Here is a 142316-nt window from a genome sequence, read left to right as displayed (position 1 = left end):
GTCAAAGGTGTAGACCTGGTTTGTAGAAGTACTGGAGCTGAGTTGCAGGGGTAGACCTGGTTTGCAGTTTATGAGTATTCAGGCTTCGGCACATTTAGACCTGTCTTAGTTTATTATTTGGGTTCAAGCAGAGTGCAGACTTTGTAGGTCTGTAAATTGGAGTTGAAGTACAGGTGTATACCTGGTTTGTTTGAATATTGGGTTTGAAATGCAGAGGTGCACCTATTTCTATGACAATTGGGGTTGACTAGTTTATTTGAATTTTTTATCAATATCGGGTTAGACGTGCAGGTGTACATCTGGTCTGTAAGAATATTGTGGCTGAAGTATTCGTGTAGACCTGGTTTGTATGAATGTTGAGACTTGGGCACTGGGGTAGACCTATTTTATATGAGTATGCCCATGGATTTACCTGGTTAATATGAGTAATGGGGTGTAGGGATAGTATTTGTATTTGTATTTATTATGGATCCCCATTAGCTGCTGCCAAGGCAGCAGCTACTCTTCCTGGGGTCCAGCAACATAAGACAGTTACATACAGTTTAAAATTAAACATTACATTTGTTAACATATTCAGTGTGCTCGCTCAGGCCACCACTCCACCACCACATATTTACAATACAACATCCATGTGCACGTGTGTGTAGAGTGAGTGTCTTATCATGTGTATATGTATCTGTGCCTGACTGTGTCTCTTCACAGTCCCCGCTGTTCCATAAGGTGTATTGTTATCTGTTTTTAAATCCGATTCTACTGCTTGCATCAGTTACCTGATGTCGAATAGAGTTCCATGTAGCCATGGCTCTATGTAGTACTGTGCGCCTCCCATAGTCTGTTCTTGACTTGGGGATTGTGAAGAGACCTTTGGTGGCATGTCTTGTGGGGTATGCATGGGTGTCGAGTTGTGTGCTAGTAGTTTAAACAGCCACTCCGAGGGCATTCAGCATGTCAACACTTCTTACAAAAACAAGTAATGATGGAGTCAATCTCTCCTCTACCCATTCTGAAACTACCTGCAGCTCTTTGTTAAGTGTTGCAGTGATTTCACTCACTGTAGTAGCTGACGTGTATAGTGTTGAGTCATCCGCATACATAGTCACACTGGCTTTACTCAAGGCCAGTGGCATGTCATTAGTAAAGATTGAAAAAAGTAAGGGGCCTAGACAGCTGCCCTGGAGAATCCCTGATTCTACCTGGAATATGTTGGAGAGGCTTCCATTAAAGAACACCCTCTGTGTTCTACAATTCACAATATAGCAGGGGGTGTAAAGCCATAACACATACATTTTTCCATCAGCAGATTATGATCGATAATGTCAAAAGCCACACTGAAGTCTAACAAAACAGCTCACACACTCTTTTTATCATCAATTTCTCTCAGCCAATCATCAGTCATTTGTGTAAGTGCTGTGCTTGTTGAATGTCCTTCCCTATAAGTGTGCTGAAAGTCTGTTGTCAATTTGTTTACAGTAATATAGCATTATATCTGCTCAAACACAATTATTCTCTGTAGATCCTCTCAAGCTCTGTCAGGTTGGATGGGGAGCGTTGCTGCACAGCTATTTTCAGTTCTCTCCAGAGATGTTTGATCGGGTTCAAGTCCGGGCTCTGGCTGGGCCACTCAAGGACATTCAGAGACTTGTCCCAAAGCCACTCCTGCATTGTCTTGGCTGTGTGCTTAGGGTCGTTGTCCTGTTGGAAGGTGAACTGTCTACCCAGTCTTAGGTCCTGAGAGCTCTGGAGCAGGTTTTCATCAAGGATCTCTCTGTACTTTGCTCCGTTCATCTTTGCCTCGATCCTGACCAGTCTCCCAGTCCCTGCCACTAAAAAACATCCCTACAGCATAATGCTGCCACCACTATGCTTCACCGTACGGATGGTGCCAGGTTTCTTCCAGACGAGATCCTTGGCATTCAGGCCAAAGAGTTCAATCTTGGTTTCATCAGACCAGAGAATCTTGTTTCTCATGGTATGAGAGTCTTTAGGTGCCTTTTGGAAAACTCCAAGCGGGCTGTCATGTCCCTTTTACTGAGGAGTGGCTTCCGTCTGGCCACTCTACCATGAAGGCCTGATTGATGGAGTGCTGCCGAAATGGTTGTCCTTCTGGAAGGTTCTCCCATCTCCACAGAGGAACTCTAGAGCTCTGTCAGAGTGACCATCGGGTTCTTGGTCACCTCCCTGACCAAGACCCTTCTCCCCCAAGTTGTAGAAACATCTCAAGGATGATCAATGGAAGCATGATGCACCTGAGCTCAATTTCGAGTCTCATAGTAAAGGGTCTGAATACTTATGTAAATAAGGTATTTCAGTTTTTTATTTTTAATAAATTAGCGAACATTTCTAAAAACCTGTTTTCGCTTGTCATTATGGGGTATTGTGTGTAGATTGCTGAGGATTTATATATTTTTTAATCCATTTTAGAATAAGGCTGTATCGTAACAAAATGTGGAAAAGGTCAAGGGATCTGAATACTTTCCGAAGGCAATGTAGGTTACTGTTGGCAACTTGGGGAATACAGGCCTAAGGAAAGTGGAAAACAGGGCCGAGATAGGCAAGTAATATGGATGAGGTGTATTGGCAAAGGAACTGGGGTCTGTGAGTAACAAATAGGGCATTTAAGAGTAGGATATGGGTGTTAGGGTTAGGGCATGGGGTAACAGGTGTCAAGGTTGAGGTAAGGAGTAGACCAAGGCGCAGCGTGATGAACAAACATACTTTAATTAGTTAAAGCATCAAAATACAAAACACGACTCGTGACGTCCACGGTATCAATGACCGAACACGGAACAAAAACCCACAACCACAAAGGGAAAACATACAGTTTAAATATGGCTCCCAATCAGAGACAACCAGCCAACAGCTGACACTCGTTGCCTCTGATTGGGAGTCACTCAGGCAAACATAGAAATACAACAAACTAGAATGAACACCAACATAGAAATACACACATAGAAATGAACACACCCTGGCTCAACATAATGAGTCCCAGAGCCAGGGTGTGACAGTACCCCCCCCTAAAGGCACGGACTGCGACCGCGCCTCAACTAAACAAACCAGGGGAGGGCTGGGCGGGCATACCTCCTCGGCGGCGGTTCTGGCTCCGGCCTTGACCACCACCCTCCAATACACCCCCCATAGTGCCCCTGGTCCAGTCTGGCCCCGCCGGCTGGAGCAGGACTGGACTTAACAGGAGCGATCCTTACCAGGCTGTCGACTCGCACCCCTGGCTTGGTGCGTGGAGGAGGAACGGGCCTTACCAGGCTGACGACTCGCACCCCTGGCATTGTGCGTGGAGGAGGAACGGGCCTTACCAGGCTGACGACTCGCACCCTGGCTTGGTAAGAGGGACGGCCTTACAGGCGTGCTGGCTTGGTGCGTGGAAGAGGGACGGGCCTTACCAGGCTGACTTCTCGCACCCCTGGCTTAGTGCGAGTGGCAGGAACAGGCCGGACCGGGCTGGCGACGCGCACCGTAGGTTTGGTGCGAGTGGCAGGAACAGGCCGGGTCGGGCTGGCGACGCGCACCGTAGACTTGGTGCGGGTGGCAGGAACAGGCCGGACCGGGCTGGCGACGCGCACCGTAGGTTTGGTGCGAGTGGCAGGAACAGGCCGGGTCGGGCTGGCGACGCGCACCGTAGACTTGGTGCGGGTGGCAGGAACAGGCCGGACCGGGCTGGCGACGCACACCGTAGGTTTAGTGCGTGGAGCAGGGACAGGCCGGGCTGGGCTGGCGACGCACACCGTAGGCTTGGTGCGTGGAGCAGGGACAGGCCGGGCTGGGCTGTCGACGCACACCGTAGGCTTGGTGCGTGGAGCAGGGACAGGCCGGGCTGGGCTGTCGACGCACACCGTAGGCTTGGTGCGTGGAGCAGGGACAGGCCGGGCTGGGCTGTCGACGCACACCGTAGGCTTCGTGCGTGGAGCAGGGACAGGCCGGGCTGGGCTGTCGACGCACACCGTAGGCGTGGTGCGTGGAGCAGGGACAGGCCGGGCTGGGCTGTCGACGCACACCGTAGGCTTGGTGCGTGGAGCAGGGACAGGCCGGACTGGGCTGGCGACGCACACCGTAGGCTTGGTGCGTGGAGCAGGGACAGGCCGAACCGGGCTGTGGAGACGGATAGGAGGCCTGGAGTGAAGAGCGGCCACCACCCGTCCTGGCTGAATGCCTACCCTCACACACTCTGTGTGAGGCATCCGCACAGGACGTACAGGGCGGTGTACCCCTGGCCTGGTGGCCTTCTGGATCCGCCCCCTTTTCTCCACCGTCAGCCCCGTCGTCCATGCCGTGTGCCCCCCCCCTAAAAAATTTCTGGGGTTGCCTCACGACCGTCCGACGACGACCCTGATCACGCCGTAGCTCCTCTCTACGGCGCGCCTCCACCGTCTCTTCTCCCGGCGCTTCCTCCCATGTCCAGCCCAAGAGCTGCCCCTGGACACGCTGCTTGGTCGTTGCATGGTGGGTTTTTCTGTCAAGGTAAGGAGTAGACCAAGGCGCAGCGTGATGAACAAACATACTTTAATTAGTTAAAGCATCAAAATACAAACCAAAACACGACTCGTGACGTCCACGGTATCAATGACCGAACACGGAACAAAAACCCACAACCACAAAGGGAAAACATACAGTTTAAATATGGGTCCCAATCAGAGACAACCAGCCAACAGCTGACACTCGTTGCCTCTGATTGGGAGTCACTCAGGCAAACATAGAAATACAACAAACTAGAATGAACACCAACATAGAAATACACACATAGAAATGAACACACCCTGGCTCAACATAATGAGTCCCAGAGCCAGGGTGTGACAACAGGGCTTGGGTGTATGGGTAATTGGGCTTGGGTGTGTGGGTATGTGGGCTGAGGTATATAGATATTGGGGCTGAGGAATAGGGGTAAATTGTATTATAGGCGGAGCACTGTATGTCCCCATTGGTCACAATTGTGACCAAGAATAAAACATACCTTTTTACATCGTTTTCAATATGTAAAAAAATATATATACAAAATATGGATTACATTTTAGGGTCACTAATGGCATGCAAATTTGGGAACAAATGGGTTAATGTGGATGCTACCATGATAACGGATAATCATATGTGGATCAGTGAATAATGATAAGTGAGAAAGTTACAGAGGCACAAAGATCATACCCCCAAGACATGCTAACCTCTCATCATGACCAATAACAGGGAGGATAACCATTTTTTGGGGTATGATCTTTGTGAATTTGTTCAAATACTTATGGGGGAAAAAATATTTTAAAAAATGGGTGGACTAGATACATAAAGTGCTTTCATTTCTAAACAGTAAAACAGATACTGTATGTATGAATATACAGTGGGGAGAACAAGTATTTGACACACTGCCGATTTTGCAGGTTTTCCTACTTACAAAGCATGTAGAGGTCTGTAATTTTTATCATAGGTACACTTCAACTGTGAGAGACGGAATCTAAAACAAAATTCCAGAAAATCACATTGTATGATTTTTAAGTAATTCATTTGGTACATAAACCTTTGTTTGCAATTACAGAGATCAAACGTTTCCTGTAGGTCTTGACCAGGTTTGCACACACTGCAGCAGGGATTTTGGCCCACTCCTCCATACAGACCTTTTCCAGATCCTTCAGGTTTCGGGGCTGTCGCTGGGCAATACGGACTTTCAGCTCCCTCCCAAAGATTTTCTATTGGGTTCAGGTCTGGAGACTGGCTAGGCCACTCCAGGACCTTGAGATGCCTCTTACGGAGCCACTCCTTAGTTGCCCTGGCTGTGTGTTTCGGGTCGTTGTCATGCTGGAAGACCCAGCCACGACCCATCTTCAATGCTCTTACTGAGGGAAGGAGGTTGTTGGCCAAGATCTCGCGATACATGGCCCCATACATCCTCCCCTCAATACGGTGCAGTCGTCCTGTCCCCTTTGCAGAAAAGCATCCCCAAAGAATGATGTTTCCACCTCCATGCTTCACGGTTGGGATGGTGTTCTTGGGGTTGTACTCATCTTTCTTCTTCCTCCAAACACGGCGAGTGGAGTTTAGACCAAAAAGCTCTATTTTTGTCTCATCAGACCACATGACCTTCTCCCATTCCTCCTCTGGATCATCCAGATGGTCATTGGCAAACTTAAGACGGGCCTGGACATGCGCTGGCTTGAGCCGGGGGACCTTGCGTGCGCTGCAGGATTTTAATCCATGACGGCGTAGTGTGTTACTAATGGTTTTCTTTGAGACTGTGGTCCCAGCTCTCTTCAGGTCATTGACCAGGTCCTGCCATGTAGTTCTGGGCTGATCCCTCACCTTCCTCATGATCATTGATGCCCCATGAGGTGAGATCTTGCATGGAGCCCCAGACCGAGGGTGATTGACTGTCATCTTGAACTTCTTCCATTTTCTAATAATTGCGCCAACAGTTGTTGCCTTCTCACCAAGCTGCTTGTCTATTGTCATGTAGCCCATCCCAGCCTTGTGCAGGTCTACAATTTTATCCCTGATGTCCTTACACAGCTCTCTGGTCTTGGCCATTGTGGAGAGGTTGGAGTCTGTTTGATTGAGTGTGTGGACAGGTGTCTTTTATACAGGTAAAGAGTTCAAACAGGTGCAGTTAATACAGGTAATGAGTGGAGAACAGGAGGGCTTCTTAAAGAAAAACTAACAGGTCTGTGAGAGCCGGAATTCTTACTGGTTGGTAGGTGATCAAATACTTATGTCATGCAATAAAATACAAATTAATGACTTAAAAATCATACAATGTGATTTTCTGGATTTTTGTTTTAGATTCTGTCTCTCACAGTTGAAGTGTACCTATGATAAAAATTACAGACCTCTACATACTTTGTAAGTAGGAAAACCTGCAAAATCGGCAGTGTATCAAATACTTGTTCTCCCCACTGTACCCTCAAATAAAAGGTGACATTCTGTGCTGTCGCCTCATATGAAATATTTTATCTCAAATCCAAAATGCTGGAGTATAGGGCGCAAAATCTTTTTTGCTTCACTGTTCAAATGAATACAGAGGGGAGTGTATATCCTCAACAATTCCTTTTTCGTTAGTGTTTTTAGATTTCATAAATTGTTATGCTTTATTTTGTTTATGAGTCATTTATCAGGTTGTATGACACACAACTAATCTTACCTCACATAAAACCACAAATAAGCAAAACAGAACCAGCCACTAATAACTAGTAACTAATATTAGAGAGGTCAAATGTTTTTCATAAGCTATTCAAACAATAAACTGTACAGTTAAATATTTTATTAGCTCTAATATTTAACTCTAGTCCATTGTATAATAGTAGACAAAGGCTTTGAGATCTTCCATTTGGTGTGACTGTGAGTTCATCTTTGGGCATGGGGTAATCATCAGAGAACACACGCACCTCAGCAACAAGGCTGTGCTCTGACTTGCACTCCCAGGTAATTGGGCCCAGCAGGATATTTGTGCACCAGGTGGGGCAGTGCAGGGGGTTCAAATGACTACCCCCAGAGCCCCATGGGACCAGGTGAATCTGGGAAGCAAAGCAGCAACCAAACAAGCCAATTAACTGGCTGATTCACCTTCCAACTCAGGACATCTGCCTTGCATTGATTATAGAGTGGTTAAACCACAAACTAATTGTCAAACATTGTCAATCCCATGACCTCACTCAGATACTCAGGTACCTCCCTGCCTTTATACATAATACATAAAGAAGATCACCCTGAGACAGATGTCATGTCCCAGCTACAGGTGGAATGGGGGTTCTGGGAATGATGCAGCTACTGGTACACAGACAGACAAAAAGACAGACAGAGATAGACCCTGTGGATGGTGAGTTCAGCTCAGGGAGTCATGTTACGACAGTGTAACCATGGTTACCAAGGCACACAAACACACTGCCCCTGAAGGTGCAATACTTTTATCCCTGATGTGGTTTCATCATTCTCATAAAGACAAAGAAAAAATGTGTCAGTGCATTTTACATTTGACCAACAACATATTTTGTCTTTGTTATCCGATATGATTTAAACAAATATTGTATTCAAGTGGAAGTAGTAGAACGCCATGTTGACTGCCAAAACCATATAAGACTTCCTGTGCTGTATAAAAGTCACAGATTACAGTATAGTGTACACAGTATGCTGTGCCTGCCAGCTGGGAGATATTGGGGCACAGCCAGGGAGACTGTGTGAAAAAGCTAAGATGTATTCCCACGTACAGTTCACTATACACTCAAACAGAAACCAGAGTTACCAATCTATTGAGCAAGTTACAGAAGGCCTACATATCACCAAGGGTTACACATAGAGATCCTAGTATTCTAATTCCTAATTCTATGGGGTTACATTGGGGGAGGAAAAACAAAATGATCTCATTAGGCTTCTGGAGTTGGGTGGGGAATAGCAGCTTTCTTTACTCCATTTTCATTCAACATTGTATCTATTTCTTTCAACATTGTTTGCCTATAATTGTCATATTACTGTATAGGATTGTCTTGAGAATGGAGAGAGGAAGATAGAGGGTATGTGAGTAAAAGCACAAAGTCTTACATATTGACAGAAATCAAATAAAAGGGGAGAGGTGGGTTTCAGGAAGATGGAGTGAGTAAGAGAGGCAGGAGTTGGGGGAAGAAAGAGATTAGCAGATGTAGCCCTAGTTGTCCTGTTGGAGAATTGGAATACTGGCAATCTTTGACTTTGTGCTCAACTTCATGTAGGCAAAAGCTCAAAGTAAACAATCTGTACTGAAGATGACCGTTATGTCAGTCCAGATACAGTATTTATTTACTAGTCTATGATTTATGATTTACTCTCAGTGCATCAAAGGCACACTCAAAGGCACACTCATCCATGACATGCTATTTCCATCGCTATTCACACAGCCATAACTCATCTGGACAAGAGGAACACCTATGTGAGAATGCTGTTCATTGACTAAAGTTCAGAATTTAACACTATTGTTCCCTCCAAGCTCGACACCAAGCTCAGAGCCCTGGGTCTGAAAACCACCCTCTGCAACTGGATCCTGGACTTTCTGATGGGCAGACCACAGGCTGTAAGGATTGGCAACAACACCTCCTCCACACTAACTCTTAAAAGGCTCTGCATGGTCAATCCGGCTTCTGAAATGGCCGTACAGCATTTACTGCGATGCAGCCTCCGCAGACGTCAGGGCTTTCATACTTCTTGCGCTTAGCGGAGCAGAACAGAGCTATTGTGAAGGAAGTTGTCAAGGAAATTAGTTTGTGTTAATACAGGACGTACCATCAACCAATCATGTCAATGCGGAGCTATACGGAGCCCTCGTGCACGGTGATGCGGTACGGTGCTTGATTTGGCCTCTGATGATCATGCCTCCGGAGGCTCAGCAATTGCGTCACACCCTCCATACCAAGCCTCTGACCACATTTTCGGATCAAGCATACATTGGCTTTAACACAGCGGCCACCCAGGGTTGTGTCCTCAGCCCTCAGCTGTACTTCCTGTTCACCCATGACTGTGTGGCTTTGCACGACACCAACTCCATCATCAAGTTTGCTGACGATGCCACTGTTGTAGGCCTAATAACCAACAATTACGAGTCAGCCTATAGGGAGGAGGTAAGTGAACTGGCATTGTGATGACAACAACCTCTCCCTCAACGTCAGCAAAACAAAGGAGTTAATTGTTGGTTTCAGGAAGCAGAGGATGGAACATGCCCTGATCCACATCAACAGGACTGCAGTAGAGAGAGTCACGAGTTTTAAGGTCCTCAGCGTCCACATCACTGAGGACTTTTCATGGACCCACAACACCACTACTCTTGTCAAGAGGGCGCAACAGCGTCTCTACTTCCTAAGGCTGCTGAAGAAATGTGGCATGCCGCCCCGGATCCTCTCCAAATACTATGGCTGCACCGAGAGCGTCCTGACCGGTTGCATCACGGCCTGGTATGGGAATTGCTCTGTCCATGACCGCAAGGCCCTCCAGCAGGTGGTGAAGACGGCCCACTACATCACTGGGACCAGGCTCCCACCCATCCAGGACATCTACTTGAAACATTGCCTGAGGAAGGCCTGCAGCATCATCAAGGACCCCACACACCCCAGCCACGAGCTGTTCACTCCCTTACAGTTGGGCAGATGGTATCGGAGCATAAGGTCTGATACCAACAGGCTCAGAGACAGTTTCTATCTACAAGCCATCAGACTGCTGAACACTTGAACTGGACTGACCGCCTACTCGGATTCTCCGCTCCATAGCACACATGCACACACCTACACAGACATACACACATATATACATTCATGCTACACACACATCACAACTGCTGCTACCAGACTCTTCTTATACTGCTCAATTTATACACTTGCCCGCATCCCCCCTTCACCAATTCACATGTAACACAGGAGGTTGGTGACACTTTAATTGGGGAGGACGGGCTCGTGATAATGGCTGGAGCGGAATTGGTGGAATGGTATCAAATACATCAAACACATGGTTTCCACATGTTTGATACCATTCCATTTGCGCCGTTCCAGACATTATTATGAGATGTCCTCCCCTCAGCAGCCGCCACTGACGTGTAAATATTGGACTATAAATTGTGCCTTCCTGTATTATACTTATACTAAAATGTTTATTCTATTCTAATGCCATTTACTTTATGTTCATATTCTTATATTTTCTTATTTCTTATTGTTGTTGCATTGTCCTAAACCATAGGGGCGGTGTAGAGCAAAACACGGAAAAGGGTTACAGCCACAAAGTGACTATATCACTAAATTGTGCTATTTGGTCTTAATTTAAGTTTAGGGTTAGTCATAAGGTTAGCAGTGTGGTTAAGGTTAGGGTTAAGGTTAGGTTTAAAATCACATTTTACGAAGCGAAATTGTATAAATGGGCGGGGTTTATGACTTTGTGGCTGTGGTAACTAGTGACGATCCCACGGAAAAGGAGCAAGCGGAAATCTCTTTGCCACGCCCCCCAGAACTCCGCTCAACTCGCCGGCGTCTCGAGAAAGACTGCCCTTCCTGTCACCTTGACTTCTATTTTAATTACAAAGGTAAGTGACTATCCACAATAATCTATTTTGTGAGAAAACTTAGTGTTATGACAATATTCAAACGGTTTTGAAGACCCAGCTTTGAGTTGTTCCCATTGAGGTATAAAATAAGGTTATTCGCATCGGTTTCCGCTAGCCAGCCCAGCCACTATCATGTTGATTAATCCTCGCAAAGTTTCAAACACATATGAAACAGTGCAATCAGTTCTTTCTCAAATTAACTTTTAACTTTAGCTAGATTCCTAGCTAATTTGTATATGCAACATTTAGTCCAGTGACCGTTAAAAATGATGTAGCCAACTGTGTAGTGCAATTTCCTGTAATATGATGATGATGAAAGAATTTATCCTCATCTCAGTGATGTTGCCAGGACTGTGTGAGTGCCCTTTTCATTCATAGCGTGCATTCTCAACCCACGTACGAGACCTTTTGCACGCTAACGCCGAAGTTCAAGGGACTTTCCATTGGAAGGATTTATAGGGGATCGGTACCAACGGTAGCATCCCCTTGTGTAAAGCTTATCTACTACAGTTATTCAGGAAATATTTATTTTTGATTATTAAATTGTTTGTCTTGCGTCAACCCAGTTTTGGGCTTCTCAATGTATAGATTGTCAATCGGATCATTTGAGATCCATGTAGGTATTATTCTAAGAAAAAACGTACCCAATGTCATCCACAACGGCAAGAATGGCTTTCAACGTTCAGAATGATAAATATTGGTTTGACTTTCAAGACGTCGTCTATTAACATTCAGTAGTCCTTCTAGCCTTGACCTAAAGATACCTTACCAATGCCGCAGTCCAGTGTCATGTGATTAATCAGATGGACAGTAGCTAATCGAATTAGGCAGCCAACCTGCTGCTCGCACGATTAAGCTTTACAACAACCAGGAAGGACACTTTTGGGAAAGAACTCTTAAGTGAAAGTTATTTTTAACCACCACTGACATAGCAGTCAAAAAAGGGCCTCTGATATGGAAAGGCCATTTGGGTCAGTGTTCATGAGTTCATTGCCTTGACCTAAGGTCAGATGGTATCTGAAAAACCTCACTACCTCAAATTACTGATAAACTGTGAAAGAAACATGCTGATTCACATTTTTAGGCTCAGAGAGTTTGCACAATGTACATTGAGGTATCATGTTTATAGGACTAAGAACTCGTATCATGGTGAGACTATCTGGTAGTCTTTAAAAAAAAAAAAATGTTTTATTACTTTTCTCCTCTGAAGGTCGAGCACCATGTCCATCCTGAAGATTCATGCCCGGGAGATCTTTGATTCCCGTGGCAACCCCACTGTGGAGGTGGACCTCTACACTGACAAAGGTAAATGTTGCTATTGGCCTAACATAATGTTAACAGTGGTCCTCTGTAGCTCAGTTTGTAGGGCATGGCTCTTGCAATGCCAGTATAGTGGGTTCGAGTCCCAGAACCACCTATAAGTAAAACATTCAATGCGTGCATACATTTTAAGTTGCTTTGGATAAAAGTGTCTGCTAAATGGCAAATAACATCTGAAAATAGTCTAAGCCTAGCTTACCCAGGTAACCACTAGCTTACAATGAACTCACAAGTAAAAGCATTTACCTTCTGATATTAAAAGCAGGTTAGGGCCTTCGTTATCTTTATTGGACAGGACAAACCTGTTTTCACGATTTCTGGTATATCATCAAAATAACTCAATCACAGCACGTTTTTGGACTCATTCAACAGTTTTCATCTGATTTAATTAGAATAATATTGAAAATTAATGTTGAAAGTTCAATTCTTATTCCTTAAACATAAGTTGAAAATGATTGTCGCTGTTTCCTATTGACAATAACTTTTAATAAATAGCTCGATGTCAAAATACCGTTTGAAGTGTCCAAATCAATATGCAGAAACAGTTTGATGCTTTTGTATATATAATGTCTGTGGACACCCCTTCAAATTAGTGGATTAGGCTATTTCAGCCACACCAGTTGCTGACAGGTGTATAGAATTGAGCACACAGCCATGCAATCTCCATAGACAAACATTGCCAGTAGAGTGGCATTACTGAAGAGCTCAGTGACTTTCAACGTGGCACCATCATAGGATGCCATCTTTCCAACAAGTCAGTTCGTCAAATTTCTGCCCTGCTAGAGCTGCCCCAGTCAACTGTAAGTGCTGTTATTGTGAAGTGGAAACGTCTAGGAGCAACAACGACTCAGCCGTGAAGTAGGCCACACAAGCTCACAGAACGGGACCACTGAGTTCTGTAGCGCGTAAAAATCGTCTGTCCTCGGTTGCAACACACACTACAGAGTTCCAAACTGCCTCTGGAAGCAACTTCAGCACAATAATTGTTTGTCGGGAGCTTCATGAAATGGGTTTCCGTGGCCGAGCAGCGCACAAAACCCTAAGATCACCATGTGCAATGCCAAGCGTCAGCTGGAGTGGTGTAAAGCTCACCGCCATTGGACTCTGGAGCAGTGGAAACGCGTTCTCTGGAGTGATGAATCACGCTTCACCATCTGGCAGTCCGACGGACTAATCTGGGTTTGGCGATGCCAGGAGAACGCTACCTGCCCGATTGCATAGTGCCAACTGTAAAGTTTGGTGGTGAAGGAATAATGGTCTGGGGCTGTTTTTCATGGTTCGGGCTAGGTCCCATAGTTCCAGTGAAGGGAAATCTTAACGCTACAGCATACAATGACATTCTAGATGATTCTGTGCTTTCAACTTTGTGACAACAGTTTGGGGAAGGCCCTTTCCTGTTTAACATGACAATGCCCCCGTGCACAAAGTGAGGTCCATACAGAAATGGTTTGTCGAGATCAGTGTGGAAGAACTTGACTGGCCTGCACAGAGCCCTGACCCCTCAACCCCATCGAACACCTTTTTAGGATGAATCAAAAAGATGATGATTTTTTTTTTTTTATCTGACGCGTTTCGGCTGCATGGCCTTCCTTCCCTGACGTTTAAAAAAAAATAACCTTGTTTCTATTGAACATGCCATACAAATAAAGGCATTTTAATTAATTATATGATGAGTGCCTTGGTCCTCCTTTCTTTTTGATGACCAATTCACCCCTTTGACCAAAGAGCACCTTCTGTCTACCAACATTTACTATTGTGTACCTTAGTAGCGCTTCCCTTCCTCCTCTTTCTTTTAGGATGAATTGGAACACCGACTGCGAGCCAGGCCTAATTGCCCAACATCAGTGCCGACCTCACTAATGCTCTTGTGGCTGAATGGCAGCAAGTCCCCGCAGCAATGTTCCAACATCTAGTGGAAAGCCTTCCCAAAAGAGTGGAGGCTGTTATAGCAGCAAAGAGGGGACCAACTCCATATTAATGCCCATGATTTTGGAATGAGATGTTCTACAAGCAGGTGTCCACATACTTTTGGTCATGTAGTGTATATTAAAAACGTAAACAAAATGTACTACCTACACATACAGTGAGGGGGGAAGTATTTGATCCCCTGCTGATTTTGTACGTTTGCCCACTGACAAAGAAATGATCAGTCTATAATTTTAAATCCAGAAATACGCATGTCAAAAATGTTATAAATTGATTTGCATTTTAATGAGGGAAAAAAGTATTTGACCCCCTCTCAATCAGAAAGATTTCTGTCTCCCAGGTGTCTTTTATACAGGTAACGAACTGAGATTAGAGCACACTCTTAAAGGGAGTGCTCCTAATCTCAGCTTGTTACCTGTATAAAAGACACCTGTCCACAGAAGCAATCAATCAATCAGATTCCAAACTCTCCACCATGGCCAAGACCAAAGAGCTCTCCAAGGATGTCAGGGACAAGATTGTAGACCTACACAAGGATGGAATGGGCTACAAGACCATCGCCAAGCAGCTTGGTGAGAAGGTGACAACAGTTGGTGTGATTATTCGCAAATGGAAGAAACACAAAAGCACTGTCAATCTCCCTCTGCCTGGGGCTCCATGCAAGATCTCACCTCGTGGAGTTGCAATGATCATGAGAACGGTGAGGAATCAGCCCAGAACTACACGGGAGGATCTTGTCAATGATCTCAAGGCAGCTGGGACCATAGTCACCAAGAAAACAATTGGTAACACACTACGCCGTGAAGGACTGAAATCCTGCAGCGCCTGCAAGGTCCCCCTGCTCAAGAAAGCACATATCCATGCCCGTCTGAAGTTTGCCAATGAACATCTGAATGATTCAGAGTCCAAAATCGAGCTCTTTGGCATCAACTCAACTCGCCGTGTTTGGAGGAGGAGGAATGCTGCCTATGACCCCAAGAACACCATCCCCACCGTCAAACATGGAGGTGGAAACATTATGCTTTGGGGGTGTTTTTCTGCTAAGGGGACACGACAACTTCACCGCATCAAAGGGACGATGGACGGGGCCATGTACCGTCAAATCTTGGGTGAGAACCTCCTTCCCTCAGCCAGGGCATTGAAAATGGGTCGTGAATGGGTATTTCAGCATGACAATGACCCAAAACACACGGCCAAGGCAACAAAGGAGTAGCACATTAAGGTCCTGGAGTGGCCTAGCCAGTCTCCAGACCTTAATCCCATAGAAAATCTGTGGAGGGAGCTGAAGTTTCGAGTTGCCAAACGTCAGCCTCAAAACGTTAATGACTTGGAGAAGATCTGCAAAGAGGAGTGGGACAAAATCCCTCCTGAGATGTGTGCAAACCTGGTGGCCAACTACAAGAAACGTCTGACCTCTGATTGCCAACAAGGGTTTTGCCACCAAGTACTAAGTCATGTTTTACAGAGGGGTCAAATACTTATTTCCCTCATTAAAATGCAAATCAATTCATAAAACTTTTGACATGCGTTTTTCTGGATTTTTTTGTTATTCTGTCTCTCACTGTTCAAATAAACCTACCATTAAAATTATAGACTGATCATTTCTTTGTCAGTGGGCAAGTGTACAAAATCAGCAGGGGATCAAATACTTTTTTCCCTCACTGTACATGTGCCACAATAGTAATCATATTACTTGTCTTTTTTTAAACGAGCACCTAAAACCCTTTTTTGACAAGTGGCAATAAATAACTCGTATCGATTAGGGGGGAAATCAGGTTGTATGCACTGGTGAAACTAACCCTACTGAAAAACAACAGGAATCTGGAAATAATAATATGTATATCACAAGGGTTGTTATTTAAGTGATCGTTTGACTCTCAAATATGTGGATTGGTGTGAGGCCAGTGACCTTTTTTTTGTATTTTTATAAAGAGACCGCCCAGACTTCTCTGTCCAATTTGAGTTTGGAAAATGACTGCAGAGTTCTAAGTCCTGCGACCAGTGCATATGACAAAATCAACTGTTTTAAGCATTTTGATTTTGTCATCGTACTGACTATAAACTGTTATACTAACATCACCAATCTGAGGTAAAAAGGATGTGTAATTCCCGCTCCAATTTGATGTGGTCAACGAGAGTTTGTGTAATTTATTAACACAATGTTCACATCAAGGAAAGTAGCATAATATTAATTAAATATTGCAAAATAATGTAATATTTTAATTTAGGATGATAGTAAATTAAGCAAACGCAAAACGTTGTAAAAAAAAACAAATCACATCAATAAGGGATCATAGACTGACCAGGTGAAAGCTATGTCATGGAAAGACCATGACACTCGCAATGTTTTGTACACAGTGTGCGTTTCTCACTAGATTAAATATTTAGAGTTTACAAAAATGCTCTATGCATAATTTAACCGGGCGCTCTAGAAAGTTCCCATAGTAGTGACTGTGCAGCAGCCCGTTCATTCACCCTTCCTACCTTTACACAAATTGACAGTGAGTTAATGAGTTCCTCCTATAGGTGATTGCCCTACTTTTCATGAGTCAGGATTTGATCTCTGTCACTGTTCTCCATCTCCCAGGTCTGTTCAGAGCAGCTGTACCCAGTGGCGCCTCCACTGGTATCTATGAAGCCCTGGAGCTCAGGGACAACGACAAGTCACGCTACCTTGGAAAAGGTGTGTATCTGGGCTTAATATAGTGTAACTTCATTATACTGTATGATTATGATGGCAATCAGAGAGGTCTCTATAAACTTGCCATCTGCAATCTTTACACGGTCTTCCTTCCTTTTTATACTCTTCCTCTGTCAGGTGTAAAAAGGTATGTTAAGTTGGTGAGTTTGCTCCAATTATGTGTGTAAACCCTGGATTGTTGATGCTATGTATTGGCCAATGAGTCTTTAAAGCCACTGGCCGCCATATTGGTTTTCCTCAGAAGGAGCAGTCCTCCATAGGAATGAGTGGAATTCTACAGTATTTCAATAAAATATTTCAAGGACAAAATTACAAGTATTTGTTGTAGTTGAGAGTGTAAGATTAGTACTCCAAAAAATATATATATATTTTGGTAAATATTTGTTATCAAATTCTTCATGTTTAGTTCACATAATATACTTTTTAAGTATACGTTAAGCCTGCAGTGGAATATTTCCCCATTTTCTTCCACCTACTCATTCAAGGGTTTCTTTGTTTTTACATTGTAGAATAATAGTGAAGACAACAAAACTATGAAATAACACATATGGAATCATGTAGTAACCAAAAAAAGTGTTAAACAAATCAAAATATATTTGAGATTCTTCAAATAGCCACCCTTTGCCTTGATGACAGCTTTGCACACTCTTAGCATTCTCTCAACCAGCTTCACCTGGAATGCTTTTCCAACAGTCTTGAAGGAGTTCCCACATATGCTTAGCACTTTTTGGCTGCTTTTCCTTCACCCTGCCGTCCGACTCATCCCAAACCATCTCAATTGGGTTGAGGTCAGGTGATTGTGGAGGCCAGGTCATCTGATGCAGCACCATCACTCTCATTCTTGGTCAAATAGCCCTTACACAGCCTGGAGGTGTGTTGGGTCATTGTCCTGTTGAAAAACAAATGATAGTCCCACTAAGCACAAACCAGATGGGATGGCGTATTGCTGCAGAATGCTGTGGTAGCCATGCTGGTTAAGTGTTTTTTGAATTCTAAATAAATCACAGACAGTGTCACCAGCAAAGCACCATAACACCACCTCCTCCATGCTTTACGGTGGGAACTACACATGTGGAGATTTTCCGTTCACCCACACCGCGTCTCACAAAGCTACGGCGGTTGGAACCAAAAATCTCCAATTTGGACTCCAGACCAAAGGACACATTTCCACCGGTCTAATGTCCATTGCTCGTGTTTCTTGGCCCAAGCAGGTCTCTTCTTCTTATTGGTGTCCTTTTAGTAGTGGTTTCTTTGCAGAAATTCGACCATGAAGGCCTGACTCACACAGTCCCCTCTGAACAGTTGATGTTGAGATGTGTCTGTGACTTGAACTCTGTGAAGCATTTATTTGGGCTGCAATTTCTGAGGCTGGTAACTCTAATGAACTTATCCTCTGCAGCAGAGGTAACTCTGGGTCTTCCATTCCTGTGGTGGTCCTCATGAGAGCCAGTTTCATCATAGCGCTTGATGGTTTTTGCGACTGCACTTGAAGAAGTTCTTAATTTTCTTTATTGACTGACCTTCATGTCTTAAAGTAATGATGGACTGTCGTTTCTCTTTGTTTATTTGAGCTGTTCTTGCCATAATATGGACTTGGTCTTTTACCAAATAGGGCTGTCTTCTGTATACCCCCCTACCTTGTCACAACTCCACTAGTTAACTTTTAACAAGGCACACCTGTTAATTGAAATGCATTCCAGGTAACTACCTCATGAAGCTGGTTGAGAGAATGCCAAGAGTGTGCAAAGTTGTCATCAAGGCAAAGGGTGGCTATTTGAAGAATCTCAAATATAAAATATATTTTGATTTGTTTAACACTTTTTTTTGGTTACTACATGATTCCATATGTGTTATTTCATAGTTTTGATGTCTTCACTATTATTCTACAATGTAAAAATAAAGAAACCCTTGAATGAGTAGGTGTGTCCAAACTTTTGACTGGTAGTGTGACTTTCGTCTTATGACTTTGGAAATGGAAAGCAGACAGATCTGTCTCAACTACTGTACTCATCCTTGTGCATGAAGTCAACACTTTGTCACAGTATTGGTTGCATGATTCGCCAAGCTTGATAGCAAGAAAGCTAAAAAACCTATTGGATTATTAGTGCTCTGACTGTTTTGAGGACCATTTGTTTTAGTTTTAAAATGCGTCTGAAAAAGCATACTGGGTTGTTGTTGCTTGAATTGTTTGTTTCCAAATCCCCCATCTCTCTGTGTTTCTTAGTCAGTAATGTTTCCTTGCCCTTTCAGGTGTTTCACAAGCAGTGGACCACATTAACTCTACACTTGCACCTGCACTCGTTGGGCAGGTAGGAGCATATAATACTTTTTAAAAAGTTGATGTTACTACTAGTACATGACATGGAATGTTGTCTTCGCTTGTCTTGAGGTTTCCCACCCTGGTAAAGATACAGGTCTAGTGTTCCGTCCACTTCCACATACTCCTAGTTAATGCAGCCCTAGTTCCTCAGTTTAAATGCAATGTGCTAAACCCTCATTTTCTTTCTTCATCTCAGGATGTATCTGTGGTTGAGCAGGAGAAAATCGATCAGATCATGCTTGACATGGATGGCACAGAGAACAAGTGTAAGTTGTTTCAGATTAGAATACATCAGAGGACCTGTTTCTTTCGTCTTATGTTTTACCTAGTTTAGTTGAATGCACTGACTGTAAGCCACTCTGAATGACAGCGTCTGCTAAATGACCGTAAATATTTGCCCCATATGGAAGTTAATCTTTTTGATCAATTTCACGTATTTATTTTTTACACATATCAGCCAAGTTTGGTGCCAATGCCATCCTGGGTATTTCCCTGGCGGTGTGTAAGGCTGGTGCAGCTGAGAAAGGCGTCCCCCTGTACCGTCACATCGCTGACCTCGCTGGGAACCCAGAGGTCATCCTGCCCGTACCGGTGAGCACAGGGCATATTTTACTCTTACTTAATATCAAAGTGCGCTCACACATGCCTTCTTGTCTTACAGCTTGTTGTGTAGTTACATTTCTCCACCTAGGTCTCTCGTCAAAAAAAAGAAGATCTTAAGGGATAAAAAAAAAAGTGACACTTTATTTAATGAAATGTAATTTTTTTAAATGATGGATTTCTGATTTCCTAGGCCTTCAACGTGATCAACGGTGGATCTCACGCAGGAAACAAGCTGGCCATGCAGGAATTCATGATCCTGCCGGTGGGTGCCAGCACCTTCAAGGAGGCCATGCGTATCGGGGCAGAGGTCTACCACAACCTGAAGAATGTCATTAAGAAGAAGTACGGCCAGGACGCCACCAATGTGGGAGACGAGGGGGGCTTCGCTCCTAACATCCTGGAGAACAAGGAAGGTACGAGAGCGAAGGGATCAGATGGTTTTATTTTCAGCACATAACAAACTATATTTTACTATATTGTGATACTTGATTGGATTCAGCTCTTTACATTGTAAGGGGAAAAACTCACCTCATCCACCACTGTGTAGTACCCAGATGATCACAAGGTGCTGCCAATATCTAATGAACCATATTCAAACAAATGTACACCTCTACTTAATTTTCCATAGCTCTGGAGCTGATCAAAGAGGCCATCAGCAAAGCAGGATACACAGAACAGGTGGTGATCGGCATGGATGTGGCAGCCTCTGAGTTCTACAGGGACGGGAAATACGACTTAGACTTCAAGTCTCCTGATGACCCAGAGCGTTACATCACTCCTGATGAGCTGGCTGACCTCTACAAGAGCTTCTGCAAGGATTACCCAGGTGTGTGTCCTGTCCTCTCTTGTTGACATATTAGTAATTCCTTGATAATTGTTTTAAATGTATGTAATGTTGTCTCTGGCTGGAGCTGCTTTATATGTATTTTAATTCTCATAATTCAATAATTGTACACTAATGGAGATGGGCACTGTGTTTAATATTATGGTTCAAATACCAATGGTAGGACTGCTCTGAGTTGGCAATTGAAATTAAATAAAGTTACGCACATAAAGTGATCAATTGTCTTTTATTCTATGGTTGTCTACTCTGTAAGGTACAGGACCATGACTTTACTCTCTGTATGTGATCACTGATGATCAATGTCCCCTCTTTGACAGTGGTGTCCATTGAGGACCCCTTTGACCAGGATGACTGGGAGGCGTGGTCCAACTTCACCGGCAGCACAGAGATCCAAGTGGTGGGTGATGACCTCACAGTGACCAACCCCAAACGCATCACCAAGGCCGTGGAGGACAAGGCCTGCAACTGCCTGCTGCTGAAGGTCAATCAGATCGGCTCTGTGACCGAGTCTCTGGCCGCGTAAGTTTCAACCTCCCTTTACTCCATAATGACTTCTACAAGAGGAACTCCAGCCTCTGTTATTTTCTGCCTTTTCTGAGATTTGAGTTGACGTAATTATACTATAAATATGCATTACATTCATGATCTATTCATGAAACTGTCAACAAACCGGGATGCGTCTCATATGTGAGTCAAGGCAAGTCAAACAGCCTGACAGTTGCAAGTCTAACGTAAGCCTCACATTATGTAATTTTCCAACTGTGTGAAAATGTCTAACTACCTAATGACTCCTCTCTTCCCACTGTCCAGGTGCAAGATGGCTCAGTCCAGTGGCTGGGGAGTGATGGTCAGCCATCGCTCTGGGGAGACGGAGGACACCTTCATTGCTGATCTGGTGGTGGGCCTATGCACTGGACAGGTAAGGGGCTTCCCAAAGGAAATACTGTTCGTATTCAACTGTATATGACAACTCCTGAATTTGTATGTAATATTTAAATGTTTTATTATATAGTCGTATTATTGTATTCTTATTGCTGTTGAAGTAATGTTGCCTCTGTCTGTTCATCTCCAGATTAAGACTGGGGCTCCTTGCCGCTCTGAGCGTCTGGCCAAGTACAACCAGATTCTCAGGTGTGGGTTCATGTCCTTTACAGCCTAATCAATGTCGTGATGCTTATAATTTTTGTTCTGCTACAAAGGCTTTCTTGTTGAGCATGGTTTTTAACTATGTAATCCTGCATGGCATCATAACAATTGTACGAAAGAAGTATGTTTTATTGAATATTGCTTTGTAGTGCTAACCCCCCCATGTATTTTCTGTTCACTCTCAGAATTGAAGAGGAATTAGGAGACAAGGCTGTCTTTGCTGGGAAGAACTTCAGGAACCCCCTGGCTTAACTGAGTGCAATGGGAACATACTCCTGGGCATATACACAGGCACACACAACGGTTTAGCAAGCATTCTAATGATTACTTACAAACCCTAAAGAAGCTTACTGAAAACAATCTAAAAGGGTTACATACACATAACGAGGTAGCTAGAAAGACTCATTCAAAATTCCAGTCCAATACTATAGGTTATTACATACATTCCCTAGTCTACCTACATTCCACTGCCCTAGATTAACAAATTGCCTGTGAGTTGCAATGAATGTCTTCCACTGAAAATCTATTCCAATATACAGCAAAATAATTATATTTATGAATAATCAATGCAATGGATTGTGAAATTACAAAAGCTGCAGCCTACCTGTGGCCGTAGATATAGTGAATAAACCTATTTTCTTGAAAGGGAGCCATTTGTCATTATTCTCAGCAGGATGTGTAAATGTTTGATTGTCAAGCATATTATAATAAAATGTATAGTGTGATGGGTGAATTATAATATTTAATTAGTTATATAGCTAATTGTTTTATGTATGGACAGTTCTTTCATTTAACCTATTCAGTATGATCGCTTTCTACAATCTTCCTGGAATTCTGAATTATATCTGATGCGTTTGATCTTCTGTATTTTTGCGTCGATGCTTAAAAGGGGCACGGCTCTGTGGACATCAAGTGGGTGATCCTATTAGCGACCGCGGCACATGCTCAGTTATGTCTACAGAGAAGGGAACTTTGAAGGCTGAGCGTGGGGGCTGAGGTCATTGCACAGCTTAGTGGTAGGAAAAAAAATCGACTCCTCGTATCCTCCATTTTGAGTAGTAGCTATGAAATAGAGGAATAGCATAGTTTGTATCGACCACTACGCTGGCAGTGTCAACATAAAAACGACACAAGCCTCCGACATGGACGACTTGTTCAGTCCGAGAAGGTATTCGAGTTGCCTCGTTAAATGTATATTGTTTTGGACGCGAACATCTTGAATTGTAGTGTTTACATTGCCATTTTTATGACATACTTGGAATGGCAATTGTCGCGATGGAGTTGTTAGCCTAATCCATGTAAAGCTAACAAGCTAGCTAGCTACCGTACGGATAAAATATTTAATTCCATTAGCTAACGTTAGTGCATTGTGGACTTTACTGTCATACCGGTATGTGTCAAATCAGCTGTTACAGATTTGCTGTGTGTGGTTTCTGTCGATTTTCGGCTCCTTGTAAAGATAGCTAGCTAGCTACACATCATTGGACAAGAGTATGTAGCTAGGTTATATCAATACTCCATTTTGCGAGACTTGTCGTGCCACGTAAATAGACGCGTTGACGACGTGAGGTTGCTTATTTCAAATCTAAAATATGCGTTATTATACGCTCAAAAGCAACATGCTTGTTGACATTTTGTAAAAAGAAGTCGATGTGTGATTGATATGCTTTGCAAGGGCCTCGAGACTAGTCTCGTTTATGTAATGTTTGGAGGCGGGAACGTAATAGCCGCACTCAGATTGGCTCTTACTGATGGATGGGCGGGATTAAAGGAAAGCACTGCCCAATTGAAATGCAATATTAACCCAGTAATATTCTGATGTTTAGATTAGGGATTAAAATATTGTCACTACTCATATAGCCTATTTGATTTGTGTTAAATATGCATAATCCCTGTTGCATATGCACAACAACACTGCATTAGCATTTTGCTAATTTGCACCCCAGTATCTCTATTTGCACATCATATTTTGCACATCTATCATTCCGGTGTTAATTACGAAATTGTAACTATTTTTGCACTATGGCCTATTTATTTATTGCCTTACCTCCATAACTTACTACATTCGCACACACTGTATATGTTTTGGTTACCCCATATGTAACTCTGTTGTTGTTTTTATCGCACTGCTTTGCTTTATCTTGGCCAGGTCGCAGTTGTAAATGAGAACTTGTCCTCAACTGGTTTACCTGGTTAAATAAAGGTAAAATAAAATTTTATGTCATAAAAAGGGATGTATCTAGCAGTAGACCTTGTTCTCGTTCTGTTTAAGAACAGAACATGCATTAACATTAATTATATAGTTATAAACATTAAAATCCAATACAACTTTATTATCCATATGTTACAGCAAACAGCAATTTGATGGCACACATCACACACAGTTGAGAGGAGCACCGGTTCAAGCTGCAGTGCAGCACCCCTGGATGAAGAGCATGTTGTGGGTTTAAGGGCCCTGTTTAAGGACCCAACCAAAGGGGATTGTTGTTAAACTGTGAACCCAGCTGCCCTCCGGTTGCCAGATCAAATCCGCCCTTTATTTCCAGTACCCTGCCCGGGATTCAAACCGGCAACCTTTCAGCTATTGCTCCAACTCCTTAGCCGCTGGGCTAACTACTGGCCTTACACTGTTTACTTGATTAATAATAAAATAAAATACAATTGTATTTATCACTTGCGCCGAATACAACAGGTGTAGACCTTACAGTGAAATGCTTACTTACAAGCCCTTAACCAAACATGCCGTTTTAAGAAAAATAAGTGTTAAGTAAAAAATGGATAAGTAAAATTTAAAAAAAGTAACAAATACTTAAAGAGCAGCAGTAAAATAACAGTAGCGAGGCTATATACAGGGGGTACCGGTACAGAGTCAATGTGCGGGGACACAGGTTAGTCGAGGTAATTGAGGTAATATGTAGTTAGAGTTAATAATACAATTGATAATGAAAGTTGACTTGATGCAAAGAAACATTTTTTTACTTGTGTTTCTTGCTTTGCATTGCATTGTCCAACATTTTTATTTATTTATCTTGGTTCCTTTCTGTTCATATTATCAGTTGCAAATATGATAAAATAGAGGCTAGTTAATGTAATTAAATGTACAAAAACATAATAATAATAATATAACAATGTAATGATATATGTAATTTATGTTATAACTGAATTATCCCTATTTCCAGGAGCCTGAACAGCACGCAGGGGGAGATCAGAGTGGGATCAAGTCATCAGGTAATAGTCCAACAACCCCCTTTAAGCAAGATGTCACTCTGTCTACTCTGTATTGCCCATATGAGACCTTACCAGATAGCAGTACCGGTTTGTCTTCGACAGTCTCTAGCAAAATCTCTGAGATACTTGATTCATACAGTGTGTCATCATAAACTATCTCACTGTCATAACCTGTCATAAATTTGCCTATATTTGTGAATTACATGGCGCAAAAGTCATATCATTGTAATAAACTGTCTGTGACAGTGAGACTAACATGTTACCTGTCTGTATTATTCGTGTGTATGCAGGCTAAGCTCCCTGAGCTGCAACCACGCCCTGTGTTTGGTGTGCAGACCCAGACAGAGAATGAAGAGTTGGTGTGGATGCCAGGGGTCAACGATTGTGACCTCCTCATGTACCTCAGAGCTGCTAGGTTAGTGTCAACTCAGCAGCACTCAAATTAGCCTGGTTCCAGATCTGTTTGTGCTGTATACCCAACTCCTGTGGTTGTTGTTGGCTATACAGCACAAACGGAACTGGGACCAGGCTACACTCATACTGTATCTCTTGTGTGATGAATGGTGCATACGATTCCTGCCAGATTTAAAGACGGATGGGATGCATTCAAAACCTTGGTGTCTGTCAGCGTTGCATAACACTGGTGGTGAGAGTGATGTGCATTATTATGGTCATTAAGTTGTGTCCGGAAAGAACATAATTGTTTCAGCTTGATGAGCATATCAAGAAAGTGTGACTGCTGCTGGTTTTTAGTTGTCATTTAGTCTAAAGACTTGTCCTATCAAAGTTCTTCTAGCTAGCCTGTCAGGTCATTATTGTTAAAGATAATGTCATTTAAAAACGCTTCTGTAGGAGTCTGTAGTGTACAATGTTTGTCATGCTTGTCATCCTGACTGACTGCACAGCCCTCCTAATGTATTTATCTTCCCTGCCTCTTCCTGATTGAAGGAGTATGGCAGCGTTTGCAGGGATGTGTGATGGAGGATCTACAGAGGACGGTTGTTTGGCGGCCTCTCGTGATGATACAACACTCAACGCTTTAAACATGGTCAGCAGGATACGTTTGCTGCATTTAAATGGGAATATATTCATTTTCACCTGTTTAATTACATTTTTCTCGTTTTTCTTTTTAAATGTATTTGTTGTTTTTAAGAAAAAAAATGGTAGAGAAAATTTGAACAATATATTGTTACGAATAAGATCTTGAACCCTTCTCAGTATCTCTGTGTTCCTCTGTCTCCCTCTACAGTTACACGCCAGCCGTTACGACGCAGCTAAAGCTCTCCAGCGCCTAGTGAAGAAACCTGTGCCCAAACTCATTGAGAAATGTTGGTCAGAAGATGATGTGGTAAGGCAGCTTGTACCATGCTTACTTCAGGTCCAAAGACAATGTTTAACTTTAGGCACTACGGCCCGATTTAGAGTTGAGATGAGCGTTGTAACTCTGACTTTTGCATAAATCATTCTTTGATGTCAACGGAAGACTTGCGCAGATAATTGAGTTAAGTGTTCAAATTTCAAGGCCGAATATAGCCCTATGTGCTATTAGGGCTGCTCGGTGGTTACTCCAAGCAACAAGGCTATGCATGTTCAATATGAATTATGGCCATTGTGTAACATAGACAACAGTGGAACAATTTGAAACACATTTACACTGCATGGTATATTGCACAAGTCATATGTTTGGGAACTATGTTGACTTTGTTTTGCTTCCCCGACAATCTTTTTAAAATCAACAGAAGCGGTTTATCAAAGGTTTGAGACAGTACGGCAAACATTTCTTCAGGATTCGCAAAGAGCTGCTGCCCAACAAGAAAACGGTAAATGAAAATACCTGGTGTTATATATTTTATTATCATACTGCCTCTCATGTCTGTCTAGACATAACGGACAGATATAAATGGACATAACTATACACACAATCAACAGACCTAACTGTTTGCAATGCAGTCAGTGGTTCCCTGTATCTTCATTGGATTCTGCATTCTGTGCCCCTCCTCAAAATCACACGTGTTGTGTTGTTGGCAGGGTGAGTTGATCACATTCTACTACCACTGGAAGAAGACGCCCGAGGCTGCAGGCACCCGGCCCTACCGTCAGCACCGTAGACAGCCATCCTCACGCAAGGCCAAGACTCGCGCCGCCCTTGCCACTGTGAATACCCCCTCCCGGTCCCAATCCAGTGAGTGCCGGGGATTTTCAATTCCCCTAAGATTGATCTGGCTTTCCCGGACACAGATTAAGACTAGTACTGGACTAATTGTGCATGCTTTTTAATCCAGAATGAGGCTTAATCTGTGTGTAGAAACAGGCCCTTAGTGTTCTATCTTCCAGTAACTGTAGATAACACAAAAATATCTGTATAGCACTTTGTGACATCTGCTGATGTAAAAAGGGCTTTATAAATACATTTGATTGATTGAACTACTGCTGCTCTTTAATTATTTTTATTTTTTACTTATCTATTTTTTACTTAACACTTATTTTTCTTAAAACTGCATTGTTGGTTAAGGGCTTATAAGTAAGCATTTCACTGTAAGGTCTACTCCTGTTGTATTCGGCGCATGTGGCAAAGAAAATGTAATTTAATTTGAATAGGAGTGGGTATAGTCTTTAATCTGATCGCTTCTCTCACCTGCAGTGGATGTGAGTTCGGCCAGTGACGACGATCTGGACAGTGAAGACAGCGAGCAGGGCACCTGTGGACACTGTGCCACTACCAGTGAGTACAGCTGAACTCTCTCCCATTTCTCTTCAGAGAATGCAACTATGTTATTCCCCCATTGATTCTATTGGCTTGCATTGATGTAATGTATCGTACTTGCTCCACCAGCCACCAGTGCTCGTCAATGGGTTCTGATGCACTGTATGTCTGTGTACTATGTAGCTGTCAAATCCAATTTCTCCTTTCAGGATCAATGCCGTTGATTAAATTAAATGTAATGCTTTAAAGGTCCAATGGAGCTGTTTTGATCTCAGTATCAAATCATTTCTGAAAAACAGTTAAGTACTTTACTGTGATTGTTTTCTATTAAAATGGTCAAAAAGAAACAAAAATAGCTTTTTAGCAGAGAGCAATTTCTCAAGCAAGAATCTTGCAAGGACTGTCTGGGAGTGGTCCGAGTGGGGAGGGGAAAACTAGCTGTTACTGGCAGAGAGGTTTGGAACTCTCTTTCTTATTGGTCTATTAACTAATTTACTGCCTGGTGATAACTCCATCCTACCAAAACAGGCTGAAATTTCAGGCGGTCTTTTCAAACAGCTCTTACACTAAAACGGCATTATCATCATTTCCATAATTTGACAGTATTATTCCAACCTCATAGTGTGGAAATATGTATAAAACACAGGAAAATGACTTAATTTCAGCCTCTAAGGACTGGCAGCACGGAGGCAGGGATAACATCCTCTTGTGTACCACTTGTCGGACCTTCTTCAACAAACATGGCCGCCTGCCGCCCGGCCCCAAGCCTGCTGACCCTCCCTTCATGTTCAAACCTGTCAAAGAGGAAGAGGAGGGCAACGGGAAGCACGGCATGAGGACGCGACGCAGCAGAGCACCGGTAAGGCTGAGAACCTCCCATCTTAGCCCCATATAGTGTATACCTCCCTGCCACCCTCACTCCTTTTTCTCAGTCAGTCAGAGAAAGATATTGATGGTACTATCTATTGTTGTTATAATCATTCTCTCTTTCAATACTTACTCCAAGTTGTATCTCTCTCCAGTTGTCTTCACTAAGAAGTGGCCACAAGAGGCGGACCGGCTCTCCTACCAGTGAAGACCAGCAGTCCAGTAGCCATCCCTCTCCCGCCCCCAGTGGAGCTAGCTCCACCTCCAACACATCCAGAAGCTCCTGCTCAGACAAGACAGACTCCTCAAAGAAGCCTGGCAAGGTACATATTATTTTAAGTCAGGGATATAGATTTGTATGCACTGTAATGGCGCATTTGTGAATTGGAAGTACGCTTCATATCATAACCAACATCTAGTTGTATATCTGCCATTCAGACCAGGGCTTCCTCTTCATCCAAATACTTTTGACTGTGTTGTACGTACATTGTAGAACTGAATTGAATAAGTGAATGATATTCCTTCCATCCAACAGAAGATCAAGGAAGAGGCGCCCCTACCAAAGAGTACTAAACGTTCCAGGGAGAGTGCAGCCCAAGACCCAGAGGAGCCTGAGAGAACTCCAACTAAAAGGACCAAGACACAGCAGGTGAGACGGAGACGAAGACAGTAGTGAGGCAATGACAGCTAAAAGGTTCAAGATCAGAGCGAAGCAAAATGTACAAAACCAGCTCTCAGAAACGCTTTTGTTGCCTCATTGTTCTTCATTTAATGTCTTATCTTCCTTCACTGAGCTACATTGTTGGGTGTGCCTAGATCTATCCAGTGCCTCTTTTCGTGTAACATTAACATGATGAGAACTCCCCTCACCGACAATTCTAATCGTGTGTCATTCCTCTCTGGGTGAACAGGTGGAGTGCCGGTCGGAGGGCGATGGAGAGGCTGAGGCAGAGGGGGGTGAGGTGGAGGAGGAGTGCTGCTCAGACAGCCGCAGTGCCCAGGACGACGGCAGCAGCGACACCAAAGACATCGACCAGGACAACCGCTCCTCCTCCCCCAGCATCCCCAGCCCTCGCCAGGGCAACGAGGGCAACGAGAGTGACTCCGACTCCTCTGCCCAGCAGCACCAGGTTGGCCACCAGGCGGCAGCAGAGACCGTCAGTGCCCCTGCTGCTGCTGCCCTGGCTGAAACACAGATCTCACAGACTGTTCCTCCACCACAGGCTGCAGTCTCGACCACATTCCTGCCCCCCCAGGGCACCTCTCCCTCTGCAGATCCTGGCCAGGTACAGGCCCAGGCACCCCCCTCCCCAGAGCCCCCCCAGCCTTCAGTAGCCTCTGCCCAGGCTGGTCAGTCAGCTGGCTATGAGTCAGGCCCACCACACAGCCAACCCCCACCCCCCTCCTCTCACCCTATCTCTGGCCCATCACCCCTACCTCCACCACTGGGACAGGTCTTTCATCCTCCATCTCCTGTGTTTCAGGGTCCTCTTCCTCCAACTGGCTCTCTTCCTCCCACCCAGCCCCTGCCCCTCCATGGTGCTCCCACCCAGGGTCCCCGCCCCCAGCGACCCCCTCCTCACATACCCAGGGAACCTCCCTTCTCCCAGGCCCTCCCGCTCACATCTGGGCCCCAAATCAAACCACCCCCAACCACCCCCATCCCACCATCGCACAAGCAGCAGCCACCGCACCTCTCCTCTGCTCCCCCTTTCCTCCAGATGCCGTCCAACCTGCCCCCACCGCCAGCACTGAAGCCCCTCAACTCCCTGCCCAACCAGCACCCTCCTGGTGCCCCTCCACCCCCCCCTCCAGCTCATGCCCCAGTCCCTGCCTGTGCAGCAGGGACTCCCACCCCAGCCTCCTGTGCTCACTCAACTGCAGAACCTCCCTGGCAGAGGCAGTCACTCCCACTCATCCCTGCCCTCCTCCTCTGGCCCCTTGGCCTTGCACCCTGTCCCCTCTGCCTCCTCTCCCTCTACCATGGGTCCAGTCCCTGGTCTCCAGTCCTCCTTCTCCTCCCTGCCCCTGCGCCCCTCGTCTGGAAACCCCATTGGCATGGGAGGGTCAAATGTCCAGATTAAAGAAGAGCCATTGGATGAGTGTGAGGAGCCTGAGAGCCCGCCCCCTCCACCCAGAAGTCCCTCACCAGAACCTTTGGTTGTCAACATCGCCAGCCATGCCAGCCAATCAGCACGGTACTTACTGCATGACATCACTCATGACGGTCCTATAGAATAGGTCTCCTTTACAGAGTTAATTGTGGCCATATTGTTGACCACCTTGTGGTGTTGTTTCTCGAAGGATAACAGATGTTGTTCTTCTGAGTTACCTACATTCTCAAACATATTGTTGTGTGATTGCTAAATATGCTGTTTTGATACATTGTTATTCATTTCAGGTTTATCAAATACCTGGACCGTGGCTACAACTCGTGCTCCAGAACAGACCTGTTCTTCACCCCTCTGTCCTCATCCAAGCTGGCCAAGAAGAGAGAGGAGGCTGTGGAGAGATCCAAGAGAGAGGCTGAGCACAACGCCCGAGAGAGAGAGAGGGAGAAGGACAGGGAGAGAGAGCGGGAGAGGGAACGAGAGAGGCAGGAAGACAAAAATGCTGTGAGTAATATGTTGTGCTATTCCTACTATTCCTTTTTTTCTTTGACATAAAGAAAGTGTTCAGAAGGGAAACCCGAGTGTGGTGCCATTAGCGGATATTGCACCAATTGGAATCACACTCTATTTACATGCAGTCTATTTAAGTCGACCGGTTTTACACATGCCAGATCGCTGGTGTCTCTTTCTGCTATTACTTGCTATGCTTGCTGTGTTCTGATTTCTGTGTTTCTTCTTCCAGGGGATTTGATAGAGCATATTGTGCTCACTGCTCTGGCACTGAGCTACCTGAAGGAGCAGAGCCTATCGTTTCCTTTCTGAACTGACATGTCTTACCATCTTGTATTTCAGCAATGTTATCAATTATATTATTATATAGTACAACAACGTTAACAGTTAATGATGCCTGAAGGGCTCTATACATTGTTTTCTCGCAAATTTGAACAACCTAAATGTCCCTCTTCCTCTTCCAGAGAGCGTCCTGCTCGTCCCATGACAGCCGTATGAGTGATGTCCAGATGACTGGCCAGGTCCACATGCGTTCCTCCTTCGAGCAGCCCCCCACCAGCGTGGCGGCTGTCCCCCCTTACATCGGACCCGACACCCCGGCCCTGCGCACCCTTAGTGAGTACGCCCGACCCCACGTCATGTCCCCCACCAACCGCAACCACCCCTTCTTCGTGTCCCTGTCCCCCGGGGACCCCCTGCTGGCCTACCACATGCCCGGCCTGTACGCCGCTGACCCCAGCATGCGAGAGAGGGAGCTCCGCAACCTCAGAGAGAGGGAGCTCCGTGAGAGGATGAAGCCCGGCTTCGAGGTCAAACCCCCGGAGATGGAGAACATGCATCCATCAGCCAACCCCATGGAGCACTTTGCCCGACATGGAGCCCTGGCCCTGCCCCACATCGCTGGGCCACCCCACCACCCCTTTGGCCACTTCCATCCGGCCATGCAGAACCACCTGGAGAGGGAGAGGCAGGCGCTGGCCCTGGCCGGGCCCCAGATGCGTCCGGAGCTGAGCTACGCTGAGCGGCTGACTGCTGAGAGGCTCCATGCAGAGAGGATGGCGTCTGTGGCTAACGACCCGGCCGCCAGGCTGCAGATGCTGAATGTGACGCCGCATCACCACCAGCACTCCCACATCCACTCACACCTACACCTGCACCAGCAGGATCCACTCAACCAAGGTGAGGGTAAGGACACTTCTATGTTTTTTTCTATCTTGCTTTTGTTTCATCTTCAGGATATGTGTGTACGTATGTGTACTGTGTATTCACAAATCGATTATTGATTTTGTTCTGTCATCTAAGACAACCATTTTTAAAAACTTTTTTTTAAAGCACAGAATGAAGTGGTAATAGTTTTTCAACATCTATGGTGAGGGCAGCTTAAGGACCAGGCACTGCTACTAGCTAGCTATCTTAATAAAATAATATATTCGTTCTTATTTCATGTTTGATATTCTTATGTATTGTTGAGAGAGGATGCCTCTCCTCACTGTTACTGTGTCTACCTACCAGTGTAGCTGTCAGTTGGGATGCGTGTATTGCTCATCCCCCTGCCCCATGTTAACTGATGTGTGTGATATGTGTTAATTTATATACTGTTTGTTCTCCTGCTTCATTAGATGATGTGTGTTACTGTCACCCAGGTAATGGCCCCCACCCTCTGGATCCCCTGGCTCCAGGGCCCCGGCTGGCCCGCTTCCCCTTCCCTGGAGGCCCCATCCCCAACCCTCTGCTCAACGACCTGCCCCACGACCATGACATGCTGCGACACCCACTGTTTGGTGAGGAACCTCAACCTAAACCTTGACTGTTTATATGGGAACACACACATTCAATTCAATTTAGACTATATTTCTGTGTGATTGTGTGTTGACTGATACTCACTCTGAGGTTTTGTGCCCCTTGATCAACATCCAAACAGCTTATGCTGCTGTTGCAGGAGCAGGGTACCCCCGTGAGCTCCAGGGCCCCATCCCCCAGATGTCTGCAGCCCACCAGCTCCAGGCCATGCACGCCCAGTCAGCAGAGCTGCAGAGGCTGGCCATGGAGCAGCAGTGGCTGCATGGACACCACCACTTACAACACGGGGGGCATCTGCCCGGGCAGGAGGATTACTACAGGTGAGGTGATTACCAACTCGAAAAACAACCAACAACAACAGTTTACCTTAATCACAGTGCTTTCATTTATGCATTTATTGAGAAATCCAATCACTAGACAAAGTTGGATCTTGATTATTGAGGAGTTAATATTTTATTTTGTTTACCTGAACACAGTGAATACTTTAAAGAGCCAATGCTTTTATTTATGTATCAGCATTTATTGAGAACTTAAATCACTAGACAAAAGTAGGATCTTGGTTTATTGATGAGCTATTGCACTGACATTAATATTTTATTATTGTTGTTTTCCACCACAGCCGTCTGAAGAAAGAAGGTGACAAGCCATCGTGAGACACCTGACGGTGTGAGTCACCATGAAAATACATAGATACATTATGCGACAACTAATCTTAGTGTATCCTTTTCTATAAGTCTAAATGTAATTGAGAATGAACAATCTTTGGATCTGTATGCTTGTTTCTTTCTCAGCACTTAAAAGGATAGTTTACCCCCAAATCATCAAAGTTTGTGAGACTTTTTCATATTTCAATAATGGTCTGTTATAAAATAGAAGATTAGCATAGTCTCTATTCCATGCCATTTGTTGTCTAGATGTTATACATTTTTCCACTTAATATGGATTTTGTAGTTTCTAGAGTTCTCCTAATGCAATATATAGCAGGTGCGGAATATGGCTCACCTTTGGAGTTATGAAAACATCTGACAAACTTTGATTTGGGGGGTGAACTATAATTTTAATTTCTAAACAATTTGAATGATCTCCTTGTACAGAATTACATTTAATATTAGATGTTTGGATGATTGACTGTAATAACCTTGCATGACTGTTTCCCTTCGATTTTCATCAGAACTTAGAGTAGCGTTGTTCATTTGTGTTTAGACAACTAAAAAGCATAGTAGATTAATTTTATTCTATATCTGCTAAATATTTGTCTAAACCCTAAAGTTTTATATATTTCAAGATAAGTTTTCACAATTTAACCTAAGCTCTGACACATACAGTACATTTTTGAGATTGTAAATAATATATGTTCAATATTCTATATTAATAACTATGATTATTATTAATATGAGGTGTGAATTCTTGACTTGCAAGCTGGCACAATAAAGTTAAATTATTTAGATATATATACACAGTATATATAGCGTTATAAAGTAAAGTGAGTTAACACAGAACATTATAAATTGGAGTATCACTATTGTCGCCCCTGACAGAAAACGGTGTTTAGAACAGTGGATCCGGATAGTAATATTGTGTTGGTTAGACGAAACAGAAAAAGCATTTAAACCTTGGCATCCCTACCATGGACAAATCCTGTTTTAATATTTATGTGAAATAATAATCATATGGAAAAACAAAATGTACGCATTGCATATTTATTTGAATAAATAATTCTGCAATAACATGATAACATTTGTTCAAAGTATATATTCTGTATGTATGGTTGCTTAGGATGGGAATTGTTTTTCTGGTAACAGCATTTGGCCAATAGGGGGCAATCCTCACCCTTCCTCATTGAAGCTGTGCTGTTTCAGTAAGATCACTGTACTCTCTGTGGCCATTTCAAATCCCAACACACTAACTGAGTGTATGGGAATGTAGACCCTACATCCAGACTTGTGCATTTATATATACAAATTGGAGACAGAGAGGAAGAGATGCATGGTGGTACATTTAATTGCTAAACAATGACAAATAGCTTCTTGAAGTTATTCCATCAACTTATACACATAGCACCATATATTATAGTGGTTCATTAAACTTTTCTAAGGTGGAAAGTGCTAGTGTTGCTTTTGATATTAATTTCACATTTCTCAAATATTGCAGATACCATTTGGCCTTTCTTTCCACTGCTGATAAAACTAATCGGAGCCTTGCATAGACCATGTTAATATTGCATTTTCTAATCATGCAGAATCATGCTGAAGTACATTCAGTTACTTGAATAGGTGCACAATATGAATATGTTGTGTACACGACAGAGCCCTTGGTGGAAATGTAATTGATATCTTAGATGGTAATTTGCAACAGCTGAATTATTTGTTTGGACTGACCATAATCTAGATAATTTATTACACAGCAACCAACCACATGTTATCAAATTGTATCAATTCTTTCATTTAGACATACTTAAAACTCTTCCTCCAATTCTTTCTCTTCACTCAACTTAACGCTTTGGAAGGACATTCTGTCATGTAGGTCATGACATGTACAATACACTATATGTATGTTGACCATGTACATTCACATGAAATGTTGCACGTTTCCCTTTTGCAAGCACAGAATATTTTGCAAATGTTTCCCATTTGGATGCATGACAAAGCGAAGACATACCGAAGGCTGTAGCTTCTCTCCAAGCATTAACATAAACCTACCAGGCTGACTGACATCTTTGAATTACACTTAACTCTGACAAATCAATTTTCTCCACATAGACTTTCTACATACAAATTGCATTAATTTTTCTTTGCAGCTGGTAGAGCACGGCGCTTGTAACGCCAAGGTAGTGGGTTCGATCCCCGGGACCACCCATACACAAAAATGGACGCACGCATGACTGTAAGTCGCTTTGGATAAAAGCGTCTGCTAAATGGCATATTATTATTATTATCAAAAATAGGCACTCTGGTTAGCTTTCAAATTCTCTTGATAAAATGTAAGAACTGACAATGCTGACTGACTTAATCACAACAAATGCTTTTTACAACACCCAAGTACTCTGTTTTATTACATGAAGGCACCACATAGTCATGCTTACCATGTTACTGTAAAGTTACATTGACATACTGTACAGTCTCTATTAGTCTCTATGGTCCACATCAACCTCCGTTCACCCAGATTTTTTTTATCCCTGCTATTTAGGGTTTTTTAATGCTATCTGAGAAATGTTTTCATATTGAACATACTAATTTAGAAAATGTCTCACTGTCAAAACCTAATTTAATTTACCAGCTCAAGCTTCCTGTTGAGTAAAACATTTGTGGCCGGTGTCCCAGACACAGATTAAGCCTAGTACCAGACTAAAAAGCACTTTTGATGGAGATTTAGTCCTGGACTAGACATAATCTATATCCGGAAAACTGCCCCATGTGGATTAGAATGCTTATTAACTTTACTACTACTGTACTGCCAGTAAACAGTATGTAATGCTATGGCAATTACTACTGTGATTGAGATATACATGGTTGTTAGTGTTTCTACATTGTATGAAACTCTGATGACACTCCTATGGCCCCAAGTGAAAATGTTTGGAAAGGGTTCTCTAGAAGCAATAGCTACATATCATGCCTCGTCTTCAGTTGAATCATTCAGGTCTTCAGCTTCCCTTCTCTTCACCACATAGCGCCGAAGGTACTGGATGGCAGATATGGCACTCACATTTGCCAGCAGAGCTGAACAATTGTTCAGAGAGAGTTATTTACATAATTTGAAATCTGTCTTGCAATTATACCAGTCCGGTCCCAGCTCTGTTTGTGCTATCTTGGTAACTCATTGTCACGCCAATGTTTGGTATGGCAATTCCACAAGGAGTTGGCAAGTGCAGAAACAGACTGGCATCCTGGCTACAATTAGACATGGGTCATTGACTTATTTATGTTCCGTTTTAATACGTAAGAAATGTATAGAATAAATACAATAAAACATTGATATAAAAACCAATGATAATTGATGACAGTGTTATTTTAGCAATAGTAAGCGGTTCTATGGAATTACCTGCTTTCCATGTGTCTGCAGCCATTGGATCAGCTGACCTCAGTACCCAGGAGGCAAAGGCAATACAGACCAGACACATGTCAGACTGCTTCAGTGAGAAGAGGATGCCATCTTTCTCTACAGGAGGGAAAACATATGTAACTGGGATGGGTCAATGAAAATACATTACCTTTATACATAAAATACATACCTTTATGTATAATGTACATGTAACTGCCAAAATAAAGGAAACACCAACATAAAGTGTCTTAATAGGACGTTGGGCCACCACGAACCAGAACAGCATAGATCCTACAAGTGTCTGGAACTCTATTGGAAGGATGTGACACAATTTCTCCACAAGAAATGTGTTGTTTTGTTGATGGTGGTAGAAAACGCGGTCTCGGGCACTGCTCCAGAATCTCCCATAAGTGTTCAATTTGGTTGAAATCTGGTGACTGAGACGGCCATGGCATATGGTTTACATCGTTTTCATGCTCATCAAACCATTCAGTGACCACTCGTGCCCTATAAATGGGGGCATTGTTGTCCTATGGGTGCATAGCCATGGTAGCCAAAATAATGGTCTGTCCAGGATATTTATACATGACCCTAAGCATGATGGGATTTTAATTGCTTAATTATCTCATAACCACACCTGTGTGGCAGCACCTGCTTTCAATATACTTTGTATCCCTCATTTACTCAAGTGTTTCCATTATTTTGGCAGTTACCTGTATGTGTTTAAGTATAAGAATGTGAATGTACACATTTGTGTGTGTACAGGTAAAGGATCAACCATCTCACATCACTGGATAATACTTACTTGATACTGAGACGGATGTCTGTAGGCTTTTGAATCGTCTCTGCTTCTCTGAAAGCTGTCTGAAGATCTGATGTCCGAGTTGGATGACCTCAGGAGGAGGAGGGGAGATCCTGGTTGCTTTGTTGACAATTGTATCAGCTTGGCTGCTCGGTGTAATGGGAGGGGGCAGAGCCCTCTGAGCCTGACTCACAGCTGGAGACATCCAGGCACCAGACCTCCAGCACCAGCTAGTGCTGCCTTTTCCTGGGAAGCGGATCCTCCTCAGGGAGAGCAGGCTCTTCCAGTTCCCTGTCCAGCCTCTCTGGCTGTAGAAGTGGGTGTTTGGTGGGTAACCATCTGGGGCTGCAGAAGAGGAGGAGGAGAGGGACACAGCCTCTTTGGCCTGGATGTCGGAGCGAGTCACCACTCGGATAGGGGAGCAGTCGTCCTCCTCCTCGGATTCGAGATATGTGTCTTGTTGTGGGAAGAGAAAATCTTCCAGTTCGGGGAACGTGAGGTCTCGTGCAGCCGAGCGGGAGCAGGAGAAGATTGGGACTGGTTCTCCTTCACCATGCAGGGACTGCTGGACCAGGGGAGGGAATAACACTCCAGCTCTGTACTTAGAGAGAGAGTAGTCATAACAGCTCTCAGGCACTGACATAGACATTAGGGACTTGTAGACAGAGAGGACATCCTCTGTGAACAGGTACTCATATAGTTCTGGAAAGGTGATTCTGTAGAGTTCGTCCAGTATGTCTGTGTTGGGTAGAATTGGGGAGGGCGTTCGGCTGATCCTATCAATCACAGCAAGAACAGGATTCTCTGCCAAGTCCAAGTCCTGACAGCTGTTGAGAAATAATCTATTTTCGGCTTCCTCGATCATGTCCTTTAGCTCCATCTCGACCTCCAGAGCTTGGACATTGTGCATGTCTTTTATTTCCAGAGCTTTTTTTACGACCATCTCCAGCTGCATTTCTACTTTTGCTACCTCCAGAGCTTGTACATTTTGCATGTGTTTTGGCCTCGTTTCTATATCCAGAGCTTGTACAATGGGCACGTCCTTTAGCTGTAACTCAACCTCAAGATCTTGTACATTGTGCATCTCCTGTAGTTGCATCTCTACCTCCGGTACCTCCAGAGCTTGTACAATGCACATGTCTTTTAGCTCCATCTCGACCTCCAGAGCTTGTACATTGTGCACATCTTTCAGCTGCATGTGGATCTCCAGAGCTGCTTGTACATTGCACATGTCTTTCAGTTGCTTCTCGACATCCAGAGCTTGGGCATTGTGCATGTCTTTCAGCTGCATCTCTACTTTAGCTACCTCCAGAGCTTGCACAATGTTGCACATGCTTCTGCTCTTCTTGATCCCTTTCAGGCATGTAGCTTCTGGGAGGAGGCTGGTGTTGGAGATGCTGTCTTCATTGGGGATGCTGTCTTCAGAGGAGGAGGATAGCGCTGCAAGCTCCTCACAGTCAACAGGAGTGGCCAGGCCAGTACTGGAGTCTGTTTCTTCCTCTTGTGAGATGGCTCCTGAGCAGGGAGACTCTGGTCTTCTTCGTTTGAAGTTCCCAGGCTCAGGGCTGGGGTTTGAGCTGGTTCCAAAAAATTGCATGTACTCTTCGTCAAAATCGGAGAAGGTAGAGAACTCGCAACTCGAGCGGTCTGGCTTGGGGGAGTCATCGTTGTGTGTGAAATAGTCAGAGTCTGCAGTATCTGAAGTGTCCACTAGAGAGCTGTCCTGTGAGTAGTCTTCTGCAATATCAGTCAGGTAACTGCTCTGCATGTCTGTGACTGTGACATCAACATGTGCACGGTCAGATTCCTGAGGATGGAGGCTATCCTTCAGGGGAGATGGGCTTCTAGATACCCTGAGGTGCAAGATGTCTTTAATTGTCCATTTTTCCATTTCATCCCAGAAAGCAGAGATGGCATACACTGGGCGAGTGGGGTCTGATGCATTATAAGATGTTTCAGGGGTTTCTGTTGGTGTCACTGTTACTTCGGGAAGAGGAAGAGGAGGTGTAGGTTGATCTTCTGAAGTGTTTGTCTGTGGTAAATGTTCCCAGTCTGTAAGTGGCTCACCAACTCTGTGTGCTGGTGCCTCATTAGTCATGTGGGAGTTAGGGCTGTTGTTTGAATCAGCTGGCACTGAGCTTTCGTCAGACATTATGGGGTTACTGTTACTGCGACCAGTGGACGGACATGTTCTGACAGAGTCGATGTAAGCCTGGTCAGCTGTGTTTTCATAACCTTCACGTTGTGGCAGCACGGGGCAATTTAGACAGTCTTCCTCAATTAGTGGCTGTGAATTAGCAGTGTCGATTTGTAGGGGCAGAGACGCAGAGAGAGTGGAATCTATCTTACTGGAAGGTGTGTTAGTATCCTCCATTTCTGTGGCTGAGACATACTCCTCTTCAGAATCATAGCTGGTGCTGGTGGTGTAAAAGAATTCCACTTCCTCATTCGAGTCCACAGACTCAGAGCGGTGAAGTTGTGGTGCATCTTCGTCTGTCTGCGCAAATAATAGGTCTTGTAGTTTGGATAATGGATGGTCTACTGACCTTTTTAAGCCAATGGCAGAGCTGTAATTTTCCTGTTTGTTTTCTTCAATAGATGACTCTGGGTTGAGCGTCTCAGTAGAGTCATCCCTCTGAAGGGGCAACTCTGTAGAAACATTCACTTCTTCACTGAATGATGATGAAGAGCTTAACTCTGAAAAGAGAGGGGGTAACTCTGAATAGCTTACGTTTATTTTGGGAAACTCTATATAGACTTCTCTATGATAATTATTTGGCAACGTGTGAGTGTTTGGCAGTGGTTTTGACTTATTGCATGACTGTGTAATAATCTCATTCATGGTCTCCTGTCCGTTAGATTCCTCCATTCCGTCTATATCTATCTCTGACTCACTCTCAGGGGGAGGGTTTGGCCCCTCTGAGGTGTGGTGGCCCCGGGGGACTGAATTCCTACAAGTTTTTTTTTTTTTTTTTTTATCGCAGTGGCAGCATGCACTCTGTGTGGCGCTGGACTTCCGTTCACGGTCACAAACCAGCGCTCTTTTTCTTCCCTTGGCGCCACTCTGGCGTCTCTCTCGCATAATATAGCTGTTTCTGTGTGGCACAACAGCTGCTCCTGGCTGATATTTTGTCCTAGGTACAGGTCTTGGGGTGGCAGTGGCACAGGCTGTGGGGGTTGGGGTGTTAAGATGTCATGTAATGTACCAGTGCCACCTTCGCTTGGCAGCTCTCCGTCGAATCCTTTGATATCTGAGACATCACAAGCTCCAGAGAGGTCACTGTTAGCTATGCATGTGTTGCTAGAAGATTCTGGAACTGAGCCCAGATCATTTGGTACGTCCTGGTTCCTCGAGGTCTCCTCTGTGATCTGCTCAGCAGTCTCTCCTGGGGTTTCTTCTACCAACTCTGTGGTGAGGCTGTTTTCTTCAAAGTAGCCAGATTCTCTGTTTTCTCCATAGTAGCCAGAATCTGATTCTTTCTGTGCATGGGGGGAGTTGTCAAAGACCCTGTCCAAGAGAGCACCACCCTCTTCCTCAGTTAATCTCAATGGATCATTTAGTTGTGTTTCTTCAGAGCCACTCTCACAAACCTTTACAGGCAGGTCTGTACAGATGAAATCCTCTCTGAGGGTAGCCTCTTCCTCAACACTGGGCTGAGATGGGATGGCAGTGTTTGGAGCTGCATTCTGCTGCCGGGGGTCATCTTGGACATTGTCTAGGGCCGGACACACTGGACATCCAGAATCCTCTGGTTCCTCATCACTGAGGCCCAAGTCGTCTGAACCTGCGAGCTCAGGCGGTGGTAGGGAGCATTCCTCACTCTCCTTATAGAAGCTGTCCCAGTCACGCTCCGCTATGTGCACACTATGGTCTATGTCATCCATGGCAACCTTCACAGGCTCCTGCATCTTTAAACATCACAACATTTAAGAACGTCAGTTAAAATGTCAACGTTAAAAGGTTATAGAATGCTTTACATACAGTGCATTCGGAAAGTATTCAGACCCCTTGACATTTTCCACATTTTGTTACATTACAGCCTTATTCTAAAATGGATAACAATAATAATAATCCTCATCAATCTACACACAATACCCCATAATTGCAAAGTGGAAACAGGTTTTTAGAAATGTAAAACAGAAATACCTTATTTACATAAGTATTCAGACCCTTTGCTATGAGACTTGAAATTGAGCTCACGTGCATCCTGAGATGTTTCTACAACTTCATTGGAGTCCAACTGTGGTAAATTCAATTGATTGGACATGATTTGGAAAGGCACACCTGTCTATATATGGTCCCACAGTTGACAGTGCATGTCAGAGCAAAAACCATGAGGTCGAAGGAATTGTCAGTAGAGCTCCAAGACAGGATTGTTTCGAGGCACAGATCTAGAGAAGGGTACCAAAACATTTCCGCAGCATTGAAGGTCCCCAAGAACACAGTGGCCTCCATCATTCTTAAGTAAAAGGCACATGACAGCCTGCTTGGAGTTTGCTAAAAGGCACCTAAAGACGCTCAGACCATGAGAAACAAGATTCTCTGGTCTGATGAAACCAAGATTGAACTCTTTGGCCTGAATGCCAAGTGTCACGTCTGGAGGAAACCTGGCACCATCCTTACGGTGAAGCATGGTGGTGGCAGCATCATGCTGTGGGGATGTTCTTCAGCGGCAGGGACTGGGAGACCAGTCAGGATTGAGGGAAAGATGTAAGGAGCAAAGTACAGAGATATTCTTGATGAAAACCTGCTCAGGACCTCAGATTGGGGCGAAGGTTCACCTTCCAACAGGACAACGACCCTAAGCACACAGCCAAGACAACGCAGGAGTGGCTTCGGGAAAAGTCTCTGAATGTCCTTGAGTGGCCCAGCCAGAGCCCGGACATGAACCCGATTGAACATCTCTGGAGAGATCTGAAAATATCTGTGCAGCGACGTTCCCCATCCAACCTGACAGAGCTTGAGAGGATCTGCAGAGAAGAATGGGAGAAACTCCCAAAATACAGGTGTGCTAAGCTTGTAGCGTCATACCCAAGAAGACTTGAGGCTGTAATTGCTGCCAAAGGTGCTTCAACAAAGTACTGAGTAAAGGGTCTATATACTTATGTAAATGTGATATTTCCGTTTTTTATTTGCAAAAATGTCTAAAAACCTGTTTTTGCTGTGTCATTATTGGGTATTTTGTGTAGATTGATGTGGGAGAAAAAACAACAATTTAATCAATTTTAGAATAAGGCTGTAACGTAACAAAATGTGGAAAAAGTCAAGGGGTCAGAATACTTTCTGAATGCACTGTATTCTTACTTGGGGGGAGAAGTGTGTAAAACTAATTTAAAGTAACCTAAGGCACATGTTGTTTATGCATCTTTTACTAATTATAATTACAGATATTCTATCTGAAGATATATCTGAATACTTTAAGGAAACGTTATATAAAATATTACTTTTGAAATAGTTTTTTTCTGCGGTGTCTGCAAAAAGTTGTATTTATTTTTGTTTGTTTTTTATGAAGTTGTTCCATACATCAAGCACAATGCCGTACAGAATATTTCGAAAATGATGTTTGTAAACGGTGTCTTCATGCCATTTCAGACTTAGAACTAGTGTTTGATTTGTCTTGGGGTGTTGTTGTGATGACCTCACTGCTCTCCTCTCGTTCAACATGAAAGCTGACTCTAGTTCAAGCAGTACGTTGTTGAAATCCACAAACGGTAGATCAGTTAATGTAAAAATGTTATGGGGTAATATGCGTCACAGGAACATGGCAGTTGCAGTTCCATAACAGACCCCCAAAATACTCCATGGCACTACTCCTGGAAAACTGGTCATGTGATCAGAGTTAGGCAACCACACTACTGTAACCTTCCACCTACAATATCACAACATACTATGCATACTATAAACATCTCAAGGTTAAAATTCTATTAGTATGTGCAATCTATGTTCGACATACTGTATCTCACCTCATCACTCTGCATAAGCTTTGACATACAGTCCATACCCATATAAATCCTAAAGTTGTCCAAAATAAATAAATAAATGTTAATGTATCTTTTGTTTTCACATACACAAATATCTAAGATTCATATGCATTAAAATCCACTTAACGTAAAGAGCTTTAACCTGTCCAACTCTTCAAAGTAAACAAGTTCAGATACCATTCATCTTATGCTGTGTTATGTTTTGAGAGACAGCTTTTTGCAATGAAACTAAGTCATAAATGTGCTAAAATGCACTGCAAAGTGCACTGTGAGGCCTTGTAGGCTAGTGTTAGCTTTTGTCATAAGCACAACACGGATCCATAAGTAGTCCCACACCTCTAGCATTCAGTAGAAGGATGGGAACAGTATTGTAGGCTACAGTATGTGTGGTGTAGGTGTTCCATGCTGATATGTTTAGTGTCTGTTCAGTAAGAACGGCCTCATACCTGTGGGATGAGTATAAAGTCTCCAGGTTCAGCTTTTCCTGCAGCAGTGACATGCTGTGTGTGTGTCCTCCTGCGTCCCCCTGTCCTTGCCTGTGGTGTGGTGTGGCAGAGTCAGAGTGGGGCCTAGCCATTCACCACATTATAAATAGACCTGTAACATTTCAGTGCCTTAAATAGAAGCCCTCTGAAGTGGAAGAGGTAGGATAGGCTCAATTGTATAATTACCTATTACCTTACACAACAACAATGGTGAGGATATTATATCTAAACAGAGGCAGTGATAAAGAGAGGATCAGTGAGTGTGTAGACAAGTTAATATGTTACATCTGTATTGAGAGTTAGTGTCTTCATGAACGAATTACATAGATATTTGGTAGCATGAGGTGATACACTGCACAAATAGACCAGTTGATAACATAGTGCTCTCAAGAAAGTTGCTTAAATTGATGAACATGTGTGCACAGACAGACACAACAAGTTTATGTATGTATGCACAGACAAGAGAGAATAAATAGAGGTGTACAGGTCTTTACATAAGGAGGTACAGTACAATAATAGAGCTGTAAGTCAGCTGATTGAAAGTAATAACATGTGTAAGTGTGACTGCGAGACAAGAGAAACACGTGCATGCGGATTAGGCGTGCTCGTAATGATGACCACTCAAGGACATGAAGATACCAAGATGCCATTGTCTTTTCCAAAGAACCCACAAACCAAACACTAGGGGCTCTATTCAAAATGCATCGCGGAAGTTCAGCTTTACAGCGTGATTTAAATTTAAAGGCAATGTTCCCGCTTTAGCGGAGACTGCATTCACGGTAAATACTGCATATGTCGGCTCAATTGGAAATGACCTTTACATTTCTATCTCGGAATAGAGACCTAGGTATCCTACAAAAAACTGTATGATTTGCTAAAAACTAAACTTTTATAATTTGGTACATGATTTAATCAAAAAATATCTCACATCATATAAAACAATCTATCATATAAAACAATGTATCCTCAAAGAACCTATTAATTTGAATTTGAAAAAATGTATGTTAGCTAGCTAGCCAGACAGTTTTAGAGGAATGATTTCATAAATGTTTTAAATTAACTGCCAATATGCCAACATTTATACAGAAAATATGTATAAAAACCGTATAAACTGTATTTATAATTATATGACAATATTTTAGGTTGACAAAAATTATATTACACAATTTCTGATATATCACATGCCTTACTTTTAATTTAAGTAAAATCAGGATTACTGGCATTCATTCCAATTAGACTTGTTTGGATTTCTCCCTGACCAATATGGCTGCCATTTACATCCCATTCTGGAACTTGAAGGTTTATGACATACATTGAGCTCCAAAAGTATTGGGACAGTGACAAATGTTTTGTTGTTTTGGCTCTGTACTCCAGCACTTTGGATTTGAAATGATACAATGACTATGAAGTGCAGACTGTCAGCTTTAATTTGAGGGTATTTTCTTCCATATCGGGTGAACCGTTTAGAAATTACAGCACTTTTTGTACATAGTCCCCCATCAAGTTTGTGACTCTACAAATTGGTTGGATGCATTTGCAGTTTGTTTTGGTTTTGTTTCAGATTATTTTGTGCCCCATAGAAATGAATGGTAAAAAGTTAATGTGGATGGGGTATGATATTTGTGCGTCTGTAACTTTCTCACTCATTATTATTCAGGATTAATTCAGGATTATCATTAATCATGGTAGCATCCACATTAATGTAGAAGTGTTTAGAAACATGATATTCTTATTTATAATAAAAGTGACTCCAAAATGACACAACGCATTATTTACCATTAAATTCTATTGGGCACAAAATAATCTGAAACAAAACCAAAACAAACTGCAAATGCATCCAACCAATTTGTAGAGTCACAAGCTTGATGTAGTCATTGCATGCTATGAATATGGGACCAAATACTTAACTTTTTACTACTTTAATACACATATAAGTGAATTTGTCCCAATACTTTTGGTCCCCTAAAATGGGGGGACTATGTACAAAAAGTGCTGTAATTTCAAAACTGTTTACCCGATATGGTTGAAAATACCCTCAAATTAAAGCTGACAGACTGCACTTTAACCTCAGTCATTGTGTAATTTCAAATCCAAAATGCTGGAGTACAGAACCAAAACAACAAAAAATTTGTCACTGTCCCAATACTTTTGGAGCTCACTGTAGCCCATTTAGTAACGTAATAGGATCTCTGGCCCATTTGAAGTCCTTTAGTAGCCAGGATAGCTAGCTTGTCTTTCAGTCTCATCCTTCACAGTCCTGCTGTGCCAGTCAGAGTCACCTGCGATAATAAGGTGCCCCAGGCCTTTGCTGCACATGAGGTCTCCCCTACTTCTCTCACTGTGGCAGCTGAGTGATGGTGGAAGATGTAGAGGGAGTGGAGGTCTGCCCCACAGTGGCTGGAGCCTTGCTTTTCAAACAGTGAACCGATCCCGTACTAAAGACACACTGCAGCGGCCACGTGATGACACACACCAGCATGACCAGCAGCACCACGAACAGCACCAGCCGCTTCCAGTCTGAGAATAAGCTACAGAGGCATTGTCTGCCCCAGACATATCTCCCTTGTTCAGCCTCAGTCTGTCTGGGCACAGCCTCCTCCTGGATTCTCCCAATGTCGATACAGATACAGGTGGAGGAGCCGTCGGGGTGGAGGGGGTCAAGGCTGCCAAGGCTGGAGTAACACAGCTTCTTCCCCTCCAGCCACACCCTCTCCTCCTGCTGCAGGTGGGTGGGGAGCCTGCCCAGAACCTCCAGGCTTGTGAGGAGGGCAGGGGGACCGCTGGCGGGGATGGAGGTGGGGTGCCTGCAGAGGGGGCAGGGGATCTGGCCCCCCTCCTGTTCCACAGACACAGCCATGACCCGGGTGACACACTCCAGGCAGAAGGTGTGGGTGCAGTCCAGCAGCTTGGGCGTCTTGAAGACATTGTCATAGGTGTTGAAACAGATGGAGCACTCTGGCTTGTCCCCGCCGGAGGAAGGGTCCGTCTCCTCCTCGTCCTCCTCGGGCACTGGGTCCGGGGCCTGTGTGTGCCAGACCTTGGTGGCCTCCATGGTTTACTCTCCCTCTGGTTTACTGTTATGCACCTACAGAAAAAGATGCCCAAGGTGACTGTTTGAAAACATTTAGGTTGGTGCTATGTTTTGTTTGCACAAAGGGATAGTCTTAGGTCTGATTAGCCTGTGTCAATTTGACAAACGGTTTTGGCACATTGATTCCTTGAGGCCAGTACAATACCAAAGAAAACATCTCTCGCTCTTCAAATATTATATAGTGCATAGAAATACACATTATAGATTAGACTGTTTGTTCACTTTCTTCATGTCTTGCTTCTCTTATATTTTACTGAACATGTTTTCAATGGATTCTTTTCATTGGTGCAACTATGCCAACCAACCCTTAAACATTACTGTCTGTTTGGTCGTATTTTAAACATTTACGTTATACTACATTACACATTTCCATTGTCTTGTGTATTCTGTCTGTCCTTGCTATAGTCTGTCTTAACCTGTTTGGATAGACATGATGTGTTATGTTGACAATGTAAAGGAGACATCAGGGGAAATGGAAACAAAGGAAAGTGTTACAGAAATCCAGAATCTCAATTTCCTTATTGATCTGGCTGGGTCCTTGAGTGTAACCAACAGGTGAGTGAGGTCTTTGTTAACAGCCCAGAGGGAAGGTGACAAGCGTCATTTCATGTCCAGCAGATTAATCATTAACTTTACATTCTACTTCCTGACTCTCCCTTCCTGTTATATATGGAGCTACATGGAAAGGCGAACACATCCTTATAAAATATTTACGATTATTGCCAACAGTTTTACCAGTGACAGTCAGGTATCAATTTACAGTATAGAGATGTTTTAACTTGGTAGCAGCTTTAGAATAATATGTTAACATGCATTACAATATTAGGAGAAAGCTTCCTTTATGACTTGTTGCCAATGACATCTCACAACAACAAACAAAGACATAAGCAGGATAGAAACAACGTGTTATCATTACCATTCATTTCAAAAGAGTAGTATAGTCCTTACCTGCGGGGAGTGGTATTAGTAGTAGTATTGATTCAATGTCTGTTGTATTTCCAGAGGAGCTGCTCTTTTGTCCATGGGGCAGTATTTGGCCAACTGATAGAGCATCAACAGCTATGACCTTTCTCTTGTCTTTGTGATCCTTCAGGTAATATCTCAGTCACTCCCTCTCTGCGTCCCTTGCTCTACCCTCTGTGAACTAACAGTCCAGTCTCACCTCCATCTGCAGTGCTCACAGGCTTGTCTGGAGAGCAGAAAGGAGGTGGAGGGAATGGAAAACAACGCACTTACTCACTCCTTCTCTCACACACACACAAACATCTTGCCATATAACAGTGCCAAAAGATTGGATAAAAGTTTGTTTGATAAACCTTTACCAGGGAGTGAGTCTTACTGTAAAAATAAAGACCTCTTCCTGGTATGACAAACTGTAGTATGGGTGTGAATGGAAACATAATGGATGTCATATAGGATTACTCATTCATGCAAACACATATATCGGCTTGTATTTGACCATTGGGCTGTATGTTTGAGAGCCATATTTGAATACATCAGTATACCCAGGGATGTGAACCATAACAGACCATTTCTTACTACTCCACCAGACATCAAAGTCAGAAAATCAAAACACTATTTAAACAACCATGTGTTTAAACACATTTTATTGCTCTTTATATCCAATGCCCATAAACATTTTGAGAAATAGGTCAAAATCTATATAAAAGTCACTACGTCATAAAAGGTGTTGTGACTTGGGTAGTGATACAGTTCAATGCAACCAAGGCAGAGCTACATCCAGTAAATAACTGACTTATTGCCACAATAAAGCTTATCTAAACTTCTATGGTGATTATTTTCCAAGCAGCTAGAGAACTATATTCAACTACAATTTCCTCATCATGCAAGTAGTACACTTTACACAGCTGTGTCTCATTATTCTGTCCCAAACGATAAGGATTAGTCTAACTTTACTCAGAATGAATTATTCAGGATTAACAGAATCTATTGTTGAGTTAATAATTTGAATTTATCCTCAGGGAAGGCGCTCCAATGATGGTATTAACATAGATTTTTTGTTGTTGTAGTTATACTGTAGTAATCCAGAGCTCATAAACTGGTCACTACCAATCAATGTGACAGTGGATTTGGAGAGGTCATGCAGCACCCCCTACTGCGGCTTGCATTTGGATACTACCAGCAGTTCTGCTTTTCTTATTAAAACACACTGCAGCTGCAAATATAATCCTCTTCTCTTTCCAGGTACTCAGCCTTCACAGAGGTTATAGGGAAAAGAGTATGCTATGGCAACCAGTTTATTCCAATTTTAAAACACATCCTATTGTAAAATCCTACTATTTACCAACAGTAATATAAAGTATATATACAATTATAAATTAGTTAATCATACAAAGGATTATGAGAAAGGTGCTTTATTTTTGTAAACCATACATACTCTTCAGAATCAGAAAATACTTCATAAAGTAAAACTAGAATCAATAAGTACAAAATACCACATTACAAAAAACAATACATAATTTGTATAAAAACTATGTACACGTGTACAATTTTACAAATGGCTGTACAACAGCTAATGTAAGAAGGATAAATACTCTATTTGGGATTAAAATAATTTTACAATCAGTTGTTCCTGTTTTGTTGGAAATACCATCGCTTCAGACTCATGCCTACTGAACACACAAACTGGAACGACCAGTCACACTAGTCCTCAAACGTCTTCATACCACAGTTCTTCCAGTATAAATAACTAAAAATGAAACTTAAAACGAACTTGTCCCTAAATTCACCATATCATCACTCAATCACCCTTGAAGTTTAGCAAGCAAAACCCGTTGTACCGTTCCTCCAGCAAGAAAACAAAACAAATACTCACCCTTAATACAAGGTGTTGCTAAAAGGCCACAGGAGATCACTCAAATACCCAATAATAAACCAAAGACAACATATCGCCTGTCTTTAAATGATCACCACCCGTTTCCTGGACAAATCTTTGAGCACACATCACATCAATGGTACACTAACGACTTCAGTTTAGTGCACATTCTTTTGGTAAGACAAGCATCACAACATATTTGGCAACAGTGACAACAGTTGTTACTCTTATCCAACAAATGTCAAAATGTATGCTTGAAATCAAAAAGGAATTCAAGTAATAACTTATGTGCAGTGGTTCTGATAAGATTAGGCAAGGTGTCAGCATGAATTTCCCGCATTATGGCCAGATAAAGCATATTTCATATTAGCTAGCACCCCTTTTCAGGTCCTATTACCGGTGTTGGGGTGAATATTATAAAGATTTTTATTGAGAAGCATTTTTCATCCAACTCTTAGATGACCATTTTCCTACTTGATACAAAAAGAACATTTTCTGAGGATCCATCTTTCCATGTTTTTGGGATGAATTAAATAAGACATAAGATATATTTCACAGCCAGTGGATCACATGGTAATGTTCTTGGTGTGTGTTGCTCTGGAAGAACCACACCTTTAATGGAACGTGAGGAGAACTCTTAAAGAGCTTTAAGTATTTTTACATTATGTTCTCATTTTGTAGTGTTTGTATATGTGCATGTATTAATCAATTAAATCATTATAATACATTCAGTTTGGTTCAGTGCTTAAACCACATAGAGAAACAAAACAAAAGTATGCAATTTAAAACTCCTATGAGAAGATTCACTAAATGAGAACAATGAGAGTATTTAAATCAGCTTGGAAATTATCAACCTCAAATTCAGGGCTATCACTAAAGATCCCCAGTCCACCTCTTTCCATTCTCTACAGAGCTAAAGTAAAACAAACAATTGGCCCAATTCTATACAGCAATAGAATAAAATCCAAATAGAAAATACATAGATTAAAAATAAATAATCAAAGGTCTATTTACATTACAAAACAGAATTCTGGTAATAAGGCTATACTGCAGGTATTGCAGAGTTTAAAAAGCTGGCACCACCTGCTTTTGAATTAATGAAACTGTCCTCTTAGGCAACACTACAGAGGAGGGACAGGCCTACACACGCTCACCAACTTACTGTTAGTGCTCTGGCCTGATCCTGTCCCTCTCATTTGGCACCTGCTAACAGGCTGGCTCAGGCCTCCTCTCTTGGGCCTCCTCCTTCCCTACACATTGTAGACTGTGGTGGTGGCAGTGGGGATGGTGGCAGCGCTGGACGCTGAGTGTGCTGAGGTCCGCTCCCTCCTCACATATCTGGGTTTCCTAACTTCAGATTACACAACACAATGGAGAGAGAGGAGGATGATAAACCCAATATGATACGGTTTGACCTCGATGTTGACATTTCCCGCACACAGCAGGTAGTTCAAACTCTGACTAAGATTGTGCCAGGATAAAGGAGTGACATCATGTAAAACATTAGAAAATAATGATATTACGCAATTGCCAGACACAGTGAAACGATTACCAAAAACCCTATCAGAGGTTGTGAAGTGTTTTAGTGAAATGTCCTTACCTGAAGATGTCGCCGATGGTATCATGACAGCCTTGAGAGAGATAATTCATGAGTCATATTTCTTGTTATTCATTTTCGGTACTGCATATCAAATCATTCTAATGTATTGTTTATACGATGTGGTGATACATACAAATGTACATTTTTAAAAATGACTTACCGTCTCATTTGGTTGGAATATGTAGGCTGTGAAAGTACACCAGACGTATTAGTTACCTTTTCCATATTTCGAGCGCACCATAGAATGATTGTCTAGTTTACAGTTATTCAAATTCAACCCATTATCGGAACGACTTACCCTTATTCCGCCGGTAGAAGATACCTGGGAGACGGTTGGAGCGTTTGAGGTAGAAGAAGGAGGCAACAGAGAGAATCAGGAACAGGCTTATCAACAGGGTTCCAAACAGAAGAGAGGCTGCCACACCCGGACCACCTGTTCACACAGACAGACAATTGTTAAATAAACCTCATCACTCCTAGTAATCACACTAAGCATTTTCACAAACAGCTGAGTTGTTTGTTCTCACTAAACAGACAGCTCATCTAGTCTAGCACCATACTGTATTAGGGATTCATTGGGCAAGTCAGGAGTATTTTTTGGTTGCCTGAAGATTATGATCACTTGCCCGAAATGTTTTTTTTTAAACTAGAGTGGCTTGCGAAAGTATTCACCCCCCTTGGCATTTTTCCTATTTTGTTACCTTACAACCTGGAATTAAAAATGGATTTTTGGGGGGTTTGTATCATTTGATTTACACAACATGCCTACCCCTTTGAAGATGCAAAATATATTTTCTTGTGAAACTAACAAGAAATAAGACAAAAAAACAGAAGACTTGAGCGTATATAACTATTCACCCCCCCCAAAGTCAATACTTTGTAGAGCCACCTTTTGAAGCAATTACAGCTACAAGTCTCTTGGTGTATGTCTCTATAAGCTTGGCACATCTAGCCACTGGGATTTTTGCCCATTCAAGGCAAAACTACTCCAGCTCCTTCAAGTTGGATGGGTTCCGCTGGTGTACAGCAATCTTTAAGTCATACCACAGATTTTCAATTGGATTGAGGTCTGGGCTTTGACTAGGCCATTCCAATACATTTAAATGTTTCCCCTTAAACCACTTGAGTGTTGCTTTAGCAGTATGCTTAGGGTCATTGTCCTGCTGGAAGGTGAACCTCTGTCCCAGTCTCAAATCTCTGGAAGACTAAAACAGGTTTCCCTCAAGGATTTCCCTGTATTTAGCGCCATCCATCATTCCTTCAATTCTGACCAGTTTCCCAGTCCATGCCGATGAAAAACATCCCCACAGCATGATGCTGCCACCACCATGCTTCACTGTGGAGATGGTGTTCTCGGGGTGATGAGAGGTGTTGGGTTTGCGCCAGACATAGCGTTTTACTTGATGGCCAAAAAGCTCAATTTTTGTCTCATCTGACCAGAGTACCTTCTTCCATATGTTTGGAGAGTCTCCCACATGCCTTTTGGCGAACACCAAACTTGTTTGCTTATTTTTGTTCTTTAAGCAATGGCTTTTTTCTGGCCACTCTTCCGTAAAGCCCAGCTCTGTGGAGTGTACGGCTTAAAATGGTCCTATAGACAGATACTCCAATCTCCGCTGTGGAGCTTTGCAGCTCCTTCAGGGTTATCTTTGATCTCATTGTTGCCTCTGATTAATGCCCTCCTTGCCTGGTCCGTGAGTTTTGGTGGACGGCCCTCTCTTGGCAGGTTTGTTGTGGTGCCATATTCTTTCCACGTTTTAATAATGGATTTAATGGTGCTCCGAGGGATGTTCAAAGTTTCTGATATTTTTTTATAACCCAACCCTGATCTGTACTTCTCCACAACTTTGTCCCTGACCTGTTTGGAGAGCTCCTTGGTCTTCATGGTGCCGCTTGCTTAGTGGTGTTGCAGACTCTGGGGCCTTTCAGAACAGGTGTACAGTTGAAGTCAGAAGTTTATATACACCTTAGCCAAATACATTTAAACTCAGTCTTTCACAATTCCTGACATTTAATCCTAGTAAAAATTCCCTGTCTTAGGTCAGTTAGGATCACCACTTTATTTTAAGAATGTGAAATGTCAGAATAATGGTAGAGAGAATGATTTATTTCAGTTTTTATTTATTTCATCACATTCCCAGTGGGTCAGAAGTTTACACACACTCAATTAGTATGTGGTAGCATTGCCTTTAAATTGTTTAACTTGGGTCAAACGTTTCGGGTAGCCTTCCACAAGCTTCCCACAATAAGTTGGGTGGATTTTGGCCCATTCCTCCTGACAGAGCTGGTGTAACTGAGTCAGGTTTGTAGGCCTCCTTGCTCGCACACGCCTTTTCAGTTCTGCCCACACATTTTCTATAGGATTGAGGTCAGGGCTTTGTGATGGCCACTCCAATACCTTAACTTTGTTGTCCTTAAGCGATTTTGCCACAACTTTGGAAGTATGCTTGGGGTCACTGTCCATTTGGAAGACCCATTTGTGACCAAGCTTTAACTTCCTGACTGTCTTGAGATGTTGCTTCAATATATCCACATAATTTCCCTTCCTCATGATGCCATCTATTTTGTGAAGTGCACTAGTCCCTCCTGCAGCAAAGCACCCCCACAGCATGATGCTGCCACCCCTGTGCTTCACGGTTGGGATGGTGTTCTTCAGGGTTGTAAGCTGCCCCCTTTTTCCTCCAAACATAACGATGGTCATTATGGCCAAACAGTTCTATTTTTGTTTCATCAGACCAGAGGACATTTCTCCAAAAAGTACGATCTTTGTCCCCATGTGCAGTTGCAAAGCGTAGTCTGGCTTTTTTATGGCGGTTTTGGAGCAGTGGCTTCTTCCTTGCTGAGCGGCCTTTCAGGTTGTGTCGATATAGGACTCGTTTTACTGTGGATATAGATACTTTTGTACCTGTTTCCTCCAGCATCTTCACAAGGTCTTTTGCTGTTGTTCTGGGATTGATTTGCACCTTTCGCACCAAAGTATGTTCATCTGTAGGAGACAGAACGTGTCTCCTTCCTGAGCGGTATGACGGCTGCGTGGTCCCATGGTGTTTATACTGCGTACTATTGTTTGTACAGATGAAGGCGGTACCTTCAGGCGTTTGGAAATTGCTCCCAAGGATGAACCAGACTTGTGGAGGTCTTGACTGATTTCTTTTGATTTTCCTATGATGTCAAGCAAAGAGACACTGAGTTTGAAGGTAGGCCTTGAAATACATCCACAGGTACACCTCCAATTGACTCAAATTATGTCAATTAGCCTATCAGAAGCTTCTAAAGCCATGACATCATTTTCTGGAATTTTCCAAGCTGTTTAAAGGCACAGTCAACTTAGTGTATGTAAACTTCTGAACCACTGAAATTGTGATACAGTGATTTATAAGTGAAATAATCCGTCTGTAAACAATTGTTGGAAAAATTACTTGTGTCATGCACAAAGTAGAGGTCCTAACCGACTTGCCAAAACTATAGTTTGTTAACAAGAAATTTGTGGAGTGTTTGAAAAACGAATTTTAATGACTCTAACCTAAGTGTATGTAAACTTCCGACTTCAACTGTATATATACCGAGATCATGTGACAGCTCATGTGACACTTAGATTGCACACAGGTGGACTTTATTTAACTAATTATGTGACTTCTGAAGGTAATTGGTTGCACCAGATCTTATTTAGGGGCTTCATAGCAAAGGGGGTGAATACATATGCACGCACCACTTTTCCGTTATTAATTTTTTTTAATTTTTTGAAACAAGTTATTATTTTTTATTTCACTTCACCAATTTGGACTATTTTGTGTATGTCCATTACATGAAATCCAAATAAAAATCAATTTAAATTACAGGTTGTAATGCAACAAAATAGGAAAAACGCCAAGGGGGATGAATACTTTTGCAAGGCACTGTATTTACATACAGAAGTGCCATATATTGCCTGCCTTTCACCTACACTTAGTGGAGGAATCAGAATGATCAGTACTGGAATTCTTTGTATTCTGGTTGTTATCAATAAAAAACATTTCAAACAGGCTCAATTTGCCCGACGGCCATTAATTGTCTGTCTTTCACTTAAACAATGGGGAGGAACGAGAAATATCTGTTTTAGGCTATTGGAATTCTTTGCAGTTTGGCTGTCTTCACTTTTTTTTAAAGTATCACCTGCCCAAAGGGGCAACCTCAGAGTAGGCTCAACTTGCGCGACGGCTCAGGTCACTTGCCCCAGGCATCAGGACAACCCTTAATGTCAATGCCTGCTGTATGTGCTATACCCAAATCATATGACATGACAACAATAGAAGAGTTGGCTACAGCCCCATACAGTTTTTGACAGTTCAACACAGGTAACTGCCAAAATAAAGGAAACACTTGAGTAAATGAGTGATTCAAAGTACACTGCTCAAAAAAATAAAGGGAACACTTAAACAACACATCCTAGATCTGAATGAATGAAATAATCTTATTAAATACTTTTTTCTTTACATAGTTGAATGTGCTGACAACAAAATCACACAAAAATTATCAATGGAAATCAAATTTATCAACCCATGGAGGTCTGGATTTGGAGTCACCCTCAAAATTAAAGTGGAAAACCACACTACAGGCTGATCCAACTTTGATGTAATGTCCTTAAAACAAGTCAAAATGAGGCTCAGTAGTGTGTGTGGCCTCCATGTGCCTGTATGACCTCCCCTACAACGCCTGGGCATGCTCCTGATGAGGTGGCGGATGGTCTCTGAGGGATCTCCTCCCAGACCTGGACTAAAGCATCCGCCAACTCCTGGACAGTCTGTGGTGCAACGTGGTGTTGGTGGATGGAGCGAGACATGATGTCCCAGATGTGCTCAATTGGATTCAGGTCTGGGGAACGGGCGGACCAGTCCATAGCATCAATGCCTTCCTCTTGCAGGAACTGCTGACACACTCCAGCCACATGAGGTCTAGCATTGTCTTGCATTAGGAGGAACCCAGGGCCAACCGCACCAGCATATGGTCTCACAAGAGGTCTGAGGATCTCATCTCGGTACCTAATGGCAGTCAGGCTACCTCTGGCGAGCACATGGAGGGCTGTGCGGCCCCCCAAAGAAATGCCACCCCACACCATGACTGACCCACCGCCAAACCGGTCATGCTGGAGGATGTTGCAGGCAGCAGAACGTTCTCCACGGCGCCTCCAGACTCTGTCACGTCTGTCACATGTGCTCAGTGTGAACCTGCTTTCATCTGTGAAGAGCACAGGGCGCCAGTGGCGAATTTGCCAATCTTGGTGTTCTCTGGCAAATGCCAAACGTCCTGCACGGTGTTGGGCTGTAAGCACAACCCCCACATGTGGATGTCGGGCCCTCATACCACCCTCATGGAGTCTGTTTCTGACCGTTTGAGCAGACACATGCACATTTGTGGCCTGCTGGAGGTCATTTTGCAGGGTTCTGGCAGTGCTCCTCCTGCTCCTCCTTGCACAAAGGCGGAGGTAGCGGTCCTGCTGCTGGGTTGTTGCCCTCCTACGGCCTCCTCCACGTCTCCTGATGTACTGGCCTGTCTCCTGGTAGCGCCTCCATGTTCTGGACACTATGCTGACAGACACAGCAAACCTTCTTGCCACAGCTCGCATTGATGTGCTATCCTTGATGAGCTGCACTACCTGAGCCACTTGTGTGGGTTGTAGACTCCGTCTCATGCTACCACTAGAGTGAAAGCACCGCCAGCATTCAAAAGTGACCAAAACATCAGCCAGGAAGCATAGGAACTGAGAAGTGGTCTGTGGTCACCACCTGCAGAACCACTTCTTTATTGGGGGTGTCTTGCTAATTGCCTATAATTTCCACCTGTTGTCTATTCCATTTGCACAACAGCATGTGAAATTTATTGTCAATCAGTGTTGCTTCCTAAGTGGACAGTTTGATTTCACAGAAGTGTGATTGACTTGGAGTTACATTGTGTTGTTTAAGTGTTCCCTTTATTTTTTTGAGCAGTGTATATTAGAAGCAGGTGCTGCCACACAGGTGTGGTTCCTGAGTTAATTAAGAAATTAGCATCCCATCATGCTTAGGGTCATGTATAAAAAGGCCCAGTTGCCCATTATTTTGGCATGACTAGAAGAAGAGACCTCAGTGACTGTGAAAGAGGGGTCCCAAAGGACCATAGGGGGTTTAAAGGGTGTGTGTGTCTCAGTCACCAGATCTCAACCCAACTGACCACTTATGGGAGATTCTGGAGAAGTGGCTGAGACAGTGTTTTCTACCACCATCAACAAAACACCAAATTATGGAATTTCTTGTGGAAGAATGGTGTCGCATCCCTCCAATAGACACACTTGTAGAATGCCCTATTATGACACTATGTTGGTATTTCCTTTATTTTGGCAGTTACCTGTGAATTAACCAACATTTATGTAAAGAATAACTGGCACCATTTCTTACCAATTGTGGGAATGACTGTAGTTATTGTTGTACGATTGTTCCTGTCTGTGATGTATGCTGTTTAAGGCAAAGAGATGAAAGGAGGAACATGAACAAGGTTAGGACACCTGTGGAAAACCCCCAACTCTCTTCAGTGGCAAGAGTTCTTATTCAATAGCACCTAGCTGTCATGTCCAGTAGTTGTCCACTTACTGTAGTTGCAAGCCGTGAAGTTTTCGAGATCTGCAATAGCCAAGTCACAGTGCATACACACAGCTGTGTTGTTCTCCAGGACACGCAGGTAGCATCCTGAGGAAATAGATTTGATGAATGCTCAAATGTTGGAAGAACAAAAGCCCATGTCTATTTTCTAATCCTAGTACACGTGTCTAAATCCAAAAATAAGACCTCATCTCCTCGTGAAAGAATAATGCAACATCAAGACATTCATTCAATTAATGGCTACTACTACACACTGCTATGAGGAAATCAGTGTTGCAATTATAAAGTTAATGAATAACATTTAACAGAACTGCACTACAGGATGACGTGGTGGTCAGTACCTGGCTCACATTGAGTGCTATTTGAGCACGAGCTGTTCACCCTCTGTCGCTCTCCACAGCAGTCAAAGGGATTCTGATGTAGGGCCTACAAAAACATAAACACACTTTAATCCTTAATGGGAAAGCAGGGTGAAAAAAGCTAAGTATTTTCATCCAACTTAATCCAACAATATCCCCAACCAGTCCCATTCACGACTTGTGTGGGTATGTGTGCTGTGATGTAGCTAGTAGCTACTATCATGCAGTGCATTCGGAAAGTATTCAGACCCCTTGACTTTTTCCACATTTTGTTACGTTACAGCCTTATTCTAAAATTGATTAAATAAAACATTTTCATCAATCTACACACAATACCCATAATGACAAATCGAAAACAGGTTTTTAGAATTTCTTTGAAATACCTTATTTACATAAGTATTCAGACCATTTGCTATGAGACTCCAAATTGAGCTTAGGTCCATCCTGGTTCGATTGATAATCCTTGAGATGTTTCTACAACTTGATTGGAGTCCACCTGTGGTAAATTCAATTGATTGGACATCATTTGGAAAGGCACACCTGTCTATATAAGCTCCCACAGTTGACAGTGCATGTCAGAGCAAAAACCAAGCCATGAGGTCGAAGGAATTGTCCGTAGAGATCCGCACAGATCTGGGGAAGAGTACCAAAAAATGTCTGCAGCATTGAAGGTCCCCAAGAACACAGTGGCCTCCATCATTCTTAAATGGAAGAAGTTTGGAACCACCAAGACTCTTCCTAGAGCTGGCTGCCCGGCTAAACTGAGCAATCGGGGGAGAAGGGCCTTGGTCAGGGAGGTGACCAAGAACCTGATGGTCACTCTCACAGAGCTCCAGAGTTCCTCTGTGGAGATGGGAGAACCTTCCAGAAGGACAACCATCTCTGCAGCACTCCACCAATCAGGCCTTTATGGTAGAGTGGCCAGACGGAAGCCACTCCTCAGTAAAGGGCACATGACAGCCCGCTTGGAGTTTACCAAAAGGCACCTAAAGGACTCTCAGACCATGAGAAACGAGATTCTCTGGTCTGATGAAACCAAGATTGAACTCTTTGGCCTGAATGCCAAGCGTCACGTCTGGAGGAAACCTGGTACCATCCCTACCGTGAAGCATGGTGGTGACAGCATCATGCTGTCAGGATGTTTTTCAGCGGCAGAGACTGGGAGACCAGTCAGGATCGAGGGAAAGATGAACGGAGCAAAGTACAGAAAGATCATTGATGAAAACCTGCTCCAGAGGGTTCACCTTCCAACAGGACAACGACCCTAAGCACACAGCCAAGACAACGCAGGAGTGGCTTCGGGACAAGTCTCTGAATGTCCTTGAGTTGCCCAGCCAGAGCCCGGACTTGAACCCGATTGAACATCTCTGGAGAGACCTGAAAATAGCTCTGCAGTGACATTCCCCATCCAACCTGAGAGAGCTTGAGAGGATCTGCAGAGAAGAATGGGAGAAACTTCCCAAATACAGCTGTGCCGAGCTTGTAGCTTCATACCCAAGAAGACTCTAGGCTGTAATCACTGCCAAAGGTGCTTCAACAAAGTTCTGAGTAAAGGGTCTGAATACTTATGTAATACTTGATCTTACCTGTTTTTTTCTTTATACATTTGCAACATTTCTAAAAACCTGTTTTTGCTTTGTCATTATGGGGTTTTGTGTGTAGATTGATTGGGGGGGGGGAATCAATTAATGCACTGTACATATGTTACTCTACCTTAGTTACTGGAGTTTCATGACTGATAAGGATCAAAGCTGCTGAAAGGACCATGAGGTATGACACAGCCATATTCAGAACAGTCCTAGAAAGACAGAGAAAGGTAGACTGTGTAGACTCTCAGACTATAGTAAAAAAAAAAAAAAAACAAGGAGAAGATCAGATCTGTAGCTATAGCTGCTTAGCCTGCAGAGATCTGAGAAACGATAGCTCAGAGAATGACTGAGGCAATCTGGCAAGCATTGCAACGATTGATTGCTATGGACGTAAACAGGATATTACAACTGGTTTTTATACCGTATCTTACAGTAGTTACAGCAGGTAGAGTGGGACTGGAAAATTCAGTCTGATGAGATATACTTACTGTGCAGGTGCTAACGCGTTAGCTATGTCATGACCTACAGTCATTGGTCATGACACATGATGTATAACTAGCTAACGTTAGCTAGCTAGCTAGCCGTGCTAAGATTAGCAGACTGAATCAGAGTCCCCCCCCCCAAAAAAGAAACGTGCCGTTTTGGAGCAGTTTTTCAAATCCAGCTAGCTAGTCTGATTGTCAGCAATCACGTCGTTATGCGCACTTCTAGCTCGACGAAAGAAGTTAGCTCGTTTTTACTCGATTTCCATTCAAATAAGAACAACACTAACGTAGCTAGCTTAGCTATAATCAGCATGTTAGCTATCACATAGAAAAACAGCTATTTGTTATATTGAAAGTTATCAATAAAGCAAAACCGACCAACCTTTGCAAATCACAACACAAGTTTTCGATCGAACAGATGACAGCCGTTGTACAACTAGCAGCATTTAGCTACAAATAATACTAACTTCCGGCGCTTCATCTTTCAAAATAAAAGCTGATCATTGGCCACAAACTAATAAACCTAGCTACTTGTGCTATAAATGCAATTGTAAACGGGGTTGTTCGAGCCCTGAATGCTGATCGGCTGAAAGCCGTGGTATATCAGACCGTATACCATGGGTATTGACAAAACATTTATTTATACTGCTCTAATTACGTTGGTAACCAGTTTATAATAGCAATAAGGGACCTCTGGGGTTTGTGATATATGGCCAATATACCACGGCTAAGGGCTGTGTCCTAGCACTCTGTGTTGCGTCATGCATAAGAACAGTCCTTAGCCGTGGTATATTGGCCATATACCACACCCCCTCTGGCCTTATTGCTTAAAAATGCATTATACATCACTTGTATGTCATAAATACATTACAAATTAGACTTGCAAAAAAAGTATTGCAAAATAGACTTTTAGGTGAATTAGTATTTTGATGAATGGACATTTTGACAGCTAATAAAATGCCCTCAGGTTACTGAAGGCCCTGTCAGCCTCAGCAGACCAGCGGAGCCGGGATGGCCCACCCTTCAACAGAGATGTGATGGGAGCTGCGACCTTGCCAAAGCCCCGGATAAACCTCCGATAGTAGTTGGCAAAGCCAATAAAGCGCTGCACCTCCTTTACCATGGTTGGATTCGGCCAATTACGCACGGCTGAAATGCGATCTCCCTCCATCTCCACACCTGAGGTGGAAATGCGGTATCCGAGGAAGGAGACGGACTGCTGGAAAAACGGACCCTTTTCTGCCTTGGCATAAAGGTCATCTTCCAACAGTCGGACCAGCACTTTGCGAACCAGGGACACATGCTCGGCGTGCGTAGCAGAATACACCAGAATGTCATCGATGTTGAACACTACACCGCGACCATGTCCCGAAACACCTCGTTCACAAAGGACTGGAAAACGGATGGAGCATTCATCAAACCGTACGGCATCACCAGGTATTCGTAATGCCCCGTGGTTGTGCTGAATGCTGTCGTCAACTCGTCCCCCTCTCGGACACGCACCAGGTTGTACGCACTCCGGAGATCAAATTTTGTGAACAAGCGCGCCCCATGCATTGACTCGATCACAGATGGAATGAGGGGTAGAGGATAACTATGACGTATTGTTCCCTTGTTTAGTGCTCGGTAATCAATGCAAGGGCGCAGACCTCCGTCTTTCTTCTTCACAAAAAATAAACTTGAGGAGGCGGGCGAAGTGGAGGGACGTATGAACCCCTGGCGCAGGGACTCGGAGACATATGTCTCCATCGCCTCCGATTCAGCCTGCGACAGGGGATACACATGACTCCTGGGAGGCACAGCGTCTACCCGGAGGTTTATCGCTCAAACCGCCGCCCGATGAGGTGGTAATTTGGTCGCCTGCGTTTTGGAAAACGCGTGCGCCAAATCGAGGTATTCGGGGGGAATGCACACGGTGGAGGTAGTGTCTGGACTTTCCACCGTGGTTGCACCAATAGAAACAACTAGACACCTACCCTGACACTCTCGCGACCACCCCGTGAGAACCCTCTGCAGCTATGAAAAGATGGGGTTGTGTAGTGCTAACCAGGGAAGACCTAACACCAGGGACGGCTTGTTCAATAGGGCGATATGGGCGACGCACTGCCAAACGGGAAAAGGAAGGGATTTTTTTTCTAATCAATTATAAAAAAAATAAAAAAATAAAAAATTATTTAAAAAATTTATAAATTTATAAAAAATTATATCACGGCAACAGCAGTTATCAGTGTTCACGTCTGATCTGACAGCCACTAAATGTCAAATCAGGCTAAAGTCGTGCTTCAAATGGCCCCGCCCGTTTTTTGGGCGATTTCAGTCAGGTTGAAAATCGCCCAGAAGTCTCTCATAGCCTGTCATGTAAAATCTATTTGTTTCACATTTCAAAGCTTTCAATACATTCTCTATGGGTGTCTGTGGGCTTGCACTTACGCGCTTTCGTCATACATAACGTAACCACGAATGAACGTAACTAAGAAAAGACCAGGTAGCAGCCTCAATCAATTCACTACTACTATCAAAATGGCTAGGCTTCAGTCCAACTCGATTGTGTCTTTGAAAGAAGTTCCTTTTTGTCGGCGAACAAATTAAGATAAATTGGCAACGAAACAATTAGGACCTCCCAGACCAAATTTAATAATTCAACAGGTTTCTACTAAAGGCGGAAAGTCCTACACCCGAGGATTTTCCAAAAAATTGGTACTGAACGAAAAAAAGACATTGCCACTCACTCAACTGGATGACGAGGGATACAGGCTAGCTGTCCGCCGCCACAACGATGAGGTTAGTGTTGATAATCACAAGTTTACTGGATGTGGATATGGTGTAATAAAGGCAGTTTATTCAGAGGTAAATATATCTGGAATCGCGTTCACGGACCCGTTCGTCAAACTATAAGCTATAAATTAAGCCCCATTACTTACCATATCAGATAAGAGAAATTGCTGCAGCTACATATATTTTACATCCTGGCCCTACATAGTTCACTATTTGCATCACTTACCAAAATATTAGCGTTTGCTAGCGAAGAGATTTGTTGTGGCAAATGAACTTGGGCTGGGAATTGCCAGGAACCTCACGATAAGATATATGCATCAGCATTGCGAGTCTCATGATTCTATACGTATTGCGATTCGATACTGTGATTTTATTGCGCACCATATGTCTGTTGCAGAGGGATCAGAAAGCCATGAGAACGAGTTTTGATCAGTCATGGAAATAAAAGTGCTGAAAACTAATTAGCTCCCAATGTGAAAAGATTGAGAACAAGCTATGAAGGAACAATAATGGTGTTTTGGTGCAGGTACAGCCAACTAGCGCTAAAATATTGCGATATTGTCAATACAGTATATCGTAAAGTATCACTATGTAACTCGATTTATTTCACCCCAATCCCTAAAATTAACGGTAAATAACTGAATTGTTTGCCCCACATTTAGCTAAGATGATTAGCTAGCCAGCTAAAATGTTTTATTTAGTTAGCAGTCGCATCTACAATAGTTTACTGTCAATAACATGTCTCCAAAAATGACGTGGTGTCTCCAATTGTGTTGACATTTTACAATTGCAATGCGCATCCATGAGTATCCACTTTCTGTAGCTCAGCTGGTAGAGCATGGTGCTTGTAACGCCAAGGTAGTGGGTTCGATCCCCCGGGACCACCCATACACAAAAATGTATGCACGCATGACTGTAAGTCGCTTTGGATAAAAGCGTCTGCTAAATGGCATATTATTATTATTATTATTATTATTATTATTATCTGAAGAGAGCCCCGAAACATTGTGTGCAGACATTTTATGCAATAAATGAAGTAGGTTCAATCTAGTAGTTCTGATCTTCTGATTGGTCCTGATGAGTTGGGCGAGGTCACCTCCAGGCTACTGTCACTGTTGCATTGGCTCTGAGTCGGGTTCTCTGTCTTCAAATGTTCAGCCTAAGAGAGGGGGTTTTTTGTGTGTGTGTGTGTGTGTGTTTAACAGTGATGATGAGTGTGTGTGTGTGTGTGTTTAACAGTGATGATGTGTGTGTGTGTGTGTTTTGTGTGTGTGTGTGTGTGTCCTCAGAGCAAGAACTCGTGAGTTGGAAGAACTGAGAGGCCTATGGCGTGGGTGTTGTCCTTGGCCACCTGCTGACAAGGCTGACAAGATAGGACCCTTTTGTCCATTGTTATTGGATAGGAACAGAACTTATAACCAGCTCCTGACCTAAATAGATCGTAGCACAACATTTTACTCAACATATCATATTCCATATTCACTATAACAAATATATTTACTACGACATTAGCAAGAACCGCCACATCCTCAGCCGGCTAATCCAGTGTGTGAAGTTTTGCGGAGTGTTTGAGTTAGCTTTGCGAGGCAAAGATGAAACTGAGGGCTCCACCAACCCTGGTAAGCCAACACTTTTGAGATCAGTCAATAAATGCTTCTGGTATTGACTTATATGCTGCCCCTGTCTTCATGTTGTTGCTGGACATATCTTTTTTTTTTAAATGTGTGTAGGTCACCTAAATCATCAGAAAAATTGCCCCTCCTGAGAATTTTTTCAGGAGCCGCCACTGCCTAACACAACAAGGAAATCAGGAGACTCATTAATAAAAAAGGTGACTTGCTCTCTATGGGTCTCGTGCTTAACCATAGTGACTGGTGCTGTAACTTCCCTAACGAACCCGGACCCTAATGGTCGACTGTCCAGTGCTCTGATGGGGAGTGGAATGGATAGGGGAACCAATGTAATACCTAGACTATGTGCTAACGACCTGTCCATAAAGTTCCCAGCTGCGCCTGAATCGACCAGCGCCTTACACTGGGGAACTACGTGTAATCGTAATCAGGGAAGTGGATGTGTAGGGTACAGTGCGCAGCAGAGGGCTCTGAACGAGAGTGGGTGTTCGATACCTGGGTTGACGCAACAGCGCCCTGCCTGCCGCCTCAAGACCCAAAAGTGTGTGTGGTGGGGGGCAGCAGGTTGTCCAACCGGATGGCCACGTCCACCAGTTTGTTGAAGGACAACGTGGTGTCCCAGCAGGCTAGCTCCCTTCGGACGTCCTCTCGCAGGTGGCACCGGAAGTGGTCGATGAGGGCCCGCTCGTTCCACCCGGACCCAGCCGTTAGAGTGCGAAACTCCAGGGCAAAGTCCTGCGCGGTCCTCGTCCCCTGCCTCAGGTGGACCAGCCACTTGCCCGCCTCTCTACCTTCGGGCGGTGATCGAAGATGGCCCGGAAGAGGCGAGTGAACTACCCGTAGTTGTCCAACATGGCTCCTCCTTCACTCCAGACAGCATTGGCCCACTCCAGGGCTTTCCCCGAGAGGCAGGAGACGAGGACGGACACCTCCCGCTCCGATGGAGCCGGGCTGATGGTCGATAGGTATAGATCCAGTTGTAGGAGGAATCCCTGGCAGCGGGCAGCTGTCCCGTCAAAATCCCTTGGTCGGGATATATGAATCCCTCTTGGTGCTTGGTTGTGGGTGGCTGGATCCGGTCGCTCAGCTGGTCCTCTCCTCTCCAGGCATTGGACGACCTGGAGAACCCGATCCATCGCTTCTCCCAAGCTGGCTAGCATCGTAGAATGCTCCCGGACCCGTGCCACGACTCCAGGCATGTGCTCCTCTCCTGCTGACTCCATGTCTTGGTGTGTGATTCTGTGATGAGTGATTTCGAAGGAGTCAGGCGCAGAAGGGTAAATCACAGAATAACAGGATTTATTCCAAAATACACAGTTACGCAGTAATGCGTCAAAACACAAAACAGGCACACTGGAAACAGTGTTGTGGCAGTATATTCTATAAACATTACTGGTACATTGTGTCATTACATTACCTGGAAACCTAATGAGAACATTTTGGGAATTTTCTGTGGTGGTTGTTACAGATGTTGTTCACAACTTTTAGTTGATGTTAGGAAAACATTACAAGGATATTTCATTTTCTGAAAAAGAAAATGTTAGATAAAACCCTAACTTAATGGGAATCTTAGCTAATGTTCTGTTAATTTTCCTGGTTTGCTGGGTACACATAAAAAACACACCCATTATTAAATAAGTGCATCCTAAATGTGTCAATATTTCTGTATCCATGTTAAATAGGCCTATTCAAAAACAAATAAAATCACTTTCACATTCAAAGTACACTGCACTGCCCTGAAACAACTCCCTGTTGTCATGTTTTGAGAAACTGTTTCTTAGGAGTTTAATGGACAAAGAAAAAATAAAGAAAGACAGACAGATAAGAGACAGACAGACAGACAGACAGACAGACAGACAGACAGACAGACAGACAGCATGCGAATATTAGGCAAAGTAAAATTTACATTTTAGTCATTTAGCAGACGCTCTTATCCAGAGTGACTTACATTTAGTGAGTGCATACATTTTCATACTGGCCCCCCGTGGGAATCGAACCCACAACCCTGGCGTTGCAAGCGCCATGCTCTACCAACTGAGCTACACGGGACTAATAATAATAATAAATAAAATAATAAATAATAAATAATAATAATAAAATGAGAGAGATGGAGCATGGAGGAATATCATGTTTTCCTCAGGTCTACAAGGTTTACATAAGGATATTGTCTATTGTGTGTCAATTATGTGATTATGTCAACCTTGAGTCTATTCAACAGATTTTCAGGTGGTGGAGATCTGGCTGCAATTCTGAACTCCTGCACAAAATGTATGCCTTTACACATTTTCATTTAAGCACTTCTCAGCATTTGGTATTCAGACTTTACACCCCTTGACTTTTTCCAGCCTGAATTTTAAATGGATTCAAATTTGATTTGTTGTCACTGGCCTACATGCAATACCCCATAATGTCAAAGTGGAATTATGTCTTACCCAGAAAGACTCTCAGCTGTAATCACTGACAAAGGTGATTGATTCTAAATGTATTGACTCAGGGGGTTGAATACTTAGCTAATCAAGATATATTAGTGTTTTATTTTTCATTAATGTTTTACAAATGTTAGAATTTTTCTTCCACTTTGACATTACAGAGTATTTTGTGTAGATTTTTTACAAAAAATAACAATTAAATCCATTTAATCCCAATATGTACAGTGCATTCGGAAAGTATTCAGACCCCTTGACTTTTTCCACATTTTGTTATGTTACAGCCTTATTCTAAAATGGATTAAATTGTTTTCCTCCCCCGCAGCAATCTACACACAATACCCGATAATGACTAAGCAAAAAAACAGGTTTTTAGAATTTCTTTTACATTTATAAAATATAAAAAACTGAAATATCACATTTACATAAGTATTCAGACCCTTTACTTAGTACTTTGTTGAAGCACCTTTGGCAGCGATTACAGCCATCGAGTCTTCTTGGGTATGACGCTACAAGCTTGGCACAACTGTATTTGCGGAGTTTCTCCCATTCTTCTCTGCAGATCCTCTCAAGCTCTGTCAGGTTGGATGGGGAGCGTCACTGCACAGCTATTTTCAGGTCTCTCCAGAGATGTTCGATCGGGTTCAAGTCCGGGCTCTGGCTGGACAACTCAAGGACATTCAGAGACTTGTCCCGAAGCCACTGCTGCGTTGTCTTGGCTGTGTGCTTAGGGTTGTTGTCCTGTTGGAAGGTGAACCTTCACACCAGTCTGAGGTTCTGAGTGCTCTGGAGCAGGTTTTCATCAAGGATCTTTCTGTACTTTGCTCCGTTCATCTTTCCCTCAATCCTGACTAGTCTCCCAGTCCCTGCCGCTAAAAAAAATCCCCACAGCATGATGCTGTCACCACCATGCTTCACGGTAGGGATGGTGCCAGGTTTCCTCCAGACGTGGCACTTGGCATTCAGGCCAAAGAGTTCAATCTTGGTTTCATTAGACCAGAGAATCTTGTTTCTCATGGTCTGAGAGTCCTTTAGGTTTGGCAAACTCCAAGTGGGCTGTCATGTGTGTTTTACTGAGGAGTGGCTTCCGTCTGGCCACTCTACCATAAAGGCCTGATTGGTGGAGTGCTGAAGAGATGGTTGTCTTTCTGGAAGGTTCTCCCATCTCGACAGAGGAACTCTGGAGCTCTGTCAGAGTGACCATTGGGTTCTTGGTCACCTCCCTGACCAAGGCCCTTCTCCCCGATTGCTCAGTTTGGCCTTGTGGCCAGCTCTAGGAAGAGTCTTGGTGGTTCCAAACTTCTTCCATTTAAGAATGATGGAGGCCACTGTGTTCTTGGGGACCTTCAATGCTGCAGAATTTTTTTGTTACTCTTCCCCAGATCTGTGCCTCTACACAATCCTGTCTCGGAGCTTTACAGACAATTCCTTCGACCTCATGGCTTGGTTTTGCTCTGACATGCACTGTCAACTGTGGGACCTTATATAGACATGTGTGTGCCTTTCCAAATCATGTCCAATCAATTGAAATTACCACAGGTGGACTCCAATCAAGTTGTAGAAACATCATGATGATCAATAGAAACAGGATGCACCTGAGCTCAATTTCGAGTCTCATAGCAAATTATCTGAATACTTAAGTAAATAAATAATTATATTTTTTCTCCCCAATTTCGATCTTGTCTCATTGCTGCAACTCGAGTAATGCGTCCTCCGAAACATGACCCGCCAAACCACACTTCTTAACACCCGCCCGCTTAACCCGGAAGCCAGCCGCACCAATGTGTTGGAGGAAACACTGTTCAACTGACGACCGAGGTCAGCCTGCAGGCGCCCGGCCCGCCACAAGGAGTCGCTAGAGCGCGATGAGCCAAGTAAAGCCCCCCCGGCCAAACCCTCCCCTAACCTGAACCTGTTTTTGTTTTGTCATTATGGGGTATTGTGTGTAGATTGATTTTTATTTTTGTATTGAATTTTTTAGAATAAGGCTGTAATGTAACAAAATGTGGAAAAAGTCAAGGGGTCTGAATACTTTCCGAATGAACTGTATGTTTAGGGACTTTTTCATGAACCCTTTCATGGAAAAATAGGGTTTGGAGAGCCTTTATGCACACACACAAACAAAAAAAACGGTGGTTTGATTAATTCAGAAAATTGCCACATTCAGTTCTTCAACCCATGATAATGTTGGAAGATTAGTGTACATATAATTTTAATAGGGATACTAGTATACCCTGGCCTATTGCCCACACTGACCATGAAACTGTGTGATGACACAGCCAAGTATTGCTCCATGCGTCAGGTTCAAACTGTTATGGCTTGGTCTGTGCTCCATAATGATTTAATTTGCCTACATGTAAAACATTTTTTTACATGAAGTATAATCAAATATTGCTATGGAGCAACAACTACACGGACATGACAGCGTTTACAGAGGAAGCAAATGAAGGTAAACAAAACAATGATAAATTGGCAGTTAAATATGTGTGATTATTTTTTAAATACTTTTTTTTATTGAACAATAACACAAAATACAAAAACAGAAATATACAGACAAGAGTGCATAAACTTAATGTAGACAGGATATTACCGTTTTTTGGTGAATTTACATTTGTCCAAAAGTTGTATGGTACATACGTACATGCTACATTTGAAACCCCACCTCTTTAAGGAATACCTGGGATAGGATAAAGTAATCCTTCTACCACCCCCCCCCCAAATAATTTTTTTCCCACTGGCTATAGGGTGAATGCACCAATTTGTAAGTCGCTCTGGATAAGAGCGTCTGCTAAATGACGTAAATGTAAATGTAATACTGCTTTTTTGTTACTACATTTACTGATCATTTAAAAATAATGTTTCAGTTCTAAATAATTTAAAGAGGGGTTTGTTCTCTGCCCACTTCATCTTATGAATAAAGAATCTTCCAAGAAAAAGAATCAAATTAACATTGAAAATAGAATCAGTGTCTACAGTGGGGAAAAAAAGTATTTAGTCAGCCACCAATTGTGCAAGTTCTCCCACTTAAAAAGATGAGAGAGGCCTGTAATTTTCATCATAGGTACACGTCAACTATGACAGACAAAATGAGGGAAAAAAATCACATTGTAGGATTTTTAATGAATTTATTTGCAAATTATGGTGGAAAATAAGTATTTGGTCAATAACAAAAGTTTCTCAATACTTTGTTATATACCCTTTGTTGGCAATGACACAGGTCAAACGTTTTCTGTAATTCTTCACAAGGTTTTCACACACTGTTGCTGGTATTTTGGCCCATTCCTCCATGCAGATCTCCTCTAGAGCAGTGATGTTTTGGGGCTGTCGCTGGGCAACACAGACTTTCAACTCCCTCCAAAGATTTTCTATGGGGTTGAGATCTGGAGACTGGCTAGGCCACTCCAGGACCTTGAAATGCTTCTTACGAAGCCACTCCTTCATTGCCCGGGCGGTGTGTTTGGGATCATTGTCATGCTGAAAGACCCAGCCACGTTTCATCTTCAATGCCCTTGCTGATGGAAGGAGGTTTTCACTCAAAATCTCACGATACATGGCCCCATTCATTCTTTCCTTTACACGGATCAGTCGTCCTGGTCCCTTTGCAGAAAAACAGTCCCAAAGCATGATGTTTCCATCCCCATGCTTCACAGTAGGTATGGTGTTCTTTGGATGCAACTCAGCATTCTTTGTCCTCCAAACACGACGAGTTGAGTTTTTACCAAAAAGTTCTATTTTGGTTTCATCTGACCATATGACATTCTCCCAATCCTCTTCTGGATCATCCAAATGCACTCTAGCAAACTTCAAACGGGCCTGGACATGTACTGGCTTAAGCAGGGGGACACGTCTGGCACTGCAGGATTTGAGTCCCTGGCGGCGTAGTGTGTTACTGATGGTAGGCTTTGTTACTTTGGTCCCAGCTCTCTGCAGGTCATTCACTAGGTCCCCCCGTGTGGTTCTGGGATTTTTGCTCACCGTTCTTGTGATCATTTTGACCCCACGGGGTGAGATCTTGCGTGGAGCCCCAGATCGAGGGAGATTATCAGTGGTCTTGTATGTCTTCCATTTCCTAATAATTGCTCCCACAGTTGATTTCTTCAAACCAAGCTGCTTACCTATTGCAGATTCAGTCTTCCCAGCCTGGTGCAGGTCTACAATTTTGTTTCTGGTGTCCTTTGACAGCTCTTTGGTCTTGGCCATAGTGGAGTTTGGAGTGTGACTGTTTGAGGTTGTGGACAGGTGTCTTTTATACTGATAACAAGTTCAAACAGGTGCCATTAATACAGGTAAAGAGTGGAGGACAGAGGAGCCTCTTAAAGAAGAAGTTACAGGTCTGTGAGAGACAGAAATCTTGCTTGTTTGTGGGTGACCAAATACTTATTTTCCGCCATAATTTGCAAATAAATTCATTAAAAATCCTACAATGTGATTTTCTGGATTTTTTTTCCTCAATTTGTCTGTCATAGTTGACGTGTACCTATGATGAAAATTACAGGCCTCTCTCATCTTTTTAAGTGGGAGAACCTGCACAATTGGTGGCTGACTAAATACTTTTTTCCCCCACTGTATATCAGTTGGGTCAAAATAAAACATAATATCAGAGTCTTCCAAATAAACATGAACAGTAGTTTCCCTTAGAATAAAGCATTCTAACTCAATTAAAAATCTTCTGACATTAAAGCAGTCCCAAAATCAATGGTTAAGAGTCTCTGGGTCACAACCACAAAACACACATTTGTCATCTATAGCAATTTTGATTCTGTGTACAATAAAGGTCTTTACAGGGTAGACTCTGTGAATTAGTTTATATGATACTTCTTTCACCTTGTTAGATATACAATATTTGCTAGACAACAACAAAACTTTGTTCCAGTTCACTTGTCCCAGTGCTGCATTCCAGTATAATCTAGCAGAAGGAATAGTAACAACTTGACAGAGTTTTCTTATATACACTGTGTATACAAAACATTAAGAACACCTGCTCTTTTCCTGACATACAGTGAGGGAAAAAAGTATTTGATCCCCTGCTGATTTTGTACGTTTGCCCACTGACAAAGACATGATCAGTCTATAATTTTAATGGTAGGTTCATTTGAACAGTGAGAGACAGAATAACAACAAAATAATCCAGAAAAACGCATGTCAAAAATGTTATAAATTGATTTGCATTTTAATGAGGGAAATAAGTATTTGAACCCTCTGCAAAACATGACTTAGTACTTGGTGGCAAAACCCTTGTTGGCAATCACAGAGGTCAGACGTTTCTTGTAGTTGGCCACCAGGTTTGCACACATCTCAGGAGGGATTTTGTCCCACTCCTCTTTGCAGATCTTCTCCAAGTCATTAAGGTTTCGAGGCTGACGTTTGGCAACTCGAACCTTAAGATCCCTCCACAGATTTTCTATGGGATTAAGGTCTGGAGACTGGCTAGGCCACTCCAGGACCTTCATGTGCTTCTTCTTGAGCCACTCCTTTGTTGCCTTGGCCGTGTGTTTTGGGTCATTGTCATGCTGGAATACCCATCCACGACCCATTTCCAATGCCCTGGCTGAGGGAAGGAGGTTCTCACCCAAGATTTGACGGTACATGGCCCTGTCCATCGTCCCTTTGATGCGGTGAAGTTGTCCTGTCCCCTTAGCAGAAAAACACCCCCAAAGCATAATGTTTCCACCTCCATGTTTGACGGTGGGAATGGTGCTCTTGGGGTCATAGGCAGCATTCCTCCTCCAAACACGGCGATTTGAGTTGATGCCAAAGAGCTCGATTTTGGTCTCATCTGACCACAACACTTTCACCCAGTTCTCCTCTGAATCATTCAGATGTTCATTGGCAAATTTCAGACGGGCCTGTATATGTGCTTTCTTGAGCAGGGGGACCTTGCGGGCGCTGCAGGATTTCAGTCCTGTGTGTTACCAATTGTTTTCTTGGTGACTATGGTCCCAGCTGCCTTGAGATCATTGACAAGATCCTCCTGTGTAGTTCTGGGCTGATTCCTCACTGTTCTCATGACCATTGCAACTCCACAAGGTGAGATCTTGCATGGAGCCCCAGGCCGAGGGAGATTGACAGTTATTTTGTGTTTCTTCCATTTGCGAATAATCGCACCAACTGTTGTCACCTTCTCACCAAGCTGCTTGGCGATGGTCTTGTAGCCCATTCCAGCCTTGTGTAGGTCTACAATCTTGTCCCTGACATCCTTGGAGAGCTCTTTGGTCTTGGCCATGGTGGAGAGTTTGGAATCTGATTGATTGATTGCTTCTGTGGACAGGTGTCTTTTATACAGGTAACAAGCTGAGATTAGGAGCACTCCCTTTAAGAGTGTGCTCCTAATCTCAGCTCGTTACCTGTATAAAAGACACCTGGGAGCCAGAAATCTTTCTGATTGAGAGGGGGTCAAATAATTATTTCTCTCATTAAAATGCAAATAAATTTATAACATTTTTGACATGCGTTTTTCTGGATTATTTTGTTGTTATTCTGTCTCTCACTGTTCAAATAAACCTACCATTAAAATTATAGACTGATAATTTCTTTGTGAGTGGGCAAACGTACAAAATCAGCAGGGGATCAAATACTTTTTTCCCTCACTGTAAACTGACCAGGTGAATCCAGGTGAAGGCTATGATCCCTTATTGATGTCACTTGTTAAATCTACTTCAATCAGTGTAGATGAAGGGGAATGGACAGGTTAAATAAGGATTTCTAAGCCATGAGACAATTGAGACATGGATTGTGTATGTGTGCCATTCAGAGGCTGAATGGGCAAGACAAAATATTTAAGTGCCTTTGAACGGGGTATGGTAGTAGGTGCCAGGCACACCGGTTTGTGTCAAGACCTGCAACACTGCTGGATTTTTCACAATCAACAGTTTCCCATTTTAAATAAGATGTTTTCTTAATTGACTTGCCTAGTTAAATAAAGCCTAAATATAAAATAAATAAATAAAAATATCAAGAATGGTCCACCACCCAAAGGACATCCAGCCAACTGGACACAACTGTGGGAAGCATTGGAGTCAACATGGGCCAGCATCCCTGTGGAACACTTTTGACACCTTGAAGAGTCCATGCCCCGATGAATTGAGGCTGTTCGAGGGAAAAGGGGGTTGCAACTCAATATTAGGAGGTGTGTAGGCTAATTATTTATGTTATTTACATACACTTATGTTTTTCTAACAGAATAGCTGTTTTCAGTTTTTTAATTCAATTTAATTGGCTATTTTGGTTAATCGCCTAGGTACCCTAGCAGATGGCCTTGGTGCCCTGATAGATTGGGCACCTCTTGAAGGCCAAATGGCCTTGCCCCTAAAATCAATCAATTCTAGGCCTGTTCTGGATAATTATATACAGTGAGGAAAAAAAGTATTTGATCCCGTGCTGATTTTGTACGTTTGCCCACTGACAAAGAAATGATCAGTCTATAATTTTAAATCCAGAAATACGCATGTCAAAAATTTTATAAATTGATTTGCATTTTAATGAGGGAAATAAGTATTTGACCCCCTCTCAATCAGAAAGATTTCTGGCTCCCAGGTGTCTTTCATACAGGTAACGAGCTGAGATTAGGAGCACACTCTTAAAGGGAGTGCTCCTAATCTCAGTTTGTTACCTGTATAAAAGACACCTGTCCATAGAAGCAATCAATCAGATTCCAAACTCTCCACCATGGCCAAGACCAAAGAGCTCTCCAAGGATGTCAGGGACAAGATTGTAGACTAGGCTGGAATGGGCTACAAGACCATCGCCAAGCAGCTTGGTGAGAAGGTGACAACAGTTGGTGCGATTATTCGCAAATGGAAGAAACACAAAATAACTGTCAATCTCCCTCGGCCTGGGGCTCCATGCAAGATCTCACCTCGTGGAGTTGCAATGATCATGAGAACGGTGAGGAATCAGCCCAGAACTACACGGGAGGATCTTGTCAATGATCTCAAGGCAGCTGGGACCACAGTCACCAAGAAAACAATTGGTAACACACTACGCCGTGAAGGACAGAAATCCTGCAGTGCCCGCAAGGTCCCCCTGCTCAAGAAAGCACATATCCATGCCCGTCTGAAGTTTGCCAATGAACATCTGAATGATTCAGAGGAGAACTGGGTGAAGGTGTTGTGGTCAGATGAGACCAAAATCGAGCTCTTTGGCATCAACTCAATTCGCAGTGTTTGGAGGAGGAGGAATGCTGCCTATGACCCCAAGAACACCATCCCCACCGTCAAACATGGAGGTGGAAACATTATGCTTTGGGGGTGTTTTTCTGCTAAGGGGACAGGACAACTTCACCGCATCAAAGGGACGATGGACGGGGCCATGTACCGTCAAATCTTGGGTGAGAACCTCCTTCCCTCAGCCAGGGCATTGAAAATGGGTCGTGGATGGGTATTCCAGCATGACAATGACCCAGAACACATGGCCAAGGCAACAAAGGAGTGGCTCAAGAAGAAGCACATTAAGGTCCTGGAGTGGCCTAGCCAGTCTCCAGACCTTAATCCCATAGAAAATCTGTGGAGGGAGCTGAAGGTTCGAGTTGCCAAACGTCAGCCTCGAAACCTTAATGACTTGGAGAAGATCTGCAAAGAGGAGTGGAACAAAATCCCTCCTGAGATGTGTGCAAACCTGGTGGCCAACTACAAGAAACATCTGACCTCTGTGATTGCCAACAAGAGTTTTTCCACCAAGTACTAAGTCATGTTTTACAGAGGGGTCAAATACTTATTTCCCTCATTAAAATGCAAATCAATTTATAACATTTTTGACATGCGTTCTTCTGTTTTTTGTTGTTGTTATTCTGTCTCTCACTGTTCAAATAAACCTACTGTCACGCCCTGACTCTGGGGACTCTTATTTGTTGAGTCAAGGTGTGTATTTTCTATGTGGTGTAGGTCTATGTTATAAGTCTAGTATGTCTAGATCTATGTTGGCCGGTGTGGTTCCCAATCAGAGGCAGCTGTCGCTCGTTGTCTCTGATTGGGGACCATACTTAGGCAGCCTATTGGCACTAGTGGGTTGTGGGATCTTGTTGCGTGTGAGGTATGTTGTTTGTGTACCTTGGACTTCACGTTTCGTTTAGTTTGTTGTTTTGTCGTTGTGTTTATTCGGTATAATAAACATGTATGCATATCACGCTGCGGCTTGGTCTGACCCGTTCATCAACGAGCGTGATACCTACCATTAAAATGATAGACTGATCATGTCTTTGTCAGTGGGCAAACGTAGAAAATCAGCAGGGGATCAAATACTTTTTTCCCTCACTGTAGTTGTCTATCATTATTCAATATCAATTGTTTAACCCAGATAAGGCTGTTGTCAGACCAGAAGTAAAATCTCTTTCCAACTTTCTCTACAGTAGGATAAACATTTTAATTGACCATTTCTTTCTGATCTTTGCAAACTTTTATACTATTATATGTGATTATTTGAAACAATTATTTGAAACTCCTCAGGAGTGATTGGAACATTGTGTGTTCTCATGAATTCTGGATAATTATATACAGTTGAAGTCGAAAGTTTACATACACTTAGGTTGGAGTCATTAAAACTTGTTTTTCAACCACTCCACAAATTTCTTGTTAACAAACTATAGTTTTGGCAAGTCGGTTAGGACATCTACTTTGTAGTAATTCTTCCAACAATTGTTAACAGACATATTATTTCACTTACAATTCACTGTATCACAATTCCAGTGGGTCAGTTTACATACACTAAGTTGACTGTGCCTTTAAACAGCTTGGAAAATTCGATGTCATGGCTTTAGAAGCTTCTGATAGGCTAATTGACATCATCTGAGTCAATTGGAAATGTCCCTGTGGATGTATTTCAAGGCCTACCTTCAAACTCAGTGCCTCTTTGCTTGACATCATGGGAAAATCAAAAGAAATCAGCCAAGACCTCAGAAAAAGAATTGTAGACCTCCACAAGTCTGGTTCATCCTTGGGAGCAATTTCCAAACGCCTGAAGGTACCACGTTCATCTGTACAAACAATAGTACGCAAGTATAAACACCATGAGACCATGCAGCCGTCATACCGCTCAGGAAGGAGACGCGTTCTGTCTCCTAGAGATGAACATACTTTGGTGCGAAAAGTGCAAATCAATCCCAGAACAACAGCAAAGGACCTTGTGAAGATGCTGGAGGAAACAGGTACAAAAGTGTCTATATCCACAGTAAAACGAGTCCTATATCGACACAACCTGAAAGGCCGCTCAGCAAGGAAGAAACCACTGCTCCAAAACCGCCATAAAAAAGCCAGACTACGGTTTGCAACTGCATATGGGGACAAAGATCGTACTTTTTGAAGAAATGTCCTCTGGTCTGATGAAACAAAAATAGAACTGTTTGGCCATAATGACCATTGTTATGTTTGGAGGAAAAAGGGGGCTGCTTGCAAGCCGAAGAACACCATCCCAACCGTGAAGCACGGGGGTGGCAGCATCATGCTGTGGGGGTGCTTTGCTGCAGGAGGGACTGGTGCACTTCACAAAATAGATGGCATCATGAGGAAGGAAAATTATGTGGATATATTGAAGCAACATCTCAAGACATCAGTCAGGAAGTTAAAGCTTGGTCGCAAATGGGTCTTCCAAATGGACAATGACCCCAAGCATACTTCCAAAGTTGTGGCAAAATGGCTTAAGGACAACAAAGTCAAGGTATTGGAGTGGCCATCACAAAGCCCTGACCTTAATCCTATAGAAGATTTGTGGGCAGAACTGAAGAAGCATGTGCGAGCAAGGAGGCCTACAAACCTGACTCAGTTACACCAGCTCTGTCAGGAGGAATGGGCCAAAATTCACCCAACTTATTGTGGGAAGCTTGTGGAAGGCTACCCGAAACGTTTGACCCAAGTTAAACAATTTAAAGGCAATGCTACCAAATACTAATTGAGTGTATGTAAACTTCTGACCCACTGGGAATGTGCTGAAAGAAATACAAGCTGAAATAAATCATTCTCTCTACCATTATTCTGACATTTCACATTCTTAAAATAAAGTGGTGATCCTAACTGACCTAAAACAGGGAATTTTTACTAGGATTAAATGTCAAGAATTGTGAAAAACTGAGTTTAAATGTATTTGCTAAGGTGTATGTAAACTTCTGACTTCAACTGTATGTGATCACATCCTTTACTGCGATATTACATTGAGTTCATAGATGAAGACTTCAAAAAGTATTGTGATGATTTTATTTATATCATTGAAATTAATAAATGGATCAGTAAGTTAAAAAAAACAAATCTCCAGGGAATTATGCACTTATTAGTGAATTCTATAGCATTTTTCAGGAGGATATTGTTGAATTTATATTCAATATCTTTAAGGTGGCAATTGATTTAGTTGTCCTCCTTGTATCTATGACACAAAGCCTGTCATGTTGATATGCTCAGGAGTGAAAGTGCTGAGGAGTATTTTCAACACTAATACAGGAGTAATAAAGGCATAGTTCACAAATTAGTTTTATTTACATTACCAGTCAAAAGTTTGGACACACCTACTCATTCAAAGGTTTTTCTTTATTTTTACTATTTTCTACATTGTAGAATAATAGTGAAAACATCCAAACTATGAAATAACACATATGGAATCATGTAGTAACCAAAAAAGTGTTAAACAAATAAAAATATATGTTAGATTCTTCTTCCACCATTTGCCTTGATGACAGCTTTGCACACTCTTGGCATTCTCTCAACCAGCTTCACCTGGAATGCTTTTCCAACAGTCTTGAAGGAGTTCCCACATATGCTGAGCACGTTGGCTGCTTTTCCTTGACTGTGCGGTCCGACTCAGCCCAAACCATCTCAATTGGGTTAAGGTCGGGGGATTGTGGAGGCCAGGTCATCTGATGCAGCACTCCATCATTCTCCTTCTTGGTAAAATAGCCCTTACACAGCCTGGAGGTGTGTTGGGTCATTGTCCTGTTGAAAAACAAATGATAGCCCCACTAAGCCCAAACCAGATGGGATGACGTATCGCTGCAGAATGCTGTGGTAGCCATGCTGGTTAAGTGTGCCTTGAATTCTAATTAAATCACAGACAGTGTCACCAGCAAAGCACCCCCCACACCATAACATCTCCTCCTCCATGCTTTACGGTGGGAAATACACATGTGGAGATCATCCGTTCACCCACACTGCGTCTCACAAAGACACGGCGGTCCAATTTGGACTCCAGACCAAAGGACACATTTCCACCTGTCTAATGTCCATTGCTTGTGTTTCTTGGCCCAAGCAAGTCTCTTCTTCTTATTGGTGTCCTTTTAGTAGTGGTTTCTTTGCAGCAATTCAACCATGAAGGCCTGAGCAGTTGATGTTGAGATGTGTATGTTACTTGAACTCTGTGAAGCATTTATTTGGCTGCAATTTCTAAGGCTGGTGACTCTAATGAACTTATCCTCTGCAGGTAACTCTGGGTCTTCCATTCCTGTGGCGGTCCTTATGAGAGCCAGTTTCATCATAGCGCTTGATGGTTTTTGCGACTGCACTTGAAGAAAGTTCTTGAAATCTTCCTTATTGACTGACATTCATGTCTTAAAGTAATGATGGACTGTCGTTTCTCTTTGCTTATTTGAGCTGTTCTTGCCATAATATGGACTTGGTCTTTTACCAAATAGGGCTGTCTTCTGTATACCACCACTACCTTGCCACAACACAACTGATTGGCTCAAACGCATTAAGAAGGACAGAAATTCCACAAATTAAGAAGGCGCACCTGTTAATTGAAATGCATTCCAGGTGACTACCAAAGCTGTCATCAAGGGAAAGGGTGGCTATTTGAAGAATCTCAAATATAAAATATATTTAGATTTGTTTAACACTTTTTTGGTTACTATATGATTCCATATGTGTTATTTCATAGATTTGATGTCTTCACTTTTATTCTACAATGTAAAAAATAGTAGAATTAAAGAAAAACCCTTGAATGAGTAGGTGTGCCTAAACTTTTGACTGGTAGTGTGATTATTTTATTTATTTTTTTGAATTTTATTTCGAATTATTAGGAGGTGCTGCAGCACCCTCAACACCTGTACTTCATGCGGCTATAAGGCTAATACGTTTTAAAAGTTAAAAGACAAATCTTTACTATTAGGCCCATAGAGATCCTATTAAAGTATTAGGGATTCTACACTGCAACTCAATATTAAGAAGGTGTTCGTAATGTTTGGTATACTCGGTGTATATGTAATTCTATATGATTAAGCCCATAAAAACAATTACGCAAGTGAACACATAGGAGGTCCCAGTACCGGGAAGAAATTAAATCTAATTCACCCCTGGATATTATTTTCAGCTTGCTTCCATGACTGGTTTTACATTCGTCTCCTCCAATCAGAAGGAAAAATCATCTACAACAATTGCCATTTGTATTTACAATCCCCTTCTCCAAAAGGATTACTCATTTACCTAGCTCTTATCAATAGCTCTTATCAATTTATAAATTACAGTGCATAGAGAATGGTGTTATTTCTATCGGAAACGAGAAAGTATGTTTTATTCATGGTTTCTTCGAGTACAAAGGTGGTGGAATTATGAGAGAATTAAGTCAAGGTCAGAATATCGAATATTGGTATACAAACCATACCTGCCACCTCCATTTCTGTCATCTCCACCCCAAAGGAATACCTGGCTGGCACACGCGTTTCCCCATGCTTAAATTCATGGTCAGATATAGGCATAGAGAAAGATACATCAAAAGGTAAATAAGTGTCATTTATGTGCGCGTAACTCGGGTCTGTATAGAGAACACTCGTCTGACTTGCATGCAGTTGCCACTGGCTGCGGGCGCCGGGCAGGGAGACTTGAATACTGTTCCGCTACTTTTGAGTTGGATCTGTCGTATGTGTGTGTCGCTCACTGTAGGGCTACATAAATAATTAGGCATTTCGCGACTGCTCGTTAGTAAGAGGCAGATGTCAGCAGCAGAACAAACTCAAATCAATTAAAAACGAGTTTGTTTCAACAGCATAGCTAACATATTTACGACATAATTCGTTCTGATCAGCTCGTAGCGTTCATATTATAAGTCAGTGGCTCATAGCCAGCCACTTTTCCCGATGTCAATCATCTCTCGTCGTCTTTAGGCCTAGGAGTCACTGGCACTAGGTTGCTAAATAAGCCTATTAAAGGTTGACATTTTGGCTACAGATGCAGTCGGTATGTTATGCATTTTGAGTTTTGAAAGTAGATTTTCTGTGGGGGGTATTTTATTTTTGCACCTACCCCCTCAAAGGTCTGTGCACATCCCTGTATCTGGGGTTTAGGAAACATGCTTTATGACATAATGTCAATGAGCATAAAACATTTATTTATTAGAAAATACATTACCCATGATCCGGTCACGTCCATAGACATTAAAACCATGTCACGTCCCCTGACGTCACTGAAGTCTACGTTACAGTTGGGGAAAGATCTTTGCTGAAGCATTATGAGGCAAGATTGAGAGGGAAAAGTTGCGAAGGCGGGAGGTAATCGCCACGTGCCTCTCCCTTGATCGCACCTGAACGTGATGAAACGTTTGTCCACGGTAGCCAACCTCTGCAATATAACCGTTATTCATATCAAACAACCAGCTGTGTTCATGTGTTATTGATTACCGAAAAGGAGCTAGCTAGCTAGCTAACTACAACAAGTTTCCCATTAGCCATATCTTTTTTTGAAGTAGCATATAATTGCCTTGCTAGCCAACTACATAGTTGGCTACTACATGACCACAGTGGTGAGTAGCTAACTTTGTTGGAAAAAGCAGAAAAAGCTAGGAGCCAGGACATTAAGTCCATGAAGAGTAACGTTAGCATGCTAACATTACCAGCCAACTAGCTGGCTAGCTAATACATTTGCTGGCTGGTTTGTGTTTTCTTTTTTTGTCATTTGTAATTGGTTTGTAATGTAATTATTTTTTATCTTTACTCAAACAGAAATAACAATGAATCCCAATGTGTGGAATATCAAAGAGATTTTAAGCATCCCAACTGGATCCATGTAAGCATAACTAACCAAGAAGATAATCCCCCCCACAATTGATGAAATAACTGTTAGCTAAGGTGCACTGCAGCAGACAATTAATGCAGCTTTCTAAAATATATTATTATTGAAATGTAGCTAGTTAGCATAAATGTTTGTGTAGCCCCTAAAATGAATTAAGTGTGTGTGTGTTTATAACATGTAGTGTGCCCAAGATCACCAGCAGGAATGGCGCTACCAGTGACTACTCCAGCTTGACAGACTCACAGTTCCTGTTTGGATCCCAGTTTTGGCCTGAAAACTCCCAGGGCATGTCACAGGACATGGGCTTTTCAAACAGAACATCTGGTAGCTCACAGTCACAGGAGGTAGGTCTATTAGCCCCTATTTTCTTCAACTTGGAAAACCATCTAATTTTCTCTTCATGTCCACCTTTGTTCCTCAGTCCTGAGCTCAGTGAATGCATGTATTTTGCTCACAATATGTAGTATCCCATCAATTTATAACACAACATTTAGCAATTCACCTTATCAGATGAGCTCAAGAACAAACTCAAAACTTTCTGAGCTTTTCTTTGTTTTAAGATGAACCGGTCATTGTGTTTCAGGCAAGTGAGCCAAAGATTTTAAGCAATTACCATTCCAAACCATTCCTGTTCGGAGACGGAAAGGACAAAGGGAAGGCACCAAGCTTTACAAGTGGCAAAGCAATTGGCGTACTGGACAGGTTTGAAGAGGACAAGAAAAAGGCAAAAGAAAAGTGTGAGAGGTAGCTGTGCCTTATGAGTGTCACCTGTTTCTGCAGGGATTTTATTGTGTGAAAGATACAAACAATATGAGGTATGTTGTGGTTTAATTATTGTCCTGTCTGTTTTATCAGTGACATTCTCACCTCTGGATTTCTACAATTTCGTGAAAAACTTGAAAATGTAAGTGAACAATCCAGAATAGTTTTTTGGGGCAGAATGGTCCTGCTGGTCTGGTACTCATTTTCATAATAACACAAGCATTTCGCTACACCCGCAATAACATCTGCTAAATATGTGAATGTGACCCAAAACATTTGATTTGATTTTCATAATAATGATAAACCCGTATGCTATGTGTGTTTCAGATTAAGCTCTCTGTAAATCACATTGATGAGAGCACTACAACAGGCAACAAAGATTTTGCAGATTTTGCAAAGACATGTGGGTTGCTTTGAACAATTTCTCTCAACTTTTATTAGAATCTATTGTGCATTGCTCATTATTAACATGTTTATAAAGGAAATAATCTCTGGGACCAGTAGATAGAGTTCAGTAGTGAAATTATCTCATGCATATATTTTATTTTAGAAATATTTGATCTAATACCTCGATTTTGAAATGATCATGAATGAGCTATAATGGGCAGTGTGTACTGTAGATGGTGGCTATTCATTTTTTTTACATAGGTCTTGATTGCTATGGAATGGATTGTGTATTCATTGGGGTTACCTTTCAACATATTTTACAGTGCAGCAAAACATAGCCAGTCTGCAGGATGGCTTTGCACAGCAGTTTGAGGCCATGCTGAATAAACTGAGCTCCCAGAATCAGATGCTGAAAGAGATGGAGGACAGCGCTGCCAAGGTGAGGACAGGTGGCATTTATAACTCTGTATTGTCAAGCCTTCATCCTGATGTTGAATTTACACTTAATGAGAGTCTGTGGGGTGAGTGTGAGAAAACATATGACTAGTCTCTCGTGACAAACAAAACATTAGTTGGCCGGCACACAAAATATTTGATTCTGGGTGCTGAGAATACTATTTGACATACTTAATGTTGATCATTTCATGTTAGATATCTACATTTGATTTTGAGGTCTTTGCTATTAGTCATATATTGTTGTCTTCTATTCTGTCCTAGACGGGTGTGGCGACTACAGCACTCAGCTCCCACATGCAGGGCCTGCAGCAGAATCTGGAGGTCCTGAGACATGAGCAGAGCCGAGATCAAAGCATGCTAGGAGAAGCCCTGTCCCTTCTAGGCACCTTGGTTTCCCAGCACGGGTCCGAACTCCTCCCCACACCTATCAGGGTGACAGACAGCACGGTCCAGACATCCCCAGGACTGGTAGAGAGGTTCTGCCTGGTGAGTGAGGAGAAGAGGTACTTCGAAGGTGTACGTCTCTGTGGTGCGACAGCGGTCTCAGCGCCTTGTAAAGCAGTGGCATCATGTGGTGTAGGGGAGACGGGAGGAGAGGCAGCAGGGCGGCTGCCCCCTTCAGATAGAGGACCCAGAGGAGGACCCTCAGAGACATGTGACCAGGGCCAGGCCACAGCCCCCAGAGCTCTGTACCCTCCTCCTGTGATGATGGGGGAGGTGGAGGAGGATCAGCTGGAGCGGTGTAGCCAGATGGTGCTGGATGAGCCGGCTAAGACTTCCTGGCAGGGGGTGTACCCATACCGCACATGCTCTACCGCTGTGACTCATGAACCAGGAAGAGGTGCCACAGCCCTACACTATCCTATGCAGGGCCTACAAGACCCCAGCACATCGGGGGGCGCTCCAGCTCTACAGTACCCCATGCAGGGCTTTCAGAACCCCAGCAGAGCCTACGCGCTTCTACAGGACGTGACCATCAGGAGCACCCGCACCATCATGAACCCCCACTGCGACCCGGAGCAGAGCAGCCAGCCCGACCACAGCGAGCCTGCAGCGGTCCCCTCAGAGAGCCCCAGGGGCAGGAGCACCATGGCTGGACGTAGGTTCACCCAGAGAGGCCAGGGACAGAGGAAACAGCCCTTCAGAAGCAGGAGGAGGGCACTGATGCCACCACAGACCAGGAGTAACGGTGGATTAGCGGGCAGGGGTCGGGATGAGAACCGACAGCCCCTCAAAAACCAAAGGAGGCAGGGAGCTGGATCGACTGGCAAGGAGCAGCATGATCCCAACAGGATGGAAATGGACACACTCAAACCAGAAGCGCAGAAACGACAGCAGGACAAGGAGGAAAAGTCTAAGAAAGCTACTGGAGGCTACCGCAACCCTTTCAGCTTGTGGTCCCAGGAAAGTAACAGCTCTGTGTGCGGGGCCACAGGGAACAACGCCAGGCCTGCCTGGGAAAAGACACCATCGCCACCATCGCCCCAGGCTGTCTCAAAGAGAAACAGAGGCTTATGGCAGCTGTTTGACATGAACTGTGATTCTGACTGATGTCTGATGGGGAATCAGGATGTCAGTGTAGGAAGGTATTGAGGAGGGAGTTGTTTGACAAGCTGTTGTTGTGTTTGGTTGACCTCACTGTTGACCTCACTGTGGTTTTGACAACAAAATTCACAGTCAAAATGTTATTTTCCATCGATTCCCTATGTTTGTGTTTTCAAAACCCTTTACACTGTAAATGTTATATCAGACTTTCTCATTAAGATTAAACATATTCTACAAATGAGTTAGTTAATGTTTCTAAGTTATTTTTTAAAGAAATTGTGGGATAACATGTACAGAAATCATGCCCACAAAAGAAAACGGGATGAAAAGAGGGAAGTAATTGTAAGACCAGATTTATAAGTAAAAGTCTTGACCGTGTTAAAGTCAACCACGAGGGTGACAGGCGTTAACCTTTGTACTATATTACCAATAAAGCTTTCTACATGACAGTATAATTGGTGGTTTTTGAGGTTTTTATAGCGTTTAATTAACAGACATCTCTTCTGTCGGCATACAGGAAAAGGGCAACACATAACTAGTCCAACACATGACAGTGCCCTCTCACGTCACGTGTAGGACCCTCTCTCGTCATGTTTTTGCAATTCTAGTGTTGTACACTAGCTCCACAAGCACATGTTTAAGCCTGAGCAAAGACTCAATGTAATGTAAGCCTTATTTGCATGACAAAAATATAATCTTGAATAAAGTGGAAAATGGATATAAAATAAGTTGATTGTGAAGGACCTGTCTGGTTTTCTTTCCAATATTCTAAAGATGAGGCAGAGGCATTTTACTGCAACATACAAAACAAAATTGCAAAACAATTATATTTACAAGCTATATTTCAGTGTCACAAAACCCACTAAGGTATGATATTCAGATACAATGTTTACTTCTAAATGTGCAACTCAGTAGGTCATATACAGTTTAAGACAAGTGCAGAATGTTATTTTGTGCAGTGCCCCACTCAGGTCAACACTAACTGCGTAATGTCTGTCAACGAGCACCACCAGGATCAGCCAGCACTACTGCATTACTGCATTTTGACTCCTGGCCCACAGCAGTGGAAAGAAAGGTCTTGTTGCTCAATATTATCAGCTTTCAGAATACATGATTATTGCCCAAGCTGCTCTTAGCTAAGAAGGGGTCATTAGACCTTAGGGCGGGTGAGTGTCACTGAGTTACTAGGTCTGCCGGGGGAGACATGAGCTCCCGTGGATTGAGGCTTGCCACCAAGCAGACGTCGTAGGCATCATGCATCAGAACGCGGCGGGCCACCACGGTCCAGCGGTTCTCCCACGGGTCTAGTTCCAGGATGTCCTTGATTATGTCTTCATGACGATCTGAGGGAGACAGGGATTAGGATTGGCCAGGAATATAATTGTTGTCACTATTGGAATCACTTTACTGACAATATAACTGATTTCAGAATAACTGTTGTGGCAACACATGGAGTGTGCTACCACATGGTGGAGAATGCTGGCATTTTAAAGAGTGGTGTGGCAATCAAAAGAAACAGCATTCATCTACAGTCAACTTGTTTAGTTCTTAAAGGGACAGGTCATCTTTTACTCAAACCTGTGCCACGTGATGTCACAGTTTTGTGAACAGTGGAAAGGAAAGTAGGTTTAGTCAGAGAGGAAGAGGCTAAGCGAGAGGGATAACTGGGCCCAAAATCTGTCTTCTCCAGCAGGTGGCGTTTCTTTTCCTTATTTTTTTCGCTCACGAAGCGAGGAGTTTTTGTATGGAGGTCAATGAGAGTGTCCAATTTGGTTTGCAAAAAAATTAATGGCTTATTTGCTACATGTGGTTTATTTGATCTAATATAAGTTTCATAATACTTAGGGTGTTACGAGTGTACTGATATAAGTAAGACACGTGACATTCTAGCAACTTTGAGAAAAAACACTTTATATCGAAGTTGTGCCTGTTGTTCACACGCGTCTGCCCTCTCATTGGCTAGAATGGTCCCGCCTGATCTTGCCTCCTCCCGACTGCCTTCCATTTTTGAAAACATTTATTTTCATTGTTAGAGCAGCCACTTTTTGGTCAATATAATGGATAATCTCTGGTTTAGTTACCCGCCCCCTTGTAGTATCCACAGACATAAAGCTTGCCCCCCACCACCGCGGCGTTGGAGGCATTGCTGCGTAGGGATAGCTGTGGAGAGGGCATAGTGGGCCCATCCCTCCAGAAGTCTCCATCAGGGTTGTAGATCTCCACAGCATCAAGGCAACGACGGGACTGCCCACGATCAACCCCCTCACAGCCGATACCTCCTGTTAGAACACAACTGGGTTAGTACGGTAACATTTATTCCTTGTGTTGTCAAGTGTTACTTTAAAAATAACTCTTGAAATCTGATTTGTCCAAACATACTGTTTATGTTGAAGGTTGAGGGGTTAAGGGGTTTCACTAGGACAGTGTTTCTTAATCCTGGTCCTAGGGACCCAGAAGTGTGGACATTTTGGTTTTGGCCCTAGCATTACACAGCTGATTCAAATGCTCAACTCATCATGAAGCTTTGATGATTTAAATCAGGTGTGCGCAGTAGTGCTAAAGCAAAAACTAAATTGATCCTGGGTCCCCAGGATCAGGACTAGAAACACTGCTCTAGGAAAAAACAGATACTAGAGATAAAATTATGAGGAATAATCACTGGTTGCTGATACAAACTGACCATCATCGTCATGACCATCATGAAACTAATTGAGAGCAAACGGCCAATTGTGGTATTTATTTACTTAATCTCACCCATCACATAGATTTCTCCATTGAGCGCCACAGCACCACAGCGATACTTGGAGTACTTCATGGGACCCAGCTCTGTCCACTTGTTTGTCTCAGGGTCGTACTCTAGCAGACGGTTGCTCAAGCGGTCTGGCTCGTCGTCCATCCGCCAGGACTGCCAGGGGAAGTGACAGAACAGGTGCAGAGTTTAGAGAAGAAGGAGGGGATAGAGAGCAGGCTCACAGTCGCACACTGACACAGATAGTGTGTCTCTTTGCTGTCAAAGCTGCGCAGCGTCAAGCACAGTGTGTACATGACTGAGAGTGAGGGACTCCAAAAATACATGGGTGTTGTGAGACTGAATTAAACAAATGTGAAATGCCCCCTTGGCCTTCCTGCCCCCACATTGCACACACACACACACACACACACACACACACACACACACACACACACACACACACACACACACACACACACACACACACACACACACACACACACACACACACACACACACACACACACACACACACACACACACACACACACACACACACACACACACACACACACACACACACACACACACACCTAATAGAGTCTAGCGTTCACTGACTGTTCATCTATATCAAACCCCTTCTCTTTAGTTCATTACCTGTGGAGTTCGACCCCCGAGCACGTAGAGGTGGTCCTTCAGTCGGACCACGCTGTGATAGGCCAGCGGTATGGGTAGCGGGGCGGCGCTACGCCAGGGCCCGCCCTGCAGGGACCAGCGCTCCACAGAGTTGGTGATGAGGTACTGGTTCTTCAGCTTCATCTGGCCTCCCAGCAGGTAAATAGTATCACCCAGTGCCCCCAGAGCGTACGAGTCTCTGTACTCTGCTGAGCTCAGGTGCTCCCAGGTCCCCTGGGCCTCCACCCTGTACCTGAGGAGGACAACAAAACCAAAGTCAGGGACAGGGGTTAGGAGATTCATCCTATTTTAGTGAGAGTCCACCATGCTAAAATAAACACAGGCAGGCCTCTGGTCTGGTGTTACTGACAATCATTCTCACGCTGTCACTCCACCTGGCCCCACACTCTACCTGGCCCCACACTCTACCTGGCCCCACACTCCACCTGGCCCCACACTCTACCTGGCCCCACACTCTACCTGGCCCCACACTCTACCTGTCAACACACTCCACCTGGCCACACACTCCACCTGGCCACACACTCTACCTGTCAACACACTCCACCTGGCCCCACACTCTACCTGGCCACACACTCTACCTGGCCACAGCACATAAATAGTACCTGTCTCTCATCTCTGACGAATAGTTATATTTTTGTTGATGATCTCATTCACACACAGAGCTCATGATACCGTTCTTCCAGATTCCTACCTGAATATCTCCACATTCCTGTCCGTCTGCCTGGCCATTTTCCTCACCCCTGCCTCCCCGGCCACCACAATCTCGTTGCCTTCGGTGACGACCCCCGCACACACAAATCCCAGAACGTCTCCGTAGCGTGGGGACGTGATGTAGTGGGTGCGGCCCGTGGAGGGGGCGTAGCAGAAGCTGCGATCAGAATAATTTCCATACCGTGATCGGATCCCTCCGCCCTCGTTGCCGATGCAGAGCAGCAGATCCGTGGTCTCCATCCCATAGCGGAGCTTCAGTTTACGGGGTGAGGAGGCCGGGTGCATCCCTGTGGCCTCCAGAGCCTCCTCCATCATCTCCAGACACTCTGCATCTGCCAACAGAGACATATTCCTCTTCATAGCCTCCCTCAGGTAGTCAGGGGCCACCAAGGCGAGACGCACCTTCCTCAGGAGCTCAGCCAGGTGCCTACTCCGCCTGTCCTCCACCCCATCCCCCGGAGTGTCCTGCCTGACCCAGCGCAGCACCATGTCCAGGATGGTCTCCTCCCGCGACACGTTGAGGTCGTCGGAGCTCAGCAGCGCCCCCAGTTGGTGGGCCTCTAGTTCCAGAATCTCCTCGCTCATACACACGTGAACGAAGTGCGTCCGCAGGTATCTCTGGGCATGGTCGGCCAGCTCCTCGGCTCCCAGGTCGCGGGAAAAGTAGTACACCCCTAAGCAGTTGAAGGCGTCCATGTTTTCCCTCATGTGGCTCTGGCAGCGGTTGAACACCTCGTCCATCTGCAGGAGGAAGGCAGCGACCGAGACCCCTTGTACATTGGCGTTGTTGAGCGGGAGCTCGGAACAATACATGTAGTTTAACAATAGACCCAGGCTATCGGCTGGTGTGTCACGCAGAAACACTTCCCTAGTACTACACTCCCGCAGGCCGCAGGTGAACATAACCCGGAAGTAAGGGCTGAAGGCTGAGAGGACCACGCGGTGGCAGGGGAAGCTGATGCCCTCAGCCACTAGCACCACATCTGTCAGCTTCTCTGTCTCCCTCATCTTCCTCAGCTGGTCCAAAAGACCCAGACTGTGTTTAGCTCTCAGATCCATTTGGTTCGAATGTCTATTCAGGAGTAGTAATAACTCAGAAAAAATTAAGAAAAATTTTAATAGAATATAAATAAATAAAATATAAATAAATATTACTAAGTGGCAGTGTAAACAAGGAGGTTCTTTATCTGAAAAGAAGAGAAAGAAAGAAAGTTCTATGTTGATCTGATCAAGCCCAGTAGATCGTTCACGTTTATGTCAGTAGAGTTTTGTTGTAATCTAAGTCATTCTGTAAAGATTTGAGAGTTAAAAGGCCAGTCACTATCTTCAACTTTGTAGTTCTGTCATTGTCAATATAAATCAGTAAGTATGAAGAGCCTTTCTTACTGGAATTCCCATTACCCACACTGACACTTAGACCACAGCATGAGCAGTACAGCAACAATGCCCTGTCTGCCGCAGTGAAACCAGAAATCCATGTTAAACAGGGATATATCATCAATATCATCTCCCACCATGCATTGTGTTACTAAAGTATTTCACCCCTTTACTCTTTTGTCTTTGATCACACGGTAGCCAAGCCAATGCCATCCCGTCTTACCGGTCAGTGGGAATCCTCCTTTTCTAGTAGACCGTCATTTTCCTCAGCCAGCCAGGCTGCAGGCGTTGTTGTTAATGTGGCTGAATGCATCTGGAATTAGGGTCAGAGATAGACAGGCAGCCTAGCTATCCCCTCTGAAACACAGCACTGTTTACCCTCCCCTTCCCTCGCTGCCTGCCTGAATGCCCTGGCCCTCTGAGCTGAGCAACAAACCTTAAAATAGACTGTGATATGGCCAATGGAACGGCAACTGGGTCAGAGGTGGCATGCATGTAGGGACGAAGGAGACTCACACATGATAATGTTGTGTAATGTTGAGCAATGCTCATGTCGAATTTCACAAGTATAATTGCTATTCTTTTCTATTGCTATATTTTGGGGGTGTCTCGATCATGTGTAGGCTTATGTATCTGTGGAATGGCACATGGAACCAGCTTGTGGCTTGGATTCGAATTTCATGACATCACTCTCTTAAAGTGACTACAGTCATTTTAAATGATAATAATCACAATATTCGTAATAATCATAATAATTAACAATGATGCAGATGATACTTCGTTCATACCAATCAAAAAGATTTATGTTAAAATATTACATTTACATTTACATTTTAGTCATTTAGCAGACTCTCTTATCCAGAGCGACTTTCACTCAACTTCTGGCATTGCTTCACTTTCAAGTGCTCTGAAACATTTTTAAAACCAAAGTGCACACAAAGTCATCTTTTACACATTTTCAAAACCGGAAAACCGGAAATGGCACAATAAAATAAATAAAAAGCCAACATAACGGACGTCAGGATAGTGAAATACTTCAACTAGAGGTCTGCCTTCATTTTTTTTTTTTTAAAGATGGCTCAGTAATCTGAGGAAGAGAGAAGATGGGCACACACCAGTTATACCGTTGATCATATACCATTGATTGTTGTTAACATGTGTCATATCATCGCCCTTCTAAATTTTACAACCAATAGATGGCTAGATCACTGCTTATAGAGAAAGGATGTGTCTCACAGACAGGGTGCTTGACAAGAACACGAGTGACAGTTAACAGTACTTCCTGTTGTGAACAGGAAGCAGGAAGTAGCTGCACGTGGAGGGCCTTACATTAACTTATATTAACCTCAGGTGGTGTAAACCATAGAATTAGGAATTAGTAATTTCATAGGATCTCTATGGTGTAAACATCCTGAACAGAGAAATGAATGACCCATATGACCCCTACAGCTATTGCAAAATTAAAATAGTTTTAATGAGGGCATTTCTCTGTGATATCCTGTGTAGCCTTTAAATCAGAAAATGCTATATGTATGCTTTCAGAAAGTATTCACACCCCTTGACTTTTTACACATTTTGTTGTGTTACAACTTGAATTTAAAATGGATAGAATTGAGATTTTTTCGTCACTGGCCTACACACAATACCCCCTAATGTCAAATTTTTACACATTTATTAAAAATGAAAGGCTGAAATGTCTTGAATCAATAAGTATTTAACCCCTTTGTTATGGCAAGCCTAAATAAGTTCAGAAGTAAAAATGTGCTTAACAAGTCACATAATACAGTGGGGGAAAAAAGTATTTAGTCAGCCACCAATTGTGCAAGTTCTCCCACTTAAAAAGATGAGAGAGGCCTGTAATTTTCATCATAGGTACACGTCAACTATGACAGACAAATTGAGGAAAAAAAATCCAGAAAATCACATTGTAGGATTTTTAATGAATTTATTTGCAAATTATGGTGGAAAATAAGTATTTGGTCACCTACAAACAAGCAAGATTTCTGGCTCTCACAGACCTGTAACTTCTTCTTTAAGAGGCACCTCTGTCCTCCACTCGTTACCTGTATTAATGGCACCTGTTTGAACTTGTTATCAGTATAAAAGACACCTGTCCACAACCTCAAACAGTCACACTCCAAACTCCACTATGGCCAAGACCAAAGAGCTGTCAAAGGACACCAGAAACAAAATTGTAGACCTGCACCAGGCTGGGAAGACTGAATCTGCAATAGGTAAGCAGCTTGGTTTGAATAAATCAACTGTGGGAGCAATTATTAGGAAATGGAAGACATACAAGACCACTGATAATCTCCCTCGATCTGGGGCTCCACGCAAGATCTCACCCCGTGGGGTCAAAATGATCACAAGAACGGTGAGCAAAAATCCCAGAACCACACGGGGGGACCTAGTGAATGACCTGCAGAGAGCTGGGACCAAAGTAACAAAGCCTACCATCAGTAACACACTACGCCGCCAGGGACTCAAATCCTGCAGTGCAAGACGTGTCCCCCTGCTTAAGCCAGTACATGTCCAGGCCCGTCTGAAGTTTGCTAGAGTGCATTTGGATGATCCAGAAGAGGATTGGGAGAATGTCATATGGTCAGATGAAACCAAAATAGAACTTTTTGGTAAAAACTCAACTCGTCGTGTTTGGAGGACAAAGAATGCTGAGTTGCATCCAAAGAACACCATACCTACTGTGAAGCATGGGGGGTGGAAACATCATGCTTTGGGGCTGTTTTTCTGCAAAGGGACCAGGACGACTGATCCGTGTAAAGGAAAGAATGAATGGGGCCATGTATCGTGAGATTTTGAGTGAAAACCTCCTTCCATCAGCAAGGGCATTGAATATGAAACGTGGCTGGGTCTTTCAGCATGACAATGATCCCAAACACCCGCCCGGCAACGAAGGAGTGGCTTCGTAAGAAGCATTTCAAGGTCCTGGAGTGGCCTAGCCAGTCTCCAGATCTCAACCCCATAGAAAATCTTTGGAGGGAGTTGAAAGTCCGTGTTGCCCAGCGACAGCCCCAAAACATCACTGCTCTAGAGGAGATCTGCATGGAGGAATGGGCCAAAATACCAGCAACAGTGTGTGAAAACCTTGTGAAGACTTACAGAAAACGTTTGACCTGTGTCATTGCCAACAAAGGGTATATAACAAAGTATTGAGAAACTTTTGTTATTGACCAAATACTTATTTTCCACCATACTTTGAAAATAAATTCATAAAAAATCCTACAATGTGATTTTCTGGATTTTTTTTCCTCATTTTGTCTGTCATAGTTGACGTGTACCTATGATGAAAATTACAGGCCTCTCTCATCTTTTTAAGTGGGAGAACTTGCACAATTGGTGGCTGACTAAATACTTTTTTCCCCCACTGTAAGTTCAATGGACTCACTGTGTGCAATAATGATAACATGATTTTTGAATGACTACCTCATCTCTGTACACCACACATACAATTATCTTTAAGGTCCCTCAGTCGAGCAGTGAATTTCAAACACAGATTCAACCACAAAGACCAGGGAGGTTTTCCAATGCCTCGCAAATAAGGGCACCTATTGGTAGATCGGTAAAAATAAAAAAAGCAGACATTGAATATCCCTTTGAGCATGGTGAAGTTATTAACTACACTGTAGATGATGTATCAAAACACCTAGTCACTACAAAGATCAGTAGCGGCGCGTGGGTAAAATCACTGAGGAAGCCTAGCCAAGCCAGTAAAAAATCGATACTACAACCTATGTTGTGATAATTGCGTTGTTTGCTCTATAACCCATTCGTTCATACGCCATCATGCTATACAATAAGGCAGTGACAACAAAAAGCAGCAGTCACACAGTGGCGGGAATAAATTCAACTACACATACATTTCTTCCATCACAAAACCGGAGAGCAACATCTGTCCTGTGAAGTCAACAAAGCAAACATTGCATGTAACAAACAGTTATATGACCTGCAACATGGTCAAGCAAGTTAATGTTTGACAGTTTACTAAACAACTACTGATTTAGAACCACGGAGTTACCGCAAGTCAGCACAAAGACAACAGACACTGCCTCCGCTATTCCAGCACCAGTTTAATACACTAAAAACAAACTTAAAAATACCAAAAACGATTTAGTCCAATCAATGTTGCTAAATATCATGTGGCTGTCCATGGTACTGATTTTTGTGCGTGTGCGCACAAATAAAACATTTTTGGGACTCACACTACTTGTAGACTAGTTGAAAGCCAATGCCATCCTCCTCTCTTTCATGTTGACAAAACGGTCTATAGCTCTGTCATACAGTACGATTTTAGTTTTTGTTGTCATAGGCTACCTAGCTAAAATGCTTGCTAGCCTAACTTCCTCGCATGGGCAACAATGAATCAGCTAAGTTAGCTAGTTAGTTATCGTGAGCCTAAAAGGGCTAGGCCGCATCTAGGCTACAGTGGCACAACATCTTAATTTATGGTTAGATCAGAATCACTGTCATAACCATGCTTGAAAAATATGAATAGTGGTACTCGGTGATGTGTTGGATTTGCCCCAAACATAACACTTTCTATTCAGAACCAAAAGTTAATTTCTTTGCCACATTTTCTGCAGTATTACTTTAGTGCCTTATTGCAAACAGGATGCATGTTTTGGGAGAAAAAAAAATATTCTGTACATGCTTCCTTCTTTTCACTCTGTCATTTATATTAGTATTTTGGAGTAACTACAATGTTGTTGATCCATCCTCAGTTTTCTCCTATCACAGCCATTAAACTCTGTAACTGTTTTAAAATCACCATTGGGCTCATGGTGAAATCCTTGAGCGGTTTCCTTCCTCTCTGGCAACTTAGTTAGGAAGGTCGCCTGTATCTTTGTAGTGACTGGGTGTATTGATACACCATCCAAAGTGTAATTAATAATTGCACCATGCTCAAAGACATATTCAACGTCTGCTTTTTAAATTTTTATCTACCAATTTTTATCTTCTTTGCGAACCATTGGAAAACCTCTCTGGTCTTTATGGTTGAATCTGTACTTGAAATTCACTGCTCGACTGAGGGACTTTACAGATAATTGTATGTGTGGGGTACAGAGAAGGGGTAGTCATTTAAAAATCATGTTAAACACTATTATTGCACACAGTGAGTCCATTGAACTTATTATGTGACTTGTTAAGCACATTTTTACTCATGAACTTATTTAGTTTTGCCATAACAAAAGGGTTCAATACTTATTAACTCGAGACATTTCAGCTTTCATTTTTTATTAATTTGTCAACATTTCTAAAAAATATAATTCCCCTTTGACATTATGGGGTATTGTGTGTATATCAGTGACACAAAATCTCAATTTAATCAATTTAAATTCAAAATGTGGAAAAAGTCAAGGGGTGTGAATACTTTCTGAAGGCACTCTATGTACAGTATGTCGTCTTCCACCTTAAGTCAATAATCTATAATTTGCCTGATGTTGCTTTTTCCATATCCTGTGTGTGTGTCTGTTTGTCCACTGTACTAGAGCTGTCAGTAATAGATTACAGGACTAGTATGTCATCAGTTACAGGCTGCCTGGTGTTTTCATGGTTCATTAGCATCACTTTTGCAGTGTAAGGAATCTGGTGGAAACACCTCCTTCCTATGACCGGAGTGCAATCCGGACATCCTGAAATGGGGCTCTTGATGACTTTGAATGACCAAATATGAGGTGGAAAAATGCCTCCTAGTTAGCCATTATAGGCTATGCCCTACAAACGATCAACCCCTGACCCCTGAACCCCCTCCACACAGACACACACATATAAAGGAGGATTAAAAGATGTAGTGGGAGTGGTGACAGTACTCTTATCTCTTAGAGTGACAGAACCTCAGTCAATGGAAATGCCCACCGTGCTTTGGGTGAAAAAGTAAACTTTTTAGTAAACCTGTTTTATTCTGTGTTTGGAAAACACCTCCCTTTCACCTGTCATATTGTACAAAAGGGGGACTGACAGGCACTTCAAGCGGCTTACACAGGGAGGACGAAATAGCCCAACCGGGTTCTTATATATATAGTCAAGTAAGGTTATTAGACGAGGTGGTATGGGTACGGGGCGGAAGGCTAGGGGGTACAGAGTGGAGAGGGATGTGCTGGATGAGCAGAGACTGGAGGAGCTGGCTCAGAGAATGGACTACTCTGACACTCACCCTTCCCTGACGAAGCAGCTAAAAGAGTCCTTCAGGTAAGGCACAGAAGGTGTGTGTGCGTGTGTGCGTGTGTGTGTGTGTGTGTGTGTGTGTGTGTGTGTGTGTGTGTGTGTTTGCACACACTAGTCGAAGGTGTGTGAATGTGTGTGTGAGTTTCTGATTTATTGCAAATAGATGGGGTAAATCTTTTACGACATGGGTCTGGTGGATCATGCTCAATGCTGCCTGTCGGCTGGAAGAATATACTGTCGGTTAACCTTTCTTTATATACTAACCCTAACTCTAGGTTCAAATAAAATAAAATAAAAATAAAATACCGGTATTATTTGTCACATGCGCCGCATACAACAGGCGTAGACTTTACTGTTAAATGCTTACTATGAGCCTTTTCCCAATAATGCACAGTTAAAAAGTAAGAAACATTTGCAAAAAAGAGAAAAGGAAATAATAACAGAATAAAATACAGTAACGAGACTATATACAAGTAGTACCGGTACAGAGTCAATGTGCAGCGGTACGAGATAGTTGAGGTAATTGAGGTAACATGTACACTACCAGTCAAACGTTTGGACACACCTACTCATTCAAGGGTTTTTCTTTATTTTTACTATTTTTTACATTGTAGAATAATAGTGAAGACATCAAAACTATGAAATAACACATATGGAATCATGTCGTAACCAAAAAAGTGTTAAACTAATCAAAATATATTTTATATTTGAGATTCTTTACATAGCCACCCTTTGCCTTGATGACAGCTTTGCAAACTCTTGGCATTCTCTCAAACAGCTTCATGAGGTAGTCACCTTGAATGCATTTCAATTAACAGTTGTGCCTTCTTAAAAGTTAATTTGTGGAATTTCTTTCCTTCTTAATGCGTTTGAGCATTTGTGACAAGGTAGGGGGGTATACAGAAGATAGCCCTATTTGGTAAAAGACCAAGTACATATTATGGCAAGAACAGCTCAAATATGCAAAGAGAAACGACAGTCCATCATTACTTTAAGACATGAAGGTCAGTCAATACGGAACATTTCAGGAACTTTTAAAGTTTCTTCAAGTGTAGTCGCAAAAACCATCAAGCGCTATGATGAAACTGTCTCTCATGAGGACCGCCACAGGAATGGAAGACCCAGAGTTACCTCTGCTGCAGAGGATAAGTTACCAGCCTCAGAAATTGCAGCCCAAATAAATGCTTCACAGAGTTGAAGTCACAGACACATCTCAACATCAACTGTTCAGGCCTTCATGGTTGAATTGCTGCAAAGAAACCACTACTAAAGGACACCAATAATAAGAAGAGACTTGCTTGGACCAAGAAACACGAGCAATGGACATTAGACCGGTGGAAATGTGTCCTTTGGTCTGGAGTCCAAATTGGAGATTTTTTGTTCCAACCGCCGTGTCTTTGTGAGACGCGGTGTTGGTGAACGGATGATCTCCGCATGTGTATTTCCCACCGTAAAGCATGGAGGAGGAGGTGTTATGGTGTGGGGGTGCTTTGCTGGTGACACTGTCTGTTATTTATTTAGAATTCAAGGCATACTTAACCAGCGTGGCTACCACAGCATTCTGCAGCGATACACCATCCCATCTGGTTTGGGCTTAGTGGGACTATCATTTGTTTTTCAACAGGACAATGACCCAACACACCTCCAGTAAAAATACTGTACTATACATGTAGGTAGGAGTAAAGTGACTAGGCAATCAGGATAGATAATAAACAGAGTAGCAGAAGCGTATGTGAAGAGTGTGAAAGTGTGTGTCTGTGAGTGTGTGTGTGTGTGGTGTCAATATGTATGTGTGTGTGTGTGTATGTATATACAGTGGGGAAAAAAAGTATTTAGTCAGCCACCAATTGTGCAAGTTCTCCCACTTAAAAAGATGAGAGAGGCCTGTAATTTTCATCATATGTACACGTCAACTATGACAGACAAATTGAGAAAAAAAAATCCAGAAAATCACATTGTAGGATTTTTAATGAATTTATTTGCAAATTATGGTGGAAAATAAGTATTTGGTCACCTACAAACAAGCAATATTTCTGGCTCTCACAGACCTGTAACTTCTTCTTTAAGAGGCTCCTCTGTCCTCCACTCGTTACCTGTATTAATGGCACCTGTTTGAACTTGTTATCAGTTTAAAAGACACCTGTCCACAACCTCAAACAGTCACACTCCAAACTCCACTATGGCCAAGACCAAAGAGCTGTCAAAGGACACCAAAAACAAAATTGTAGACCTGCACCAGGCTGGGAAGACTGAATCTGCAATAGGTAAGCAGCTTGGTTTGAAGAAATCAACTGTGGGAGCAATTATTAGGAAATGGAAGACATACAAGACCACTGATAATCTCCCTCGATCTGGGGCTCCACGCAAGATCTCACCCCGTGGGGTCAAAATGATCACAAGAACGGTGAGCAAAAATCCCAGAACCACACAGGGGGGACCTAGTGAATGACCTGCAGAGAGCTGGGACCAAAGTAACAAAGCCTACCATCAGTAACACACTACGCCGCCAGGGACTCAAATCCTGCAGTGCGAGACGTGTCCCCCTGCTTAAGCCAGTACATGTCCAGGCCCGTCTGCAGTTTGCTAGAGTGCATTTGGATGATCCAGAAGAGGATTGGGAGAATGTCATATGGTCAGATGAAACCAAAATAGAACTTTTTGGTAAAAACTCAACTCGTCGTGTTTGGAGGACAAAGAATGCTGAGTTGCATCCAAAGAACACCATACCTACTGTGAAGCTTGGGGGTGGAAACATCATGCTTTGGGGCTGTTTTTCTGCAAAGGGACCAGGACGACTGATCCGTGTAAAGGAAAGAATGAATGGGGCCATGTTTTGTGAGATTTTGAGTGAAAACCTCCTTCCATCAGCAAGGGCATTGAATATGAAACGTGGCTGGGTCTTTCAACATGACAATGATCCCAAACACACTGCCCGGGCAATGAAGGAGTGGCTTCGTAAGAAGCATTTCAAGGTCCTGGAGTGGCCTAGCCAGTCTCCAGATCTCAACCCCATAGAAAATCTTTGGAGGGAGTTGAAAGTCAGTGTTGCCCAGCGACAGCCCCAAAACATCACTGCTCTAGAGGAGATCTGCATGCAGGAATGGTCCAATACACCAGCAACAGTGTGTGAAAACCTTGTGAAGACTTACAGAAAACGTTTGACCTGTGTCATTGCCAACAAAGGGTATATAACAAAGTATTGAGAAACTTTTGTTATTGACCAAATACTTATTTTCCACCATCATTTGCAAATAAATTCATTACAAATCCTACAATGTGATTTTCTGGATTTTTTTTCTCATTTTGTCTGTCATAGTTGACGTGTACCTGTGATAAAAATTACAGGCCTCTCTCATCTTTTTAAGTGGGAGATCTTGCACAATTGGTGGCTGACTAAATACGTTTTTCCCCCACTGTATGTGTATGTGTGTGTTGGAGAGTCAGTGTAGTATGTGTGAGTGTGTGGGTAGAGTCCAGTGAGTGTGCATAGAGCCGGTGCAAGAGAGTCAGTGCAAATAAAAAGGGGGTCAATGCAAATAGTCAGGGTGGTCATTTGATTAACTGTTCAGCAGTCTTATGGCTTGGGGGTAGAAGATGTTCAGGAAGCTTTTGGTCCCAGACTTGGCACTCCGGTACCGCTTGCCGTGCGGTAGCAGAGAGAACAGTCTATGACTTGGGTGGCTGGAGTTTTTGACAATTTTTAGGGCCATCTGACACCGCCTGGTATAGAGGCAGGGTGCTCGGCCCCAGTGATGTACTGGGCTGTACGTACTACCCTCTGTAGCGCCTTACGGTCAGATGCCAAGCAGTTGCCATACCAAGCGGTGATGCAGCCGATCAAGATGCTCTCAATGGTGCAGCTATATAACTTTTTGAGGATCTGAGGGCCCATGCCAAATCTTTTCAGCCTCCTGAGGGCGAAGAGGCTTTGTCGTGCCCTCTTCACGACTGTGTTGGTTTGTTTGAACCATGATAAGCCCTTAGTGATATGGCCACCGAGGAACTTGAAGCTCTTGACCCACTCCACTACACACCCGGTTCAACCTTAACCTTAACCTCAACCCCAACCCTAATTTAATGTCCACATCCCGGTTCAACCCTAACCCTCAACCCTGACCCTATCCCTCTTCTGTCTGTCTGTCACCCCCCTGCCCCCCCTTCCCAGATGTACTGTACCCAGGCTGAAGCGTAGTGTGGTGGGCTGTCTGCCTGTACTCTACTGGCTGCCCCGCTACTCTATCTGGGATTATGGCATGCCGGACCTCATCTCTGGTATCAGTGTGGGCATCATGCACTTGCCACAAGGTACAGTAAGACCACAATCCCATGGGTTAATCACAAAAGACTAGTATCCTTAATAACAACATGCATTTCAATGGTCATAATGTGAACTTCAGAATATGTACAGACCTAGTGGAAAATAATAGTTGAATGATTTATTGGCTAGTGAGGCTGTTTTAACTAGATTCCTATATACTCTGTGCAGGTATGGCATATGCATTGCTGGCCTCCTTGCCCCCAGTGTTTGGGCTGTACACATCCCTCTACCCTGCATTGGTCTACTTTTTCTTTGGGACGTCCAGACATATTTCCATAGGCAAGTGGACAGAAATATGTAGTATGTGATTGGTTGATAAGGACTAAGATTAACACTCCCAGTCAGTCCAATTCTTTTTGTACATACACAGATGTCGTTATGTTGTGTTTGTGTGCAGGTACGTTTGCGGTGCTCAGTATCATGGTTGGAAGTGTGACAGAGAGGTTGGCTCCAGACAGGAACTTCCTGGTCATGATGAATGGGACTAACCTGACTGAGGTGAACATCACTGCCAGGGACTCGTACAGGGTGCAGGTTGCTGCTGCTACCACCGTCCTAGGAGGACTCATCCAGGTCATCAATAAAAACTAAAAACAATACAATACAACATAACACAAGACAATAAAATATGCTACATTATGCTTCAATCCAATGCAATCCAATTCAATACAATACAAGATATCACAAATCAGGCATTCGTAGATCATTTATCCTTACTATGACTGACAGTAGGAATATGTTGTGTTTGAATGTTCATGCTTCAACTTGTAGGTGGTGCTGGGGCTGGTGAAGTTTGGGTTTGTGGGTACGTACCTGTCAGAGCCACTGGTGCGAGCCTACACAACAGCAGCTGCTGCTCACGCTGTGGTTGCTGTGATCGCACAGCTCTTTGGGGTGTCAACCACACGCTTCAGTGGACCCCTGTCACTGGTGTATGTGAGTACCATGCGTGTGTGTGACACTTTAACTCAACCCCAGCACAAAACCCTAAACTAATATAATATTGGTGTAACTCTTGTCCACAGACCCTTGTGGAGGTGTGCTCCAAGCTACCTCAGACCCATCTCCCCACACTGGTGGTCAGTAGTGTATCCATGGTGTTTCTCATCGCAGCCAAGGAAATCAACTCTGCCATCAGCGCCAAACTGCCCGTGCCCATCCCAGTGGAGCTCACCACAGTCAGTTACTATGATACTCTGTCCCCTGTCTCACCGTCTTACGGTCTATTGTTAATCTACATCCCCTGTCGTTCTGTCAGTCTCTTCCTTATGTTTTTCTACAAACATTTATTGATCTTTCTTTTTCTATCTTGATTGGTCAAAGATACATTTGAACTTGAAATATTTGACATTGGTTATATTCGTTTGGGTATGTCAGAGATGTTTTTTCTGTCTAGTCTAGTTCGCGTTGACAAGTTTTGGCTCCTGCATAGAAAAACTGAAATGTAGAAGAATGGGCCTAGTCTGAAACAGAAGAGCTGAGTCAACTATATGTGACCGTTCCAATGTACTGTATTAGTGTCGTACACAGCAGAAACAGGTGATTCATAACTAATGATTAGGGACACTTCTGGCTTCTGATTGACCCAACCTACAGTATGTTCACTAAATGATTGATGTGATGTTACCCTTGCAAAATTCCCATTATTTGTCCAGTTGTATTGAGAAGATTGTGACATAGTTGTATTGAAAAGAGTGTTTCTATTCTGATAAAGATTGTGGCAGCGACGGTGATATCGTCCTACACCCACCTAAACGGCAACTACACAATCTCAGTAGTGGGGGAAATTCCCAGCGGGTCAGTATTTAGAGTGAAAAATAGTGTTTTTTTCACTCAACAGTATGCGTGTGTGTGGGTGATATAACGTGTGTGAATGTGTTTGTTTGTGTGTGAGAGAGAGAAACATGTAATAATCATTAATACCTTGTTAATCTGTCAAATTGTAATCCTCATGACTTTTTCTTGACCTCTTCCTGTTGACCGCTTCTCTTCCTGGTATGTTGTTAATTCTTATTACCGACCCCTGCTGGTTCATGGTTGAAACCTCTGGTACTAGCCTGACCTCCATATCCTCTGCTTTATTCAGCCTGGCTGCCCCCAGGTTACCTGATGCTAGCCTGTTTAGAGAGGTCATGGGGGATGCGTTTGCCTTAGCTATTGTGGGCTATGCCATCTCCATCTCTCTTGGGAAGACGTTTGCACTAAAACATGGCTACAAGGTGGACAGCAACCAGGTGAGACAATCCCTCTTATCATACATTGTTCCAACACCATCAAAGCAACTGAATCTCTTACAATCTACACAAGCTGTACCATCTTCCCATGAATTCATTTGATCTTGTCGCGCCTCATAGGCCACCATAACTGAAATCGCTCTGCAATACAGTCCAAACAAAGCTCTGTCTGTTACACTCACTAGACACACACTCACCTCGTCCTTCCTCTCCTATCCCCTTTTCTGCTGTCTTCCTCCTCTCCATCCATTTCCCTGCTGTAGGAGCTGGTGGCGCTGGGTCTCAGTAATGCTGTGGGGGGATTCTTCCAGTGCTATGCTGTCTGTTCCTCCATGTCCCGTAGTCTCATCCAGGAGAGTACTGGAGGCAAGACACAGGTGAGAGGAACACTGCGGGACTCCTACTGTACACCATTCTGAATAATACAGGAGTGTTTGCTATATTAATGCTATAGTCATGCATGTAAATGCATACACACAATGAATGTGTGTAGGTTATGTAAAAGCAACATGAATCTATGTTTTGTGACAGATGAAAGATACAAATGATGTATTGATTGCGTAAATCGATGTGATGTCCAATGTCTTTACTGCAGATGGCTGGAATGGCCGCTGCTGTGATAGTGTTGGTGACTGTGCTGAAGCTCGGGCCTCTGTTCCAGGAGCTGCCAAAGGTATGTCTCTACTTCAGCTATATACTGTATGTGTGTGTGTGGGAGAGTGTGTGATAGGAGATAGAATGCTGTTTGTATGTATTCTTTCTACGGCGTTTATATATATTAGTCTATTTAAGTGTTTGCGGGTGAAGTATGAGGTTTCGAAAGTGTGTGTGCGTTTTATACTGGTTGTAGCCACTCTTATGTTTCTGTGTGTTTCAGGCAGTGCTCGCAGCCATCGTCTTTGTGAACCTGAAGGGCATGTTCAAGCAGTACTATGACATCATCACTCTGTGGAGGAGCAGCAAAGTTGATCTGGTGAGAGGAGATATGTACTTCCTTATACATATTACACACATCTTCTCTGGTTGTGAATGGTCGATATAGTTGAATATAATTGAAAAACACAGTAACACTTTGTTTGCAGGGTGTCTACGCAAGGGCGTCATCACACATTCATAACCCATTCATAAACATTACCCTGTTCCCAGGTGGTGTGGCTGGTGACCTGGGTATCTACACTGCTGTTTAACCTGGACATGGGCCTTGGTGCCTCCATCACCTTCGCTGTGCTCACTGTTATCTTCAGGACCCAGCTGTAAGACTGCTCTTCCACTTCTTCAACACTGTATAGTTTTCATGTGGCTGTGTGTTTTACAAACAAACCAAAAAGCAAAGCATCAGCAGGTGCCAGGTGGCAATTCATCTTGGCACTTTTAAACAGCTCTTTCAGGCCAAAGTCAGTGATTGGAAGCCAAAAACCAACATTTGATAAAGAATTCAGAACAAAAAAACAGCATCCATTTAATAATTATACAGTGGCTCTGACAGAGAACTGGAGTGCTCTGGTGGTGACCCAACTCTGCTGTTCTCTCTTTCAGTCCGAAGTACTCAGTTCTGGGACACATTCCCGGGACAGAGCTCTACTTGGACATGGAGACCCACAGAGAGGTGAGAGACAATATAATATAATCATTCTATTTCTATGGGTGAGACAGCAGACCTTGGGAGGCAGCAGGAAGAGAGGTAGTGGTGGCACGGTCAGTGGGTAACCATAACCTTGTCGTTTGTTTGTGTGTGTGTGGCAGGTGAGAGAGGTCCCTGGCATCACTATCTTCCACTCCTCTGCCACCGTGTACTTCGCCAACGCTGACCTCTACCTGGAGGCGCTAAAAGAAAAGGTGCCCTTTTCCATACAACTCTGACAGTGACACTCATTTGCACTTCATGTGATACTCATTTGCACCTCATGCTCTACAGGGTGTCGAAAGCGCTCCCCGTTCAAAGGCACTTACATTTTTTTGTCTTGCCAATTCACCCTCTGAATGGCACACATACACAATCCATGTCTCCAGGAGCGCAACTTTGGTTTTAGAAGTGGGGGGGACATAATTATTATAATTGTTTTAATCCAGTCGGATAAACACTCCAAACAGCCTAACCGACCGCTCGGAGGCATCCGCATGATCCTAAAGCACACCGTTGCCTCGTTTTGTATCACATTCCAATGATAAAACTGGGGGGGACAAAAATGCAATTTCAGAATGTGGGGGGGACATGTCCCAATTGTCTCAAAGTTAAAAAATCCTTCTTTAACCTGTCTCCTCCCCTTCATCTACACTGATTGAAGTGGATTTAACAAGTGACATCCATAAGGGATCATAGCTTTCACCTGGTCAGTCTATCTCATGGAAAGAGCAGGTGTTCTTCATGTTTTATATACTCAGTGTATAGGGAATAGGGTGCCATTTGAGACGCAAGCCTCGTATTTCGTGACTGTAGGCCTACATTTGGAGCATGCGTTTGATGTGATGATAACAGATGGAGTAACTCTGTTTAGAGCGGGCTTGATATCAGCAAGATGATCATCTACAAGAGAAGACAGGAGGCCAAGCAGAGACGCAGAGAGAAGAGAGCTGAGAGAAGAGCTAGGAGGGAGGCCATGAGACAGGTGAGACACTGGAACCGCCATTCATATACATTTGAACAACACATTCCGAACTACTCAGGAATCCATCTGGACATACATAAACTTGTACAGTATAAATCTACTCATCATATCTACATCATATCTCAACTAATCTATACATTATTTAGATGACAGAGAGCCATGATGCTGCTCTTTCTCTATCTTCTTATATGGCAGGTTTTACAAACGTGGTGTAAATTAACGTGTTGTCTATGTGTGGACTGTGCAGAGGCATGCTCTGAGAGCGGCAGAGCAGAAGACAGGAGTCTTCTCTGTAGAGGAGGAGGCGGGGCAACGGAAGGAACCGGAGGGCGGAGATGGAGACAGGGAGGAGTCACTGGGAGACGACCAACCAGGTTGGTGCGGCCGCGAGAACGGCACCGTGTTCGTCATGCCAACAACGCCCCGCACGCCCGATGATCACTGCAGCTGGGAGTACCTGAAGGGCGGTAAAGACCCAGACAGTGCCACCCTGGGGGCAGTGTCGGAACTGCAAGATGGGGACACTACCACTCTGGGGTCCAGTAGTGAGGATACCCTGAGCCGGGAACTGGATAAGGTCTCCCTGGGTTCGCTGGGCAAGTGGACCTGGGACATCCACTCCATCATCCTAGACCTATCCACGGCTAACTTCATCGACACCGTGGCCATCAAGACCATGGGAAATGTGAGTGGGTGATGATGAGGGCATGGAAATGATGAGATACAAGAGATGGCCTTGTATTGAGAGAAGAAAATCAGGAATGTAGGTGCCCTCAATGAAAGGTATAGGGGAGAAAAATATTAGGATGACAATGGTTTGGTAGGTTGAGATACAGTAAGAGTTTAAGATGTTAAAAGTGGAAAACTACAGAAGTGGTTATCCTCCTGTCCTGTTTTGACAGATATTCCACGACTTTGGTGAGATTGATGTTACTGTCTACATGGCTGGGTGTCAGAGTAAGTAACCCCCCTATCTGTAGCTAATAAATGAACAACTCATTACTTTGAATAGGATGTGTAAATAACTCTCACTTGTTCTATCCAGTGTCTGTGGTGGAGCAGTTAGAGCTGGGAGGGTTCTTCTCTGAGTCCATCACTAAAGGACGTCTGTTTGCTACTGTCCATGATGCTGTGCTGCACTGCCTTGGCCACCAGGGAACATCAACGCCCAGCTATGAGTATTCTCTGGTGAGAGACGTGAACATCTGCATGCAAAAACAGATACAATACAATCATTCAATACAGTTCAATAGAAGATACAATATGGAAGACTGTATATTGCTTTCAACAAGTTAACCATGTCTGTAAATATGTCATTGCAGGAGATGCAGTGCAGCACCAAACTCTGAGGACCCTTACTGAAGTCTGACGTCTTTGTATATTTGATCCTTTTGAAAAGTGACTTTCAGTTGGGAATATAGTATACAGGTATATACTGTGTATATATATGGTAATTCTAATGAAGTAATCTATTTTTCTTGCAGCAAGATCAGTGTATGAAATCTTACAATGTATCAACATTTCAATAAAATGCTTAATGATTAAATAAATGGCTACAAAAAGTGAAAGGTACAGTAAACTCCAACATAGGGTTGCAAAACTACTGATAATTTACCAAAGTTTCCGAAATCTTCGGTATTTTGGGTAATTAACAGGTAATCTCTGTTAATCTATGGTAATTTTGGTAATAAATATTTACATAACTTTTATAAAATGTATTCATATGAAGTGTAAAAAATATAATCGTTATGTGTTCATATTGTCCACGAGTTTCTAGTGGATAGACCATATGATTTAAGAGAAAACAGCTTAATTAATGAATAAAAAGTGTCTAATCAACAATGCCATAATTGCCAATTAACTCTGCAACTCTTCCAACTTTTTTTTCACAACTGCCAAGAGTTTGGCTCCAAAACATTTACAAAAACCACATAAAATAAATAAAAGTGGAAGAGAATTACGGATATTTTATGCTGAAACCCTCATATTAAACACCAACAGTATTCACTTAGTTTATGGGTTATATTTGGGATAATGTTTTACAGCTTTGTCATTTAATATATTTTGTATATATTTTTTTTAATTAATTTATATACTTTACATGTTATGAAATTTCAATAAAATCCTGAAAGTTTCTATGGGTCTGCCAGTGTTGTCACGAACAGCTTTGGCAATGGGCCTCACTCCCTCCTCTGTGACTCCACTGAAATTAGAGAAAAAACTCAATATAATTCAAAAGTAAACTTTATTTGGAGCAGAGGAAAGTGATTCAGTGCATTTTGAAACAAACGCCAAACAAGGTGAACAACACAACGTGGAAAGTGAAAAATATGGAATAAATAAGTAATAAATAATACTTAAAATAAATAGAAATTCAATACCTGTAGTAGGTTGAGAAGTAATGGATGCAAGTGACATACAAATAAATATATATATATATATGTATATACATAGAAAATGTATAATAAATAAACAAACTAACAAATAAATAAATGAAGTAAATCTGTGCAACGCTTAAATAACAGTTAACATGCTTCATCACATTGGAAGATGGGGGGGGTCTTTGGGTGATGACAGACATCGTCAAGCTAAAAAACAGAGGACCACAGCTGACACAGTCTATAAAGTCATCTCTCTAGTCTAGTGGCTGGAGTCTATGGCTATCTTTATCATGACACAGTAAAAACCTGTACAAAGTCTAACGTAACAGCTCATACGACGGTACGTACACGCAAATAGTAGCATGGTCAGTAACATTAATGTTTTGTGACACACAGAAGGTAAAATTGCGCATAAGTATATCATGTAAAGTTTGGAAATATGCATAAATTCAGTTGAGGAAACAAAACTAACAGTGAACAAACAAGGACATCTGAACAACAACATTAGATTTTTTTTACCCCTTCTCAGTTGCATAAATCCAAAGTGACCACAGTCCGTGAATATCAAATATCTCTCTATGTACTGGCCGCAGAGGTGTCGTCAAGGGAGGTTGTGCACAGCAGGACAGAGTCAAGTTAGGTTGGGGAGGTGGGTAGTGGGGTATCTTTGTGGTATCTTTGGGCTGAGGAAGAGGGGTGGGATGTCTAAGCCCACTAACTACAATGACTGGACCACTCATAACTCTTCTGAGGTTGGAACTAGTGTAATTAGTGGACCTAAGGGGAGGTAATTGTTTTTGGTTTCTAGGCTACAGCAGTACAGCTACAGTTCCTGATGGGAGTCATCAGTTTGTAGTTGTTCAGGGCTGTGCTGCTCCCCCTCCCCCCTGCTGTGACACCAGCTGCTGGTAGCGAGCCTGGCGCTGGTAGTCTGGGTCGATGTTGATCCAGTTATTGGCCACCCACTTAGTCCCGCGGGTGACCACACAGCCACCGTGCAGAGAGTACTCATCCTGCTCCCCCACCCAGCCTGTGGGGAACAGAGAGCAGTTAGTATGTGTATTCAACAGCAGCTCTGATAACAGCAGAACTGATAACTACCATGTGGACTTGTAGGCGGAATCTCTTTCAGTGTGTTTCTACAACAGTGGGCCTAACCTTCATCAAAACTACAAAGGCTTCAGTTTTTAAATAAGGACCTGAGCAGCAGTGAATGAATGAAATGGGGTCAATGACTATGTGTGTACAATAAGTTGTGCATCCTGTCTGAGGGGCAGTAATTAAGCTATAGTAGTGTGTTTATATACTGAACAAAAATATAAACGCAACCTGCAACAATTTCAATGATTTTATTGTTAGTTACAGTTCATTATAAGGAAATCAGTCAATTGAAATAAATAAATTAGGCCCTAATCTATGGATTTCACATGACTGGGCAGGGGCGCATCCATGGGTGGGCCTGGGAGTGCATAGGCCCACCCACTTGGGAGCCAGGCCCACCCACTGGGGAGCCAGGCCCAGCCAATCAGAATGAGTTTTTCCCCACAAAATAGCTTTATTACAGACAGAAATACTCCTCAGTTTTATCAGCTGTCTGGGTGGCTGATGTCAGACGATCCCGCAGGTAAAGAAGCCGGATGTGGAGGTCCTGGGCTGGCGTGGTTACACGTGGTCTGCGGTTGTGAGACCGGTTGGACGTACTGCCAAATTCTCTAAAACGAGGTTGGAGGCGGCTTATGGTAGAGAAATGAACATATTCTTTGGCAACAGCTCTGGTGGACATTCCTGCAGTCAGCATGCCGATTGCACGCTCCCTCACAACTTGAGACATCTGTGGCATTGTGCTGTGTGACAAAACTGCACATTTTAGAGTGGCCTTTTATTGTCCCCAGCACAAGGTGCACCTGTGTAATGATCATGCTGTTTAATCAGCTTCTTGATATGCCACACCTTTCAGGTGGATGGATTATCTTGGCAAAGGAGAAATGCTCACTAACATTGATGTAAACAAATGTGTGAACAAAATTTGAGAGAAATAAGCTTTTTGTGCAAATGGAACATTTCTGGGATCTTTCATTTCAGCTCACTAAACATTGGACCAACACTATACATGTTGCGTTTATATTTTTGTTCAGTATAGAAGGGTCGTGCTATGTGTGAGGGAGTACTGTGTACAGTCTGTACCTTGTCCGTCAGAAAGGTAGTTGTACCAGAACACGGCTGTCCCTTTAATAGGCTTTACCCTCAGGTTGCTCCTATCACAGTTCTTCCTTGTGTCCATCAGATCCACATTGTTCTGGATCAGAGACTGAAAACACAAACACAATCACTCATTAATACCGTTGAGAAAAACATATCGATACACATACCTATACACCGACAAACATGCAAATGTTTAATATAGATATAGAAACTAGTGATGGGGGGAAGAAATTGATACAGTTAAATATCGGGATATTATTTTTTACGATATATCGTATTGTTTTGACAATATCACAATATTATTTTTGCACTAGTTGGCTATACCTGCCTATTTGTTTTCAGCACTTTTATTTCCATGACTGATCAAAACGTGTTTTCTCATGCTGTCTTGTCCCTCTGCAGCAGACATATGGTTAGCAATATGTTTGGAACATTGAATCGCAATAAAATCAAAGTATCGAATTGCAATCCATATAGAATCGTGAGAATCGCAATACATATCGTAGCGGCACCTAAGTATCGTGATAATAACGGAACGTGAGGTCCGTGGCAATTCCAAACCCTACTATAAACATACAAGAACACACACACAGAGGCACACAGACAATAACGCACCACTTCCTCATAGGTCCTGTTGTCTGCCACAGGGAACGCGGTCTCCCCGCCCCCCTCAACAGAGTTCAGGTAGAAGAGAACTGTGATGTACCTGGGTGTGCAACACACACATTTAATACACACACATACTGGAACACACATACACACACAGACTAACCACACCAAGGAAATGTAAGCCTTAGTCACAAACTACCTGACATATTGATATGAGCTAAGTTACACAAAAGCCATACACCACAGTCTATCACAAACACATCCACCTAACGTACACAGACGTTACACTACATTATCACACAATAACACTCAATCTAACCATCTTAATCTGAATGATATCTAACCTGACTCTCCCATATACAGTATTATCAAAACAAGGCCAAGGACAAGGCATTGGCTGACTCAACACAGCTCTCTCTCACCTGCAGGAGGTCTCAAAGGGTGTGGAGGTGTTGGCAGCGAGGCGTGTGTGTGTGCAGGCGGTCTCAGGGTAGACAGGGCCGCTGTCGTGGTGGGCGTGGTAGTGACCCCCCTGCTCATAACGTACCACCTGGAGGGGCTCACTCAGGTCCACCAAAGCAGAGGGCAGCCGGGTCAGACGGGCCACCCTATGGAGGACAAACGGAGGGGGAGAAAGAGGGACAAAAGTCCTTAACATCAGATTCTGATAACCTTGGTCATGGTGTTTACTCCAACCGTTTATTCATGTGTTTGAACATACAGTACTTGGCTTTGTCCACATTTGGAAAAAGAATTCCTCTATGCCATTGTTTTTCTCTAAAAACAGATAAAGCAACACCTCACGGCACAACGCCTCTCCCCTATTTGACCTAGTTATTTTGTGTGTATGTATTGATATGTAGGCTATGTGTGACGCTTTAAATGTATGTAGTTCTGTCCTTGAGCTGTTCTTGTCTATTAATGTTCTGTATTATGTCATGTTTCATGTTTTGTGTGGACCCCAGGAAGAGTAGCTGCTGCTTTTGCAACAGCTAATGGGGATCCTAATAAAATACAAAAATATACACATGCGATGCGAACAATATCACTAAAATCCCACCACTCTTTTCCATACAAAACGAGACGTCAATAAAAAAATGGAATAGTCCCATAACAGAGGGAATAAAGGATAGAGGAGAGAGAGGGGTCAGCAGAGAGAGTGGCCAGTGCAGAGGCCAGGGCAACAGTTGACAATGACGCTCTCCTCACCTCTTCTTGAGGTCTCGGAGAACCTGGTGTGCCCCCTGTCCCTGGTACAGCCAGGTGTGCCTGCTGTTCCTGACCAGCTGGCTGCTCTTCACCCCGCGCTGCTGCAAGAACCGCTGGAACGCATCACTGCCCAGACGCCTGAACTCCTCCAGGCTCAGTAAGCCTAACACAGACACAAAGATAAGAGTCACTTACAGCCACAAAGTGGGTCATACAGATACAGGGGTCATATACTGACACAGATATCCAATATGAGCAGCATGAAAAGATTAGCTCTGTATGCACAGAGACAGAGGGGCCTAACTATCACAAAGAGGCCCGTGTTGAGAATGACAGTCTCTTACCGTTACTGTCAGGGTCAGCCTTCAGTCCAGCATAGATCTCTCTCAGATTCTCTGGTGTCAGCCAGATCCCATCCCTCACTCGTGAATGTGTCAATATCTGTAGAAGGCCCAGGAACATGCATAAATCACACATTACACACACATATAGAAGAGAATACAATACATATTTATTGATCCATTATAAAGGAACAAAATAAATTGATATTTTGCTGCCCCAGTACCACCACACTATGATTAATGATGCATGTTCACTCCACTCAGTGGCCTTGTCGTTAGAGTGTCCGCCCTGTGATTGGAAGGTTCAGGAGTTCGTTCCCTGGCCGAGTCATACCAAAGACTGTTAAAGAATGGGACCCGATGAGTCTCTGCTTAGCACTCAGCATTAACACTAGAACCGCTGGGCCTCGAGGGATCCCCCTTCAAGCTAATAAGCAGTCATTCTGACTCCAACACTCTAACAGTATAATTAATACATGGCATATACGCTATCACAAAAATAATCATTTGGTTGTGTTTATGAAGGTCAAAGGCAACATTATAATACTTTTCTTTATAACACAATAGCATTTTCATTAGTTTATGTTACTGTAAGTTGTTACTTTTAATGTAAAAACAAAAACATTTACGTGTTCAATTTTATTCGTGGAGTGCCTTTGTTACAATAATGAAAGAGAAAGCATATGTGCTGGAACACGGTAACCGCTGATTTTTATAACGACAAAATTAAAGAAGCACGATCAGCAAGAGGCGCGGTCAAATTATGAAAACATCAGTAGCCTAAACATCATTATAAGTGCCAAGTGTGCGTGATGGATGGTGAAAATCAGCACAAAAGCAATAATGGCATTATAATGAATATAAGTGTCGATATGACAGCAGTAAAAAATTATCAATTATTGTCAGCTCTTGCTTACATGGCGTCTTCACGCAGTGGCATCAGTTGGATTTCATTTCGCTGTTATCGCTTGTCCTAACAGTCGACACAAATCTTTGCCACTTTCACTTGCTTGACACGCGTACCACAAACACGTCGCTTGCAGGCAACACAGGTGTCTTGGGTTCTGTTCTTAGTGCATCTGGCCACCTGGCACTGTCTCCTCCCCGGGGGTTGTGCAGACAATTGTTCATCAACAGGGATGTCCTCTCCTGGTTTGTAACATGTAATGCGGTTCTGTACAAACTTGTTCTAAATGTTGGATACCATTGGGAATGTCTGTTTCCAGGCGTCGTGTTCTTGTTTCTTTGTCATAAAAACGGAGGTAGCGCTGAACCGATCCCATGACATGGTTTCTCCAAAGAAAGTTTTGTTCTTCTTGCCATTGTAAATTAGGCATGCTCTCATTGTGTACTCCAAGTAGGCCAGAGTAGACTGATAAAACTGCTTGGATTTGTAGGACTGATATAGGGTACATACCATTTTGAGATTAGAATTAGAATGGATCAATACAATAGAATGGCCCGCCCTGTTCTTCATTGACAATTGGTGATTACATAATTATTCCCCTCACTCATCAACTCACCCATTCTCCCCCATCATACTTTACTTCATTTATTTAATCTGTTGTTATTTGTGTGAAATTACTTTCGGTATAGTTTAGGTTCAGTTGCGAGGCAATTATCGAGGTGATTATCAACTGGGCACAGCACCTTCCACTGTCGGGAGAAGGAGGCAACTGGGGAAAATAATTCAAAAAAATGACATGCCCTCCTAAAACTAGTTCTAACTCCAGTTCTGTTTGTGATTTTAAGATTTTAACAACGGCAGTGTGTTATATAGACTTATTTAGAAAAAGTCAAGGACGAAGGGGGGCATGACTTTAAAAATGGCACAGTAATATATATTTTTATTCATGAGCAGTCAAAATGACTGCTTTTGCGGTTCTAGTGTTAGGAGATGGATTGGGATAGATTGGGGTTGAGGCCCTACGATAGACTAGCGTCCTGTCCAGGGGGTGTACTTGTAAATCAAACAACCTCACGCTACAGAAACAGGATATAGGCTCCTGCTCCTATGAGCCGTTCCGGCTCGCACTTGTGCAAGGCTACTTACTTACTTCACTCTGCTCACAGACACACATGCTCGCTTGCCCACCCACACACCTCCTGGAGTTGTAGCTGTCCATCCTGGTTGAGGTCCAGCAGGTTGAAGATCTCCTCTGGGCTGAGGTTGAGCTGCTCCGTCAGCTCCTCCTGTCCCTCAGGCACCATCACTTGGCTCTCCATCAGGCCCTTCAGCTGGGCCAGCTGCACCACCACACGACACTCCTCTTCAGACAGGAACCCTGGGATCTCTAATAAATAAATAAAAATATATTTAAAAAAATGTAATGCACTAACTGTAAGTCGCTCTGGATAAGAGCGTCTGCTAAATGACTAAAAAAAATATATATAAAAAAAAAATCTCTGGAGAGAGAGACACATCGTAAACACCCGTTTGAACGCCTGCACGCACCCAAACACACGTATGAGTGCACGCACGCACACACTTACACAAACACAGATGCACGTATGAATGCACACTCGCACACACAAACACACACACACACACATACATTAAGCTTCATACACAATGTAAACACAGAACCTTGGAGAGGAACGACAGCATCAGCCACTAGCTTGGTGTAGAGGGGTGCAATGCAGAGCAGAGGTTTAGTAGCAAGAGCTCTCACCAAACAGCAGGGGCTTCAGACTCAGGGTCCGCATCTCATGCACATTGCCTGGCACCAGTGATACCTTCTGGACATGGCCCACCTGAGAGAAAATAACACTGATTATAACTTCACACCATCAAGATGACATGGAACACACCATTCATATAGAAGAATAGCACAACAGACACTAGCCCACCGCTGAACCTTAGACTACTACTGTCTGTAAGATTAAGCTCTGGGCTAAACAGACACAGAACTACACAGGCATCCTTACGCCTTGATCACACCGATAGTGTTCCTACGCAGCATCATCTGGATATGTGTGCAACAAAAGTTCAACATTCACCTTCTGCTACCATTTCTGTCAAGCCGTCTATGCATACAGTTTGACGCTTACGTTCGATAAATCTAACGTATGCACCACACAGAACGCACTACAACTGCCTCTGAAAGGCAAAAATGCAAACACTGTTGGTGAGATCGAGGCGTTAACTCACCCGTATGCCCTCTAGTCGTGGAAGGTACATGTCCTGCTTAAAGCCAGAATCTGACTGTTGCTGATTGAACTCGGGGGGCTTGTGATGATTGCTTCCACCGCTTGCCTCGTCCCTGTTCGGGGTGGCCAGTACCTCTCCAGGGCTGTTGTTGTAGTGCACGTAGAGGAGTAGCGCAATGACATTGATGATGTATAAATGGAAAAAGACCATCACCACCATGAAGTAAGAGCGGGAGCACACGTTGCTCTTCTGCAACGGGATCCGATCTCGTGGCATAGGGGGTAGGGTTGGTAATGGAACGGCTTCATGTTCATCACTGTCGTCGCAGTCCTGTGGTTCAATCATCTTTGACCTGATATGATGATGGACCATAAGCTTATCACTGGTTTGTTGTTCTGAGTACCTTTTTGACCCAGGTACCGAGAAAGACGTCAATTGACGTGTTAAATAATGGAGTCAGTTCTCTATGGTAGGTTACGTTAAGTCATAAAAGTTACCGCATGAGTGCACAATCCATACTGACTGTCCAGACTCAATCATCATCATAGCATAGTCAACCCCATTCTCCTCTACGGTACCTGTCAACTAGCTAGTTAATGTTATTATTTTCTCTAAAATAAATCAATAAGCGACGAAACATGTGAAGCTTGTTGGTACTTTGGGTTGAATTCACAGTAACATTAGCTAGCTACACACATCACACTTCCATGACTGCATCCAGCTTCTCTTGTTTACGTTGCGGTTTCAGCAGTCCGTGCTGCGTACCTCCAAAAATAGAGGGAAAAGAGCCATATCAAAAGGTGCGATTTATCCATTCGAAGGTTTTTGGTGCAGTGATCATCTATTAATATTGAAAAACAAAAAAAATATGCGGCCGATCTCTCATTTCTGCCACACATTTCTCTGTGGCGTTTGTTTTGAAGCTGACAACACGCCATTGCCTTGACAACTACTGTGGTCTGCTATATTGCTAGCAGCACTGACAATAATGTCACCTCTCTATGGTAATGTATAAACCTTAAAAATAAAAGCCCGCATTTCAAAACATTGCAGGTGGTTAACTCATTCAAAAGATACAGTTTGTAACGGATAATCAACGAGGGGCTATGCGTTCTATGGAAAATAATGAACGGGTGTGTTCCACGACGCGCTAGCGGAGTGGAACTGACCTTCCACGGAGTTGCATTATTTTCCAGAGAATGGATCGAGCCCAGAGTTGATTATCCATTTCATACCATGGCTATAATTTAACACATTTGGCTATACTTTAACACATTTGCCACTAGAAATGTGTTCATTAAAATGTGTTCATATTTAAAATAATTTATACATATACACACACACATATATATACATATATATATATATATATATATATATATACAGTGGGGAGAACAAGTATTTGATACACTGCCGATTTCTGCAGGTTTTCTTACTTACAAAGCATGTAGAGGTCTGTAATTTTTATCATAGGTACACTTCAACTGTGAGAGACGGAATCTAAAACAAAAATCCAGAAAATCACATTGTATGATTTTTAAGTAATTAATTTGCATTTTATTGCATGACATAAGTATTTGATACATCAGAAAAGCAGAACTTAATATTCGGTACAGAAACCTTTGTTTGCAATTACAGAGATCATACGTTTCCTGTAGGTCTTGACCAGGTTTGCACACACTGCAGCAGGGATTTTGGCCCACTCCTCCATACAGACCTTCTCCAGATCCTTCAGGTTTCGGGGCTGTTGCTGGGCAATATGGACTTTCAGCTCCCTCCAAAGATTTTCTATTGGGTTCAGGTCTGGAGACTGGCCAGGCCACTCCAGGACCTTGAGATGCTTCTTACGGAGCCACTCCTTAGTTGCCCTGGCTGTGTGTTTGGGGTCGTTGTCATGCTGGAAGAACCAGCCACGACCCATCTTCAATGCTCTTACTGAGGGAAGGAGGTTGTTGGCCAAGATTTTACATTTACATTTTAGTCATTTAGCAGACGCTCTTATCCAGAGCGACTTACAGTTAGTGAGTGCATACATTATTTTATTTTTTTCATACCCCCCGTGGGAATCGAACCCACAACCCTGGCGTTGCAAACGCCATGCTCTACCAACTGAGCTACATCCCTGCCGGCCATTCCCTCCCCTACCCTGGATGACGCTGGGCCAATTGTGCGCCGCCCCATGGGGCTCCCGGTCGCGGCCGGCTACGACAGAGCCTGGATTCGAACCAGGATCTCTAGTGGCACAGCTAGCACAAGATCTCGCGATACATGGCCCCATCCATCCTCCCCTCAATACGGTGCAGTCGTCCTGTCCCCTTTGCAGAAAAGCATCCCCAAAGAATGATGTTTCCACCTCCATGCTTCACGGTTGGGATGGTGTTCTTGGGGTTGTACTCACCCTTCTTCCTCCTCCAAACACGGCGAGTGGAGTTTAGACCAAAAAGCTCTATTTTTGTCTCATCAGACCACATGACCTTCTCCCATTCCTCCTCTGGATCATCCAGATGGTCATTGGCAAATTTCAGACGGGCCTGGACATGCGCTGGCTTGAGCAGGGGGACCTTGCGTGCGCTGCAAGGTTTTAATACATGACGGCGTAGTGTGTTACTAATGGGTTTCTTTGAGACTGTGGTCCCAGCTCTCTTCAGGTCATTGACCAGGTCCTGCCGTGTAGTTCTGGGCTGATCCCTCACCTTCCTCATGATCATTGATGCCCCACGAGGTGAGATCTTGCATGGAGCCCCAGACTGAGGGTGATTGACCGTCATCTTGAACTTCTTCTATTTTCTAATAATTGCGCCAACAGTTGTTGCCTTCTCACCAAGCTGCTTGCCTATTGTCCTGTAGCCCATCCCAGCCTTGTGCAGGTCTACTGTCACGCTCGTCTAAGGAGGAGGACCAATGCGCAGCGTTGAAGGTGAACATATTTCTATTTATTAGGGTATGATCACACGATCAAAATAACAGACGAAAACGTGATGTCTCTGGTTACATAAACAAACCAAATAAGAACAAGAAACCACAAACACAAAGTGAAAGACAGACAGTTAAATATGGCTCCCAATCAGAGACAACCAGCTGACACTCGTTGCCTCTGATTGGGAGTCACTCAGGCCAACATAGAAATACAAACATAGAATTACACACCCTGGCTCAACATAACAGTGTCCCCAGAGCCAGGGCGTGACATCTACAATTGTATCCCTGATGTCCTTACACAGCTCTCTGGTCTTTGCCATTGTGAAGAGGTTGGAGTCTGTTTTATTGAGTGTGTGGACAGGTGTCTTTTATACAGGTAACGAGTCCAAACAGGTGCAGTTAATACAGGTAATGAGTGGAGAACAGGAGGGCTTCTTAAAAAAAAACTAACAGGTCCGTGAGAGCCGGAATTCTTAATGGTTGGTAGGTGATCGAATACTTATGTCATGCAATAAAATGCCAATGAATTACTTAAAAATCATACAATGTGATTTTCTGGATTTTTGTTTTAGATTCCGTCTCTCACAGTTGAAGTGTACCTATGATAAAAATTACAGATCTCTACAAGCTTTGTAAGTAGGAAAACCTGCAAAATCGGCAGTGTATCAAATACTTGTTCTCCCCACTTTATATATACAGTGGGGGAAAAAGTATTTAGTCAGCCACCAATTGTGCAAGTTCTCCCACTTAAAAAGATGAGAGAGGCCTGTAATTTTCATCATAGGTACACGTCAACTATGACAGCAAATTGAGAATTTTTTTCTCCAGAAAATCACATTGTAGGATTTTTAATGAATTTATTTCCAAATTATGGTGGAAAATAAGTATTTGGTCACCTACAAACAAGCAAGATTTCTGGCTCTCACAGACCTGTAACTTCTTCTTTAAGAGGCTCCTCTGTCCTCCACTTGTTACCTGTATTAATGGCACCTGTTTGAACTTGTTATCAGTATAAAAGACACCTGTCCACAACCTCAAACAGTCACACTCCAAACTCCACTATGGCCAAGACAAAAGAGCTGTCAAAGGACACCAGAAACAAAATGGTAGACCTGCACCAGGCTGGGAAGACTGAATCTGCAATAGGTAAGCAGGTTGGTTTGAAGAAATCAACTGTGGGAGCAATTATTAGGAAATGGAAGACATACAAGACCACTGATAATCTCCCTCGATCTGGGGCTCCACGCAAGATCTCACCCCGTGGGGTCAAAATGATCACAAGAACGGTGAGCAAAAATCCCAGAACCACACGGGGGGACCTAGTGAATGACCTGCAGAGAGCTGGGACCAAAGTAACAAAGCCTACCATCAGTAACACACTACGCCGCCAGGGACTCAAATCCTGCAGTGCCAGACGTGTCCCCCTGCTTAAGCCAGTACATGTCCAGGCCCGTCTGAAGTTTGCTAGAGTCCATCAGCAAGGGCATTGAAGATGAAACGTGGCTGGGTCTTTCAGCATGACAATGATCCCAAACACACCGTCCGGGCAACGAAGGAGTGGCTTCGTAAGAAGCATTTCAAGGTCCTGGAGTGGCCTAGCCAGTCTCCAGATCTCAACCCCATAGAAAATCTTTGGAGGGAGTTGAAAGTTTGTGTTGCCCAGTGACAGCCCCAAAACATCACTGCTCTAGAGGAGATCTGCATGGAGGAATGGGCCAAAATACCAGCAACAGTGTGTGAAAACCTTGTGAAGACTTACAGAAAACGTTTGACCTGTGTCATTGCCAACAAAGGGTATATAACAAAGTATTGAGAAACTTTTGTTATTGACCAAATACTTATTTTCCACCATAATTTGCTAATAAATTCATAAAAAATCCTACAATGTGATTTTCTGGAATTTTTTTTCTCATTTTGTCTGTCATAGTTGACGTGTACCTATGATGACAATTACAGGCCTCTCTCATATTTTTAAGTGGGAGAACTTGCACAATTGGTGGCTGACTAAATACTTTTTTCCCCCCACTGTATATATATATATATACACTTCTCAAAAAAATAAAGGGAACACTAAAATAACACATCCTAGATCTGAATGAATGAAATAATCTTATTAAATACTTTTTTCTTTACATAGTTGAATGTGCTGACAACAAAATCACACAAAAATGATCAATGGAAATCAAATTTATCAACCCATGGAGGTCTGGATTTGGAGTCACCCTCAAAATTAAAGTGGAAAACCACACTACAGGCTGATCCAACTTTGATGTAATGTCCATAAAACAAGTCAAAATGAGGCTCAGTAGTGTGTGTGGCCTCCACGTGCCTGTATGACCTCCCTATAACGCCTGGGCATGCTCCTGATGAGGTGGCGGATGGTCTCCTGAGGGATCTCCTCCCAGACCTGGACTAAAGCATCCGCCAACTCCTGGACAGTCTGTGGTGCAACGTGGTGTTGGTGGATGGAGCGAGACATGATGTCCCAGATGTGCTCAATTGGATTCAGGTCTGGGGAACGGGCGGGCCAGTCCATAGCATCAATGCCTTCCTCTTGCAGGAACTGCTGACACACTCCAGCCACATGAGGTCTAGCATTGTCTTGCATTAGGAGGAACCCAGGGCCAACCGCACCAGCATATGGTCTCACAAGGTGTCTGAGGATCTCATCTCGGTACCTAATGGCAGTCAGGCTACCTCTGGCGAGCACATGGAGGGCTGTGCGGCCCCCCAAAGAAATGTCACCCCACACCATGACTGACCCACCGCCAAACCGGTCATGCTGGAGGATGTTGCAGGCAGCAGAACGTTCTCCACGGCGTCTCCAGACTCTGTCACGTCTGTCACGTGCTCAGTGTGAACCTGCTTTCATCTGTGAAGAGCACAGGGTGCCAGTGGCGAATTTGGCAATCTTGGTGTTCTCTGGCAAATGCCAAACGTCCTGCACGGTGTTGGGCTGTAAGCACAACCCCCACCTGTGGACGTCGGGCCCTCATACCACCCTCATGGAGTCTGTTTCTGACCGTTTGAGCAGACACATGCACATTTGTGGCCTGCTGGAGGTCATTTTGCAGGGCTCTGGCAGTGCTCCTCCTGCTCCTCCTTGCACAAAGGCAGAGGTAGCAGTCCTGCTGCTGGGTTGTTGCCCTCCTACGGCCTCCTCCACGTCTCCTGATGTACTGGCCTGTCTCCTGGTAGCGCCTCCATGCTCTGGACACTACGCTGACAGACACAGCAAACCTTCTTGCCACAGCTCGCATTGATGTGCCATCCTGGATGAGCTGCACTACCTGAGCTACTTGTGTGGGTTGTAGACTCCGTCTCATGCTACCACTAGAGTGAAAGCACCGCCAGCATTCAAAAGTGACCAAAACATCAGCCAGGAAGCATAGGAACTGAGAAGTGGTCTGTGGTCACCACCTGCAAAACCAGTCCTTTATTGGGGGTGTCTTGCTAATTGCCTATAATTTCCACCTGTTGTCTATTCCATTTGCACAACAGCATGTGAAATGTATTGTCAATCAGTGTTGCTTCCTAAGTGGACAGTTTGATTTCACAGAAGTGTGATTGACTTGGAGTTACATTGTGTTGTTTAAGTGTTCCCTTTATTTTTTTGAGCAGTGTATATATACACACAATGGGTAGGTCTAATCCTGAATGCTGATTGGTTAAAAGCACATTCCAGCAGGTGTCTATTCCACAAATTACCACTGGCTAAATCTATGACATGTAAATGGCTTTGCATATGCTGAGCACTTGTTGGCTGCTTTTCCTTCACTCTGCGGTCCGACTCATCCCAAACCATCTCAATTTGATTGAGGTCTGGGGATTGTGGAGGCCAGGTCATCTGATGCATCACTTTCCTTCTTGGTAATATAGCCCTTACACAGCCTGGAGGTGTGATTTGGGTCATTGTCCTGTTAAAAAACAAATGATAGTCCCACTAAGCGCAAACCAGATGGGATGGCGTATAGCTGCAGAATGTTGTGGTAGCCATGCTGGTTAAGTGTGCCTTGAATTCTAAATAAATCACAGACAGTGTCACCAGCAAAGCACCCCAACACCATCACACCTCCTCCTCCATGCTTCACGGTGGGAACCACACATGCAGAGATCATCTGTTCACCTACTCTGTGTCTCACAAAGACACGGCGGATAGAACCCAAAATCTCCAATTTGGACTCATCAGACCAAATTACAGATTTCCACTGGTCTAATGTCCATTGCTCGTGTTTCTTGGCTCAAGCAAGTCTCTTCTTCTTATTGGTGTCCATTAGTAGTGGTTTCTTTGCAGCAATTTGACCATGAAGGCCTGATTCACACAGTCTCCTCTGAACAGTTGATGTTGAGATGTATCTGTTACTTGAACTCTGTGAAGCATTTATTTGGGCTGCAATCTGAGGTGCAGTTAATTGTCGATTTCTGAGGCTGGTAACTCTAATGAACTTATCCTCTGCAGCAGAGGTACAGTTGAAGTCGGAAGTTTACATACACTTAGGTTGGAGTCATTAAAACTCATTTTTCAACCACTCCACAAATGTCTTGTTAACAAACTATAGTTTTGGCAAGTTGGTTAGGACATCTACATTGTGCATGATACAAGTAATTTTTCCAACAATTGTTTACAGACAGATTATTTCACTTATAATTCACTGCATCACAATTCCAGTGGGTCAGAAGTGTATATACACTAAGTAGACTGTGCCTTTAAACAGCTTGGAAAATTCCAGAAAATGATGTCATGGCTTTAGAAGCTTCTGATAGGCTAATTGACATAATTTGAGTCAATTGGAGGTGTACCTGTGGATGTATTTCAAGGCCTACCTTCAAACTCAGTGCCTCTTTGCTTGACATCATGGGAAAATCAAAAGAAATCAGCCAAGACCTCAGAAAAAAAATGGTAGACCTCCACAAGTCTGGTTCATCCTTGGGAGCAATTTCCAAACGCCTGAAGATACCACGTTCATCTGTACAAACAATAGTATGCAAGTATTAACACCATGGGATGACGCAGACGTCATACCGCTCAGGAAGGAGACGCGTTCTGTCTCCTAGAGATGAACATAGTTTGGTGCGAAAAGTGCGAATCAATCCCAGAACAACAGCAAAGGACCTTGTGAAGATGCTGGAGGGAACAGGTACAAAAGTATCTATATCCACAGTAAAACGAGTCCTATATCGACATAACCTGAACGGTGCTCAGTAAGGAAGAAGCCACTGCTCCAAAACCGCCATAAAAAAAGCCAGACTACGGTTTGCAACTGCACATGGGGACAAAGATCGTTCTTTTTGGAGAAATGTCCTCTGGTCTGATGAAACAAAAATACAACTGTTTGGCCATAATGACCATTGTTATGTTTGGAGGAAAAAGGGGGGTCCTTGCAAGCCGAAGAACACCATCCCAACCGTGAAGAACGGGGGTGGCAGCATCATGCTGTGGGTGTGCTTTGCTGCAGGAGGGACTGGTGCACTTCACAAAATAGATGGCATCATGAGGAAGGAAAATTATGTGGATATATTGAAGCAAGACATCAAGACATCAGTCAGGAAGTTAAAGCTTGGTCGCAAATGGGTCTTCCAAATGCACAATGACCCCAAGCATACTTCCAAAGTTGTGGCAAAATGGCTTAAGGACAACAAAGTCAAGGTATTGGAGTGGCCATCACAAAGCCCTGACCTCAATCCTATAGAACATTTGTGGGCAGAACTGAAAAAGCGTGTGCGAGCAAGGAGGCCAACAAACCTGACTCAGTTACACCATCTCTGTCAGGAGGAATGGGCCAAAATTCACCCAACTTAGTGTGGGAAGCTTGTGGAAGGCTACCCGAAACGTTTGACCCAAGTCAAACAATTTAAAGGCAATGCTACCAAATACTAATTGAGTGTATGTAAACTTCTGACCCACTGGGAATGTGATGAAATAAATAAAAGCTGAAATAAATCATTCTCTCTACTATTATTCTGACATTTCACATTCTTAAAATGAAGTGGTGATCCTAACTGACCTAAGACAGAGAATTTTTACTAGGATTAAATGTCAGGAATTGTGAAGAACTGAGTTGAAATGTATTTGGCTAAGGTGTATGTAAACATCCAACTTCAACTGTAACTCTGGGTCTTCTTTTCCTGCGGCGATCCTCATGAGAGCCAGTTTCATCATTGCGCTTGATGGTTTTTGCGACTGCACTTGAAGAAACTTTAAAAGTTTGACTGACCTTCATGTCTTAAAGTAGTGATGGACTGTAATTTATCTTTGCTTATTTGAGCTGGTCTTGCCATAATATGGACTTGGTCTTTTACCAAATAGGGCTATCTTCTGTATACCAACCCTACCTTGTCACAACACAACTGATTGAATCAAACGCATTAAGAAGGAAAAAATTCCACAAATTAACTATTAACAAGGCACACCTGTTAATTGAAATGCATTCCAGGTGACTACCTCATGAAGCTGGTTGAGAGAATGCCAAGAGTGTGCAAAGCTGTCACCAAGGCAAAGGGTGGCTATTTGAAGAATCTCAAATATAAAATATATTTGGATTTGTTTAACACTTTTTTGCTTACTACATGATTCCATATGTGTTATTTCATAGTTTTGATGTCTTCACTATTATTCTACAATGCAGAAAATAGTAAAAATAAAGAAAAACTCTTGAATGAGTAGCTGTGTCCAAACTTTCGACTGGTACACACACACATATATATATATATATATATATATATATATATATATATATATATATATATATATATATATATATATATATACACTGTATACAGTGCTTTTGTAAAGTATTCAGACCCCTTGACTTTTTCCACATTTTGATACGCTACAGCCTTATTCTAACATGGACTATATTCTTTTTTTTCTTCATCAGTCTACACACAATACTCCACAATGACAAAGCAAAAACCGATTTTTTGAAATTCTTGCTAATTTATTACAATTAAAAAACTGTAATATCACATTTACATAAGTATTCAGACCCTTTACTCAGTACTTTGTTGAAGCACCTTTGGCAGCGATTACAGCCTTCTTGGGTATGACACTACAAGCTTGACACACCTGTATTTGGGGAGTTTCTGCCATTGTTCTCTGCAGATTCTCTCAAACTCTGTCAGGTTGGATGGGGAGCTTCGCTGCACAGCTATTTTCAGGTCTCTCCAGAGATGTTAGATCGGGTTCAAGTCTGGGATCTGGCTGGGCCACTCAAGGACATTCAGAGACTTATCCCGATGCCACTCCTGTGTTGTCTTGGCTGTGTGCTTAGGGTTGTTATCCTGTTGGAAGAAGAAGAACCTTCACCCCAGTCTGAGGTCCTGAGCGCTCTGGAGCAGGTTTTCATCAAGGATCTCTCTGTACTTTGCTCCATTAATCTTTCCCTCGATCCTGACTAGTCTCCCAGTCCTTGCCGCTGAAAAAATCCCAACAACATGATGCTGCCGCCCCCATGCTTCACCGTAGGGATGGTGCCAGGTTTCCTCCAGACGTGACGCTTGGCATTCAGGCTAAAGAGTTCAATCTTGGTTTCATCAGACCAGAGAATCTTGTTTCTCATGGTCTGTGAGTCTTTAGGTGCCTTTTGTTGAGGAGTTTCTTCCGTCTGGCCACTCTAACATAAAGGCCTGATTTATGGAATGCTGCAGAGATGGTTGTCCTTCTCCCATCTCCACAGAGGAACTCTGGAGTGTCCATCAGGTTCTTGGTCACCTCCCTGACCAAGGCCCTTCTCCCCTTATTCCGCAGTTTGGCCGGGCGGCCAGCTCTAGGAAGAGTCTTGGTGGTTCCAAACTTCTTCCATTTAAGAATGATGCAGGCCACTGTGTTCTTGGCGACCTTCAATGCTGCAGAAATGTTTTGGTACCCTTCCCCAGCTCTGTGCCTCGACACAATCCTGTCTCGGAGCTCTACAGACAATTCCTTCGACCTCATGGCTTGGTTTTTTCTCTGACATGCACTGTCAACTGTGGGACCTTATATAGACAGGTGTGTGCCTTTCCAAATCATGTCCAATCAATTGAATTTACCACAGGTGGGCTCCAATCAAGTTGTAGAAACATCTCAAGGATGATCAATGGAAAAAGGATGCACCTGAGCTTAATTTTGAGTCTCATAGAAAAGGGTCTGAATACTTATGTAAATTTTTATTTTTAATACATTTGCAAAAATGAAAGAAACACACAGGAGTGATGATAACAATCTATTTTTACTGACTGCTGCCTGCAGTGTTCACACCCGATATGCCATTGTTCACACATAGGGTAGGCCTACTAGTTACAGTATGTAGACATTTCACAAAAAACTCATATTGTATGGTTGCTTGAATGTCTCGTTTCCTCCATAACTCCAAAGCTGATCACTCCATTGCATCCTTGGGCTAAAATAAACATTTAGGAAACAATAATTAGTAATTAATCACATTAATCACATTTCTAATCTCAGCCATATTTGTTGATCGGCAACAAAATGGCCTTTTAAGAAATTATAAAGAATTGATTATACCTTGCCACCAATTTCACGGCTCTTGGCTCTCATCTTGCTGACCTGGGACTCAGCGATGTCGGCACGCTCCTGAGCTTCCTCCAGCTCATTCTGCACCTTCCTGTACCTGGACAGGTGAGTGTTGGACTGCTCCTCCTGTAAGACAAACCAACTGGTCAAATGTAACGTATATACTGTAAGCCATATTATTACACATTAAAAAGGTTCATACCTGCTTATAACAAGTTATAAAGCATTATACCTGCAGGCCATAGGTAAAGTGAAGTAAATGTTACCCAAAGTAACATCTAAAATGCATCTTTGATACGATGCAGTTTTATGGTATTTCTATGATAATAAGAATTCGATTTACTTACAGCCTCCTCAGACTGTCTCTTGTAGGCTTTCACTTTAAGCTGCAGCTTGTCCACCAGATCCTGGAGCCTGTTCACATTCTTCTTATCCTCCTCAGTCTATATAAATTAAAGGAAGATTATGGCTTAGGGGTCAAGATGACTCTTTACAGAGTTCTTCTTATCAGATGTTGACTGTACCTGGTACATGAGCTCCTTGACTCTCCTCTCATATTTGCGAACACCTTTAATAGCATCAGCTGAACGTCTCTGTTCAGCATCAACTTCACTCTCCAGTTCACGGACCTTGAATGAAATAATTTGATTATAACCAAGTTATTACAGTGTATTTCCTTTGTCATTGGTGGAGTCATTAGTAGTCAGTGTGATAGTTTTCATTATGATGTAGTTAGAGTTTACCCTAGACTCCAGTTTCTGGAGTTGTTTCTTTCCGCCCTTCATGGCCAGGTTCTCAGCCTCATCCAGACGGTGCTGCAGGTCCTTGACTGTGACCTCCAGGTTCTTCTTCATCCTCTCCAGGTGAGAGCTGGTGTCCTGCTCCTTCTTCAGCTCCTCTGCCATCATGGCAGCCTGCCACCATGGCATTTCATGTAGAAAATGATAGGGATGTTACTAATCGGCAAGTACATTTTGCTGTAAGAGTTTAGATTTATATTAGATGCTATAAGGACTCACATCAGTAATAGCCTTCTTGGCCTTCTCCTCTGCATTTCTTGCTTCTTGGACAGTGTCTTCCATTTCACCTTGGACCTGAGTAAGGTCAACCTCCAGCTTCTTCTTGGTGTTTATAAGGCTGGTATTCTGAGAATGCAGCAGTCCAACACGCTCACTGGCATCAACCAGCTCCTGCTCGGCCACTTTGCGGCCTCTCTCTGTCTGCTCCAGGGCAGCCCTCAGTTCTTCAATCTCAGCCAGCATCAAATTATTCCTACGTTCCACCATGGCTACTTGCTCCTTCATATCATCTGCGGTGCGGACAGCATCATCAAGGTGCAGTTGGGCATCCTGAGGTCAAAGGAAGAAAACTCAATTATATAATATTTGTTTCACAGCCTTCCTGAGTCAAGTAGATGTTTAAAATCCATACCTTGAGCGCTCCCTGGACATTCCTCAGCTGTTTTTGGCTTTCAGCAGCCTGGCGGTTGGCATGGCTCAGCTGAATCTCCATCTCATTGAGGTCTCCCTCCATCTTCTTCTTGATTCTCAGGGCATCATTCCTGCTCCTGATCTCAGTGTCCAGAGTGCTCTGTATGGAGTCCATCACCCTCTGGCTGTTCCTCTTGATCTGCTCTATCTCCTCATCCTTCTCCGCCAGCTTCCTGTCAACTTCACTTTTAACCTGGGTTAGCTCTAACTGAACACGAAGAATCTTGGATTCCTCATGCTCCAGTGTAGCCTTAGAATGTTAGGTTATAGATGAGTAATAGACAGTATAATGTATTGTACCTACTTCCCCTTCCACTTTTAAAAATTGGCATTTTATCTGTATTATCTTTTACCTCTGCTTCCTCCAGGGCAGTCTGAAATTCTGACTTCTCAATCTCCACTGTCTTCTTTCCCTTCTCCAGCTCATGGATGGTCTTTCCAGACTCACCAATATGTTCAGTCAGGTCAGCGATTTCCTCTTTGAGAAACATGGAAATAGTGGTTATCACACATGATGGTCAATTAGATTGTTTAAAGAATATTTACTCTAATAGGAATATTTCAACTGCCTGTATTGGTTTAGTGCATGTAGACATTAAAGTAACTGTCCAGTTTTTCCAGATTTCTATGAAATAGAACCTACAATTAATTACAATATGAGTGAAATAGTTTTCCTTCCAAAAAACTGTAATTAAGTATGCTAAAAAGCCACCCTTCTGTGTTAGAATGATGTGGGCGTACCCCAATAAGATAATATATTGGGCGTATACCGGTCATTTAAAAAATTCATGCGAGTAGACCGCTGTTGGCCAGCTTATCCTCCTCAGGAGGATGACATCATCCTCTATGAGAAAATAGCAAGCATTTTTGAAACGGTCTGTTTGAGATACAAGTTTGAGGTGGGGCTTTTGAAGTGTTTTTTCTCCAATTTATACTTTGGCCACAAATGTGAGTATAGGACGAGTCAACAACGTTATTTGGGCATTAGTTAACAGAATAGGAACTTTTTAAAGGGAGATGTTCACCGGACAGTTACTTTAAGTTTGCTGCAGAATGTTTGGAACATACGTTGCAGGTTCTTGTTCTCCCTCTTAAGTGTCTCCAGGTGGTCCAAACATTCTTCATAGGAGTTCTTCATCTTGAACAGCTCGGTGCTGAGAGAGCGGGCCTCTTTCAGAGAGCCCTCTAGCTGTGCCTGGCCCTCCTCATACTTCTGCTTCCACTCTGCCAGAACCTGGAAGTGGCATTAACAAGTTAATGAATAAATGAGTTACTGAATAGGTGGATTTCATTCATTTTTCCTTGCCATCTTGTCTTTCATGTTACCTTGTCAAAGTTCCTTTGTTTCTTGTCAAGATTGGCAGCCAAAGCATTAGCTCTCTCCACATCAATCATGAGATCCTCCACTTCACCCAGCAGTCTTTGCTTGGTCTTCTCCAGAGAAGCACACTTGGAGTTTGTTGCCTCAATTGTCTCTTGTGCATCTTGCAGGCGCTGTGCAAGCTTTTTCCTGTAAAGGTATAGAAACATGTTTCTTCTCTGATGTTTGCCATTGTAGGTATTTTGGTCATTATGAAAATGTTCAATGTCTTTAATTACTTGGCATCCTCAAGCTCCTCAGTGCGCTGAATGGCATCAGTCTCATATTTGGTTCTCCACTGAGCCACCTCACCGTTGGCTTTGGACATTCCACGCTGCAGCTCAGCCTTGGCCTCCTGCTCCTCCTCAAACTGCTCCCTGAGCAGGTCACAGTCATGGCGGGCTGATTGAACAGAATGGGCCAAGGCGTTCTTGGACTTTCAGTTGATTTGTAGAGAAAGAAACCTTTCTTTAGAATTTGTTCAAAAACGATTTGTACACATTTTATGTATTCTTTGCTATTGTATTATTTCTATTAAGTGATTTATCCTACTTTCACTTCTTCCTCGTTGTGCCTCTTGAGTTCCTCAACCTGCTGTGTGAAAGCTTGCTTGCCCCTGGTCAACTGGGAAACCAGAGCTTCTTTTTCCTCCAGCTGACGCCCATATTCACCTAATTGAAAATACAATGTATGAAATATATTTCTAGCAGATATATTGATGATGTTTGTTTGGGTAAGTAATGTTACTTTGCACACTCACCATTCTCTGTCTGCAGTCTTGCCCTTAGCACACCTATGTCATTCAATTGGCGCACATGTTCATCGTTCTTGGATTTGAGCTCACTCATTTGATCTTCAAGAGAGCGGCACATTTTCTCATAGTTTCCCTGAAACAAGTACAGTTTTAGATGTCTTGAAGTTATTTGATCATGACTTGTTTTTCGACTTCAATATAAATATTTTGTTTTTACCTTTGATTTGGAAACAGACTCCAGGTTGCTGGAGAGGTCATCAATCTCCATTTTGAATTCACTCTTCTCCTTCTCCAGCTTCTGCTTGACACGCTGGAGGTTATCTATTTGTTCTCCCAGTTCTGCCACAGTGTCGGCCTGCTTCTTACGGAGAGCAGCAGCGGTGGCCTCATGCTGCAGGGTGGACTCTTCAAGATCACGACACAGCTTCTGGAACTCAGCCTCACGCTTCTTGCTCATCTCAATCTGGACAGATGTTGCACCACCAGCCTCTTCAAGCCTTTCACTGATCTCCTCAAGTTCCCTGGAGAGATCAGACCTTTGCTTCTCAACCTTGGCCCGAGCAGCACGTTCAGCCTCAATCTCCTCCTCCAGCTCCTCAACCCGAGCCTGAAATACATGGTTGTTTATATTTAGCCCTTGCAAAGCCAACTTGAAAATATTTATATGTATAGATTTGAATCCACCTGGAGTTCCTTGATCTTCTTCTGGAGCTGAAGACCAAGTGCCTGTTCATCCTCAACCTTGTTAAGAAACTGGCTTATCTCAAAGTCCTTCCTATGTACAGTTGAACACAAGAACAGGGAATGGAGATGAAGTTGAAGTACTTTCAGTAAAATATACTAACTTGCTTTATTATTGGCCAGTCACTTACTTCTTAATCTTCTCCTCTGACTGCTGCCTGTCATTTTCCAGATCCATTACGGATTCCTGGGACAGTTTCAGATCTCCTTCAAGCTTCCTTTTGGCTCTCTCAAGGTCCATGCGGACTTTCTTTTCTTGCTCCAGAGATCCTTCCAGCTGTCGTGACAGAGAGCAGGCATTATTGTACTGTGGTTCCACCTAAATGTGTATACGGATAATGTACTACTAGTTACAGTATAACCTCTTTTCACTCCCTCAATTCAGTTAGTTTTTTGCTCACATCATCCACTTGCTGTTCAAGCTTGGTCTTGGCTTTGGTCAGAGTGTTGACTTTGTCTTCCTCTGCCTGGAGATCATCAAGGGTCTGCTGATGTGCCTCTTGGAGGGCTTTCTTCTCCTTGGTCAACTTGGCAATGGTTTCATCTTGGGAGGCCATCTCCGCTACTAGGTTTTTAACCTAAGTAGAATCATGTCATATTTAATTAACATGGTTGCCTGTATCTATAGAGATGCACAATGGTTATATTGAAAAATAGATAACCTTGTTTTCGGTGGCATGTTTCTCCTTCTCCACTTTGGCCAAGGTGAGCTCCAAGTCATCAATGTCTTTCTTCAGCTCAGAGCACTCGTCCTCCAGTTTCCTTTTCTTGGCAGTCACCTCAGCATTGAGCTCCTCCTCATCCTCCAGCCTCTCAGTTGTCTCTTTGAGTTTGGCTTCAAGCTGGATCTTACTCTTAATGAGTCCCTCACACCTTTCCTCAGCATCATTGAGGCTCTCACCTTCCTAGAGATATGAGGATATTATATTTTATTCATTGTTTCACAATTATACTATCAAATATAAACAAGGATTGATGCACATTTTACTAATCCACTCCTTCAGCTCTACTTACAGATGCTACTTGTAATGCCAGGGCATTTCTTTCATTCAGTAGAGCAACCATCTTCTCTTCAAGCACTTTCTTCTTGGACAATGCCTTTGTCAGATCCTCCTTTGTTTTTTCAAAGGTCTCCTTCATTTGGGCCATCTCCTTCTCAGTTTCAGCACTCTTTAGAAGAGGCTTGATCTTGAAGTACAGCTTCATCCATGGCCAGGTTTTGACGTTCATGAATGAGCGGATGTTGTATTGGATGGCGAAAGTAGACTCTCTGTCAAAATCCAAACAAATAAAACAATAGTTTGATCAAGTAAATTATAAATGTAACAACTGTGTAAACATATGAGGATAGATAGACATTTCTTTCCAGCAAAGCCTTTACCTCCTCTCCATCATCTTCATATACTCCCTCCTCATGAGGTAACCTCTGCAGAGAGCCTGAGTCATGGTCACCAGAGTAGCCAGTTTCTCATCTCGCATCTCCTCCAGAGTACCCAACAGACCAGCTTTGAAGAACACCTGCATTTCAGTGTTTATTAGAAAAATTATCTAACCCCCCCTTAAGAAAACGTTACACTTGAAATTATTGCTTAAAATCTCTGCCCCCACTTTAAGCACCACCTTCACCCAATCCTGACACATCCAAATAACCAGTGATGGAAAACCAAAGTACCTGAACTACCGTTGCTCGTTAGTCGTTGGAACCCACAGTCTTTTGACAGTTAACGTTACAATACCATTTATGTTACGTAGTCTGTCCACAAAGATTAGTAATAGCAGTAATGTTTTACCTTGGTGTGCCCAAACTTGTACTGAGTGTGGTCCACATCAATGGACCCCAAGAGCTTCTCTGAAGCCTTCTTGTTGTCCATGAACTGTCCCTCAGGGATGACTTTGGCATTCAATACTTTGTATCTGAAAGAAAAGATAGTCCAACTTCATCAATCAATACCACGCAGTATCCACACAGTTGTGTTGGATGTCACAATATCTGCGACCACTGACGATGGCTGACCTTTCAAGCATACTGTGTATTTACCTCTGCTTGAAGTCACCATATTGGATTCTGCTGGGGAAGCCCTTTCTGCAGATTCTTATACCTTCCAGCACACCATTACACCTCAGCTGGTGGATGACCAGGAAGTTTTCCATCAGACCTTGTAGACAAATGTAATGTTTTACTCATTAATTTTCATAAAACTTAAAACAAGGTTCTGCTTCACAGGGTTAAAAACAATTTCCAGCTTTTTAGCACCTACCTGGTGTCTTTGATTCATTGGGAATCAAACAGCGCACAAAGTGCGGATGAGTGCTCCTCAAGTTGGTCATCAGCTTGCCCAAGTTTTCCTGAGAGTTTAAACATACTTAAATCAACAATAACCATTTCCCTTGCAAACTCCAAACTCAATTGTTGAATCTCAAACATTTTGAACAAAAGCTATTTCAGATCCATGCACACCTTAAACATATTATGATATGAATAAAATTATAATATTTCCTCTCTCCCATTATAAAGGAATCTCCTCTCAATATTTTATTAACACATACCCTGAACAGAGCAGACACTGTCTGGAAGGAGCCGCCCTTCTTCTTGGCGCCACCCTTCTTGCTTGCAGCCTCTATTTGTATATTCAAAAGATAAATTGCAGTATTACAGGTATGCAAAATGTTTTAGTATTTACGGAATGCATTAATGCCATAACTAGGTTTTATGTAAATGTGTAAAAAATCTGTGTGAACAGTGAACACTACCATCAGCTGCTAGAGTTACATAGAGATAAGCCAGCAGTTTGACTGTAGACTTCTGGTAGAGCTGCACAACGGAGTCGTTCAGGGGGTCCTTGTTCTTGTCCAGCCAGCCTGTGATACTGTATTCTACAATGCCAGCATAGTGCACGAGGGCAAAGTGGGCCTCCTTTCCTGCCTCCTTTCCTTTGGTAGGCTTTGGCTTTTGGAAGGCGGCAGTTTTGCCAAGATGCTGTTCATTCAGCTTGGTCTTGAAGGTAGTGTCTGAAGCTTTGGGGAACATGCACTCCTCTTCAAGGATGGAGAAGATGCCCATTGGCTGTTGAGAACATAATTATTTTAATAGAGACCAGGCTTTTTTTTATTGTAAAATATTGGTCTGATTTAAGAAATTGTTATTATGCGTACCTTCTCAATAAGCTCAATGCAGGCAGCCAAGTCCATACCAAAGTCTATGAACACCCACTCGATTCCCTCTTTCTTGTACTCTTCTTGTTCCAGTACAAACATGTGGTGGTTGAAAAACTGTTGCAGTTTCTCATTGGTGAAGTTGATGCAAAGCTGCTCCAAGCTGTTGTACTGAAGAAAATAAAATGTTTAGGGTAGTGCATTAAGTCAGGAAGTTAGAGTAAACTGGAAGGAAAAGTAATTTGTTTACCACTCACATCAAAGATCTCAAATCCAGCGATGTCCAGCACACCAATGAAGAATTGTCTGGCCTGCTTTGTGTCTAACATCTCATTGATACGGACGACCATCCACAAGAACATTTTCTCATAGACAGATTTACAGAGGGCCATGACCGAGTTGCCGACCTGTGGTACAGTCTGCCCCTTGGTCACCATCTCATTCCCGACCTTCACTCTTGGGTAGCACAGAGCTTTGAGCAAGTCAGCGGAGTTCAGGCCCATGAGGTAGGAGATTTTATCAGCCACTAAGAAAGTAAAATTGTACTATTTTTTTTACAAAGATCATACTTTTTACAAAGATCAGATATTTCAATCACCATGTTCAGTAAATATGTACTGTTGATTTGATTTAATGCATGTCATGTACACCAGTTTGACAACGCCAGAGATTCCTGGTTGCTGTGTCTTCATACTTTTTCTATTTACCCTCAGTGCCATCAGGCTCTGCCTGCTCCTCACGCTGCTTCTGCTTGAACTTCATTGCCCCATGATGCATCACAGAACCAGTCAGCTTGAAGATGCCCAGCTTCTCATCAGCAGTGAAGCCTAAAATATCAATGGCCTCCTGTGATTTAAAGCACAGGTGGGCTATGATTACACAAAATGAACTTCCTTGAAAAGCACGTTTTTTTCCTTCCTATCCTGGAAGAACACTAGACATCACTTTTTTAAAGTACACTTCCAGAAAGAAAGACATGATTGTGTGCAACATCAATCAAAATACTATCAAAATATGATATTATGACATGAAATAACATATGTCAATTTGACTTACGTCAGTGGCAATGAACTCGTCCACATCACAGATACTCTTGACGGTGATTTCACCCTGACTGAGCATGGGATAGTCGTAGGGGTTGGTGGTGATCAGAAGTGCATCTGGAATATGAACACATGTTTAGCAGTGACATTATTAACCTGTTCAACTCTGACACTCTCTGGTGGCATTTTCTAGACGACACATAATATTGTATACTACCCTCATACAATACATTTCGGTTTCAAAACTATAAGTCCTAAGAACTGTGGGATTCTGATAGTGTCAGAAACAATGTGACTATTACAGAGCCCGAGATACAGCAGCCCCCCAAACACTGAAATGTATGTATTTTTTGTCAAATGTTGGAGAATAAAATATTTGAAAGGTTTGACATAAAATATGTCACCAATTGCTGTTCCAAAAGGATATATTTGTATTTATTTATTAAAGAGTCAGATCTTTTACGTAATGGTGTCGCTCGAAACATGCAAATTCTCATAGGAACACAGCCATTTTAAAAGCGCAGGGCTTGTGCAAAGTAATTATTCGTCTTACAGGAATTATTTTTCATCTTAGAGGAATGATATACATATGAGGAGAAAGCTGAAGTCTATACCTATCCATTGATGTAAATATGTCCCCTATCTGATTCTCAGTTCATCCACTAGACAGCAGTAAGAGATCACATGACGTCTCTTGGCCACTGTGTCTGGTTTGGGTAGTGAGTCACAGTGCCAAAATGGCTGAACAGATTTTTCATATTTTCTGACAACAACAAAATATTTGGGATGTACCCCCTAAACTCGCCGGACCCAGTACAGGGTCCAAAACAACCGCTCAGAGTTTAAAATGTTAAGGCATTTATGTAGCCCTGTTGACCTTATGCATTCCATGTCATATTTCTGTATTTGTCTCTCACCCAGCAATTGTGGCTGGTGTCCAGTCATGAGCTGATAGAAGATGTGGTAGCTTCTCTCAGCAGACAGCTGGAATGTCACTCTAGACTTCTCCAGCAGATCTGTAATTCCAGTATAGCATGGTTAAGAGTGTATTGTACAACGTACCATGTTTAGATGTAAATAAAAAGTATGTAAAAAAAGATACTTACAAGTTTCAATATCGGCTGAAGCCAGCTTTCCGGTAGTTCCAAAATGGATTCTGATGAATTTACCCTGAAGAGTCGAGACATTGTTAGTATTTATTCAAGATTTTAACTAGCAGCAAGAAATGTGAAGCTGCATTTTAACATTACTTACAAAACGGGAGGAGTTGTCATTTCTCACAGTCTTGGCATTACCATAAGCCTCCAGCAGAGGGTTAGCTGCAATGATTTGATCCTCCAGCGACCCCTTGAGATGACATGATATAGCAAACTTTATAAATGAAGAGTTTCATTCCAAAACGCTATATATTTGTATACATTTATAGAAATATTGCTAAATTAGCTTTTTTTGTTGAAATAAATTATTAAAGAGATTGTTTTTTTTTTTCACTATCTAATCATGACATGGGGGTTGTCAATGACAGACATACAGTTGAAGTCGGAAGTTTACATACACTTAGGTTGGAATCATTAAAACTCATTTTTCAACCACAATTTCCAAATGCCTGAAGGTACCACGTTCATCTGTACAAACAATAGTACGCAAGTATAAACACCATGGGACCACGCAGCCGTCATACCGCTCAGGAAGGAGACGTGTTCTGTCTCCTAGAGATGAACGTACTTTGGTGCGAAAAGTGCAAATCAATCCCAGAACAACAGCAAAGGACCTTGTGAAGATGATGGAGGAAACAGGTACAAAAGTATCTATATCCACAGTAAAATGAGTCCTATATCGACATAACCTGAAAGGCCGCTCAGCAAGGAAGAAGCCACTGCTCCAAAACCGCCATAAAAAAGCCAGACTACGGTTTGCAACTGCACATGGGGACAAAGATCGTACTTTTTGGAGAAATGTCCTCTGGTCTGATGAAACAAAAACAGAACTGTTTTGCCATAATGACCATCATTATGTTTGGAGGAAAAAGGGGGGCTTGCAAGCCGAAGAACACCATCCCAACCGTGAAGCACAGGGGTGGCAGCATCATGCTGTGGGGGTGCTTTGCTGCAGGAGGGACTGGTGGACTTCACAAAATTATGGGGATATATTGAAGCAACATCTCAAGACATCAGTCAGGAATTTAAAGCTTGGTCGCAAATGGGTCTTCCAAATCGACAATGACCCCAAGCATACTTCCAAAGATGTGGCAAAATGGCTTAAGGACACCAAAGTCCTTGGAGTGGCCATCACAAAGCCCTGACCAAATTTCACCCAACTTATTGTGGGAGGCTTGTGGAAGGCTACCTGAAACATTTGACCCAAGTTAAACAATTTAAAGGCAATGCTACCAAATACTAATTGAGTGTATGTAAACTTCTGACCCACTGGGAATGTGATGAAAGAAATAAAAGCTGAAATAAATCATTCTCTCTACTATTATTCTGACATTTCATATTCTTAAAATAAAGTGGTGATCCTAACTGACCTAAGACAGGGAATTTTTACTAGGATTAAATGTCAGGAATTGTGAAAAACTGAGTTTAGATGTATTTGGCTAAGGTGTATGTAAACTTCTGACTTCAACTGTATATATATATTTTTATCTATCACTTGATGGTTTCATTTCAGAGAGACAAATTATGTTTTTTTCAAAATGCTCTCTATCCACCTCACTCTCAGATAAATAAGTAGTACTGCTAGGTTTTACACAGTCAAATGTAACAAATAACGTTATTTTTTAAAAACATTTATGACTTATAAATAATAATCGTGGGAACGGAGCAAATGGAATGGTATCAAACACCTGGAAACCATGCGTTTGATGTATTTGATATCATTCCAGCTATTCTGCTCCAGCCATTATCACGAGCCCGTCCTCCCCAATTAAGGTGCCACCAACCTCCTGTGCCCTAGACCCTACAATGCAATTGTGTAGATCTGAGATGGTATAAGAGACATGGTGAAACTTTTACCTGGCCTATTAGAGAGCAAGATGGCACTATTACCATATGGATTGCTCCTGTCATAGTGCGTAGGGTCTAGTGATCCATTTGGGATTGGGCCATGGCTATTGAAACTGAGGGGCTTTGTGGAGAGCCTTGTCAAGTGTACAAAGCTCCCCACTGGAGCCCGGGGTTTAATGCCTGCGTCCACCCTTTCCACTACATCTCCCACCTGCCTCTATCCCTCTTTCGTTTCTTAACTGTCTAAATAAAGTGTAAAAATACCCTTAAAATATATATATTTTTTAATAAAGAAGGAGGCGCACTACTTTCAGTTTTATGCATTTGTACCAAAAAAAAAATAGGCCTAAACAATATTATTTATTTTCTGAATAATTAATTTAAAGATATCAGATTTGGTCATCAGTACCCCCACAAAAAAATAACAATGGCATGATGCCTCTGCCTAAAATCAACATACTTCGATCTCGACATACAATATGTGTACAGTATATACAATAATGTGTCTCACCTTTATTTTCCCAGAAGCAGCAGCTGCTGCTTGTTCCTTCTTGCCTCCAGCCACTGCGATTGTCGCAAAGTACTGGATGACACGCTTGGTGTTGACAGTCTTTCCTGCACCGGATTCTCCGCTGCGGGAAGGAAACACTCAAAATAAACATTTTCAAAATTATTGAAGACTAAAGACTTAATGAAGTACAACCTGTAGAAACAATGAGAATAGAAAGGTTCAGAACTTTTGTAAAACATCACAGTACAGTTGAAAAATATATGGCAAATAGAAATCCAATATGGATGGTGTTAAGAGATACAGTGAGGGAAAAAAGTATTTGATCCCCTGCTGATTTTGAAGTTGATATGTTCATTAGGCTACACAGACACAGGTGCTTACGTAATGAGGATTGACTGGTTTTCACGATCTGCAAGAGGGGAAAATATCAAAGATTAGCCTATGTTGATGAGGCAATAATAAAGAGGCCTTCTCTTTCAGTTAATTTAAATTGCACCATTAAGTGAGCATACCAGTGAGCATGTGCTGATAGGCATTATCAGAGATAGAAAAGATGTGGGGTGGGGCCTCAATTCTCTTTTTGCCTCTGTAAGCGGTCACAACCGACTGGTCGTACACTGGGAGCCACTTGTAGGGGTTCACAGTGACACAGAACAGCCCAGAGTAGGTCTGTAATAGAGGAGAATAATGTTTGTTAACATTTCAACTCTCCATTGATTCATGTATTGACCGCTAGATTATCTTTCATTTAAACTCACATAGATCATCCATGCTGCGTAACGCTCTTTGAGGTTATACAGCACTGTGGCCTCATTGAGGTGGGTCATCATGGCCATGTCCTCAATTTTATCATACTTTGGAGGGTTCATGGGGTGGATATCATCCTCTTTTACAGTGATGGTCTGTGCAAAAACAATACACATAAAATAGATAAAATATTGATCTAGAATTTTACTTACCTTGTATGTACTAATAACTTTTTATTAGAGTGCTGAGATAGAGATACATTATATCACTTACTTGCCCACATAGAGTTTTGACAGTGGCTTTGCCACCCTCTCTACTCTGGAGAACTCCTTTAAGGTACATCTCTTTGGGCTCAACCACAAAAAAAGCTGATTTGGCATCAAAGGGAGCGGTCTGGGCCGCAATCCTCTCCCTTTCCGGCTTTCGGAGGTAGATGGCCGCCGCGCCAAAGCACTGCATCTCTGAGTCCCCCATGGTGGCTCTTTACTGTTAGAATGTAATGCATTGTTGTTAACAAAGACTCAGATACCAACAAAATATAAACAATGGAGAAATACTGCTTTAGATTTTGGCTTATGATAGGGTAAGTCAGTTGTACTAAGCTCATGAGGCATAAGTTATAGGCTATTTACCGAGAATCACTGGGTACCACAGGAGGTTGGTGGCACCTTAATTGGGGAGGATGGGCTCGTGGTAATGGCCGGAGTGGAATGGTATCAAATACATTGATGCCATTCCATTCGCTGTTTTCCGGTCATTATTATGAGCCATCCTCCCCTCAGCAGCCTCCTGTGGTGGGTACATTAGTTGAAATGATCATTGAACAAGATGTTACAGATGATGCCTTTAAGAGTTGGAATCTTTCTCATCATTAACGTCCTAAAAAGATAAGATATCCCCACTATTGACTTCACTCGACTAAAGGGAATCATTGTACGGTACTTAGTGGTGGTTGGACACATTGACAGCATACAACACTGTACACTAAGTTAACCTTTTGGTATGTTGTCACTTCATGACTACCATGGTAACTGCAGATACACAAACTGAAGGTAACTGAAGGTACAGAAAACAATTATTAAATTAGTTACTAATAATGAACAGTCTTAGTATGTGTGATAACACACAAATATAACATTTTATAACTACATGTAATGTTCGCAAAGTAAAGTGTTTTTACCTTGTTGGACACCTACAGTGCACAGAGGTCTCTGGCAGCCTTTGAACAGAATACTTAAAAGACAAAACATTGATTTAGTCTTTTACAGCTTCCTCTACATTTTAAAATGTAGAATATTAAATCACATAATGCAATATAGAGTGACTCTAATAATGAAGATATAGTGATTAAGATTATAATCAAAGTAATAATCAAAATGTAA

At 43.0% G+C, this 142316-nt stretch overlaps 10 protein-coding genes across 16 annotated transcripts; 4 read left to right on the top strand and 6 right to left on the bottom strand.

Annotated features, from left to right (window-relative positions):
• The first annotated feature begins 10912 nt into the window (after positions 1-10912).
• Positions 10913-22547, top strand: eno1b (enolase 1b, (alpha)). The gene is made up of 12 exons (XM_041887895.2): positions 10913-11017; positions 12249-12343; positions 16872-16967; positions 19236-19294; positions 19502-19571; positions 19763-19896; positions 20099-20321; positions 20537-20734; positions 21070-21271; positions 21563-21671; positions 21825-21883; positions 22084-22547. The coding sequence occupies exons 2-12, from the start codon at positions 12259-12261 to the stop codon at positions 22148-22150; spliced, it is 1302 nt and encodes a 433-aa protein (XP_041743829.1). The 5' UTR covers positions 10913-11017; positions 12249-12258; the 3' UTR covers positions 22151-22547.
• A 378-nt stretch (positions 22548-22925) lies between these two features.
• Positions 22926-34853, top strand: rereb (arginine-glutamic acid dipeptide (RE) repeats b). The gene is given in 18 exon segments (XM_041887898.2): positions 22926-23066; positions 25078-25126; positions 25417-25541; positions 26075-26174; positions 26376-26474; positions 26866-26946; positions 27155-27308; positions 27768-27848; positions 28496-28689; positions 28853-29020; positions 29233-29346; positions 29609-30672; positions 30674-30895; positions 31099-31312; positions 31783-32503; positions 32962-33099; positions 33240-33438; positions 33738-34853. Coding segments are annotated over 18 exon segments (3783 nt in total). The 5' UTR covers positions 22926-23040; the 3' UTR covers positions 33772-34853.
• A 1131-nt stretch (positions 34854-35984) lies between these two features.
• Positions 35985-44480, bottom strand: LOC121575077. Its single transcript, XM_041887902.2, is given in 5 exon segments — positions 35985-36834; positions 37157-37273; positions 37962-40920; positions 40923-41867; positions 44387-44480. Coding segments are annotated over 4 exon segments (4131 nt in total). The 5' UTR covers positions 44387-44480; the 3' UTR covers positions 35985-36724.
• A 2104-nt stretch (positions 44481-46584) lies between these two features.
• Positions 46585-47477, bottom strand: LOC121575884 (RING finger protein 223). Its single transcript, XM_041889171.2, has one exon. The coding sequence runs from the start codon at positions 47475-47477 to the stop codon at positions 46761-46763; it is 717 nt and encodes a 238-aa protein (XP_041745105.2). The 3' UTR covers positions 46585-46760.
• Positions 47478-50644: 3167 nt separating this feature from the next.
• On the bottom strand, positions 50645-61457 carry c10h1orf159 (chromosome 10 C1orf159 homolog). 3 transcript variants are annotated; one of them, XM_041887903.1, is made up of 9 exons: positions 61379-61457; positions 60636-60720; positions 58905-58989; positions 58555-58650; positions 58363-58419; positions 52251-52385; positions 52113-52138; positions 51953-51983; positions 50645-51703 (listed from the first exon to the last, which is right to left on the bottom strand). In XM_041887903.1, exons 2-9 carry the CDS (start codon positions 60705-60707, stop codon positions 51603-51605), a joined length of 603 nt encoding a protein of 200 aa, XP_041743837.1. In that variant the 5' UTR covers positions 60708-60720; positions 61379-61457; the 3' UTR covers positions 50645-51602. The 3 variants fall into 3 exon arrangements, with proteins under 3 accessions (XP_041743837.1, XP_041743838.1, XP_045079214.1); XM_041887904.1 differs by having other exon boundaries at positions 60636-60760; positions 61379-61446; XM_045223279.1 differs by lacking the exon at positions 61379-61457 and having other exon boundaries at positions 60636-61370.
• Positions 61458-82191: 20734 nt separating this feature from the next.
• LOC121575080 (interactor of HORMAD1 protein 1) lies at positions 82192-86191 on the top strand. 2 transcript variants are annotated; one of them, XM_041887905.2, is made up of 8 exons: positions 82192-82342; positions 82734-82797; positions 82985-83147; positions 83387-83547; positions 83659-83707; positions 83893-83968; positions 84276-84391; positions 84670-86191. In XM_041887905.2, exons 2-8 carry the CDS (start codon positions 82742-82744, stop codon positions 85957-85959), a joined length of 1911 nt encoding a protein of 636 aa, XP_041743839.1. In that variant the 5' UTR covers positions 82192-82342; positions 82734-82741; the 3' UTR covers positions 85960-86191. The 2 variants fall into 2 exon arrangements, with proteins under 2 accessions (XP_041743839.1, XP_041743840.1); XM_041887906.2 differs by lacking the exon at positions 82192-82342 and adding an exon at positions 82351-82534.
• Positions 86192-86412: 221 nt separating this feature from the next.
• LOC121575081 (kelch repeat and BTB domain-containing protein 12) lies at positions 86413-103929 on the bottom strand. 4 transcript variants are annotated; one of them, XM_041887909.2, is made up of 7 exons: positions 103890-103929; positions 102456-102553; positions 90072-90832; positions 89342-89612; positions 88708-88858; positions 88035-88232; positions 86413-87296 (listed from the first exon to the last, which is right to left on the bottom strand). In XM_041887909.2, the coding sequence occupies exons 3-7, from the start codon at positions 90830-90832 to the stop codon at positions 87127-87129; spliced, it is 1551 nt and encodes a 516-aa protein (XP_041743843.2). In that variant the 5' UTR covers positions 102456-102553; positions 103890-103929; the 3' UTR covers positions 86413-87126. The 4 variants fall into 4 exon arrangements, with proteins under 4 accessions (XP_041743843.2, XP_041743842.2, XP_041743841.2 ...); XM_041887908.2 differs by lacking the exons at positions 102456-102553; positions 103890-103929 and adding exons at positions 91478-91543; positions 91692-93059 and having other exon boundaries at positions 90072-91278; XM_041887907.2 differs by lacking the exons at positions 102456-102553; positions 103890-103929 and adding an exon at positions 91692-93059 and having other exon boundaries at positions 90072-91278.
• Positions 96843-108853, top strand: slc26a6l (solute carrier family 26 member 6, like). The gene is made up of 19 exons (XM_041887911.2): positions 96843-97672; positions 101814-101953; positions 102135-102245; positions 102364-102539; positions 102738-102902; positions 102992-103144; positions 103681-103763; positions 104053-104200; positions 104464-104577; positions 104796-104873; positions 105078-105173; positions 105347-105453; positions 105737-105806; positions 105944-106036; positions 106696-106806; positions 107054-107491; positions 107709-107763; positions 107852-107994; positions 108129-108853. The coding sequence occupies exons 1-19, from the start codon at positions 97533-97535 to the stop codon at positions 108153-108155; spliced, it is 2448 nt and encodes an 815-aa protein (XP_041743845.1). The 5' UTR covers positions 96843-97532; the 3' UTR covers positions 108156-108853.
• A 179-nt stretch (positions 108854-109032) lies between these two features.
• Positions 109033-117841, bottom strand: p4htmb (prolyl 4-hydroxylase, transmembrane b). Its single transcript, XM_041887912.2, has 9 exons — positions 116700-117841; positions 116221-116302; positions 115652-115842; positions 113552-113648; positions 113208-113370; positions 112421-112606; positions 112005-112095; positions 111372-111495; positions 109033-110217 (listed from the first exon to the last, which is right to left on the bottom strand). Exons 1-9 carry the CDS (start codon positions 117069-117071, stop codon positions 110048-110050), a joined length of 1476 nt encoding a protein of 491 aa, XP_041743846.2. The 5' UTR covers positions 117072-117841; the 3' UTR covers positions 109033-110047.
• A 10013-nt stretch (positions 117842-127854) lies between these two features.
• On the bottom strand, positions 127855-141408 carry LOC121575085 (myosin heavy chain, fast skeletal muscle-like). The gene is made up of 37 exons (XM_045223039.1): positions 141208-141408; positions 140946-141089; positions 140700-140856; positions 140569-140596; positions 140188-140308; positions 137926-138018; positions 137778-137841; positions 137589-137687; positions 136685-136788; positions 136336-136474; positions 135886-136154; positions 135629-135799; positions 135222-135539; positions 135023-135091; positions 134734-134821; positions 134514-134631; positions 134266-134389; positions 133857-133993; positions 133490-133745; positions 133138-133380; positions 132877-133053; positions 132607-132752; positions 132419-132509; positions 131952-132341; positions 131741-131867; positions 131533-131651; positions 131220-131416; positions 130947-131130; positions 130689-130854; positions 129974-130098; positions 129562-129870; positions 129150-129479; positions 128874-129044; positions 128655-128759; positions 128478-128573; positions 128122-128256; positions 127855-127996 (listed from the first exon to the last, which is right to left on the bottom strand). Exons 1-37 carry the CDS (start codon positions 141406-141408, stop codon positions 127976-127978), a joined length of 5832 nt encoding a protein of 1943 aa, XP_045078974.1. The 3' UTR covers positions 127855-127975.
• Positions 141409-142316: the final 908 nt, after the last annotated feature.

This window comes from Coregonus clupeaformis, chromosome 10 (genome assembly GCF_020615455.1).
Source record: "Coregonus clupeaformis isolate EN_2021a chromosome 10, ASM2061545v1, whole genome shotgun sequence".
NCBI classification, from domain to species: Eukaryota; Metazoa; Chordata; class Actinopteri; order Salmoniformes; family Salmonidae; genus Coregonus; species Coregonus clupeaformis.
This window is presented reverse-complemented; position numbering and strand designations above follow the sequence as displayed.

Excerpts from the sequence above, each read along its gene's own strand:
- LOC121575884 (XM_041889171.2), bottom strand. The coding sequence starts at position 47,477 with ATGGAGGCCACCAAGGTCTGGCACACACAGGCCCCGGACCCAGTGCCC.
- LOC121575080 (XM_041887905.2), top strand. The coding sequence starts at position 82,742 with ATGAATCCCAATGTGTGGAATATCAAAGAGATTTTAAGCATCCCAACT. Across the intron at positions 83,148-83,386 it reads GTAGCTCACAGTCACAGGAG|GCAAGTGAGCCAAAGATTTT; the intron begins GTAGGTCTATTA and ends ATTGTGTTTCAG. Across the intron at positions 83,548-83,658 it reads GCAAAAGAAAAGTGTGAGAG|TGACATTCTCACCTCTGGAT; the intron begins GTAGCTGTGCCT and ends CTGTTTTATCAG.
- LOC121575081 (XM_041887908.2), bottom strand. The coding sequence starts at position 91,150 with ATGGATCTGAGAGCTAAACACAGTCTGGGTCTTTTGGACCAGCTGAGG. Across the intron at positions 89,613-90,071 it reads AGGAATGTGGAGATATTCAG|GTACAGGGTGGAGGCCCAGG; the intron begins GTAGGAATCTGG and ends TGTCCTCCTCAG. Across the intron at positions 88,233-88,707 it reads TGGAGAAATCTATGTGATGG|GAGGTATCGGCTGTGAGGGG; the intron begins GTGAGATTAAGT and ends GTGTTCTAACAG.
- c10h1orf159 (XM_041887903.1), bottom strand. The coding sequence starts at position 60,707 with ATGGCTGTGTCATACCTCATGGTCCTTTCAGCAGCTTTGATCCTTATC. Across the intron at positions 58,990-60,635 it reads ATGAAACTCCAGTAACTAAG|GCCCTACATCAGAATCCCTT; the intron begins GTAGAGTAACAT and ends ATGTTTTTGTAG. Across the intron at positions 52,386-58,362 it reads TACAGTCATTCCCACAATTG|GTGGTCCGGGTGTGGCAGCC; the intron begins GTAAGAAATGGT and ends CTGTGTGAACAG.
- p4htmb (XM_041887912.2), bottom strand. The coding sequence starts at position 117,071 with ATGGTCCATCATCATATCAGGTCAAAGATGATTGAACCACAGGACTGC. Across the intron at positions 112,607-113,207 it reads CTCCGAGACCTCAAGAAGAG|GGTGGCCCGTCTGACCCGGC; the intron begins GTGAGGAGAGCG and ends TGTCCTCCATAG. Across the intron at positions 112,096-112,420 it reads CCCTTTGAGACCTCCTGCAG|GTACATCACAGTTCTCTTCT; the intron begins GTGAGAGAGAGC and ends TTGCACACCCAG.
- eno1b (XM_041887895.2), top strand. The coding sequence starts at position 12,259 with ATGTCCATCCTGAAGATTCATGCCCGGGAGATCTTTGATTCCCGTGGC. Across the intron at positions 19,572-19,762 it reads GGATGGCACAGAGAACAAGT|CCAAGTTTGGTGCCAATGCC; the intron begins GTAAGTTGTTTC and ends TACACATATCAG. Across the intron at positions 20,735-21,069 it reads CTTCTGCAAGGATTACCCAG|TGGTGTCCATTGAGGACCCC; the intron begins GTGTGTGTCCTG and ends CCTCTTTGACAG.
- slc26a6l (XM_041887911.2), top strand. The coding sequence starts at position 97,533 with ATGGGTACGGGGCGGAAGGCTAGGGGGTACAGAGTGGAGAGGGATGTG. Across the intron at positions 104,874-105,077 it reads TGTTCCAGGAGCTGCCAAAG|GCAGTGCTCGCAGCCATCGT; the intron begins GTATGTCTCTAC and ends TGTGTGTTTCAG. Across the intron at positions 107,764-107,851 it reads CTACATGGCTGGGTGTCAGA|TGTCTGTGGTGGAGCAGTTA; the intron begins GTAAGTAACCCC and ends TGTTCTATCCAG.
- LOC121575085 (XM_045223039.1), bottom strand. The coding sequence starts at position 141,408 with ATGGGGGACTCAGAGATGCAGTGCTTTGGCGCGGCGGCCATCTACCTC. Across the intron at positions 132,510-132,606 it reads TCAGAGGAGAAGATTAAGAA|GAAGGACTTTGAGATAAGCC; the intron begins GTAAGTGACTGG and ends AACTGTACATAG. Across the intron at positions 131,417-131,532 it reads ACAACGAGGAAGAAGTGAAA|TCCAAGAACGCCTTGGCCCA; the intron begins GTAGGATAAATC and ends ATCAACTGAAAG.